Here is a 142538-nt window from a genome sequence, read left to right as displayed (position 1 = left end):
CCTGGGCCAGCTTCACCGGCTCCTAGTGAGTGTGTCCCCTAAACCATCTCACCACACAGAGGGCCCCCCATCCCCCGCCACGGCTCCCCTACCTACCCGCTTGTCCACACAAGGACAGCTGAAGTGCTAAGAAGGATGACTTGCCAGAGAACACCCAGGGTCCCAAGGCAAACCTGAGTTAGGGAGTGACAAGCCAGCCTCCCCATCTCCCTCTGGGGGATTCACCTCCCCAGCCTGTGGCCCAGGCATCACAGGGAAGGGTTGCACCCACTGCATGGGGAGCCTCACCTGGAAGGGGTGCCATGGGCCAGGGACTCTCCTCCCTGTCTGCCTGTACCAGTCAGGGTTTGGGGCAGGAAAGTGGAAGTGGCTGTGAGAATTCCAGGAGGGGAAGGACCTGATAAAGGGGTTTGGGTTACATAACTATCAGAAGGGTCAGGGAAGTGGCTGCTGGGAGAGGTGGCTCACAGAGGTCATCTTGAAAGTGTGCTGGATTTCAGCACGCTGGGCAAGTGCCTCCCAGGGCCTCCTGCAGGACCCGAGTGGCTGCTTCTCAAGAGGCCTTCTGTCCCCACCTCTGCCTGCATCACCACTGGGAAATGACAGCATCACGCATGGTTGCAGACTGAGCTGTCCCCTCAAAGTTCAAATGTTGAAGTCCTGGCACCCCAGACCTCAGAATAGAACTGTATTTAGAGATAGGGCTTTCAGGGTACTTGGGTGGCTCAGTGGTTGAGCATCTGCCTTTGGCTCAGGTTGTGATCTGTGATCCTGGGGTCCTGGGATCGAGTCCCACATGGGGCTCCATGCAGGGAGCCTGCTTCTCCCTCTGCCTATGTCTCTGCCTCTTTCTCTCTGTGTCTCTCATGAATACATAGATGGAATCTTTAAAAATAAAAAAGTAGAGATAGGGCCTTCAAGAGGTAAGTAAGGTAAAATGAGGTCACTCATATGGACCCAATCCGAAATGACTGATGTCCTTATAGAAACATGACATTGGGACACAGACACACACAGAGGGAAGACCATGTAAGAACACAGGGAGAAGGCGGCTGTCTGCAAGCCAAGAAGAGAGGCCTCCGGAGAACCCGACCCTGTGGACACTTTGCTGCCAGACTTGCTGCCTCCAGCAGCATGAGACAGTACATGGCTGTTACTGAGGCCACGAGTCTGAGGGACTTTGTACTGAACGGGGGGAGGAAGCTAAGACACCTGCTGTTCTTCTATATCTCTCTCTACCTCTATCCCTGCTTCTTATAGCTTGCACCTGGAAGCGATGCATAGCACCTTTGCTCACATTTCTTTGGCCAGAACAAGTCACATGGCCAAACCAATCCTCCAGGAGAGGAGGAAATGCAAGCTTAATGTGTGCCCCATGCAGAGGAGAACTGGAATGTTTGGGAACAAGATAGCAATGACCACACCCAGCATTCTTCCCACCTCACCCTGACTGACCTGCAAAAGTCCATCGGCCTGTAGCCCTAAGGACGCCTCGGCCCACAGAGTCCAAGGCATGGGATAGGCACTTGGGAGTGCACAAGATGGTGTGGTAGGGGGCAAGAAGAAAAGATGAGTTCTGTTAGTATTCTTAATCTCTTTCTTTCTATTTTTAACATGCTTTAAACATGCATAATGTGGGGTGCCCGGGTGGCTCAGTCGCTTAAGTGTCTGCCGGCAGCTCAGGTCATGATCTCAGGATCCTGGGATTGACTCCGCATCAGGCTCCCTGCTCAGCGAGGAGTCTACTTCTCCATCTGCCTCTGTTGCTCTCTCCCCTTCATGCTCTCTCTCTCAAATAAATAAGTAAAAATATGTTTAAAAAAATAAATAAATGTGCATAATGTGTTGCTACAGTAATACATTTTGTGAAGTGTGAATCTGTCGTGGGAGGAGGGGTATGCACAAAACACTTCTTACCACTGGAGCGCAACAGCAAACAAATGAGCCTTAGCCTGCAGAGACAGGTCCTGGACCTTAGCCTGCTGCTGGATGCTGGGCTAGGCCGGATGGGACTCAGGGATTGATGTTTTCCTCCTGAGAGATCACACAGGTATGTCCCGTGACAAGCGTCCCTCTGTGGACACCAGCAGCTGGTCATTGCACTTTAGTTCTTCGGCAAAAGGTACAGCACCCCTTCCAGTTAGGTCTGGGCTCTGCTCCCCTTGACCACAGAGCAGAAAACAGAGGGTGGGAGAGGAAAGATAGGGAGGATGGGAGAGAGGAAAGGGGGAGAAGGTACAAGAAAAAGCAAAAGAGGGGAGAATTTCCTGAAGTGTAGAGTTGGCACCAAGTCAGAGAACATGAAATAAACTTCCCTTCCTGAGCTGAATCCCCCACCTTTTTAATAAGGTCCCGGTCGATTCTCAGAGCAGAGCCCAGAAATCTCGGTTTCTGAGTTGGAGTCCCAGGGGGCAGGCGTGCATCCAAGGCCCAGCAGGCGCAGGAATGGCCAGGAACCCCACAAGCCGCTGGAGTTCACACACCAGCTTGAGCAAAGCAGATCTCCCTTCCTGTCTGCCCCCCCTTTGACAGGCCACAGGCCGCCTCCTGCACAGCTACCTGTCCCCCCACCTGCCACCCACACCAGGCCCTGCTGAAATGACCAGAGCTTAGCCCACAGAGGGAGGGGAGAGCCTGCGGGCTGGCCACAGGGAGGGGGGACGTCCCTACTGCCACTGCCTGCAGGAGACACAGTAACACAAAATGTCATCTGCTGAATACCCCCTCCTCTCTCCCACCCCAGCCTAAAGTTGGGGGTGAGCTCTGCTAACTCTAAGGAAAGACCAGACCGAATGAACCATCACAAAAATGCTGCAGGGCGCCCTTGGAGGTGGAACTAGATTTTCTAAGAGCAAGTTTCTAAGTTTCCAGTCACTTCTATTTCTAGCAAAGGAGACAGTGAGTCTCCTTTAGAAAAACCTCCTGAGTGGTCCCTTTCAGGAAGTAGATGAAAGGCAAGTCAGCAGCCACGGCTCTCAGGGAGGGCGAGCTGACTCTTGGCACCTACAAGAGTAGGTCAAGCTCCCACTATGACTGCTAGGAAGGAGTGGGTAAATTGGTGTCAGGGCCTAGAAGCCTTCCAAAGAAAGGGATCTGGACGCCTTGTGGGTTTTAAAGTGCTACAGCATCTCTGAAGCACCCCTCACACCGAATGTCTGACTGCTTCCAAGGGGGGAGGCTGGATGCCATCAATCATAGACATGAAGAACCCCAAGGCTGTAGCACTGGGAGCCCAGACCTTCCGGAGATGACAGTTTCCCCTTCAGGGGGCAAAACAGAGAGCAAAGAGCAGCATCACGGAGTGATGAGTCTCAGGAAAGAAGGGAGAAGAGAGACACAGACATGCCGTGATGAAATGGGGCTCGGAATTAAATCCTACAAGATACAAAAGGAGCCATGGCCTCCTACCAACCCCAGGCTGGGGACATAGGGTGTATCACATGTGGTCGCATCAGGGCTGGAGCAATCAGAGTATGATCTTTTCCTACTACCAACAAAGAAGCAGGTCCAGGAGCTGAAGTGGCTGGTCAAGGTCACTGCCCAGTTGGTACAGAGCTGGAAATGCATCCTCATTCTGGCTCTTCCCAACACCCTCCCTTCCCAACACCCACCCTTCCCAACTCCTTCCCTTCCCAACACCCTCTCTTCCCTGCAACCCTTCCACCACCCATACCCCTGCCAGAACCTCAGAGAGGTCTGAGAAAACAAATCTGTGAAATTCTTCCTTCTGTAAACAGATTTTTTCAGACTTTTGTCATGGAGACCCACTGTGTTGCAGAAACCTTAAAGTGCCCTCTGCTGGAGAAACTGAGAAACCTGTTCACATGTGGATTTTTTGCCTGGAGTTCCAGCACCACCATCATTTACACCTGAATGTTTGATGATTCCCTTGGCGTTTGCGACAGTCATCCTTTCTACATTTGCTAAAAAACCCAAAGTTCAGATGCTATTGCCACCACTCCAAACCCCAAATCTCTAGTTGGAGCACTCTGTCACCATGTCAGTAACCTGATAATTTTTTTTTAAGATTTTATTTATTTATTCACAAGAGACACAGAGGCAGAGACACAGGCAGAGGGAGAAGGAGGCTCCATGCAGGGAGCCTGACATGGGACTCGATCCCGGGTCTCCAGGATCACGCCCTGAGCTGAAGGCGGCGCTAAACCGCTGAGCCACCAGGGCTGCCCCTGCTAAAATTTTTTTAATATTGAGTTTGTGCCAAGCACTGCACCTGTTCCAGGAAACACACACTTTGGTTGCCTTCACACTGTCTAAAGCAAAACTCATGTCTTATCTTAGTTCCAGAATGCAATCCTTTATAAAGAAAATAAGCTAGCCGCTAACCTGAAAATGGTAGGTGAAGTTTTTAAATCTATTGTTTCATTTGGTACCTTCCTTCTCGCTTTTCCAAGCTACAGTTCCTAATTATCATGGCCATTTCCCCCAATTATACGTGAGGAGGGAGAAAGCTTTCCATCTTTCTATCACTTGCTTTCTCAAAACACCTGAATCACCCCAGGTTTTCCCATCATGGGCTTCACTCAGGTTCAAAACTCTAGCAGCCTCCCTCAGCCAGCAGCAGAGATCTGGCTTTCTCCTCAAGAGAGACAACTTTCTCAGTGACTCAAGTAATTCCATTTGCCCCTTCCATCTTTCTGCTGGTCCCCTCTCTGTCCATCTTTGTTCCCATGAGTTAGGAACAAAATTATTACATTTGCAAGCCCTCCCCCTTGCCTATTGTGTGCTTCCTCATGACTCACTGGGCTTCGTTGGATGTGTCTCAATTCATTTTGATCTTGTGATCTTGCTTGCTTTGTTCTGTTTTCTTAACCTCTTGGAGAAGCAGCCTCTCAGATTTGCACCCCTCTCTCCAGATGGCCACCTTCCTTTCCAACCAACAGCATACTTGCACTTTCACTGTCCCTGGCAGCAGACCAAGATCTAAATTGGCATGACAGCAAACTCCATGTGATACATTACTAATAAAGTTTGTTAAACAAACAAAGTAGGAGGGGAGAGGAGGGACTTTCTGGAGCTTACTCTTAACCCGAGTTCAAGAAATACTGCAATTCAGACCTATCATTTTTTTCTCAAAACCTGAATGCAAAACTGATTGAAAGGAAGGTTTAAACAACCCAAACTAATCCAAACAACCTCTATAATCTCAGGAGTTGGATGTGTGATTCTCTTTCTAGACCAGCCCAAATTCCAAATTGATGTTTGTCACCAAATGTTAAATTGTTAAGTGTGAACATCTTAACTTTAAGCAACAAAAAAAACTGTGCAATAACCTTTTTTTTTTTAGATTTTATTTATTTATTAGACAGAGAGAGAGAAAAAGCACAAGCAGAGGGAGAGGGAGCAGCAGGCTCCCTGCTAAGCAAGGAGCCTGATGCAGGGCTCGATCCCAGGACTCTGGGACCATGACCTGAGCTGAAGGCAGATGCTTAACAGACTGACTGAGCCACCCAGGCACTCCTATATGATAACTCTTAACATCAGAATATTTCTGACCTACGGTCCACATCAGTGATTAATGTATATTACTATGTGTGTGTATTTGATCTCTGCCCCTTTGTGCATTTGATCCTCTTTTCCTGTGAGTACCTGACTCCACACTAAGGCTATAAGTTTCCTCTTTAAACTCCTAGTGCCTAACGCAGTACCCGGAATGGTCAGGGCCCTGAATAAAAGTGAGGAAAATGAATAGGCTCAGAATTATTTTATGAATCTCAAGTGTTTGCAGAAAGTAGGTATCTGGATCCTGAGAAAGAACAGCATTACCTTATGGCTGTGACTGAGCTGAGCAAAAAGCAGACATTCTAAGGCAGGTGGGTCACTTCCCCTGGCCGGCCTGAGTCTCTAGCTCCCTCTGCCGGTGCTCCTTCCAATTGTTCATGAATAAGGTAAATCGAGACTTGGCCTTCTAGGCGTGGCCAAACCTCAAAGCATCCTTGGTATGAAGACATCACATCTGAATCTCAGAAAAAAAAAAAAAATCGAGCTTAGAAAACATTAGACAGAGGGCTGCCTACGTGGCTCAGTGGTTGGGCATCTGCCTTTAGCTCAGGGCATGATCGGAGTTCCACCTTGGGCTCCCAGCAGGGAGTCTCCTTGTCCTTCTGCCTATGTCTCTGCCTCTCTCTGTGTGTCTCTCATGAATAAATAAATAAAATCTCAAAAAAAAACCAAACAAACATTATTTTAGAACACATTAGAGATAACTGATGAAAAGAAAAATCTTAAACATTCCATGTTCTAAAGTCATGAGAGGTAAAACCAACTGAATCTGTACAAATTTCTCCTTCTCTAAACTTATCTATTTGAAAAATCTCCAAATAATTGGAAAATTAAGCAACATACTACTGAATAACCCATGAATCAAAGAATAAATCAAAGATGGAAATTAGAAAACATTTTAAGCCCCCCAAAAGGAAGAAAATATTTTAAGTCAAGCAAAGTGGATATATGATATAACAAAATTTATGATATTCCAATCAATGCAACCATTAGAGGGAAATTTGGTTTAAACATTTTTATTGGAAAGAAATAAAATTCCTAAACAAATATCCCAATTGTCTACATTAAGCACTAGGAAAAAAGAGAAATTAAACCTGATATAATCAGGAAGAAAACAAACATTAACACAAAAATCAATTAAATAGAAATAGAAAAACAATAGAGAAAGTCAATGATGCTGAACCTAAGTTAATTGAAGAGATCAATACAATTGATAAACCTCAGCTACTGATAACTAAAGTGAAGGAAGGAGAATACACACAAATTACCAATAGCAGGAGTGAACAAGAACACTACCATAGATTCCTATGGAAAGGGGATGTCATGAAAAACTTTCTACCTAAAATAGAGACTTAGACAAATGGAAATACTCCTTGAAACACAGACTACTGAAACTAACTAAAGTAAAAACGGATAATCCAAGTAATTCTATAGCTACTACAGAAGTTGAATTCTTAATTAAAAGCCATCCCGCAGGGGGATCCCTGGGTGGCGCAGCGGTTTGGCGCCTGCCTTTGGCCCAGGGCACGATCCTGGAGACCCGGGATCGAATCCCACCTCGGGCTCCCGGTGCATGGAGTCTGCTTCTCCCTCTGTCTGTGTCTCTGCCTCTCTCTCTCTCTCTCTGTGATTATCATAAATAAATAAAAAAATAAAAAAAAAAGCCATCCCACAAAGAAAACTCCAGGCCTAATTGGTCTCATCAGTGAATATTATTAAATATTTAGAAAGAAAAAGAAGACCATCTTTTGGAAACTCTTTCAGAAAATAAAGGAGAGCACACTTTCCCACTCATTTTATGAGATCTTCATTATTTTGACATCAAAACCAGAAAAAGACATTACCAAAAAAAGAAAGAAAAGTAGAGATTAATATCCCTCATGAAAAAAAAAACTAGAAAATTCAATGTAGCAATATACACAAAAAATGAGATTTATCCCAGCTATTTAAGGTTGGTTAAAATTTAAAAATCATAGTTCGCCATAACAGGATAATTTTTTTTGAGATTATCTTCAGAGATGTAGGTGAAAACATTGAAAAGATTCTATTTTCATTGATGTTAAAAACTCTTAGCAAATTAAGAATAGAAGACTTCTTAAATGCATATAGAAATATGAAACACCTCGAGCTAACCTCATACTTAATGGCAAAAGACTGAATGCTTCCATCCTCCATTTGGGAACAGGCAAAAAAATGCTTGTTCTCATGACTTCTCTTCATCAGTAAATTGGGGATTCTAGCCTATGTAATCAGGCAAGAAAAAGGGATAAAAAGAAAGAGTAGAAGGTGGAAAGTAAAATTATCTTTAGCACAGACTACAGGGTCATGTATACAGAGAATCCTAACAAACCTACAAAAGAACTATTAGAGCTAATAAATGAGACTAACAATGTCTCAATTACAAGATCAATATACAAAAATCAATTGTATTTCTATAAACAATTAGAACTTGCACCTTTTTAAATTAGCATGACAAAACATGAGTAATTAGGGATAAATTTAACAAAATATAGCTAAGACTTATAACTGAGACACATAAGACATTGTTGAGATAAACCAGAGGGTGAAAATAAATGGACAAATATACCGTTTTAATAGATTAGAAAACTCAGTCTCCCTAACTCATCTATAGATGTGATACAACTCCAAACAAAATTCCAGCAAGGAAAAAAAAATTCCAGCAAGGATCTCTCTTGGAAATTGACAAGTTGACTCTAAAATTTACATGAGGGACGCCTGGGTGGCTCAGAGCATCCATCTTTGGGTCTGGTCATTTATCCCGGTCCTGGGACCAAGTCCTGCATCAGGATCCCTGCAGGGAACCTGCTTCTCCCTCTGCCTATGTCTCTGCCTCTCTCTGGGTCCCTCATGAATAAATAAATAAATAAAATCTCTAAAAATAAGTACATGGAATTGTAAAGTGCCAAAATACACTTGGAAAGAAGTACAAAGTTAGAGGCCCTTGCTATGTAATTTCAAGGCATTGTGCAGGGACATTAAATAAGACGGTGTAGTATCAGTGTAAGGACAGACATATAGATTAACGGATGGAAGGCAGAGTACAAAAACAGACCAACCCACGTATATGTTTAATTGATTTTCAACTACTTGCCAACTCAGTGGGGGAAAGTATAACCTTCTCAATAAATTGTGCTAAAGAACTGGACACTCATTATTCATAGAGAAAAACAGTGAACCCTAGGCTTCACCACATATATAAAAATTAACTTGAAGTGAATCATAGACCTAATATAAACACTAAAATCATAACATTTCTGAAAGAAAACATAGAAGAAAATATTTATGACCTTCAGGGAAGCCAAAATATTTTAGAAAAACACCACCAAATGCACAAACCAAGAAAAAAAAAACTAGCTGGACTTCATCAAAATTTAAAACTTTTGCTCTTTGGGCAGCCCTGGTGGCTCAGCGGTTTAGCGCTCCCTTCAGCCCAGGGCTGATCCTGGAGACCCAGGATTGGGTCCTGCGTCGGGCTCCCTGCATGGAGCCTGCTTCTCCCTCTGCCTGTGTCTCTGCCTCTCTCTTTTTTTTTCTCTCTCTCTCTCTCTCTGTCTCTTATGAATAAATAAATAAAATCTTTTTTGAATTTTTATTTATTTATGATAGTCACACACAGAGAGAGAGAGAGGCAGAGACACAGGCAGAGGGAGAAGCAGGCTCCATGCACCGGGATTCTAGGAATCAGAATATGCCGCCTCCCATACCACCTCCCATTCCTCCCATTCCACCCATTCCCGGGTCCTTCTCTTATTTAGGAATTTCGGTGACTACAACTCCTGCTGTAGTTAACAGAGAGGCCACTCCAGCAGCATCCAATAAAGCAGTTCTTACAACCTTAGTTGGATCAATGATTCCTTTTTCCACTATATTCACAAAATCTCCAAGCATAGCATCGTAACCAACTTTGGAAGAACTCTGCATGATTTTCTCAACTATCAATGATCCTTCAATACCTGCATTCTTAGCAATGGTCATTGCAGGAATTTTGAGTGTTCTCTTAATAATCTCGATACCAATTCTTTGATTGTCATTAGCTGGAGTTATTGAAAGCAAGGCTGGAATGCACCAAAGCAGGGCATCCACCTTCCAGAACAAACAATGCCTTTTGCAAGAGCAGCTCCTGTGGCATTGAGGGCATCTCTAACTCTGTCTTTCTTTTCATTCACTTCAACATCATTTGTCCCATCAACCTTCAATACAGCTACTCCATCTGATAGTTTTGCCAGACGTTCATTCAGCTTTTCCTTTTCATAGTCACTAGTTGTGATATCTAACTGTTCAATGATTTCTTGAATACATTTTTCAATTTGAGCCTTGTCACCTTTTCCTTTTAAAAGCATGGCATCATCTTTGGTCACAATGACCTCTCCAACTTTTCTTAAGTCGTGAACATCTTCGAGATTTAGAGTCAATCCTTCTTCCCCAAACACTGCACCACCAGTAGCAATAGCCGTGTCTTTAACTTGGTTCTTTCTATTGTCACGAAAATCTGGAGCTTTGACTGCCACAACCTGAAGACCAAATTTTAGCCTTTTTAAAACGAGTGTACTCAGAGTTTCTCCATCAACATCTTCAGCAATTATGATCAAGGACTTATGGTGATGGCAATTATGGCAATTTCAAGAGCAGGTACAAAGAACTGGACACTAGGAATTTTCTTTCTTTTCTTTTCTTCTCTTTTTTTTTTGAAATTTTCTTTTCACTCAATAGAACATAGGCATTTTGGAATTCACATTTCTGACCTCTCGATGTATTAATAAAGTATGGAGAAATATAACCTCAATCAAACTTCATGTCTTCAATAATTTCTAATTCAGTGTTTTTCCATTCTTTACTGTGATGACAGCCTTTCTTCCAACCTTTTCCATTGCATCGGAAATGATGTTACCAATTTCTTTGTCTCCATTTGCAGAAATCAGAGCAACCTGAGCAATTTTCTTCAGGACTTATCACAGGTTTAGACTGCTTCTTAAGTTCAGCGATTACAGCATCAACAGCTAACATCACACCTCTCCTGATTTCCACAGGATTAGCACCTTTGCTAATCTTCTCGAAGCCTTCCTTGGCAATAGAGTGTGCTGAGACAGTAGCAGTAGTGGTGCCATCCCCAACCTCTACATTTGTGTTATTGGCCACAATTTGAACAAGTTTAGTGCTAATATTTTTATATTTGTCTTTTAAGTCAATTGACTTTGTTACAGTCACACCTTCTTTTGTTACTTTGGGACCTCCCCAGCTCTGTTCAATAATCACTGTTCTTCCTTTTGGCCCCATAGTTACGGCTACAGCATTGGCTAAAAGGTCTACACCTTGAAGCATTAAGGCTTGGGCATCTGCACCAAATTTTACATCTTTGGCATAGGCCTGAGTTAGATGAGGAGCTAGTACTCTGGCCACTGGCAGAGGACTGTGGGTAATTGAAGCATTTCTTCGGGACAGTGGCAGAATGTGCCGGCAGTGAGGCAGGCCATTGGAGGCGAGTGAGGCCAAACCAACCCTTCACAGAGAAAGATACACAAATGGCCCATAAGCACATGAAAAGATGTTCAACATCATTAGCCATCAGGGAAATTACAAGGAAAAACAATGGTATGCCATTGCACACCCATGGGAGTGACTGAAATTAAAAAGACCAATACTAAGACAATACCAAGTATTAGTGATGTGGAACAAGTTCTCATACACTGCAGGTGGAACTGTAAATGGTACAGCCAACATTTTGGGAATCTCTTACATGGTTGAAGATATACTTACCTCACTACCCAGCAATTCTACTCCTAAGGATATGCCCAAGAGATATGAAAACAGATGTCCACACAAAGACTCATTCATACATGAATGCTCATAGCATCTTTATTCATAATAGTAAAAAAAAAAGATAGAAACTATGTAAAATGTCCTTTAGTAAATGAATGGATAAAAAATGGTGGTGGGTATTCAGATGGCTTAGTCGGTTAAGCATCCAACTCTTGGTTTTGGATCAGGTTATGATTCTCTATCTCCCTCTCCCTCTCCTCCTCTACCCTCTGCTGGAGCGTGGGCTCTCTATCTCTTTTTAAAAAATAGTGTGGTATACAATAGAATACTACTTAGCAATAAAAGAAATATGCTAAACCGTAGCAAAAATGAATCTCAAAAACACTATGCTGATGGGACGCCTGGGTGGCTCAGTGGTTAAGCATCTGCCGTTGGCTTAGGGTGTGATCCTGAAGTTCTGGGATCGAGTCCCACATCGGGCTTCCTGCATGGAGCCTGCCTCTCTCTCTGTGTCTCTCGTGAATAAATAAATAAAATCTTAAAAAAAAAAACCAACAACACAAAACACTATGCTGAGCAAAAGAAGCAAAACACAAAAGAGTACATGCTGTATAATTTCATTTACAAGACAAATTCAATTTATGGTGACAGAAAGCAGATCAGTGGTTACCTGGGGCAGAGGCAGGGATTAACTGTGGATGAGACGTGGGGTACTTTGGGGGTAACAGGAATATCCTGTATCTTGGATGTAGTTGTATGAATGTATAAATTTGTTCAACTTCATTGAAATGGGGTGTGGTTGCATAATAAATTATACCTCAGTGAATTATAACTCAATAAAGTTAATTCAAAATAGAAAACAAATCCCTAAGCAGTCTGGGAGGGAAAGAGGTTTAATTTTTTTCTTTATTTTTTTATTCATGAGAGACACAGAGAGAGAAAGAGAGGCATAGACATAGGCAGAGGAGAAGTAGGCTCCCTGCGGGGAGCAGGATGCCAAACTCAATTCCAGGACCCGGATCACAACCTGAGCCAAAGGCAGATGCTCAACCACTGAGCCACCCAAGTGCCCCAAAAAGGAGGTTTTAAAAACACTACTAAGTAACATATGAAAAGGAAAACCACCACTTTATGGAGTCCTAGAGGCAGAGGCTAGAAGAAAGGAGATGAAAAGCAAGTGAGTTTCTCTGAAATCCTCTCCCCTGCCTTGGTCTCAGGTATAGCTGAGGGCACGAGGGACAGGACCCTGTCTGCGGTCATCTGTGGGCTCTGCTGACTTTTCCTCTGTACCAGCTGTTGGCTGTGTCTGCACACAGTTACAATCACCGTCACCATGGATCTTTCATAGCCACGTTGGATCTGATGGTCTGCAGCCAGACGTCTTCACATGCACTTCTTATTCGATCCTCTCATCTGCTCTTGCTCAGATACCGTCACCTCTATTACTACAGAAAAGGAGACGGAGGCTCCGAGAACTTAGTGACTTTCCCAGGGTCACACTAACAGCAACAGACCCCAGGTTCAAGTCCAAAGTGCCAAGGTACTTTGTTTTCCAAATTCTCTCACGTCCCCTATCATTTTGTCCTTGGGAAAAATAACTTCGGTTGTCACGTAATTAGAATCACCAGGAGGGATAACATGTCAATCACAGGCTGATAACAGATCTAAGAGGTAGAGCTGTGATGTGACATTCGCTTTCTCGCTCATGTATTTCCTGCCACGTGTATTTCTCAAAGAAGGGAGTGACGGTAACTGCTCGTTGTGTTTAACTAGACTTTATTTAGTATTTCAGTTCAACGAATCTTCTGCGGGTGAGGCACCATTGGAAGCTGGGCACTCAGCAAGGAGTAAAACACGGTCTTAGCCTTCCAGAAGCTCAAAAGTCAGCCCTGGACCCTCCTGACCAGCGTAGGCCTGTTTTCTCCTGTGTGTGGTCCTAACACCGACTATTACTTCCTCCCGAAATCCCATGAGCTCACTGCCAGTGACTAACAGAAGGGAGAAGAGAAGGGTCCACGTCCAGATTTCCTGTTTTCCAAGAAGTACCATGGTGTTTTCCAAATCCGAATGGAAGCATGATCTACAAGCACAGAGCACTGGTGGCCATAAAAGGAAAGAGTCATTTAAATCAGAATCCAGAACAGAGTGCTGTTCTGTACTGGGCTCTAAGCCTCAAGCCTGACATCCTCAAGCTACTTAAGAATTGCTAATGTTACATTTGGGGTCGTGTGTTAACAACACTGCCAAATCTGAGACACCAAGGAAACAGTCCCCGGGTCTTCTTACATCTTCCCCTACAAATTTTCAAGTCACCTCTTTTACATATCATCACATATACCTCGAATCGCAAACATCCCTCTCAGAAAGGAGGTGGCGTAGAGAGAGACACTTTTGTGATAAGCACATTCCCTTTATTTCTGCCCAGGCTTTTGAAGGCAAGGGAAGGAAAGTATAGGCTGTTATTCCTATTTTCCAGGATGAGAAGCTCAGACACCGAGAGGTAGTAACAGGACAGAATGGACACCCCTTGGTTTTGTGGGTCTCAGTCCTTTTTAGAGATTTTCTTTTTTAGGATTTTATTTATTCATGAGAGACAGACAGAGAGAGAGAGACATAGGCAGAGGGAGAAGCAGGCTCCCTGCAGGGAGCCTGATGTGGGACTCATCCTGGTTTTCCAGGATCCCGCCCTGGGCCAAAGGCAGATGCTCAACCGCTGAGCCACCCAGGCATCCCCCTTTTTAAAGTTTTGACATATTCATCTTTCATTCTCTAGTGCTACATCATGCACATTTATTTGAAAAATTAAAGTGAACTACACCTTTTATTACATAATTATATGCAAAATTAATTGCTTTTGATGCATTTTCTTTATGTGAAACACATATGGAGCAGAAAGTGTGACACACACCTGATTTTTGTCTTCCTCAGATACACATGGTCCCTACACAAGTGGCCCCTTGTTCATGACACACAAAATAACCTTTGCCTGTCTTCTTAAAACAAATTTAGCAAACACCAACCCATTAAACGCTTTCTCCAGTTGCGTCCCCTGGTGGCAGAGACTTGTATAACGTTCAAAGCCAAAATTTCTATTTTTAAAAAGTCACTCTGTATTTGATTATGTCTTCTGCCTTGATGTAAGGTCCATGAAAAACAGAATCTTTATCTTCTTAGCTCCCTGAAGTATCCCTCACAGTTAAAACAAACAGCATCTGGCACACAGTAGATCTCCTGTAAATATTTGTTGAATGAAACAATAAGGAAGTTCTCCTGCCCACACCAGGTCTTTCATATGCTTTTGCTCCAATTCATGTACAGTGTGTAGCTGAAGCCTCTCTCCCAACTTATCAATTAAAACTCAGCCCCAGGGATCCCTGGGTGGCGCAGCGGTTTGGCGCCTGCCTTTGGCCCAGGGCACGATCCTGGAGACCCGGGACCGAATCCCACGTCAGGCTCCTGGTGCATGGAGCCTGCTTCTCCCTCTGCCTGTGTCTCTGCCTCTCTCACTCTCTCTGTGACTATCATAAATAAATAAAAATTAAAAAAAAAAGAAAAAAAATAAAAAATAAAAAATAAAACTCAGCCCCAGTCTCTCAATGAAATGAGCTTCCCGTGCAGCTGCATCTGAAAATATTTAACAGTGAGAATGATCATGTAAATCATATGCAAATTGGATCAGCAGATATACTTTTCTATTTTATATCTAAATAAACTGAATTATGTGGATACTGTAAACCACAATGGCTTATCAAGAAATATAAATCACTATAAAAATAAATCATCAAATCGTTTCAGTTGTTCCCAAATCATGTGTTCCTTTTTAGAAATCTTTGCAGTAGTTTCTTTTTTTTTCTTTTTCTTATGGCTACCTGCCAGATGATACCTTTGCCTGAACCATAATTCAACTTAGGGAACCACAGGAAACTATTTATGTATTTATTTATTTATTCATTTATTTGAGAGAGAGAGCATGAGCAGGGAAAGAGTGAGTGTGAAAGGAAGAGAGCAGGAGCAGGGGGGGCGGAGAGGGAGGAGAGACTCCCCACTGAGTGGGCTGCTGATGCAGGACTCAATCCCTGGACCCCTGGATCATGATCTGAGCTGAAGGCAGACCTTGAACCGGCTGAACCATCCAGGGACCCCATATGAAACTCTTTCAACAACTTCCACATTAGGTTGATATTTGGTGGTGGTTTTCTGTCTTAGTCCATTTCTCTTAGCATCAACAATTTAGTCTTAGTTTTTGGTGCTGAGTCTTCTCTTGTCTTCTATTGAACTAATGGGAATTTCACCAAAGAATTTCTTAAAATTAGCTCTTAAAATACTATTTAATATTCTTAACTCTTAAAAAACTATTTAATATTCCTACTTATTCAATATTTCTTAAACAATCAATATTTCTTTTACCAATTAGGTCATAAAAATGTTTAATGAAACAGCATATTCAAGAATTGGTTTAATTTTATTAACTTACATTCATAGGCAATTCACAGAGCTTTGTGAACATTGGTCACAATTTTTATGAATTTTGTCATCAAAAATCCATTTACATATATTTTTTTTTACTTGGGCCCTTCTTTGTTTTTTTTTTTTTTTTTTTTTTTTTTTTTTTTTTTCCTTTTTTTATTTTTTTTATTTATTTTTTTTTTATAAATTATATTTGTATTGGTGTTCAATTATTACCAACTACAGAATAAACACCCAGTGCTCATCCCGTCAAGTGTCCCACCTCGTGCCCGTCACCCATTCCACCCCACACCCGCCCTCCTCCCCTTCCACCACCCCTAGTTATTTTCCCAGAGTTAGAAGTCTTTTGTTATGTGTCCCTTTCTGATATCTCCACAACATTTATTCTCCCTTCCCTTATATTCCTTCACTATTATTCATATTCCCAAATAAGTGAGAAATAAACTGTTTGTCCTTCTCGATGACTTACTTCACTCAGCATAATACACTCCAGTTCCATCCACGTTGGAAGCAAATGGTGTGTATTGTTGTTTCTAATGGCTGAGTAATATTCCATTGATATACCATTAAACCACATCGTCTTTATCCATTCATTCTTTCGGATGGGCACCGAGGCTCCTTCCACAGTTTGGCTATTGTGGAATGGCTGCTAGAACCATCGGGTGCAGGTGCCCCGGGTTTCATTGATCTGATCTTCGGGGTAAATCCCTAACAGTGCAATTGTGGTTCGTAGGGCAGGTCTATTTCTTATTTCTTTGAGGAACCTCCACACATGTTTTCCAGAGTGGCTGCACCAGGTCAATTCCCACAACGTGTAGAAGGTTCCCTTTTCTCGCATCCTCTCCAATTTGTTGTTTCTGCCTTGTTAATTTTCCCCATTTCTCACTGTGTGAGGTGGTATATCATTGTGGTTTTGATTTGTATTTCCCTGATGGCAAGTGATGCAGAGCTTTTTCTCATGTGCATGTTGGACTTGGCCCTTCTTGATGAGGGACAGGCTTCTGCAGAGGTCAGTTTTCGGCTTGCCCTACCTAGTCTTTAAAAAGAACTGGCCTGGTATGAAGACAACTGTACTGCCCCAGGGATCCATGGCTAGCTGCTATCTCTGGAGTAGGGTCGGAGCTACAGAGAGAATAGGCAAGAATTTGCCTATGGCTCAAAATTTTAGGAGGCTATCCAAACCCCCAGTAACCAAGATGACTGGTATTTTAATGCAATATTGTCAAAGGTCAAAATGCCCCAAACCCATGATAAACAAAATGTCAAAAATTTTAAGTAAACACAAGATTGGATAGGGCTGAGATTGGGCTAAAGTGAGTAAAGTGAGTAAAGTGAGTGATGCAAGTCCAGATAGGATCCTGTGTCAGTTGGATTTTGATAATTCGTTCATATGGGGGGGGGGGTTGCATTAATTTGGATTTTTTATTGCATTTGGCAATGATTTCTCAGCTATGAAATCAAAAACTCACAAACAACAAATGAAAAATAGATAAATTAGAACTCCTCAAAATTGAAAACGTTTGTGCTTCTAAGTATACTATTAAAGACATGCAGAATGGGAGAAAATACTTACACATTACATACCTGATAAGTAATTAATACCCATAATATATAAAGAGCTCCTAAAGCTCAACAATATATAACCCAATTTTAAAAAACAAGCAAAAGGGGATCCCTGGGTGGCTCTGCAGTTTGGTGCCTGGCTTCAGCCCAGGGCCTGATCCTGGAGACCTGGGGTCGAGTCCCACATCGGGCTCCCTGCATGGAGCCTGCTTCTCCTTCTGCCTCTCTCTCTCTCTCTCTGTGTGTGTGTGTCTCTCATGAATAAATGAATAAAATCTTAAAAAAAAAACAAGCAAAAGACTTGCATAGACTTTTCTCCAAAGAAGCTATATAAATGGCCCAATAAACACATGAAAAGATACTCAGCATCACTAATCATGGAAATGCAAATCAAAATGACAATAAAATACCACCTCACATCCATTGATTGAGATGACTATTATAAATAAAGATATTTTTTAAAAAATTCAAGTTTTGGAGAGGTAGAGAAATTAGAATTCATGCATTGCTGATGGGAATTTAACATGGTACAGCTGCTGTGGAAAACAGTATAGAGGTTCCTTAAAAAATTAAAAATAGTGGGCAGCCCAGGTGGCTCAGTGGTTTAGCACGGCCTTTAGCCGAGGACCTGATCCTGGAGACCTGGGGTTGAGTCCCACGTCAGGTTCCATGCATGGAGCCTGCTTCTCCCTCTGCCTGTGTCTCTGCCTCTCTCTGTCTCTCTCTCTCGGTGTCTCTCATGAACAAATAAATAAAATCTTTAAAAAAAATTAAAAATAAAAATATTTAATTCCGCTTCTGGGTCAATAGCCAAAAGAACTGAAAGTAGGAACTCAAACAGATGATTTGTATGCACATGTTCATAGCAGCATTATTCACCACAGCCAAAAGGTGGAAGCAACCCAAGTATCTGCTGACAAATGTAGAGATACACAAAATGTGGTGTATCTATACAATGGAATATTATTCAGCCTTAAATAGGAAGGACATTCTGACATAGGCTACAACATGAATGAACCTTAAGGACATTATACTAAGTCAAATAAGTGAGTCACAAAAGTGCAAATACTTTAATTCCACTTAGGTTCCTAGAATCATTAAATTCATAAAGACATAAATTAGAATGGTGGTTTCCAGGGGCTAGGGGGAAGAGGAAGTTGGGTATTCATGTTTCATGTGGCAGAGTTTCAGTTTGGGAAGATGATAATGTTCTGCAGATGGATGCTGGTGATGGTTGCAAAAGAATATGAAATGTACTTAAAGCCACTGAACTATACACTTAATATTGGTTAAAGTGATAAATTTTACATGATGTATGTTTTAGCATAATTCCCTAAATACTGCATTAAAATATTATTTGTCTTGATTACTGGGGTCTTTTTACTTCTCCTCAAATTCTGCGCCTGAGAAGAGTACTTCATTTGCCTCACCCTTAGTCTCAGGCCTGCTCTGGAACATTTGTCAGACAAATGTAAACAATTTTCTGGTTTTCTTATTAGTAGAATGATGCTTCTCCCCTACATGAGCATGGCCATGAGTGGTTGCGGGTAACCTTCTATTCCTGAATCTGGCTGCTGGGAGGTAAGGACCTGGTTTGGGGTGGGGGTGGGGAGGCAGAGTGTGGCTGACAGTGGATTTGGAATGCTGAGTCATGGACCAGCTATGGAAAAGTCTTTGAGAAAAGATATAAGGAACCAAGGAGAGAGTGGGCTTATGGGAAGTGGCCCATTTTACAAATGGCTGCAGGAAAGAAATCTTCAAAGAGAAAGCATGCTTGCCACATAGTGTGGTCAAGACTTGCTCTCAAATGTGGGACACATAAGTACCTCAGTGGTTGAGCATCTGCCTTCAGCTCAGGACATGATTCTGGGATCCTGGGATTGAGTCCTGCATTGGGTTCCCTGTGAGGAGCCTGCCTCTTCCTCTGCCTATGTCTGTGTCTCTCATGAATAAATAAAAACCTTAAAAAAAAAGAAAGACTTACTGTCAACTGCAATCTGCTCCAAGGGGACTGGGAAGGGTGCTGGAGGGTACCTAGGATTGAAGGAAGAACTCAGGAATAGGGCCTTGAGGATTGGAAAGGCCTTAGAGCTTCCAGGCCTGTCCCTGTCCATCTATCTCTTACCTCTGTCTACTTGGCTCAGTTCTGAAGACAGCTTCTCTTCCCACATCTAGGAAAGGGGCCTCCACCACCCCAACTCACAGTACTGCAGCTTAGCAAGTCTGGCAAACAAAGAACATCTTCCTTCCATGATCCACTTACCAATTCCAAGAAAGGAATTACCAGTTTGCTCAGGCTGCCTTAAAAAAGCACTCTAATCCAAGGGCCTTAATAACAGAAATGTATTTTCTCACAACTCTAGAAGCCACAAGTCCAAGATTAAGGTTGGTTCCTCCTAAGGGCTATGAGGAAGGTGTCTCTTTCAGGGCCCTCTCTTTGGTTTGTAGATGGTCGCCTTCTCCCTTTGCCTTCACATCGTCTTCCTTCTCTATATGTCTATCTCTGTCCAGTTCTCCCTTTCTTAGAAGGATATCACTCATATTGGATTAGGTAAGGTCTACCTTCATGACTGTGTTCTAATATGATTATCTAAAGACTCTATCTCCAAATCAGGTCAGATTCTGAGGTGCATTAGGACTTCAACATATACGTTTTTAGGGGAGACACAATTCAACTCATAACAGAAATCACTGGACACCACTCTTGCCAAGGAGACTGAACACTGTGGTTGATCACACAGCATCCCTATGGTGGGGGACGGGTAGGGGAATACTAGAAGTATGCTCCCTCCTTCCCTCAAAGCAGGAACATTGTGAAGACAATAAAAACACTGACCAGGACATTCAACAGTAAAGCTTACTGAGCAAATCTTCCCATTACATTGAGTGAAGAAAATTTTATGCTTTGATATCTATGGTACACTGTGAAATAAAATGCACATAAATTATAAAGAGTTTGTTTAGTCCATCACGTGTGAATTCACAGCTACGTTCCCCCAGCTCACCATTGTGAGCAAAAGGGAGTGCAGCCCTGAGGTGGAAACCACATTTCAAATTTCCTCATTTTCACTTATTCACAGAATGGTATTTTTAGGCCTTGAGCTTGTGTACTAGTATTAATTTTAATGTAACTAAAAGAATGCCTGGACAAAGTAGTATACTAGAAAAAACACTGGTCTGAGGGTAGGAGGCCTGTCTGGAGGCCTAGTTCCAGTGTCAACAACATTTCTTTCTCCAGAACCCAGATTTTTCATGTATAACATGAATCTTACACTGGTCAAGAAGTATCTCTAAGATACTGTTGGGTAAAAAAAGCAAGGTGCAGGGCATCTAGGTGGCTCGGCTGGTTAAGCGTCCCCCTCTTAATTTCAGTTCAGGTCATGCTCTCAGGGTCGTGAGATCTAGCCCCATGGTGGGTTTTGGGCTCAGCGGGGAATCTGCTTGAGATTTTCTCTCTTCTCTCTCTGCCCCTCCCCCCACCACACCCCCCCTAGGCATGGGCACTCTCTCTCTCAGTAAATAAATCTAAAAAAAAAAAAAAAAAAAGCAAGGTGCATATGTACCGAAAGAATTGAAAGTAGGGACTCAAACAGATATCTGTACTCCCATGTTCCTAAGCAGCATTATTCACAATAGCCAAAATGTGGAAGCACCCCAAGTGCCCATCACAGATGAATGAATAAACTCGGTATATACAAGATTATTCAGCCTTTTTAAAAAATATTTTATTTATTCATTAAATATATAGAGAGAGACAGAGACCCAGACAGAGGGAGAAGCAGGCTCCCCACAGGGAGCCTGATGTGGGATGCCCTGAGCCAAGGCAGAGGCTCAACCGCTGAGCCACCCAGTTGTCCTAAAATTATTCAGCCTTAAAGAAGAAAGAATCACTGACACATGCTATGTACCATGTGGATGAACCCTAAGGACATTATGCTAAGTGACATAAGTCAGTCAGAAATGGACAAAAGTTGTTTGATTCCACTTTTTTGAGGTACATAGAGCAGTCAAATGCAGAGACAGAAAGTAGAATGTGGTGGGGGGAGTGGAGGTGCCAAGGGCTGGGGGAGGTAAAGAATAGGGAGTTATAGTTTAGTGGATAGAGCCTCAGTTTTGCAAGATGGAAAGAGCTAGAAAATGAATGGTGGTCATGGCTACAAACCATACGAATGGACCTAGTACCTCTGAACTATAGCTATAAACAGATTGTGAAACTAAAGAAAGCTCATTTGAAGTGAGCCTGGAAGCCTCTCCTGCAGCACACCCCTCCTGCAGCCTGCACAACCAGCAGAAAGGACAAAGAGAACTATCTCGATTAGGGAAGACATTCTTACATAGGAATTTTATCTCCTGCTTTTAAGGAAAAAAAGGGAGATCCCGCCACCACCCAACCCGCTTCAGCAATGAAGCACTAACCACTGCTCACAGTCAACGAGAAACTGCCAGACCTGGAGCTCTTGTTTTTCTCCTATGAACTGGCAATTAAAACAACCTTCCCCAATTTCTTCCTAAACCTAACAAAAGCTGATCTTCCCTTTGTCTCTTCAGGCCTGCCTACAGTTCTCCAGAGTTTGCTTGTACCAAACTGTAGTTCCTCCGCTATTCCTAAATAAAATAATTTTGCTGGTTAAATAACTGACCGATTTCAAGCCTAACAGGTCTGGTTAAGGTGCTAAATTGTATGTTATGTGTATTTTACCAATTTTTTTAAGAAAATGAGGAATAAGAGAAAGATGCAAACCAGTATGTGTTAATAGGTTACTTTTATGTTCAGAAAAAAAAGGTGTGTGGAGTGGGAAGGAGGTGGGTAAGAATCTAGTATTTGATTTTCTTGGATTTGCATTTTTAAAGGTCTGGAAAGATAGAATAAAGTTTACCTGGGTGGGGGTGTGGGAAGTGGGCAGCTGGAGAGCCAGGCTGAATATGACAGTTGTCACAGTATCCTTTATAAGTAGGTCTAAATCTATATAAACAGGTCTCAGAAATTCCCAGCTGCAGAAATATCCCAATTTGAGAGTTATATAATGGTCATGTGACCTCAGAATGATAACCCTTTCTGGCAAGGGTTTACCTTGACCTGCCATGGACCAGTGCCTTGTTTTCTATCTTATCTTACTTGAAACCCAGAATGAGCCCTTAGGCCAACTCAGCAGAGCACGTTCCTCTGGAAGGAGTCCCACTCCCTTGAGAGCAGTGAATCCAGAGGTCAAAGAGCCAGCTCAGCTGGGAACCTTCCCTTCGGAGGGTAGTTCCATCTTTCTCCTTGAATTTCCATCATCTCCATGGACATTCTTTCATTCTGTGATCTTTCACCCGTCAGTTCCCAGCCCTGCTTGCCAAGTGGCCCTTTATCTACTACAGAAGGCTCGAAGGTCCTGTCTCAAGTTTTACTGAAAGTTGACCACACCTGCCACTGTCGGGGAGCAATGAGAAACCCAAGTGAGGATGGGCAAATCTATTCCTCATCACACTTCTGAGGGGCTGGACCATAGCTCATGGCAATCTCTCTTTCTCACTGTAGGGAGTCTCACTTCCAACACTGGTCAGCCTCATACAGATGCACAAGGGCACTCTCTGGGCACCATTCCAGGTATTTGCTTGTATAAATGATATGAAGCAGTATCACCTGCCCTTGCATCAGAATTACTCGACTGTTTCACCTGCCCTTGCATCAGAATTACTCGAGTGCTTTTAAAGACACCCATTCGGAACGCCTGGGTGGCTCAGCGGTTAAGCATCTGCCTTTGGCCCAGGTCGTGATCCTGCAGTTCCAGGACTGAGTCCCACATCGGGTTCCCTACATGGAGCCTGCTTCTCTCTCTGCCTGTGTCTCTGTGTGTCTCTCATGAATAAATAAATAAAAATCTTAAAAATAAATAAATAAAAATAAAGACACTCATTTCCTCAGCCCCACTAGTGAAGAAACTACTAAGAAAGAAACTCCAGAAAATTCTCATCCATCAGGCCCCTACTATGTACCAGGTGCTTCCATCCATCAGCTTATTTATTCTTCCCCAGTCCCACAAAAAGTTGGTACCTCAATTGTCTTCATTCTCCAGGTGAGAAACTGAGGCTCAGATGAGGTGAGTAATTTGCAGAGGTCACATGGGCAAGAACAGTGGAGTCAGGATTTGAAACTATGATAGTATGGCTCCCAGGACCATCCTTTCCCCCCACAGAGATCATTCTTTTCCATATCACTAATTTAGTATCTTGTAGAACAACGTTTCTCAAAAACATTCACGTGGAACTTAGCTAATTCTGACTTGGCAGGTGATCATGTTTGGTGTCCCTTGCTATGAGCAGCAACACAAGAAAAGAGGTAGAAGTCACAGTACTAGGACCCAGGCAATCACGGGAGTTTCTGTTTTAAGGGTGGGTGAGCTAAGGTGCTATAGACCAAATGTGTTCCCCCAAAATTCATCTGTTGCAAATTTGACCCCCAGTGTGAGGGGATGGGGCCTTGGAAAATAATTAGGTCACAAGGTAGAGCCCTCATGAATGAGATTAGTGCCCTTATAAAGAGATCCTAGAGAGTGCCCCCTCCCATCTGCCATCTAAGTACCCCACAAGACGACCATCCGTGGACCAGGAAGAGGGCTTTCACCAGACACAGAGGTTGTGCACACCTTGATCTTGGACATCGTGCCTCTAGAACTGTGACAGACAAATATCTGCTATTCAGGCCAGTCATTCTATGGTATTGGTATAGCAGCCCAATCCAACTAAGACATATGAGAAACTGGACGATCTACCTCAGCCTGGGGGTGCCCTCATCAGGCTGCTTCCATCTGCTGACATCAATCAGACACAAGGCCCAGCCCTCTGCCTGCTTTATACGATGACTGGAGACCTTAGAAACTTCACTACAGATGTGAGAGGGGACAGGGGGCAAGCTCTCAGGCCACATGCCAGCTTCTCCCTCAGCTCTGCTGCCTTCCTGGAAGGCCACACTTGGGACACATGGTCTCCCTGGGAGGCTAGGTCAAGTCCCTGCTCCAGAAGTTTCTCTCTCAGGGAGCATCTGCCCTGACAAGTCTCTGGTGTCCCAGGGAATAAATGCTCTTCATCACATTACCTCTTCCTCAGAGAAAAATATTGACTGCCCTTTGCAAATGCTATTTATTGTTAAATACCTATTGCTGGGTATCTTTTGTTTAAAGGTTTTATTTATTTATTTGAGAGAGAGAGACAGAGATAGTGAGAGAGAGCACAAGTGGGGAGGAGAGGGAGAAGCAGGCTCCTCGCTGAGCAGGAAGCCCAATGGGGGGCTCGATCCTAGGATCCTGGGATCGTGACCTGAGCTGAAGGCAGATGCTTAACTGGCTGCACACCCAGGAGACCCTCTTATTATTGTTTTTAATGTAAATTCTCTTCCCACTCGCTGGAGAAAGACACCAAACACAGTATTTACTGGCCACTCCCAGGCTTTCTCCAACTAATTGTCCTACTCCTAATGATTCGGGCTGGGGCTCTACTTTGAAGAACTTTCTGGGGTGTGGCTTCCCAGCTCAGTCTGGGATCAGTGATCACTCTTTCCAACTAGGCACACAAGGAAGATGAGAACACACATGCCACATGCTGGAGCACAGGAGGCAGTGCTGCAGTTGACACAGTGTGCTCACCCTGAGGTTCTCTGAGGGTCCTTGAGGGTCTCCGAGAGCCCCCAAGGGCCAAGGGTATCCATATCTCTGCACATTTATGTTGCACTCACAGCACCACAGTTGAGAAGCCCTGGATGGAGATTCTTACACTCCTTTTGAGGACACTGGTTTCCCACACATTCCACTGATGCTGTCTATCCTCGCGGTGAGTGGCTACGGCTCACACTGTGAGGGCTTTAAGGGCACCTGGAAGTGGATCTGAGTTCCAAGCTCCGTCATCAGAACACAAGCCCACCCCATGTCACTGAGAAGGTGCCCTGCTTGCTCTTGTACCCCCTACCCCCCAGGACTGTGCCTTCTGACAAGTGAGCAAGCACTCTCTCCACACCCTCCCTAACCAGGATTTTTCATCACACTGTCCTCTCCCTTGGCACCTGACCTGACACCCCAGGGAATGTTCTCTGCATTGGTGCAACCTGCCAGGAGATGCCACACAGCAACAGGCAGGAGTGTCTGCCTCTGAATCATAGCAGCCCCCTAAGCCTGCCCCACCAGAACCAGGGCCTGCCCACTGCCACGGGGCGAACCTGCTCCCAGGCACACTAGCAGGCACAGTCGCTAACAAGAGTAGCAGACTGGCTCAGGGACGGGTTGCCTTCTGATCAGAGGTGAGGACCTGCCCGTCCCTGCTCCTTCCATCTGACCCCAGCAAGCTGAGGCCCACCCATTGCACCTGCCCCCCATCCAGTCTGAGCTGCTGCCCCCCATTCCAAACTGGTGGTTTGGCCTCATTTCCCAACAACATCCAGCATAGCCTCCCTCTCTCTCCCTCTTATGAATTTTGTTTCACAAAGAATGAGAAGGCAGGGCGCTCTTGGGTCTCTAAGTTCTGGGGCTATGATTTTGCCATAAGTCATTGCCATGATGACCCCCCATCCAGCCGGATGTGCTTCCCAGGAGGCGTAGTCTACATTAATTTCAGATGTCTTTCTTGTCGGAACTTGCTTCTTTCTTCCGGTGGCTGCAGCCGGAACCCCGGCGTGGAAGCCTTGTGACCCTCGGGCCGCCCCAGGAACCTGCACACAGCCGAAGGCCTCTGCGACACCAGCCCCCTGGAGCATCCCTGAGCCTGCAAATGCTCAGCTCACTGCCATCTCTTCTGCACCTGCGGCCTGCCCTGTCATAATGCAGGGGCATTTGTCCACCGCGGGTTCAAGGCACCCGCTGGGTGCCCGGGTTGCATCCCTGCACAAGGCTCTGGTGTCAGAAAGACAGGGTCTGACAGCACAGGTGAGGAGAAACGTTCCCAGGGGCAAGATTTAAAGAACAATGAATCTTCCTTGACAACAGATCCAGGAGAGCCCTAGGTGGGAAAGAGATGCCTCCCTTGGATTCCCGGTAGGGCCTGGGCAGAGAAAAAAATGAGGAGAGAAGCCAGAGGACCTGTCACTTGATGAAGGCCAAGCACACCTGCAGTCTTAGCCACAGGGCGGCCTTCAACCCCCTCCCTAGGAGCTGCCACCGGCTTCCCAGGCCCCCCGCTGTGTTGACTCTGGCAGTATTGGAGGGTGCTATCAGCTCACAAGGTCCCAGGCTCATGGCAAGGGCAGGGTGGCCGATAAGCTAAGTGGGGCTTGGGAACTGCTCCAGGCAGGAGCACACGCCCCCTCACCTCGCTCTTCTCCGGCCAGCAGCTGGGGCTTGGAGGGCTGCCCAGCTCAGCGCCAAGCCCCCGGGCAGAGGCTGGGAGAAGGGGGCAAGGGGCCAGCCGTGCCCACAGACAGGTGCTGTCTGAATTTTCTTCTGAATGCACCAGCAAAGATCCCCTGACACCATGGTTCCTTACCTCCTGGGGTAGAAGAGGACCTTTGAGAGGCTGATAAAAGCCAACTCCTTCTACCTGGAAAATGTGGCGTCTAATGCACGGCTGAGTTTGGTTTTCTGACCGCTCTGAGACCTGGTTGATACACAACCAGGATCAGAGGATGGCAAGGCTCCCTAGAGGGTGGGGTGAGAAGCTGGCACAGGTCTCTGAGAGCCTGGAGAGGACAGAAAAGTGTTAACTAAGGTTAAACCCTGAGGTAAGGGGAAAGATGGCATTAAAAATCAGAGTGAATTTAAAGATCTGGTTGGCTTTATTCATCCATTCTTCAACCAGGCAGCATCTCACCCAACAAACAGCTCTGAGGTATAAGACAGGTTCAAAACCGAAGCCTTGTATAGGCAGAAAGGAGGTGTAAGATAAGCAAGGGAACCAGCAGAAGGAAAGAAAGGATGCTTCAGGCAGGTCATCTTCCTTTAGGAGGAAGGCAGGGGTTTGGGGTTTTCAAAATTATTTATTTATTTATTTATTTATTTATTTATTTATTTATTTATTTATGAAAGACAGAGAGATGGGGGGGTGCAGAGATACAGGTAGAGGGAGAAGCAGGCTCCCTGGGGGGAGCCCGATGTGGGACTCGATCTAGGACCCCAGGATCACAACCTGGGCCAAAGGCAGACACTCAACCACTGGGCCACCCGGGTGCCCCCAGGCAGGGGATCTTATCAAGCAGATGATCTCACTGACCAAGAAATTCTGGACAGTTGGGTTTAAAATTCCACTCCTGGGAGAGGCTAAAATTGCAGCTGGGTAAGATATGAAGTCTTTCTTTTTAACAATGGGAAGCACTCTCACTGGGATGGCTGCTGGAACAAAGAAAGGAAGCCACATCCTAACCTGATGGGGTTAGGTGTTAGCAAAGCATTTTCAGATGGTCCCAACCTGATCACCTGGCCATCGAAGTATCCAGCAGGAGACCAAAGAAGAATGTAGTTAATGAAAGGCTGAGAGTAGCACAGAAATATCTCCTTCCTTCCTTTTCTCTTTTTTTTTTTTTTTTTTTTACTTATGATAGTCACAGAGAGAGAGAGAGAGGCAGAGACACAGGCAGAGGGAGAAGCAGGCTCCATGCACCGGAAGCCCGACGTGGGATTCGATCCCGGGTCTCCAGGATCGTGCCCCGGGCTAAAGGCAGGCGCCAAACCGCTGCGCCACCCAGGGATCCCCCTTCCTTTTCTCTTTGGGTCTTAGTAAATAATTTAATGAATAATTTTTAAAAAATATTTTATTTATTTATTTATTTATTTATTTATTTATTTATTTATTTATTTTCTTATTCATGAAAGACAGAGAGAGGCAGAGACACAGGCAGAGGGAGAAGCAGGTTCCCTGCTGGGAGCCCAAGGCGGGACTCCATCCCAGGACCCCGGGATCATGACCTAAGCCAAAGGCAAGACGTCTTGCTCAACCACGGAGCCACCCAGGCGCCCCAATTTAGTAAATGATTTAACACAATCATGTAGAATTCTACATATGGTTTTCAGGTTGCCAGACTATTTTTAAACTTGGCCACTGTAATGGACAAACTATAACGTGCCACAATCCATGCCTCCTGGGGGGAGCCCTCTCCCTTTGGACATAAGCAAGACCTTGCCTCTAACTGACAGAAAGCAAGCACAGGTGATGGAATGTCATTTCCTTAATTAGGTTACATTATACACTACTCCAGCTTGCTAGGAGAATTACTCTGGAGACCATTCTTGCTGGTTGGATTATTTCATCCATGTTGGGAAAGCCTATATGACAAGAAACTTCCAAAAGCCTCTAGAAGCTGGGAGTGGCTTCTGGGAGCTGAGTGTGACTTCTGGTAATAGTGAGCAAAAAGCCAAGGATATAATTTCAAGGAAACCTGCCAGCAACCTGAGTGAGCTTAGAAGCAAATTCTTTCCTGACTGGGAAAGAATTTCCAGATGAGAACCTAGCCCTGGACAACACTTTGTTTGCAGCTTTGTGTGACCCAAAGCAGAGAACTCCTTAGCATCTCTTAGGATTTTGACCTGGACTCCAGATCCACAGAAACTACGGATAATAACTATGCATTGTCTTAAGCTGCTAGGTTTGTTACACACCAATAGATAACTAGCATGGCCATGGAGCGAGAAAGTAGCTAAATGGCTTTCTGCACCTGGGTGGTGGTGACTAGAAGTGTCCAAATTGGTTGATAAAAGCAGAGAGGATCCAGGACATGGATATATAGTCTCTCGTTGCATCTCATGCATTACTGTGTTTGCTTTGAGTTTAGCATTTATAAAGTCTTGGACATTATGTTGGAAGATAATTCCTTTTATTCTATGAATTTATTCTATATCTAAAACTTATTCCTGAGCAATGTTACTGTGAGCCACCACCTAGACTTCAAAGACCTGGATTTGCTTCATCCTCAAAAGAATCCAAAATAGAGATAAGAGATGTGCAGTTATTACTGATGGCTGCAAAAGCACAACTAGAAAAACCTGTCCAGACTTCAGTGAAGTCTGAGTTGTCCAGAATGAGTAACCCTACTCATTTGGAGAGCTTTTATATAATTTGGATTACTTGCGTCAACTTGAATTCTGGTTACCAAACCTTTCTCCAATTTGGCCAGTTTCCACTTAACTTTTGATTCATGTTATTAACTGTTACATAATGCTAACATTTGTGTAATACTCGATGATATATTTCTCTTCTATTCACCTAGCATTTATCAGGTGCCAACTGTGATGCCAAGGACCACGAGAGGTAACATATGATGAAAAGTGGCCCAGGTTGCTTACGTGACTTGCTCACTCACACAGGTCTCATGTGATGGGGCTGAGGCTGGAATCAAGTCTTCTGGTGCAGAATGTTTGGGTCATAATATGATAGTGCAGGGATATCCCCAACCCCTTTCTTTCAAAACTGCCCTTAATCTTTCAAAGAACGATCCTTGGGCAGCCCAGGTGGCTTAACGGTTTAGCACCGCCTTCAGTCCAGGGCGTGATCTATGAGACCCGGGATGGAGTCCCACCTCAGGCTCCCAGCATGGAGCCTGCTTCTCCCTCTGCCTGTGTCTCTGCCTCTCTCTCTCTCTCTGTCTCTCTCCCTCTCTCTGTGTCTCTCATGAATAAATAAATAAAATCTATATGTATACAATGGAATATTACTCAGCCGTTAGAAACGACAAATACCCACCATTTGCTTCAACGTGGATGGAACTGGAGGGTATTATGCTGAGTGAAGTAAGTCAATCGGAGAAGGACGAACATTATATGGTCTCATTAATTTGGAGAATATAAAAATTAGTGAAAGGGAATAAAGGGGAAAGGAGTGAAAATGAGTGAAAATATCAGTGAGGGTGACAAAACATGAAAGACACCTAACTCTGGGAAATGAACAAGGGGTAATGGAAAGGGAGGTGGGTAGGGGTTTGGGGGGACTGGGTGATGGGCACTGAGGGGGGCGCTTGGCGGGATGAGCACTGGGTGTTATGCTATATGTTGGCAAGTTGAACTCCAATAAAAAAAAATTAAAAATTAAATAAAATCTTAAAAAAAAAAAAACGATCCTTCTTGCTCCTACTCAATTCAATCCACTAGACCTACCATCAGTCTCAGAGACAAATAATGGGCTAAAGGGACCACCTAATGAACCTCTTAAGTCGGAATATCAAAGCTTTCAAGAGGCTTTGAAGATGGCAAACTTGTCTGGTGACAAGTTCCTAAAAACAGAGACTCTGTGATTGACTTGGCTTACAGGAGAACCAGCCAAGAAGAACTAGGACTCTGGGCATCAGGGTAGGGCAGCATGATACTGTGCTATGACAAATATATATTTCGACCTTCATCCCCAGCTGCTGGCCAGAACTCCTAAAACTCCTATAATTTCCTAAGTGATAAGAGTGATAGGAGCATCTTTTTGGTTATAATATTTGATTTTTGTCCCTAGCTCCTCAGATAGCTCTAGACTGATAAAGATGAAAGGCACAACTTTTGTTATTTGTACCATACCCCTTTCAATGTCCCCTGAGTTTATATGCAAGGGGTGACTTTTGGAAAACCCCTCAAGATGGGACTGGTGGCCAAGAGAACCAGAGGGTTGGAACCTTGGCCCTAGGCAAACTTCTGAGAAGGGGACAGTTGCTGGAGCTTGAATTAATCACTAATAGTCAATGATTTAATTGATCATACCTACATAATGAAGCTTCCATAAAAACTCTACCTGGAGGACTTGGGAGAGCTTCCCGGTTGGTGAGCACATGGAGTTCCGAGGAGGGTGGCATGGCTGGAGAGGGCATGGAAGCTCTGCACCCCATCCCCATACCTTGCCCATGCATCTCTTCCATTTGGCTGTCCCTGAGTTGTGTCCTTTATTATAAACTAGTAATAGCAAGTAAAGTGCTTTCATGAATTTTTGAGCTATTCTAGCAAATTATCAAATCCAGAGATGAGGTTGGAGGAAACCCTTGAGGCCTGGACTTGCACTTGACATCTGAAGTGAGGGCAGGACTATGGGGGCAGGTCCTTAACTGGTGGGTCTGCATTAACTCTAGGTAGTGTCAGAATTGAATTAAATCACAGGATGCCCAGTTGATGTCCACAGAGAACTGCAGAAGCCTTTGGTGTGGAAAACCCACACGTTGGGTGTCAGAAGTGTTGACCAATGTTTTCCCTTGTTGGAGGATTTTTCTTTTAGGCAGACATTCCTCCACCATCGCTACCTGAGCCAGGCCCAGCTCACTGTCCTAGAGTTCAATCCCTGGGACAATCTGTCCACGATGGTGGCAGGGACCCCAGAAGGTTGTTTGGGGTTGAACCCCCAGGGCTACTTCTTCTTTCCCTGCTCCCTGCGCTCCCACAAATCCTCCTGAGTCTCCTCTCCTCCATCTGCTCTGGCTACTCACCCTGCCTGGCCCCTAGCTCCTCTGTGTCCTTCTCCTCTACTGCCTAATACTGATCCCCAATCAGGAGCACTCTCTTCTCTTTCTTCCTGGAGCACACTTCTGGCAAGGACCACATCCTTTTGGGAACTGCTCTCCTTAAGCCCTTCATCAGGCTATTGCCCGAGCCCTGCTCCCTCCTGGATGGCTCCTAGAGCTCCTTTCCATAGGTCCCCAATTTTGGAGACAGACCTGTAGGACTTCACCTGGGGACTGTCTCCTTTTCCTGCCTGTGTAACCTGATCCCTGCCCTTCATCACCTGCCCCACCACCGCCCCAGGGCTGTCTCCTGTGAAAAGACAGTCTAGCTGGACCAAGGGATGGGTTCTCCTGAGACCCACATTCACAGTCATACGGGCTTCCTCAGCCATATCTGCAGCCCTCTGGGATGCACCATGCACCATGCTGGCTGCTATAAGAGGTGGGAGCAGGTTTCTCTGCCTTTGTTAAGGGATCCCAGTATCTTGACTCCCTCAGCATTAAGTACAGGCCAGCCATTCACCCCCCAGCAGTGGAGAGATAGAGTATCAGCACATGGCCAAGGATGAAAGCCTCTGGGGAGGTAGGAACCGGATGGTCTTGTCCCCAGGGGGGCAGACGGCTGTGCAGATGAGAGCCTGGCAGCCTGTCTCCAAGGCCTGGCAGGAAGAAAAGGAAGAAATACATCCAGACCCTGACATGTCTGGCTGGGAGGGACTGGCCCTCCTTGACTCCTAATGCATCCTTTTCATCTGGCTGTAGAAGCTTCCTTGAGAGGCTAAAGTTTTGAAATGCCACTTTTGGATCCTGGCCTCAGAATTTTACTGGCTTCACTGGGAGGCCGGTAAATATCAGGCTTCAAAAGAACTAACATGTACTTACATGCATCTGCTCTGCTGTGGGTGCTTTCGTGTGCTTTTGCAATGCTCTTTCATTTCTTTCTCACAGCAGTCCTCTTAAACAAAGACAATTTTTGCACAGCTTTTGCGTAGCATCCTTGATTCCCTGGCATGTAGTTCAGTATGATGTAGACATGTTTGGGGTAGAGAGGGAACACTCAGCTATCGGAGAGCTCAAAGTTCAAGAGAAGGCAGCAGTGTGAACAATAACAGTGTTCCTGGGAAGAAGTGCCCATGATAGTCTGGGTCCTCTGAGCATCTGACCTCAAGATGTGATTAGATGCGTAAGAGATGTACTGCGGGGAAGTGCCTGTGAGAAAACCAGCGGTCCCTGCTTTGTGGTCTGAAGGAATTCCCAAGAGCTTTGAAAATCACTCCTGGGGGGAGTGGAGGGATGCTCTTCCCTTTAAAAAACAAAAGCAAAGCACCATTGTATTTCTCCATCACTATTTCTTCTTGTATAGCCCCAACTGTCATATGAATTTTTATAACTATAACTGTGATGCTTTCTATTTCACAGAGAAAACTGGGTAGGGAGGGGGCAATAGGGAAGATGGTCAAGGGAGAGCTATTTGTCTTACACAAGCATCTGAACAAAATGGCAAAGCTCACAACCACACATAGTGCCACATTCTACAGCCACACGTGTCCCTTTTACATCTTCAAGTAGCAAAAAATGAACTCAGTCATTAAAATGAACCCAAGATACAGCCTCCCTATCGCATAAACATAAGAAGCAACAACAACACATAAAAGTAAATTTTGTCAGTAATCAATGTTTGAGTATTTTATAGTGTTTAGATGTTATCTAATGATTATCACTAAACTAACTGAACAATATTGGTCCAAGGTTTTAGATTGCCTTAAAGTCTTGGAAATGATCTATCAGCCACAAAACCTCAATTACAGTTGGAAGAAAAAGGCTTTCAGAATGATTGAATTGAGCTGAACATCAATTTACATGGTTAATAATCCTAAGTATTAGGTAACATGAAGTGTTAGCTTATTCAACAAGTAATCCTATCTACATTTGGAAAAGGTAAAGCGGGGATCCCTGGGTGGCGCAGCGGTTTGGCGCCTGCCTTTGGCCCAGGGCGCGATCCTGGAGACCCGGGATCGAATCCCACATCGGGCTCCCGGTGCATGGAGCTTGCTTCTCCCTCTGCCTGTGTCTCTGCCTCTCTCTCTCTCTCTGTGACTATCATAAAAAAAAAAAAAAAAAAAAAAGGAAAAGGTAAAGCAAGTAAAATATAGGGTATGATTGCATGACACGCTGATAAATAAGAGAAATGACAAGCTATTTTTTAAATAAAACGATTGAACTAGTCTCATCTGCCAGCCATTAATTTTAATTATACAAACATGGACTCTAAAATGTTTCTGAATTGGTATTAGATATTCAATTTCCTTATTTGCAACAAAACAGATATATAGAGAGCTTATCAGTTTTTTGTTTGTTTCCATAATTTCAGCTATAGAACAAAGAACAAATTGCAGAAGCACAAGAGTATGAGCTGACCTTACACAAAGTGGTAAAGAGCTGTTCTTCCCAGGGGTCACAGAATTCTTCATCGATTTGAGCTAAAAAGAGACAAACAGAAAAACTAAAAAAGCCAAATGGACCAGATTCTCTGTCGTCTTTTACTCACTAGAGAATGGATTAAAAAAACTCACAAAACCAAGCTCATCACTGCTATTTGGGAGATTGCTTACAGGCCATGTGGGAACCAGAAATCAAAACAACACAAAATCAATAGAGAGGGAAGAATAAACTAAAGAAACAAAGAATCAGCAAAGTTAAAGAGCTATTGCTGTTGGATTTGCTCTGGAAATCTGGAAAAGATGTGTCAAGGCTAATGTCAGAAGAGAGGTACCCCACCCTGGTGACACAGTTTACCTTGTTCTGTCATGGGGATCCATTGGAAATCTAGGTGGATGACCTCCAATACTCTTAAAAGATTTTTGGGGAGAAAGATTAAATTACGACTCTCATACAAATATAAAACAAAGGTTGTGTTTAACTTATTAATGAATGAGGGAATCAGTAAGGTATTACAGTCAACTCAAAGAGTCTCTCTCTCTCTCTCTCTCTCTCTCTCTCTCTCTCACACACACACACACACACACACACACACACACACACATCCCTGTGCATGAGCAATGAAGAATGCCAAAAAGAATTTAATAGGTACACAACTGACTTCTCGATGAAAGGAATCCATTGTAACTCCACCAAATAAAATCCACTTGCATTCTCTGAGCAAGAATCATCTGCATGACTTTCAGTGAACATACAGAGTACACAATAACTCGACAATCATGAAAGGCACAGATAACTCAGAAGAGTATGCTGATAATTTTTTGCCCATTTCAAACTGTTTCACAAACTGTCCTGACAGAAACAAGAGATATATCATGGACAAGCCAGGTTTGAGATGCCATCTGGATGTCCAGTTGGAGATGAGAAAAGTTCCGCTATATGGACAAGTCTGTCCACAATACAGAGGCTAAGTATTTCCTCTTGAGGGAAATGCTTCAGACCAACATTTCCCTGGCCCTCACCTCACCACAAGACTATAAGCTCCTTCCTATAAATCATATGTTACCTTAAAAAGAATTATTATTTAGCATCTACCACAATTGGCCATAATTGCCTTTCGACTGGTTCTTGCTTTTTCCCAGTAGACTCTCAGCCACTCAGAAGGCAGTCTCTTTCTTTTTGAGGATAGGACCCCCAGCACCCAGCAGAAAGCTTTGCCAAGGAAACAAGATAGGGCTGCAACTACACAGTTCTACCATTCTGAGATCTACCTAAGTGTTTGATAAAGAACTTGATAATCCTGTACTGACGTCATGGTGCTGCGTGTGATATGGTGGAAGTCAGAGAAGCAGGTTGGAGTGATCCAAGAATGTAACAAACTGGACCCACTCCAGCCATGAATAAATCAGTTAACTAACTAATTTATTAGTTACTTGGAAAATCAGTGAAGCACTGACCTAGAAGACTGAGCTCATGGAAGAAGTAGGAATGGATGATGCAAGAAAAGATGCCTCAGGAAAAAAGAGAAGGGGAACGTAGAGGTTCTGAAGAACAGGCAATGTTTGGGGAACAGTAAATTGGTCAGCATTACTTGAGCTGAATGCAAGGGATCTAGTGGGAAGAAATTCGGCTGGATAGTAGACAAGAGCGGGAAAGCTAGAGGGGCCCCTAAGCCCGACCTGAGAGGTTAGATTTTACACTGCAGGCAGTAAGCAGTTAACTGAAGAATTCTGATCAGGGGTGAGGCACACAGATTCCTTATGCTTATCAGTGCAGAGCTTTGATTAGAGGAAGGTGAAACTTGGAGCAGAGTGGTCAAGGCAGCTTGATGAGTCTCATACCCCACAACCTGGCCAGGGTCACCTATTCATTCTAGGAGCTGTTTTCTGCACTCTCTACAATATTTTACATAGCCCATCACATTTTCTGCTAATAAAGACAATTTTACACCTTTCTTTCTGACTTATTTCACGTGGGCTAGAACCTCCAGATCAGTGTAGAATTGTAGTGGTGAGAGCAGTCCTCCTTGTCTCATTCCTGGTTTTAGGGGGAAAGCATTCAGTTTTCCACTATTAGGTATATAGTATTAGCTGTAGGATTTTTGTTAGTATTCCTTGTAACATTGAAGAATTCCTCTCTGATGTGGAAAACAAAGGCGGAAGGAAATTTAAATTCAAAAGTCCTTAAAACGTGCAGCCCATATAGACAAATACTTGAGATCAGCAGAGTTTAATATTCCTCCCAGAAGCTCCCGTCTTAACATTAATGCCTTGCTAGAGGAAAAACCTTAGCTTGACAATAGCAAGGTCTCTAGGATCCTGTGAGTCTTCTTTAGCATATGAAAGCCCTTTGGAACTTCCTTTATCTTTACTTCCCTCAACCCAGCTTGCTCCCTACAATCCTGGGGCAGCAACTTTTTCTGCCCAAGATCTTGGCTTTAAAAAAATCACCTTTTTGCACCAAAGATGTCTCAGGAATTCATTTTTGCCATCGGCTCCAGAGCCCAACAACACTACCCCAAAAACGATATCATTCTTCATTCCTTTTTTTCTCTTTTGGAGACATTTTTATCATGAATGGGTGTTGAATTTTGTTAAAGGTTTTTGTGGGTTTTTTTTTTTTTGCATGGATTAATTATGATTGTGTGATTTTTATTTTTAGTCTATTAATCGGTTGTATTATATTAAATTGTTTTGGATATTGAAACAAGTGTACCCTTGGGGTAAGCACTTGTAATGTATGTAGGATTCTTTTTATATATTGCTTAATTCTATTTGCTAATATTTTGTTAGGGATCTTTGCATCTGTATTCATGAGAAATATTGGTCTGGAGTTTTCTTTCTCTGTACTGGCTTTGTCTAGTTTTAACATTCATATAATACTAACTTCGTCAAATTAATTGGGAAGTATTCCCTCCTCTTCTGTTCTCCGGAAGAGATTGTGTAGAATTAGTGTTCATTCTTTCGACATTTGATACAATTCTCCAGTGAATCTACCTGGGTGGGAAGATTTCCTTTATGGGAGCTTTTGTTCTGCTTCTAATTCTCTGAGCTCCCTATGGTTAAGTGTCTTATATTACTTTGGAGAAATTTTATGTCATTATTGTTAAAAATATTTCTTTTGTTCCTTTCTCTCTTCTGGGCTTCTCATAGCTAGCCCTTTCATAGCTGCTCCACGATTCTTAGATACTCTGCTCTGAGGGTTGTTGGTTTGTTTCTTTTTTTCAGTCTCTCTGATTTTCAGTTTTGAGGTTTCCATTCAGATAGCCTCAAACTTAGATTTTTGGTTTTCTTCAACCGACAATGTCCAGTCTACTCATAAGCCTTTTTAAAAAGCCCTCTTCGTTTGTTACACTGTTTTTGATTTGTAGCATTTCTTTTTTATGCTTTCTTAGAATTTCTCCTTCTCTGCTTATATTGCCCATCTGTTCTCGTGTGGTGTCTCTTTCGCCCACTAGAGCCCTTAGCCTATTAATCATAGTATTTTAAATTCCCAGTCAGATAATTCCAACATCTTCATCATAACTGAATCTGGTTATGCTCTCTCCATCTCTTTAAACTGTTTTATACCTTTTAGTACCTCTCCCAATGTTTTGATAACTGAACATGAGGTACTGGGTAAAAAGAACTGCTGTAAATAGGTTTTTGGAATGTGCTGGTAATAAGGGGGGAACGGTACTAGCTGAGGATGAAGCATATTGACAAGTCCTTGAAACAAGCAGAGCGACATTCCTCTAGGGACTCAACTGCCTACTTTGCTGAAGGCAAAAGGCAATCTTAGCCCGACCCCCAGGATCCTAGAAGTCTACTTTAACATGTAAAAATTCCTTTAGAAATGTCCTTTATCACTACACCCCCAAGATGCGTGTTGGCTATCATCCCCCAAGCACATGGCCCACCCATACACACTCCGAAGGGTCTCATGACTTGGGTTTTACTAGACAGTAATAAATGACCTTTCCCAACAATACCGAGCCCCCTCAAGATCCTGGAAACCTTGTTCCAAAATTCCTTGGAGAGTATGCTACCCCCAAACCCCTCCCAATTCCCAGGTATATAATCAGTCACTCCTCACAGGCCCAGGGCAGCAGCTCTTCCTGCCCATGGGTCCTCTCCCTGTGCTTTAATAAAACCATCATTTTGCACCAAAGTCATCTCAAGAATTCTTTCTTGGTCATTGGCTCCGAACCTCACCTATATTCCAAAACTTCATCAATAAGGTGTGCGGGACGGAGAGTGTTCTGTAATCCTGTGACTGGGTCTCAGGCTTATCATGAGTCCCTACCTCTGGACTGTGAACTTCACAAAAGCTTCCTAGTCCCACTGATGTTGTTTTGGAATTTAGGTGAGGTTCAGTGGAGTGAGGTCTGGAGCTGACGGCCAAGAAAGAATTCTTGAGATGTCTTTGATGCAAAAAGATGGTTTTATTAAAGTACAAGGACAGGACCTGTGGGCCAGAAGAGTGGCTGCCCTGGGGTAGTGAGGGGCGACTGATTGTATGCTTGGGAGTTGGGGGAGGTAAGGAAAAGGGAGCTTTCAAAAGAACTTTCAAATTCTAAGGAGGACCTATGAGATACTGGAGGCTTAGCCATGGTCACGTTAAGGTTGTTTTTCCCTCTAGTAAAGCCTTAACATTAAGATAGTTGGGACCTTCCTGGAGGACTGTTACACTCTGCCAGCCTCAAGTATCCGTCAATGGGCTGCAGATTATAAGGACTTTTAACTGTATCTACATTTACTTCTGCTTCCTCATCACCACACCCCAGCCCCTTGGGTAGGACAGAACAGCTCCAGGGGCTGGAGCTGGGTGTTTCCCTTCTCCCATGTAGAAGGCTACAACCAGGGCAGTTAATAGATAAAACCTCCAGAGGCTAGGCTCTGACTAACCAGCTTCTCCATGTTAAGAAGAATGGAATCCTCTGCCATATTTTAAATTGGTTCCTTTTTCTCAGTTCATGCCAGACTTGATGAGGGAGCGGAAGGCTAGCTGAGGACAAAGCAGAAGTTGACACCCGGCAACCCCTGCCCCCAGGTGGGATCTGTGTGATTTTTCCTTAGGCACTCCTAGCTGCCCTAAAGCTAAGAAAAGGGAAAAGTGGTTAACTTACAGGGATCACAGTCCCACAAGACAGGAGTCTCCTTCAGTTTATAAATATCTTAGTGATTTACAAGAACAAAGCATTTTTATCAATAATCTAGCTTCCAGAAGAAAATGTAGAATAATGAAATATCCTTATAAACTGCAGCCCATTGACAGATACTTGAGGCAGAGTGTAATGTTCCTCCAGGAAGCTCCCAGGGTCTTAATTTTAATGCCTTGCTACAGGGAAAAACAACGTTAACTTGACAATAGCAAAGCCTCCAGGATCCTGTGAGTTTTAATTAGCATATGAAAATCCTTTTGAAATTTCCCTTTTGCTTACCTCTCCCAACTCCCAAGTGTATAATCAGTCGCCCCTCAAAACCCCAGGGCAACAGCTCTTCCTGCCCACAGGTCCTGTCCTCATGCTTTAATAAAACTACCTTTTTGCACCAAAGATATCTCACGAATTCTTTCTTGGCCATTGGCTCTGGACCCCACCCCACCAAACCTCACCTATATTCCAAAATTACGTCAGATTCACGAGGGGATTTTTTTTTTTTTTAATGTTCATGTGAGAATCCACTCAAGCTCATAAGTAAAATTCACCAAAGTGCGGGGACCCCAGGTGAAGAAGTCTTCCTGGGATTTCGTTTCAGACTTGTCCATGCTGAGCCTCCAGCAGCTCATCAGTTGCAGCGTGGGCTTCCTATCTTGGACTAGTTCCACAGAGGTTTGTGCTCCGGGGTTTCTGCTCTGGGGAGCTGTGATTCTCTATATTCACCTGTAAGTTTCTTCAGTTTTGGATGGTGGCAGTATGCCTTGTGACCTCACTTATCTGACAGACCTAAGAGTTGTTGATTTTCCAGCTTGCTCAGCTTTTTTTTTTTTTTTTTTAATGCAGGCTCCACACCCAGCATGGCACCCAACCAGGGCTTGAACTCACCACCTGAGATCAAGACCTGAGATGAAATCAAGAGTCAGACACTTGAATAACTGAGCCACCCCCGTGCCCCAGTTTGCTTTTTAGTTTTTGTTAGGACAGAGTGATGATTTCCAGCTCTCTTTCTAAAAAGAAAAGAAAAAAAAATCAGTTTAATATATGTTAAAAGTTTCTTTAAATTTTTTTCTAGAAACACATCTTTTTTATTTAAATTTTTTTAAAGTTTTTATTTCAATTCCAGTTAGTTAACATAATATTAGTTTCAGGTGAGCCATATAGTGATTCAATACTTCCATATATCACCTGGTGTTCATCACAGCAAGTACACTCTTTAATCCCTGTCACCTATTTCTTTAAAACCTCCCTTTGATCCATGGATTACTTATAAGTATGTTGTTTAGTCTCAAATTGTTCAGATACTTTCCTATTATGCTTCTGTTGTAGATTTCTACTTTGTCTCCATTGTGGTTGGAGAACACATTCTATATGATTTCAGTCCACTCAGATATGTTAAGATTTGCTTTATGGCCAAGGATATGGTCTATCTAGCTAGAGTTTCCATGGGCACTTGAAAAGAATGTGTATTCTGCTGTTGGGCAAAGTGCTTAATGAATGCCAGTTATGTCCCATTGGTTGATGCTGGTTCTTTTTTTTTTTTAAAAGAGATTTATTCATTTATTTGAGAGAGAGATCTAAAACATCAATTGTGTAAGGTAAGAGGTACATTTTATTTATGACAATTCACATCTACTACTAGAAACACTACCTTTGAAGATGTCTCCATTAGATGGCCAATCCCATAAACACAGAGACTGTCTACTTATCTGCCAACACCTACTTTATCATTTTCTCTTCATTGGATGCACAAAATAAATATGTAATAATGTAGGAAAGACGTTAGGTTTCAAAGTCAACAGCCAAGAAAGAATTCTTGAGACATCTTTGGTGCAAAAAGGTGGTTCTATTAAAGCACAGGGACAAGACCTGTGGGCAGAAAGAGCTGCACTGGGATCATAAGTAGACTTACAGGGTCCTGGGGGTCAGGTTAAGATTCCCTTTTGCCCTCAGCATGGAGACAGTTGAGTCCCTAGAGGAATATCACTCTGCCCATTTCAAGGACTTGTCAGTGGGCTGTAGGTAGTAAGGAAATTTAATAATTTCTCTTTTGCTTTTGTTTCCCACATCATTTGATAAATTGAATTCACTCATTTCCTACAATCACAAAAATCTATGAAGTTAAGAATTCTTTAATTCCATTTTCTGAACTTCTCTAATAAGTTTAGCCTTTTAAGCTTTAATAGGAGAAAAATCAACTTTCTCACAGAAAACAATGTGACCCATTTTTAAAAGAGAAAGAAAATAGAACATTCTTTTGTTCAATGATTAAAAGAATATTGAACCTACTTTTTAAAGATCTCCTTTTTTTTTACATTGCATTAATTTTAATAATGTTCAAACCAAAGTTTATGACTTCACCTTTCTCAAATCTAGACCCATTTGTGATTCCCTTCTTTCATTATGATCTATAATATTGTATAATACTACCACAGTTCTAAGCAACAGAAATCAATTTTGCCATATTTCAGCTGAAAAGAACTTATCAGAAAAATTTCCCCACACACACAAACAAAAAGGCAGGCCCAGATGGCTTCATTGGTGAATTCTTCTAATATTTAAGGGAAAAAAATAACACTAACATTATGCAAACCATTTCAGAGAACAGAAGAATATCAAATAGTCCTCACTTCATTTTATGAGGCCAGCATAATTTTGATAACTAAACCTAATTAGGAGATGCAAAAAAGGAAAATTATAGACTAATGTCTCTCCTCAACATAGATCCAAATATCTTAAACAAAATATTAATCAAAACCAGTAATACTAGAAAAAACTGGTATCTCTAGGAATTGATTTAGCTTTCAAAAATTAATCTATGTAATCTGCCATAGCAACAGAATAAAGGAGAAAAATCATGTGATTGTTTTAATAGATGCAGAAAAAGCATTTGATAAAATTCATAGTAAGATCCCATACAGCAAATAAGCAAGGAAAGGAATTTTCTTTAATCTAATAAAGGATATCTATAAAAAGCCTAAAGCAAATATTATACTGAATGGTGATATCTTGAAAGCCTTCCCGCTGAGATGGGAACACACAAATGTGCTAACAAGTATCACTTCCACTCAACCTCATGTTCAAAGTCGTACCCAGTGCTAAAATGCAAGATAAAGAAATGCATAAAGATTGGAAAGGAAGAAACAAAATTTTCAAGATTCACAAGGGATATGATTTCTTTTTTTATAGAAAATCCAAAAGGAAAAAAAAAAAGAAAATCCAAAAGAATCTATAAACTATAAAAATTAGTAAGGAATTTAGATAGGCAAATGTACAAAAAAAGAAAAAAACTAAAATATTTTAGAGACTATTTAAAAAACATTGAAAAAAATGAAGTACCTAGGAATAGATCTAACAAGAGATGTAAGTCTTCTCTTGCATAAGAAAAGCACAATTGAGAAAAATTATAGAAGATGTAAAGAAGTTGGGAGATGTAGCGATCTGAAGGGCCACCTGCACTCCAATGTTTATAGCAGCAATGCACAATAGTCAAACTGTGGAAAGAGCCCCCATGTCCACTAACAGATGATTGGATAAAGAAGAGGTGGTGTATATATGCAATGGAATACTACTCAGCCATCAAAAAATGAAATCTTGCCATTTCCAACAATGTGGATAGGACTAGAGGATATTATGCTAAGTGAAATTATTTAAGCAGAGAGACAATTATCATATGATCTCACTCATATGTGCAATTTAAGAAACAAAACAGGATCATAGGGGAAGAGAGGAAAAAAATAAAACAAGATGAAATTAGAGAAGGGAACAAACTGTAAGAGACTCTTAATCATATGAAACAAACTGAGGGTTGCTGGAGGGGAGGGGTTAGGGGTTTGGAGTAACTGGGTGATAGACATTAAGGATGGCATGTGATGTAATGAGCACTGGGTATTATATAAGACTGATGAATCACTGACCATTACCTCTGAAACCAATAATATATTATATGTTAATTAATTGGATTTAAATAAATAAAAAAAGAATTATCTGGATAAAAAGATAATGGAGTTGGGAGATGGGCCTTGTTCATGGATTTAAAGACTTCATTGTAAAGATGTCAGCTCTCCTCAAATTAATCTATAGATTCAATGTAAATCCCAGCAGAGATTTTGAAGAAACTAATCACACATGGATGATTTAGCCACCTTCAGCCCAGGGACTGATCCTGGAGACCCTGGATCGAGTACATTATCAGGCTCCCTGCATGGAGCCTGCTTTTCCCTCTGCCTGTGTCTCTGCCTCTCTCTGTGCCTCTCATGAATAAATAAATAAAATCTTTAATAAATACATTTAAATAAATACATCATTAAAATAATTTTAATAAGTCAAAATTTTAATTAATTAATTAATTCTCTTAATTAATTAATTAAGAGAGCAAACATGAGACTGAGCAAGCAAGTAGAATGGGAAGGAGGGCAGGGGCAGAGGGAGAGGGAAAAGCAGATTCCCCACTGAGTGGGGAGCCCAACACAGGGCTTGACCCAGGACCCTGAGATCCTGACTGGAGCAAAGTGTTTCATGCATGTTTCAACTGGTAGGAAACTGGGTGCATATTTATCACTATTAAAAAACAGCAACACTGGAAGTAATGAAAAAAATGATCAGAAATAGCCAGCCTGACTTCAGATTTGAAACATATACTAATTCTATTTCTGGATTATATTATGAAGCTTTTATGTGAAACTTTTTTTTTTTTTTTTGTAATGAAAACCACATTGAAGATGTTTAATAATCGTACTTTGTTAGTGGTATCAAGACTATTAAAGAAGTCTTTTTAGGGAGGTACTTGAGGCATTGTATCTTGTAGACAGAGAACCCATGAGATACAGCACTTCTCCTGGGTATGGCCATTTTGAATTACTGCTCATCTGATGCTCACGTACTGTCACTGCCTGCCTGAGTAGACAGTGTAGGAAAGCATGTGCCCCCAGTCCTGATTGCCTACATTCATGCCCCCTCTACCACCCCACCCCAGCCCCTCACAGTTGGCACCTATTTGCTTTGAAAATCCCACTGATTTTGAATCATGTAAGACAAATAGAATCTAATAAATTTTTTTTAAGATTTTATTTATTTATTCATGAGAGACACACACAGAGAGAGAGAGACACAGGCAGAGACACAGGCAGAGAGAGAATCAGGCTCCATGCAAGGAGCCTGATGTGGGACTCAATCCCAGGACTCCAGGATCACACCCTGAGCTAAAGGCAGGCACTAAACCGCTGAGCCACCCAGGGATTCCCCCTAATAAATGTTTTTATTTAATTTGTGGTGCCTTGCATAATGGGCAGAAGGCTCAAGTATTTGTGAAAAAGGAAATAAACTATTTTTAAACCAAAAAAAAAAAAAAAAAAAGGTGGTTGCTTAACCAACTGAGCCACCCAGGTGCCCCAGTGTGTGCTCTCCCTCTAAAAATAAAAAGACAATATTTGCAAAAGATGGATCTGGAAGAAGATTGTTATCTAAAATACATAGAGGACACTTAAAACTCAACAATAAGAAAATGAAAAACCCAATTTAAAAATGGACAAAGACCTGAACAGACACCTTATTGAAGATCTACAGATGGCAAATAAGCATATGCAAAAGATGTTTAGCATCAATGTCACTAGGGAATTGAAAAACAAAATGACAATACCACTACACACCTAGTAGAATGGCCAAAATTCTAAACACCAGCAACACCAAATGCTGCTAAGGATGTGGAGTGACAAGTACCCTCATTCATTGCCTGTGGGAACTCAATACAGCTGTTTTAGAAGACAGTCTGGCAGTGTCTTAAAAAACTGAACATATTCTTACCATATGATCCAGCAATCTCACTCAAAGGAGTTGAAAACAAGTTCCACACAATAACTTCCCCAAGGATGTTTATAGCACTTGTATTCATAATTGCCAAAGCTTGGAAGCAACCAAGATGTTCTTTGATAGGTGACTGGATAAACCGTGGCACATCCAGACAATGGAATAGTGTTTACCACTAAACACAAATAAGCTATCAAGCTGTGAAAAGACGTGAAGGAAACATAAGCACGTATCACGGAGTGAAAGAAGCCAGTCTGCAAAGGCTACACACTATATGATTCTAATTCTATGACATTCTAGGAAAGGCCAAACTATGGAGACAGTAGAAAATCAATGATGGGGCAGCCTTGGTGGCTCAGCGGTTTAGCGCCGCCTTCAGCCCAGGGCATGATCCTGGAGACCTGGGATCCAGTCCCAAGTCAGGCTCCCTGCATGGAGCCTGCTTCTCCTTCCACCTCTGTCTCTGTCTCTCTCTCTGTGTCTCTCATGGATAAATAAATAAAATCTTAAAAAAAAAAAATCAATGATGTTCGAAGCTACCCAGGACACACACACAAAAAATAAATATATTAGTGGTTGCCAGGAGGGAGGGATGAATAAATAGAACACAGAGGGTTTTTAGGACAATGAAACTATTCTGCGTGACACCATAAGCTGTATGTTGGTCATTATACATTTGTACAAAGCCATAGAATACACAGCACCAGAAGTGAACCCTAATTTAAACTGTGGAATTTGGGTCATTATGATGTGTCAGTGTAGTAGGTTCCCTGATTGTACCAAATGTAACACTGGTGGAGGAAGTTGATAGTGGTGCAGGTTGTGCATGTTGGGGTCAGAGGTATATGGCAACTCTATACTTTCCACTCCACTTTGTTGTGAATCTAAAACTGTTCCAAATGATAAATCTATTAAAGTGATTAAAACAATGTTATTAAGCTCTATGAAAAAAAGTAACCAAGTTTCTCTGCCTTATGCATTTTTAAAAAGATTTTATTTATTTCACAGAGAGAGAGAGAGCACAAGCAGGGGGAGCGGGAAAGAGAGAAGTAGGCTTCCCACAGAGCAGGGAGCCTGTTGTGGGGCTAGATCCCAGGTCTCTGGGGTCATGACCTAAATTGAAGGCAGATGCTGAACTGACTGAGCCAGGCAGGCAGGCACAGTCTAATAGAAATTAGACAAAGAAATAAAAAACGGAATGAGATCTTACATTCACCAGAAAAACTGAAAATGAAGACCCTGTCGACACTAATGCTAGCAAGGATGTGCAGAACCCACGTACTGTTGGTTGGCACTGTTAGGTAGGGTACACCAAAGAGGAGCTTACAGTATGACCCAGCGTGTGCTACAGACCCTAGGTCTATGCTCAACAGAAATGCAAACTTGCACTCACCAACAGACACATCAAAGAAAGCTCAGGGCACCCCTGTTCATAATAGTCCCAAGCTGGAAATGACCCAAATGTCCATCAGAATTTAAATTGAATTTTTTCAGGGCAGGGGGATTAAACCACCAGCACTTTCAATGGTCTGGTTTTCTCTTCCCGTTTCCCCACTGTTGCTATACTATTACTACAAGAATAAAGGATTCCTGAGAGCCTGTCCTCTCCTCTCCCTTGGGCCCCCTTTACGAACTCATCCCCAGCAACCCCCTCCCTGCTGGATTTCTAGAGGGAAAAAAAAAAAACAAGTGCAAGGCACTGCAGGGGGTGGGGCTCAAGTGCCAGGGAGCCTGCTGGGTGGTACAGGGGCTGGGCAGGCCCACCAAGGTTGAGGAGAAAGGTCTTGAGATCTGGCAGGCTTCCGAAAGTCCTTCCTCCCATCCCCAGACCCACTTGGGGGTCTGTAGCAAGAAGATAATTAGTATTGGGCTCAGAAAGGAAGAATGGAGGGCCCACTCTACTAGGACTCAAGGGCCAAACCCAAAGAGAAGGAGTTATGCAAATCACCGTATTCCTCAAAAGCCTGTTATCTTTGTGGAAAATTAATTTTTTAATGTTGATTTTGTCATACGCTGGAATACTATACAGCAGTGGAACAAACTATGTCTACACACGGTGACATGGATGCATCTCATGAATATCACATTGAACAAAAGAAAGCAGGCACCACGCAAAGGACTCTATGATTTTATTTATGTAATTCCAAAACAACAAAACTGATCTATAGTGTCAGAATTAAGGGTGTTATTACCTTTGGGACAAGATTGGTAGTGACAAAGAAGGGATCTGAGAGGCCTTCTGGGAAATCACATATTTTATATCCTGATTCTGGGAAGTGGTTGCATAGATTTGCATATCTCTAAAAATGCATCCATCAGTACTTGTAGGATTTTATGCCATGTTATGTTATACTTTGGTAAGAAATGTTTAAGAATTTTGGAATCTAGTAAGATTACACCTGCCATTTACCCTCACTAGAGTTGATGGCAACACATGGCACACAAGTGAATAAAATAAAGGGAAACAAGATTGTAAATATGCATGCATCTTTTAAGTAAAAAGGGGGAAATACCAAACAATATTTTTAAATTTCTATGAGAATAGGAGAGGTGTAAGAGATAGATTTTTTTTTTTTTAAGATTTTATTTTTGTTCATGAGAGACACACAGAGAGAGGCAGAAACACAGGCAGAGGGAGAAGCAGGCTCCATGCAGGGAGCCCGATGTGGAATTGGATCCCAGGATCCTGGGATCACAACCTGAGCCAAAAGCAGATATTCAATCCTGAGCCACCCAAATGCCCCAGTAGGAGATAGATTTTTTAAGTAATGAAGTCATTCTGGGTTCCCTGATACTTGCTATGAAAAATGATAGTGAAACAGAAGCATTTACCAAAGCGAGTATTAAAACATAAAAAGCATTGTGAGGTTTTGTTTTGTTTTTGTTTTTGTTTTTTGCAAAAGAGTCCTTCCAAGGAATTGTAAATTGTCTTTACTGAAGGGAAGTGCTGAAAATAGTTTCTGTACAATTACATAAACTACTACCTCGTGATCAGAATTCAACATTAACGGGAATAGTTTTAAAATCTGTATTAAGATGGATTTTTTTTAATATTTTATTTATTCATGAGAGACACAGAGAGAGAGAGAGAGAGAGGCAGAGACACAGGCAGAGGGAGAAGCAGGCTCCATGCAGGGAGCCTGACGTGGGACTTGATTCCAGGATTCCAGGATCAGGCCCTGGGCTGAAGGCGGCGCTAAACCACTGGGCCACCAGGGCTGCCCTATTAAGACAGATTCTTAAAAATTTTTCATTTCTTCCCTTCAAACAGAATCCCATCTGTTTTAAGACTGACTAAATGTGTCAGCACAGCAGTTCATTGCCAGAATTTACTAAACATTGCAAAATTAATTTCAAGGCATATGGCAGATATTTAGCAAATCTTCCCCCAAACAACTTTAAGACTTAAGGAGAAAACTAGAAATTTTTGAAATGTTGCAGTATAGATGTTCTACCTATTTCACTGAGTGGAGACTGTTATTTAGCAATTATATATTGCCCAACCAAATAAATTTTCTTTAATGTATATGAATGTGAAAAATAATTTTAAGAAAAGTATTTCTAAAATTAAACTATTTTGACACTAGTTTTAGGGTTTTTTTTGTAAGATTTTATTTTTCTATTTGAGAAAGAGTGAGTGAGAGAGCACAAGCAGGGGGAGGGGTAGAAGGAGAGGGAGAAGCAGACTTCCCACTGAGCAGGGAGCCCAACGTGGGGCTCCATCCCAAGATTCTGGGATCATGACCTGAGCCAAAGGCAGACCCTTAACTGAATGAGCCACCCAGGTACCCCAGGAAAGACAGGAATGGAAATATTGACTCACCTTCACTAGAACCTTAACGTCTCCCCAGTGAAGTATCATCCTTAGCAAGAGGTCTGGTGCCCATCTTACCCATTAACTGTCCCCAGCAATGTAAAAGGCAGGTAGTTGGTCCAAGAATGGCCAGTTACTGCAGAGCTTCCCTCTTCATCTCTTCAGCCCTTGTGGCAGCCGGAACAGCTGGGGGCTGCCCTTGGACTCCACGAGTACAAATGCAACCATATCTATCCGTCATACATAGCTATCTGTACTGACTTACATTTTTAGAAATTTTTAATTTTATTTAAATTCAGTGAATTAACATAGTGTATATTTAGTTTCAGAGTTAGAGTTCAGTGATTCATCAGTTGTATATAACTCTCAGTGCTCATTATATCAAGTGCCCTCCTAATGTCCATCTCTCAGTTACCCCATCCCCCCATCCACCTCCCCTCCAGTTTGTTTCCCATGGTTAATTAAGAGTGGTTAATTAAGAGTCTTATTTATTTTTAAATAAATATTTTTGTCTTATTTTTGTCTCCCTCTCTGATTTCGTCTTTATTTTTCTCTCTGTTCCCCTAGGCCCCTCTGTTTTGTTTCTTAAATTCCACATATGAGTAAAATCATATAATTATCTTTCTCTGATTGACTTACTTCGCTTGGCATAATACCTTCCAGCTCCACCCACAGAGGAAATGCAAATGGCAAGATTTCATTCTTGTTGACGGCTGAGACTTAGATTTTCTTCTGCTCTTTAAAGTCTTTGAAATCAGGCTGTATCTTATAACTGCTGTTGACCAGTGGCAATTTTAAGAGTGTTGGCATTGCCTACATAGGCACTTTGAAAAGCATGGCAGAGAAACCTGCAGGGTGGGTGTCAGCTTTCAAACTCTTGGGAGCCAGTTGTAGGTGAATGAGATACATTTAGCTTCACCCCTGAAGCAGGTTCACCAGTACACTACTTAATACAGTTGTAAAGCTGATTTACAGCACCAATGATTTTTAGTTTTTATGAATTCTTTTAAGAAATGCCATATCATCAACACTTTTATTAGCACAGAGAATAACACGGGATACAAAAAAGGAGATATCTGAGTCAAAAGTGATTCAGAAAGTCAGATTCAGTTATACCGAATACGCATTTGACTATTTTTCCTTTTATGTATGCATGAGTGATAAAAATCTATGTCTAGTAAAGTCAAAAGGAGTCCTCCAGTAAGATATAAAATATTAATTCCAAGTAATGTAAAAGTATTGCCTGTTTAATTGGACAAGTTTTTTCTTTCTTAATGGAACAGAAAAATGGTATTACACAAAATGGCATATTTGAATGACATTTGTAAATTATATTTTGATGATGTATTTTCTCCATGCCTTGAACGTGAAAAAAATTGGGAAAGCACAATCCTTACTCTGGTTAATTCTTACACACTGTAAATTATCTTTAAACTTTTCTCAGTAATGTATATATTTTAGGTTTTTGAAGTCACATGAAAATTACACTTACATTTAAATCTTTTTTTATTATTATTATTTATTTATGATAGTCACAGAGAGAGAGAGAGGCAGAGACACAGGCAGAGGGAGAAGCAGGCTCCAAGCACCGGGAGCCTGATGTGGGATTCGATCCTGGGTCTCCAGGATCGCGCCCTGGGTCAAAGGCAGGCGCTAAACTGCTGCGCCACCCAGGGATCCCTACACTTACATTTAAATAAAGAACTGGTCAGGATGCCTCTGTGGCTAAGTGGCTGAGCATCTGCCTTTGGCTCAGGGTGTGATCCTGGAGTCCTAGGATCAAGTCCCACATCAGGCTCCCTGCATGGAGGCTGCTTCTCCCTCTGCCTATGTCTCTGCCTCTCTCTCTCTCTCTCTGTGTGTGTGTGTTTCTCATGAATAAATAGATTCTTTAAAAAAAAAAAAAGAACTGGTCAAAATAAACATTTTTAATTGTTTCTTTTTAATGAATTATTGTCTCTTGTTAATACATTTCTTAAATCTTTTTTTCTTAAGGATATCAAACAAAAATAATAGAGAAAATATTACACATCCTCCTATATAAGGCAAATTTTTCCTCCAAAAATATTCCTTAGAGAGGGTCACCTTATACATGAGACGTCACAAAGTCTTTTTGATACCCTAAGCATTGTCAATAACCTGAACAAAATGCTGTTGATGGAAATATATTATTAGCCTCAGAAATCTGCAGCAATGCTAATACCAGGTACTGGTAGAGCAGACCTTAAAGAAGGCAGTAAATTAACATATTTTCTAACACTCTCTGAGATCATAAAGCTACAAATTCAAGCGTTAAGTGTTGTTTAAGAATCACTGAAAGCAATACTGTAAGTGATGGCGTGGCAATCACAGGATGGATTTTGAATGCCCTGGTATTATGCAGAGAGAGAGAGTTTTGGTTTGCGATAAAATTTCCATCGACAGAATCACATATGGTTTAAACAATGCTGCTTCTAGGAGTATCCAGCTGGCTCAGTTAGATAGAGCAAGTGGCTGTTGATCTCAGGGTCTTGTTGGGGATAGATTTTAAAATGAAAATGCTACATGTCCAGCAAATTGGAACAAAAGATCACTCACTCTTGATTTGTTAGAATACAAAAGTTAATGTCAAAGGTGAATTTGAGGGGCACCTGGGTGACTCAGTTGATTAAGCATCTGCTTTCAACTAAGGTCATGATCCTGGGATTCTAAGATTGAATCCCGTGTCTGGTTCCTTGCTCAGTGGGATGGCCTGCTTCTGCCTCTCCCTTTACCCCTCCCCACTCCGTGTCATGCTCTAATTGAATAACGTTAATGAAATGTGAATGTAATGAGGGGAAAGCTCATTTCTTGGTTAATAGATGAACAAATTTGAAACACACAACTAATATTAAAGGTATATATTTTATCATCTTATCTGCAACCCTATAAGTTATTTAGTTGGGCAGAAAGGTCTTAGGAGACCTTCACACTGGAAGATGAGGCATTACTTATTCAATTTAGTACCCTTGTAGTCAAGCATACATGATATTAGAACCATAAAAATTGATATGGTTATATTTTTGAAAAAGCAAGTATCCTAAATTATCTTAATAAAACTAAAGATTAGTTTTAAAAATAAAGATTTTTTAAATATCTTATTAAAAAATATTTATTCATGAGAGACACAGAGAGAGAGAGGCAGAGACATAGGCAGAGGGAGAATCAGGCTCCATATAGGGAGCCCGATGTGAGACTCTATCCCTGGACTCCAGGATCATGCCCTGGGCCAAAGGCTCAACCACTAAGCCACCCAGGTGTCCCATAAAACATGATTTAAAAACAGGATTACTATTTCATGGGTGGTTTATGGAACCAAAGCCCTGATCTAGAGGCACCAAACCGCTGAACCACCTGGGCTGCCCTGTATTCCCAGGTATCTTAAGAAAAGCAACTAAAATGTAGAATCCGGGGGATCCCTAGGTGGCTCAGCGGTTTAGCGCCTCCTTCAGCCCTGGGTGTGATCCTGGAGACCCGGGATCGATCGAGTCCCACATCGGGCTCCCTGCATGGAGCCTGCTTCTCCCTCTGCCTGTGTCTCTGCCTCTCTCTGTGTGTCTGTCATGAATAAATAAAATCTTTAAAAAATAAAATAAAATGTAGAATCCTTTCATAATTATGATATTCTATGCAATGATTATGCAACTATTGTTAAATGGTAAATATTAAAACTACACTTAAGTTACTTGTAACGCATAAGAAAAGAGTAGATGATTAAAGAACAGCTAGTATATAAGGTGGCAAAAACTGCAAGTGATTCTTTTTCAAAACTTTGGCGATATTGTCTTAGCACTACTTTTACAGTTGAAAAAAGAAAAAAAATGTTTGACCATCTGACACTGCATAAGCAAGGGGGTAAAATATAGACATTATACTGTTAACATCACTTATTGGGTTTAAAGGAGAAGACAACTTTTTTTCATTACATATCTTCTAACTGTTCAAATTCTTAGTTTTATTTTTTAAAGATTTTATTCATTCAAGAGAAGAGAGAGAGCACAATCATCGGGGAAAGGCAGAGGGAGAGGAAGAAGCAGACTCCTAGGGAGTCTGACACAGGGCTCCATCCCAGGACCCAGAGATCATGACCTGAGCAGATGGCAGCCCTTCACCAACTGAGCCACCCAGGCACCCCTGAATTCTTAATATTTTTAAGTGAAAAAATGTATAAGGTTTTTAAAAGATTCATGCCCTAAACATAAAATACAGTAACAAATTGGCAAACCTGGCCTACGTGAGATAAAAAATACTATTAACATTCACCCCTTTTCTACAGGAAATGTCTGAAACTGTGCAATAATATTACCCACAGCCTATTTCTTGATTGTGAACAGTATAGTATTTCCAATGACAGCCACATCAGTAGTCTGTGGAAATCCTTAAGATGTAAGACATCTGAGGAGAGTCAATCTTTATATTCTTCCTTTTCTCATTTAAAATCAAAACCTTGGGGTAACTGGGTGGCTCAGTGGTTGAGCATCTGCCTTTGGCTCAGGTCATGGTCCTGGGGTCCTGGGATCAAGCCCCGCATCAGGCTCCTTGTGAGGAGCCTATTTTTCCCTCTGCCTATGTCTCTGCCTTTCTTTCTCTCTTATGAATAAATAAAATTAAATCTTCCAAAATAAAATCAAAACGTATTTTTATAGTTAAACCCCCACTTTCCCTTTCTAAGTAGTTTTTCAGATCATTTTCAAACTAACCATAAAAAAAACCCTCTTCTCCCAACAAAAGGAAAGCTTTTTATAGCACGACATTCAGTCATCTCCTGGGATCCTAAGATGTGCCCCAGACATTGAGTGTGTAACTAGAAAGGGCAACTCTAATGTTAGTCTTAATTGGGAGTGCAAAACTGCCAGTGAATAAAAATTCATACATTTTGAAGTATTCATTGTTCTTTTACACTTCTTTCAGGGTCTCCTGGAGATGCGTATAGAGATTTAGAAAGATTTAAGGAACCCATTCTAGAATAAATTCCTCCAAAAAGCCCTAATTATGAGATCATGCAAGGAATCTGATCACAACACTTAGAAGACTAAAGTTTAAGGGAGGGCCACTCAGGTCAGTTGCTTCTTCTCATGGAAGGAACTGATTTCTGTTCCTTTTAAGATAATTGAGAATAAATTGAGAGCTTAAGAACTGTTTTTCAAACTATTAACAATAAAGGAGCTTCAAAAATATAATTATCTACACAAATATTCATAACAGCACTCTTCATACCTAAAAAGGGCAAACAAGCTAAATGTCTCCCAACTGATAGACAAACAAAATGTGGTTTATTAGCAATAAGGGGAATGAAGTACTGATACATGCTAGGACATGAACTTTAAAAACTTTATGCTTGGGCGCCTGGGTGGCTCAGTCAGTTAAGTGTCTGCCTTCAGCTCAGGTTATGATCTCAGGGTCCTGGCATTGAGCCCCATGTCAGGCTCCCTGCTCAGCAGGGGGTCCGCTTCTCCCTCTCCAGGTGTGCACTCTCCCTCAAAAAAGAAATCAAATCTTTAAAAAAATTAAATAAAAATAAAAACTTTATGCAAAATTAAGGAAGCCACTCAATAAAAGACCACCTACTGTGACTCCATTTATGTGGACTGTCCAGAACAGGCAAATCCAGACATAGAGAGTAAATTAGTGTTTATTTGAGGTAGAAAGGGCTAATAGACCATTTCTTTGTAGGATGTTGAAATGACCTACAATTATACTGATGGTTGCACAACTCTGCAAATATACTGAAAAATCACTGAACTAGGAACTTAAATGGATAACGTCACCAAGATGCCAACACACAGGCTGTTCCTGACTTTGCTTCCTCTCAGAAGAACAATTAGCAAGGATTCAAGAACAAGATGCCATGGAGAGAATCCTAGAACACAGGGGTGAGGCTGAAGCACATCTCCCCTCTACCCCACACACCAGAGACCAAGACAGGCTGCATTAGAAGAGTAAGAGCGGCTACAAGTTGAACAGACTGCCGATCCCCCAGGACCAGTGCGGTACCACACCAAGAGGCCTCTCCTGAGCCTCTGGTTCTCCCAGAAGGAAGAGAACCCAATGGTAAGAACCAGCCACCCCAGTGTTGTGGGTCACTTTGCAGGAGCCTGCATTCTGATCTTGTACTACAGGGATTGCAGGGGAATCTGCAGGGCTCAGCCACTGGGAATCTGATTGTGACAGAAGGGCCAAGGGGCTTGCCACACACAGGCACACAGATCTTGGCAGACTGAGCACAAACCTGAAGCACCCTCATAGTCATCCCAAGCAGCAGCACGGCTCACCTGCAGAGCCACATTGCAGATGTGCTCTAAGGACTGAGCAGGGTGTACACTGGCCTGATTTAGGGCCTCACACAAGAAATTTCACCAGCCTGAGAGCCTGGCTTGCCCACATTCAGGTAAGGAGTTGAATCACAGTCACACCCACTGGGGAGCATGTCTTCCAGTTCCATCTGACCAGAAAGGGCTGGCCGCAACCAACCCCTGCAAGCTGTGGGGCCCAGCAGCACTTGAAGTGAGAGGCAGGTGGGCAGAGCTAATTGCCTTCAGAAACAAGTCAGTGCTGGGAATGGAGCATTACTATGCTATACCCAGGCAGGGCAGATTAGTTCAGAGCCAAGTCTGAGGATCACTCCCTGCCCTTCCCAAATGACGCCTTGACTTGTATCTTGATAATTTTTTTTTTTGATATGACACCTAAAGCTCAAGCAACAAAATAATAATTAAAAAAATCAAGCTAAAAAGCTTCTGCACAGCAAAAGAAACTGTCAACAAAGTGAAAAGACAACCTACTACTGGATGGGAAAAAATATTTGATGAAGGGTTAATGTCCAAAATATATAAGGAACTCCTACAACTCAACTGCAAAAAAACAACCCAACTCAAAAATGTGTAAAAGACCTAAATAGACACCTCTCCAAAAAAGACATACAGATGACCAACACGTACATGAAAAGATGCTCAATCACTAATCATCAGGAAAATGCAAATTAAAACCACAATGAAGTATCACCTCACATCTCTAAGAATGGCCATCATCAAAAAGACAAGAGGGAGGTGTCTGGGTGGCCCAGTTAAGGGTCTGATTCTTGGTTTTGGCTCAGGTCATGATCTTAGGGTCCTGAGATGGGAGCCCCACATCAGGATCTGTGCTCAGCAGGGAGTCTGCTTCCCCTCTGCGGCCACCTCCCCCACTCATGCACTCTCTCCCTCTAAAATAAATAGATGAATCTTTAAAAAAAAAAAAAAAAGTACTGGCGAGGATGTGGAGAAAAGGGAGCCCTTATGCACTTCTGGTGAGATTGTAAACTGGTACAGCCACTGTAGAAAACACTATGGAAGTTCCTCACAAAATTAAAAATACAACTACCCTATGATCCAGCAATTCCACTCTGGGAATATATCCAAGAAAGGCAAAGACACTAACTTGAAAAGACATTTGCACCCTCATATTCACAGCAGCATTATCGATAAGAGCCAGGACATGCAAATAATCTAAGTGTCCACTGATGGACAAATGAATAAAGAAATGATGGTGTATATATATCCACAATGGAATATTATTAAGCCATGAAAAGATGAGGAATCCTACCATTTGCAACAACATGGATGGACTCCAAAGGTGTTATGCTGAGTGAAATAAGTCAGACCAAGAGAGACAAATACTGTAGGATCCCACATGTGGTGGGGAAAAAGCCCCAGAAAATCCAACCTCAAAGAAAAAATAATCAGTCTGAGAATTGTGGTTATCAGAAGTGGAAGATGGGGGAGGGGGAATTGGAGTAAAGTGGTCAAAAGGTTCAAAGTTTCAGTGATAAGATGTGTAAGTACCAGAGACGTCATGTCCAGCATGATGACTCCAGTTACCACTGCTGGATGATCCATAGCACAGCTGTGAAGAGTCAAAATCTTAAGAGTTCTCATCACAAAGAAAACCTGTTTTTCCTTTTATTCTTTTTCTTTTATATTGTATCTCTAAGAGATGATGGATATCAGCTGAACCTACTGTGGCAATCATTTCACAACCAAACCATCATGAAATATACCTTGAACTTTTGCAGTGATGTGCATCAATGATTTCTCAGTAAAACTGGGGGAAAAAACCCCAAACAAAACTTTGAGTGAATTTAACAGAATATATCTAAGTTTAAAAAAAAAATCTCATTACTGTTTGGTTTTAGAAAATAATATACACTAATATAATATGCTTTCTCCCTTTAAGAGAAAAAACTATATAAACTATTAAATCATTCAATTATTAGAAGTTCTTCAGTTAAAAGTTATATTAATTTTTTACTTTTTTAAAAGATTTTATTTATTCATGAGACACACAGAGAGGCAGAGACATAGGCGGAGGGAGAAGCAGGCTCCATGCAGGGACCCCAATGTGCAACTTGATCCCGGGACCACAGGATCACACCCTGAGCCAAACGTAGATACTCAACCACTGAGCCACCCAGGTATCCACCCCACCCCACCCCACCCCCCATAGCTTTTTTAAGTAGGCCTGGCACAGAGCACAATATGGGGTATGAACTCACAACACTGAGATCAAGATTTAGACGCTTAACTGACTGTGCCACAAGGCACCCCAAAAATTAAATAGATTTTATTTTATTTTTTTTAAATAAATTTTTATTTATTTATGATAGTCACACACAGAGAGAGAGAGAGAGGCAGAGAGAGGCAGAGACACAGGCAGAGGGAGAAGCAGGCTCCATGCACCGGGAGCCCGACGTGGGATTCGATCCCGGGTCTTCAGGATCGCGCCCTGGGCCAAAGGCAGGCGCCAAACTGCTGCGCCACTCAGGGATCCCCTAAATAGATTTTAAATCCAGTTATGTCTCCAAAAAAACAGTTCATGTTTCTATGCCACAGTTGAAAATTCCAAATAACCATATCATTAAGCACATAAACAGAAATGCCTTAGTCCATGACAGCTTTGTCCAATAAGCCCATGATTAATCTGTGCAGTTTTACTCTCTAGTGATTTCACAGATGTCCTGAGGCTGTTGGAAGAAGTAATCTGTGTATATTTATATAGAAATTGCTTCAGAAGGGCTTGGAGGGGGGCTATCCTAAAAGCTCAATCTAAGAATATATATTAAAAAAAAAATGTTGTCACAAGAAAAGTTCTCTTTAGAAAACAGTGTTTGGACCTGGTCCAGTGGGTTGTAGCCGAAACAGAATAACAATATGGCGCTTTGAGATTCCCATCCGCATCTATTGAGTCAATCTGAAGGTGTGGAACCCAGAAATCTGTATATTTATATAAGCTCCTCTAGGAGACTGACACAGCCAGGTAAAAGAATGACAGTCCTGGTAATCAATACTTAGTTCACGAGCAGGAAGGTAATCAAAATAAGAGGTGCTTCCCCATTACTAGTTAGATCATCTTTGATATTCTTCATTTCCTATGGATATATCTTTTTACAAAAAAGTAAATTAGAAGTGATCATTTTTGAAGAAGTGTTAAAATGTCTTGAACATTACGAACACATGGGATTATACAGCAAACATTTTTTATGTCCTGATGGGACAGTACACTCTTAAAATTAGGAGATCATCTTTGACAGTCTTTAAAATGTAATCTTTGGGCTCTAGTCAAGAGAATAATGGAGTCTTAGGAGGGATATTTAAATTAAATTTAATTAAAGACAAACATCACATATGTCTACCTTCCCCAAAATGGTCAATTCATCTGAATTAAGGAAATGGAAACTATTCTGACCAAAATCTTCATTCTGTGACGTGTGTTTGGGCAAGTTTAGGCAAACATCAAAGGTTTAGAAGTCCCACCACCAAACCTACAGCATCCTGAAAACGCAAAAGCCAACTTGACTCTCCAATCTGGCAGTTCAATGTAAGCTGCCAAACTTTCATCCAATGAGTCTTTCCCACTCCACATAATCTAGGTTCCTTGGGGTAGTTATGGTTTTCCCTTGACAGTTGACCAGGAGTTCAGGTACATGAACTCTCCCTTCTGATTCCCTCAGTTAGCTTGCGCAATTCTGGTATCAGAACCATAGAAGTTCAACATCGTTGTCACCAGCTCTGGAAGATCAAAATCGTGTTTCCACCCCCAGTCCTTCCGAGCATTGCTGTCGTCAAAGTTCATCGGCCAACTATCCGCTAGGAAAAGACATGGAAGAGAAGCTTAAGTTATTCAGGCTCTAGATTTGCAAAAAAGGTCTAGAACATTTTATATAAAGGTCTATCATACAAGGTACCAGAAAAGAGATTCACTCTTTGAAATTCCTCCTTTGAGCAGACCAGAGTGGCCATTATGCTCATACATAGCCATCCTCTTAGATTAGAAGATTCCATTTCATGTCCAGTGTCAGGCACTGTGAATTAGGACACACTATTAAAATCTCACACAAAGCTGTAGGGTAGGAATCCTCTACTCCAACTGTGCTCAGGGTTTTCAGGGAGTTTGCAATGATGTACCAACCTATGGCCTGGCGAACAGAATCCACGTTGTATGTAATCTGGAATTCTGGTATGTGCTTAAGAACCTCCTGGGTCAGGTCCTCTGGGGTGAAGCTCATGGCATTGACATTGTAGGTCCTCATGGAGAGGGACTCTGCTGGGGCCTCCATGACCTCCAGGGTGGCTCTGAGACAGTCATCAATATACATCATTGGGAGCCTCGTGCTGGGTTTCAGGTTGCACTCAAATTTGCCACTCTTTATGGCATCATGGAAGATCTGGACTGCATAGTCTGAAAGAGAATCCTGTCTGTAGGTCTTCTCACAACAAAATGATGAATGAGCCTCTTGCGTTAGGGCAGTGTTTCTTAAATGCCTTAGTCTTAGAACCTCTTTATGCTCCTCAACAACACAGAGGACCCCCAAGGTCTTACAGTGTGGGTCCTATCAATATCTACTACATCAGAATTATTTATAAAATTTTTTTTGAAGATTTTATTTATTTATTCATGAGAAACAGAGAGACAGAGAGGTAGAGACACAGGCAGAGAGGGAGAAGCAGACTCCACGCAGGGAGCCTAATGTGGGACTCAATCCCGGGTCTCCAGGATCATGCCCTGGGCCGAAGGCGGCACTAAACCGCTGAGCTACCCAGGCTGCCCTACTACGTCAGAAATTAACTGAGCATTAAAAAAATATTCCTACATCTTGGGATCCCTGGGTGGCGCAGCTGTTTGGCACCTACCTTTGGCCCAGGGAGCGATCCTGGAGACCCGGGATCGAATCCCACATCAGGCTCCCGGTGCATGGAGCCTGCTTCTCCCTCTGCCTGTGTCTCTGCCTCTCTCTCTCTCTCTCTGTGACTATCATAAAAAATAAAAAAATAAAAAAATAAAAAAAATAAAATAAAAAAATATTCCTACATCTTAAAATGATAATAAACCCAACAACATATTCATATGTATGATATTATACAAGAACATATATTCCAAACAAAAGAACATTTAGTGAAAAGAATCAAGCGTGTTTTACATTTTGACAATCTCTCCACTGCCTGGCTTAGTAGCAGACAGCTGGGGTCTCCTGTGCATTTAGGCTACTGTGCTGCCACACCTCACACAGCCTCTGAAAAACTCCACAGGGCACTCATAAGGGAGAGTGGAAAAAAGGCAAATACCATCTTAATATTGACATGAAAATAGTTTTGACTTCTTGGAGCCCTTGAAAAAGACCAAGGATCCTGAGGGATTCCCAGTGCAAACTTGGAGAAGCACTGTATTAAGGCAAAAGCTTTTTAAAAAAGTAACCCAAATGAAAATCCCCTTTAAAATCCTTTGGATTTTATCAAGGCTTAGCTTTTATAATGTTTTATTTTATTTTTAAGATTTTATTTATTTATTCATGACGGGGGGGGGGCAGAGTGAGAGGGAGAGAAGCAGGCTCCATACAGGGAGCATGACGTGGGACTCGATCCCGGGTCTCCAGGATCACACCCCGGGCCGAAGGCGGCACCAAAGCGCTGGGCCACTGGGGCTGCCCAAGGCTTAGCTTTTATATTGTATCTCAGGACCCCTCATATGGGGAGGATTTTTAATATGGGAGTTACCGAACATAACGCATGCTTGAGTCTAAACTCATAATAGTAATAATACCTACGCTCCTTTTAAGATATGCAATGCATACATACAGTCCATTTTCGTGGAGCCTTCTGCATTAAGCAATAAAGGCTGGATTCAAAGAAAGAGGCTATTTCCTATTTGGTGTCTTCCTACATCGCAGATGACAAATTTATTCTTGAATATGATCTGATTTCAGCACTGTGGATGGCCAATCCTGAGCTGCATTTGGAACACCAGCATGAGCTGCCCTTAACAAGTTAAAGTCAACAGGATTCCATGAGCTTCTCAGATGCACTAGCCAGAGGGGATGTAGAAAGTCAGCACGCAGCTAAAAAGACGGCCAGTCCCACGCAGCTGAAAAGACGGCCAGTCCCTTGCCACTCTTCGGGGCACCTAGAAAGCCCATCTAATGAGCAGAAGCAGAAAACAGCACTTACCAGTTGTTCCTCCTCCAGGCTGGGAATCAGCTGAAATGATTCCAGGATATCTCAGGCATCGGAAATCTAACCCATACCGGTAATGATAATACTACGAAAAAGACAAAAACTATTTTAAAACAAATCCTTTAATCAGATAGAGCAATGCAATGACAAAACAGCTCTTTGGGGCCTTAGGGATGGGATGGGAGAACGTGTGGAGTATCTTTCCATGCAGTTCTATTAAAATGCTGCTAAAGGAAATGAGACTGTAGAATTTCTAAGAGCCACTCACTTTCTTTAATAAATAACCCTTAAATTTTTATCTTCAAAAAAAATTGTCACTCTGGTGACATTTCAACACAGTCAATAATCAGCCTCCACTGATTTCCAACCTTCCTCTCGAAGAGTCACTGCTGCGGTTCGGAACAGCCCTCTGGGAGCATGTTCCCACAGTGCGGCATTGGACAGTGCGCAGAGGACTTTGAGAGAGGAGGGCAAGGCCAGCTATGTCGGCTAAGGGAGCAGACACCAGCTCACATTTGCTGTGGAGTTATAAAGACGAAGAGTATTTAAAAAAATAAAACCAGGGCAGCCCGGGTGGCTCAGCGGTTTAGCGCCTGCCTTTGGCCCAGGGCGTGATCCTGAAGACCCGGGATCGAGTCTCACTTCAGGCTCCCTGCATGGAGCCTGCTTCTCCCTCTGTCTGTGTCTCTGCCTCTCTCTCTCTCTCTGTGTCTCTCATGAATAAATATAAATAAATAAATAAATAAATAAATAAATAAACCAACCAACCAACCAAAAGTCATTTGACGTTCTCCGTAACACAAAGTTTTAAAATCACCTCCCCTAACTGCCAATCCTGGGAGCCAGAAAGAATGGAGCAGTACACATTTACAGGCAGCAAATGAGGAAGGGGGTGCCATCGTGGGGCCTCTGGGAAGCACGGAATGTTATCACATGACCAAAGGCTAAGGAGTCCTTCTGGAGCTATCAGTACCCTGCCACTTGGCAAAAACAGGACTCGGTAGGAGCAGTTCTGGGGGCTGGGCCAGATCCCCCCAAGGACGAATCAGCAAGCATATGAGGCAAAAAGAATAGAAAAGGCAATGCTGAGTCATCTTGCCAAGCAACGCTTACTTCTCCCATGAGCTCCGCGTGGACTTTGGACACCCCATAGATAGTCCTGGGCCTCTGAACACAGAGATCAGGAGTTGGATTCCGGGGAGAAGTAGGTCCGAAAGCTCCGATCGTGCTAGGCACAAACAACCGCAGATTGTGCTCTGCTGCGACGTCCAGGACGTTATGCAATCCTGAAACGAATAGAGACACTGTCTGAAAAAAATCTCTTACCAAAGAACTGAAAAAAAGCCTGGCAAACCAACCATTTGGGGCAAGACCCAGAAACTTACCGGTGATATTTACGGCTCTGGCCAAGGATACGTTTGCTTCCCCAACGGCACTGAGCAAAGCGCTATAATGAAACAACCAGGTGATGCGGTTGTTTACCACGATCTCCCGAAGATTCTTGTAATCCAGAATGTCGGAATAAATAAATGGGCCTACCAGGAACACAGCAAAACCATAGAAGTGCGAGTTTGGGATTTAAAAAGCTAAGTGGCCCTTCACCCCCTCCCCTGTTGACTCGTGAATTCCACTAGGATCCGCTTGGTGACTAAAGCACTTGGACACTCTGCAGCATTTTGCTTATGGAAGAAAAAACCCCAACCACCCCCAGGTAATAATAGCTAGGGCTTACACAGGACTTACACTTGCCAGGCACTGTCCTAAGGGCTTTCTGTATATTTAGCTCTCATACAATCTTTGAGGGAGATATATTTTTACTGGGAAGGAAACGAAGGCACAGAGAAATAAGCAGTAGCCAGGGTCAAATAGAGAATAAGTGGAAGAACTGGGCTCCCAACCAGCCAGCTGGCTCCAGAGTTGATGCGGTTAATAACCACCCCTACATTTCACTCTGATGAAAAGTTACATATTTTAAAAAGGATATAGAAGTGGATTTATTTATTTATTTATTTATTTATTTTTTTATTAATTTTTATTTATTTATGATAGTCACAGAGAGAGAGAGAGAGAGAGAGGCAGAGACACAGGCAGAGGGAGAAGCAGGCTCCATGCACCGGGAGCCCGACGTGGGATTCGATCCCGGGTCCCCAGGATCACGCCCTGGGCCAAAGGCAGGCGCCAAACCGCTGCGCCACCCAGGGATCCCAGAAGTGGATTTTTTTTAAAGATTTTATTTGTTCATGAGAGATACAGAGAGAAAGGCAGAGACATAGGCAGGCTCCTCGAGGGGAGCCAATATGTGGGACTCAATCCCGGTACTCTGGGACCATGCCCTCAGCTGAAGGCAGAGGCCCAACCACTGAGCCACCCAGGCACCCCTAGAGGTGGATTTTTAAAAGAACTTGGTATAGGTATAGAAGGACTGCAAGCCTGAGCTAGGCAGAGCAGGTTTTGTTCAGTGGCACCCACTTAACAGCAAAGTACCAGTAAGCTGAAGGCTGACATGGAACCAGGAAGGACCAGGAGACTTTCCAAAAATGTTTGTAAGGTAGGAGGAAACTTGAGGAGTCTGAAGTGTTTGTGTGTGTGCACAGCAGTTTAAGAGGAAGTCTATGCTGGGGCGCCCAGTGGCTTAGTCGGTTCAGCACTGGACTCTTGATTTCACCTCAGGTCATGATCTTGGGGTCGTGCGATTGAGTCCTGTGTCAGGCTCTGTGCTCAACATGCAAAGCCTACTTGGGATTCTCACTCTCTCCCTCTAAAATAGTAAATTAAAAAAAAAGATTTTATTTATTTATTCCTGAGAGACACAGGGAGAGAGGGAGAGACCTAGGCAGAGGGAGAAGCAGGCTCCCTGCGGGGAGCCCAATGTGGGTCTCGATCCCAGGACCCTGGGATCATGCCCTGAGATGAAGGCAGACACTCAACCACTGAGTCACCCAGGTGCCCCTTTTTAAAGAGTAAGTCTGTGTTGAAATAGGAGGATTAATTGCTCCAAATTTTTAAAGTTTCTTTTCTTCATTACAGAACTTGATTTTGGTGTTCCCTCTGAGCAGAGAAGTTAACTAAAAACTCAAAAAGTTGGGAATCAAAGTTTTTATTCAGAAAATACTATTCCAAATAAGATCCAAAGATGTCATTCCCAACTTTACTTCGAGTTCAGAAGAGCTCTCCTGTTCTTATAACACCTGAACAAGCAGCAGCATTACTGTAGACATTTCACAGAACTATAAGGGACCAAAATAGATTTTTTTTTTTTTTTGAAGAGAGAGAGTGGGAGAGCAGGGGGGGAGGGAGGGGGAAGAGATAGGGGGAGGAGGGGAAGGGGAGAGAGAGAGAGAGAGAGAGAGAGAGAGAGAGAGAGAGAGAGAGAAGAGAGAGAGAATCCCAAGCAGGCTCCACACTCAGCATGGAGCCAGACCCAGGGCTCGATCTCATAACCCTGAGATCATGACCTGAGGCAAAATCAGAAATCAGACACTTAAAACGACTGAGCTACCCAGGTGCCCCAAAACAGGCAATTTTTAAAAGTCACACAACTGAGCCTTAATAACACCTTTCTTTTCATCACAAGCCTGGTTATGAGCTGATCCCATGAGCCACCTCTCTAACTGCATTTTGAAAATCAAAGATAAAGGCAAGGCGTCTTGATCTCTTACCACTGTGGAAGATGTGGTCGGGGGGTTTCCTTATGTCAGACAAAATCACACTGTCCTTCCCAAATCGTTTCCTGAAGGGAAAAATCAAGACCTGTGAGTTGTACATCTAGGATATACCTGGTCCAGTGAAAACACTGTCTCAAATAGGGCAAAGGCCCAGCGTGGGAGCTGATGAGCCACGGATCTGCTACAAGTCTATGATACTAAAAGCAAAATAAAATGATTAAATATTGCCAAAGAAAAATATATATACCGAAGAACTCAGATTTTCAATTTCAGCTTTTTGGGCTCTTACCTCAGAAAGTTAGCAAGCCCCACTCCAAGCTGGCCAAGACCCCCTAGATGAAGAAGAAAAAAAGTGGAACTTTAATCCAAATCTAACCAATTCAGTTATTTCCAGAATGTAGTAGCAGAATAAGACTATATGACAATCTCAGCTAATTAGGGAAAGCCCCAGTCTGACTTGGTGGGGCTAAATTATATCTTCCAAGCTAGGACTGAGATCAATGTAGGTGATATTAGTTGTAGATAAAACTCTTTCCATGGAGTGACTGATGGCAAGCAAGGGTGCAGGAAGAGGACAATCACAAGAAAGTCGAACCTCCTAGCTCCTTAGGCCAGCAATCCCCTCTCAGACCTGCCCTTATTATTTGAAGCTTGAGTGCAACAGGTGCCAAAACACTCAAAGCCAAATATAACAGTCTGAGATCAGCCTTCGGTGGGGTTACCCAGAAGCCCATCCCCCATTAGAACTGGGCTGGGGTAGGGGAGGGGAAAGAGGAGACAAAGCAGGAAGCCATCTGTTAAAAGGGTAGACAACTGAGTCGACAAGGAGCCCTAAAGAAAGCTAAAAATGACTATTAGAGGGACAACCTGGCTCAGCGGTTGACCATCTGCCTTTGGCTCAGGGCATAATTCCAGTTCTGGAATCAAGTCCCACGTTGGGCTCCCTGCAGGGAGCTTGCTTCTCCCTCTGCCTAGGCCTCTGCCTCTTTCCCTGTGTCTCTCATGAATAAATAAAATCTTTTAAAAAAATGACTATTAAGCTTCCTAATTTAGAGGCTCAAAAATGCCACCAATAGGAATGGGCATGCTGTGGGCTGGGAGTATAGCTGGAGGCGGCAACCACAAATTTCATCTGGGAGAAATAAATGAGGTAGGGTGATACAGAATGTGGGATTTCCTGTAAGCACTTGTTGCCATGGGACTGGAACCAGGAAGGATGGTGTATAGGGGAAATGACTATACCTTAAGTCCATTTCCAGAGAAGACCAGAAAGAGGTAGTGAAGATACACACACACACACACACACACACACACACACACACACACACAGTGAGGAATGTCAGAAGCCAGTGAAAGACAATCTGGTGGGAAGAAGGAAATAAAGTGTGTCCATCAAGTCAGAGGTAGGGTTGGTTTGGCTGGAAGGTGTGGAGTGCCAGGGAAGGCCCGGGGCAAGGAGGGCAGGGCAGCAGGGGCTGGGTGGACACAACGTAAGGGCCACAAGGAGCAACTCTGGCGGCGACGTGATCAACGACATTGTAAGATAATGGGGACAGGTTCCTTGGATGTGCAACAACTGCTGGGAATCGAGGACATCGAATTTAGGTTGAGGAGTTTGGCCAAGACAAGACGCACCTGATGCGCTGCCCACTCCCTATACAGGAGCGCCCTCACCCCCGGGCCACCCCAGCTCCACAGCAGCTTCTGCTCCCGGTTTCCTGCAGCCGACCTTCAGAGAATACACAGAATTACGACATGGACACAAAGCACTAGCAACGGTGGCACAGCGAGAATTTCAGGCTTGCGGGATCCTGGAGGAAGCCAACAGTGGAAAAGGCTGTTTCTGATGAATACATGTTGACTGGTGGCATGGGAGCTGTTCCAAACACAAAGCCGTGCAGAAACAGCACAAGAAAAAAAAAGAAGAAAGAGGATCAATTTGCAAATCCTGAAAAAAAGGAAAAAAAAACCAACCTGTAATTAAGACGCGTGGCTGGTCTGTTCCAGAGAATGAGGCAGAGTGGAAGCTGGCATCTGCTGGAATCTGCCGAGGGGAGGTGCCCAGAAACCGCAGCGGCGGGGCAGGCATCCAACAGCCACAGGCTGGGCTCCCCAGCATCTGGCCGGCGACCTGCCGCAGCATCCTAGCGAGCGGCATTTCTCTACAAACACCCTGCAGGAAAAGGGGAGCAGGGTTCATTATGCCACCTTTTATTCTCCCAACCTCTCCAAACGCAAGCTAAGATTGTCAGCTCATGGGCAAAAAGCAAGCTGGACTCATGAACCGAACTAAAGAGGCTGCTGAGTGGGCCGACAGGAAGCCGGTCAAGAGCCTACGGTGAGCTGGGCTCTGAAAAGGGGATCAAACACTGCAGGCAGACAAAAGCCGGGCAGAGATTTAGAATTGAAACCGCATAATGCTGACATCAACTGCATCTAATGGTCACGGTGGAGGGGACCCCACATAGAGCCAGAAATGCCAGATACACCAAGTCAGTGGATCCTAGCGAGGTCTTTACCACCGTAAGCAATTTGTTCACACACCATGGGAAGGCACATATGGGTCCCAGATTAAATAACCTCATGCCCTACAAATCTTGTGCTAACGCCTAGATGTTCTCTTTAGAATGAATGCAACTAGAAAAGCAGGTGGTTAAGACAGAAAGACCCTCAGTGATACTCAATAAGCTGTGACTACTTTTTTTTTTTTTTTTTTTTTTTTTTTTTTTTTTTTTACTGCCCTCTTAGGACTATTTGGAAGAGCCATCTTCTTTCCTTCCAGATCATGTACATTTTAGTCTTTCTCCTCTTTCTCACCAGTTTTATTGCTTCTGGACCATGAATCCATTTTGGCCTTCAGAGGTCAAGATGGTCTGATCATATAAGGCTTGAGACTAGAGGCACATGCAGGGCTTTCATTTTGCTGATTCCATCCCTCACACCCAGGCAAGCATGTCACAAGAGTAAATCAGAGCCACATAGCCTGCTCTGCTGGTTCCCACCCTCTAAAGTCAGGCCTGTTGCACTCTGCACATGGCCCCATGGCTTCCATGGTAAGATTTCCAAGAGCTGGGAGATGAGGCTTCAGAGCCGACTCTGGTGACCTACCCCCTTCCAAGGAGCTCACCAGATCTAACCATCTTATATTTGTCAACTACATTTGAAGACTGTTTAAAATCTGAACTTAGCCTGCTCCCACACTCAACTCAGGGTCTTAAGAAAACAGTAATACACAGCCCTTGAGAGTCCCTGGGGCTCTTTGTCCCAGCTAATTTTGCCAAACAAGTAGAAGAGAGGCTTCTGCTACAACATTTCTGGCTGCTGGGGTGGGGGGGTGGGTAGTCGGGACTATGCAAGAGGTCCCCACTGTGGGCCACGTTATAGGAAAGGCCCAAATATCCCTTGGAAGACCTTTGGGTTAATCATCCTTACAGCCATTGTGGTCATCTGAAACCAGGTAAGAACTCTTGATTCTTTTTTGGGAGGTGGGGGGAGCAGGAGGTGGTAAACTGTAATTTTCTTATTGGAAAACAAATGTATAACTCAGAATGGACTTGAGGCAAACTGTGCCATAAACAGATTTTCTTTAAGGGGCTAAACAGAGTTTAAAAAGCAAGTAACAATAAAAGAAAATGTTTCTAGTAAAGGACCAGCAGTACAAAAAGATACTGTACGAGTACATGGATAACACACCCGTTTTGCAATAGTGCAGCTCTGAAGTACATGTTGCTGACTGTCCATACTCTATGTATAGAGTTATGGCTCCTCGCTTTTACAACATGCTGACACTTCCTAATGAAAACCACTCCAAAAAAAAAAAAAAAAAAAAAAAGAGCATAACCCAGATCTTCCCTCATTTGACCAATTCCATTTAGGATGAAGTGTGCAGAAGGGCTTAGATTTATCCAGAGGAAGCCATGTGCAACATGTGACTGGATCAGTTGGCTCAAATAAGGTTTCAGGACAATGACAGTAGGATAAGGGAAGAAAACAGAGGAATGAAATCCTAATCACTATACATGCATATTTTTGGACAGCAGAGGGAAACCTTTTATAGAGAAGTTACAAAGAAGAGGCAAATAAAGAATTTGGTACAAGAAATTGAACCCATTCTATACAATGTCCACATAGTGCTGTCATCATGTATACAGTCTTCACAGTCCATGTGCCCATCACCATGATTATCTGCTTCCCTGTCCATTTTGTCAACCTCAGCATCTGCTCGCTTCTCTCTCAGGTTTGTCTTCACACGGTGAAGCCCAACACTCATATAGTCACTGCCATCCTTATCAAACACATGGAATGCTCTCCAATTTCTTCCTCACTGTTTCATTCATTTTTCTTGCCAGCATTGTCAGAAATTCTGGGGCTCTGTTGAACCATGACCATCAGCATTCACTTCATTGATCGGGTCTTATAACTGTGCTTCTGGGAGGTTCTGCCCAGAGAGACCTCGTTATAGTTCCCAACACTGGTTGGGTTTTTTGTTTGTTTGTTGTTAAGAGTTGGGGGGGGGGAGCAGAGGGAGAGGGAGAAAGAGAATCCCAAGCAGGCTCCACAATCAGAGCCCAATGTGGGGCTCAATTCCACGACCCTGAGATCATGACCTGAGCTGAAATCAAGAGTCTGACACTCAACCGACTGAGCCACCCAGGCACCCTGAGGCTCACATTTTTTTTTTTTTTGAGGCTCACATTCTTAACTGAAAATAAAGCATTTTAGGTTAGCCATGTGAACAATTTGTAATTGAGTTGGTCCTTCTTATTTCACTTTGATTAATAGCTAACATTTTGATGCTCGCTATCTCACTATATGCCCAGGTCAGTGAGAGATGCAGCTCTTAACCACCAAGCAGCACTACTGTCCCCATCATACAACTGCTTTAACAATGCATGAACCTTTAAAACAAAAACTGCCAACCATCTACAGCAAATAGCTTTTCCAAGTCAAGATTATCACCCTGCTCTCACCAAGTTCAACTGAATAGTGTTAAGGCAACAGTTTTTTTTTTTTTTTTTTTTTTAAGGCAGCAGTTCTCAAGTTTTTTGGTCTGTGGGCTTTATATTCTTAAATATTGAGGACTCTGAAGAGCTTCTGTTCATGTGGTTTACATCAAACAATTCTTGTTGTGTTAGAAAGCAAAACAGATGAATGTTTAATATAATAACTCATTTAAAGCCAATAAAAATTTTTATGAAATAATTATATTTAAAAAAATAGCAAAAAGAGTGCCATTTGTTTGTACATCTTTGTTGTCTGCCTTAATGGAAAACAGCTGGATTCTCATCTGCTTGCACCCAATCTGTTACTTAAATTGAAGTATATAGAAAAAAAAAATCCAGACTCACAAAGTGAAATACTGGGAAAAGGGAGCAGTATTGTAAAAGCCTTTTCAGAAAATTCTGGATACTCATCTTTGCAAACCAAAACTTGACACATGGACACGTGGTAGTTTTGTAAAGGTCAGTTGCAATGTAGAATCTGAAGCCATTATCAGTGAACTTTTTGGATTATGTATCTTAAAAGCCACTGGTCTACCTAGTGCTTGGAGCAGATCTTTACCCCTGAAGAATTTTGTAATTTTGTGCACTGGTCTTTTGGAAAATATTGGTTCAGCAAATTACGCAGAACTTCCCAGTGTTAACACACTTCACTATAGAATATCAAAAGGTCATAGTGATTTCATCAGAAAGTTTCTAAATACTGAGAAGCTATCAAGCTCACAGTGGTAGATACAAGTTAACAGGCAACAAATGCCATTAGTTGTTTCCTCAAAGGGACAAGCTCACTTGGTTCATTTTTTAAAAACTACATCCGGGACACCTGGGTGGCTCAGCGGTTGAGCGTCTGCCTTTGGCTCAGGGCATGATCACAGGGTCCTGGGATCAAGTCCCATATCGGGCTCCCCACAGGAGCTTGGTTCTCCCTCTGCCTAGGTCTCTGCCCCTCCCTCTCTCTCATGAATACATAAATAAAATCTTAAAAAAATAATAAAACAAAAAACTGTATCCAAGCATGAATAACTCTAGTTTTTCGGTCATTCCTTGAGGCAAAAATGATTTTCTATAAGGAAAAAAAAGTGGCCATTTCTGCCTACAATTCAATCATACTAAAGTGCTTTACTTCAAGATAGCCATCACACCTTAACACAAACAAGTGCATCCCCTCAGCACAAGCCATACTGAAAAGATAAGTTTTGAGCCTGGGTGGATCAGTCGGTTGAGCATCTGCCTTGGGCTCAAGTCATGATTCCAGGGTCCTGGGATCGAGCCAGTATGGGGCTCCCTATTCAGCGAGGAACCTGCTTCTCTCTTCCCTCCGCCCCTCCCCCTGGCTTGTGTGCTCTCTCAAATAAAATGTTTAATAAATAAATAGATACATTTTATTAAATATTGACCCTTGAAGACCTAACAATTTTACTGTCATAGAAAAGGCATTCCTAAGTAAAACTGGCAGATTTTCTTTTCTTTTTTAGAAAGCACATGAAGACCATCTACTAGTACTTTGATGCCACTGCCTTGATTCCTGCAAAGACACCTGTGGTTTTAGCCAGCATTGCTTTGGCCCCATCAGTGCAAATTCAGTCTAGTTGTCCCAAAATAAACCATGAAATTCAAATAAGTTATTCTACACCGAATACCTTGGCACTACTTGTGTTTGCTGCTAAGTGTTCGCCAGAAAGATACTCCCTGATGACTGGTTTGGTGCTGGTACCAGATGAATACAAACAAAATGACAAATCCAGCCATGACTGCAAATTCTTCCTTTTTTTTTTTTAAAAAAAAAAAAAGACTTTATTTATTCATGAGAGACAGAGAGAGAGAGAGAGAGAGAGGCAGAGACACAGGCAGAGGGAGAAGCAGGCTCCATGCAGGGAGCCCGATGTGGGACTCGATTCTGGGACCCCAGGATCACAAGCTGGGCCAAAGGCAGGCGCTACACTGCTGAGTCACCCAGAGATCCCAAATTCTTCCATTTGTAAGACAAAATACATTTCTGTTAAGATCCTAACTCAGTCTTCATGTTTGCAGCTAAATTTTTAATTTGACAAGTTTCTATATTATTACAAAGTGACAGTGCTGATTTCTTTCAATGCTTTTTTTTATCCAAACAAGGCTTTATTGTGTTTCTCCCCACTGCAATCTTATAACCTATCCTGCTAGATGCTTTAATAGCTTTTTCATTTTTAGTTTGGAAAGCTATAACAAATCATTTTTGGCTTTTCAAGAGCTCATCATAACTACATTTAGGTCACTCAATTCATTTTTCTTCAGAGGATTCGGAATAGTTGATCTCAGAGTTAACAGCACTGACACCATAATATGATTCAAAAGGGTTCTGCAGCATATAAGACACATAATGTAAATTTCTAACAACTGTAAAATGGTCAAAATTGATCACATTTTTAGGTCTTATTTAGTTCTGTATACTGCTCTGGAGTAAATTCCTCCTTTCCTTTATTCAAGGAACTCTGATAGATCATTTCATTTTTTTTTCCCAGCATTTATAGACATGGATGATACAGCTCTGAGTAGAAAAATGTTTTCTTAGCATCCCCCTGTTTAGCCAACAATCCTTAAAAAATACATAAGTATCCTTTCATTTTAGAATACTTTCATATCATTTAAAAATTTAGAAAAGTTTTCAAATCAAGACTATGAAGCATACTTACTTTTTGTTATTTTTCTTTCCATATAGGCACACGGAAAACCTAGGGATTTCAAAGTGATGACTTATTAAAGGAAATGAGGTCGCAGAAGTGATAATGGGTATAACTGAAGGTAGCTAGTAAGCATGCAGTAGAAGTACTAAGAACTGAATTCACCTCTGAAAACACTTATTTATACTCCAAGCCTACTTACTCTTAGAAGGTTCTAGAAACACAAGAGTCTGGAATACACGCAAACACACTTCATTAATCAGAGGAAAAGCTCATCCCAAGTCAGTGTACACTGGAAAATGCTACTCTATGCTTTTAAGAGAAAGGATGTAAAAGGCAAATGACGTCTTAGTCTTCTTTTTAGAATAGCTGGACCTCACAGACCCTACAAAATATCTCAGGGAAGCCCAGGATTCCCCAGATCATACTTTGAGAAGAGCTGTTCTACAGTAAAATTTGCTCTACCAATCTAGTTATTAAATTTATATAGAGAGAATCCATCACAATCTCAGTCCCTCTTTAAAGATTAGATTATAGTCCACAGACTTTCTCTTTCAAGCACCTTGTTTATTTAACCTGCAAAGGGACAAAAAAGAAACAGGTCAACAGACTCTTCTCCAGAAAGAATGGAGTGCCTCCCCAGCCCAGGCCTTTAGGGGTGGTTGTTATACCATTTCCCCCAACTCTTGGCGTGCGCCCTCTGGGCAGGAACCACAGAACTCTAAGACAGCAGTGACCTCATGAAGAGGGTCGGACTGATGGAGATAGAGACTCAGAGCTCAGGCTGCTTTGGTCATGTATGGATATGGGGGGGGGGCGCTGGTTAAGGAATCAAGGAGAAGAATACTAAAGTCTCTAATTTGTGCTGCTGTAAGAATGGGCTCCCTAGAGAAGCAGGTGAGGTGAGAAGGCATTGAGTTTGGTTTTGTATACATTGGTCTTAGATGCCAAGAGACAACATGGCAGTCTCGCTCACAAAGTTGTGAGCTCTTAGGAGCAATTCTAGCAATACCTGATGCAGGTCAGTACTCACCAAATCCTAGCTCTAATCATTCATAGCTATAGAGACAGTAAATAAGAACATATTAAGTAATATCTCTGGCACTAAAGCATGAAGGTAAAAGTATCCAGCCACTGACAAATGGATGGATGCACAAAATGTGGTATATACACACAACAGTATATTGTTCAGCCTTGAAAAAGGAGATCTTGCCACATGCTAAAACATGCATAAACCGCCAGAACACTATGCAAAGTGAAATAAGCCAGTTACAAAAGGCCAATTACCAAACCACCCCACTCTTACGACTTATACCAGGTATCTAAAGCAATGAAAATCACAGAAAAAGGAAGTAGAAAGGTAGTTACTAAGGGTATGGGATTAGGGGGAAAGAATATCGGTGTTTAATTTCTTGGCATATAGTTATCAGTAAGATGAGAACGTTCTACAGATCTGTTGCACAGTAACGTAAACTTAACACTGCTAAAGTATACACGTAAAAATAGTTAACATGGTAAATTTAAATTATGTGACTGCAACCCCAATTTAAAATATTTAAATTCACTTAAGAAACAAACAAATGGTCTACACACACCTATATTGCTGAAGAGCTACAAAATTTACCCAATAGAGATAAGTGCTGCCTCCAGAAACCTAACAGTTCAGTTGGTGCCTACCAAACCCCAGTCTCATTCAAACTCCCAAGCCCTGGAGCACCCGAGTGGCTCAGTGGTTGACCAGCTGCCTTTGCCTCAGCTCCTGATCCTAGGTCCTGGGACCCAGTCCCACATCAGGCTCTGCTGGGGGGTGGGGACTACTTCTCCCTCTTCCTCTCCCTGTATCTCTCATAAATAAAATCTTAAAAAAAAAAAAAATCTCTCAAGATCTTGTCCCACTTAACTCCCCAATGTGTTTTTCTCCCTCTGCTTATAAACCTGCTAAAACCTATCTTGTCCTCCTGCTGTCTTTGTTTCCTCTCCCAGTCCCAGGGGTGTTGGGTTGCTCCCAACCTCCATTCCCTACCCCTCCTAGTGGGGCTTCCTACCCTGCCCTCTGGGACACTGCTTTCACTAAAGAGGTGCCATGTGCCTGGTTGACGACTTCCAGGCTCTAAATTTTCCAGCACCAGGAAGCTACTAACCACGCCCCCCCACTCCGCCCCCCCCCCCCCAAGACCTCAGGTTCTCCTACCTCTTTGCTGTAAAGACCCATAATGCTTAAATAACACATTTGCAAGGCGGTCTCTCCTTTTATTTTAAGATTTTTAAAAAATTTATTTATTCATGAGACACACAGAATGGGAGAGAAAGAGAGGCAGAGACACAGGCAGAGGGAGAAGCAGGCTCCATGCAGGGAGCCCGACTTGGTACTCGATCCCGGGACTCCAGGATCACGCCCTGAGCTGAAGGCAGCACTAAACCGCTGAGCCAGGCGGGTTGCCCCAGTCTCCCCTTTAAATCGTCCTGTTCCTTAAATAAGAAATGTGTACTCTTCATAGAACTGACCCAAGGAAAAAAATCAGGCCCCTGACTACAGCAGCACAGATGAAAGGGCTGCTTTCCTGAACTCTTACTTAACCCCCACCTACCCCTGAAGCTGGGATCTTTTCTCCATTTCGCAGGATGAACTGACCTGCCCGAGGTCAGGCAAACACACCACCAAGAGGGGGTGCGAAACCGGATTCGTGGAGTCTCAAACAAACCCTCCTTCCAGGGTGTTATGCTGAGTGAAGTAAGCCAACCGGAGGACAATCATCATATGGTTTCACTCATACGGGGAATATAAAAAATAGTGAAAGGGAATAGAGGGGAAAGGAGAGAAAACGAGTAGGAAATTGATATCAGAGACGGAGACAAACCATGAGAGACTCCTAACTCTGGGAAACGAACAAGGGATAGTGGAAGGGGAGGGGGGCGGGGGGGGGTTGGGGTGACTGGGTGACGGGCACTGAGGGGGCGCTCGACGGGATGAGCACTGGGTGTTATGCTATGTTGGCAAATCGAACTCCAATCAAAAATATACCAAAAAAAAAAAAAAACAAACAAAACCCTCCTTCCACCACCCTCACACTTCTCCCTCAAGAGGAGGGATGCGGGATCCCTGGGTGGCTCGGTGGTTTAGCGCCTGCCATCGGCCCTGGGCGTGATCCTGAGGTCCCGGGATCGGGTCGGGTCCCGTCCCGTGTCCCGTCCCGTGTCGGACTCCCTGCAGGGAGCCTGCTTCTCCCTCTGCCTGTGTTTCTTTTTCTTTTTTTTTTTTAAGATTTATTTATTTATTTATGAGAGAGAGAGAGAGAGAGAGAGAGAGAGAGAGAGAGGCAGAGACACAGGCAGAGGAAGGAGCAGGCTCCATGCCGGGAGCCCGACGTGGGACTCGATCCCGGGTCTCCAGGATCACACCCTGGGCCAAAGGCAGGCGCCAGACCGCTGCGCCACCCCGGGATCCCCTCTGCCTGTGTTTCTGCCTCTCTCTGTCTCTCATGAATAAATAAATAAATCCTTAAAAAAAAAAAAAAAAGAGGAGGGATGCGACCAGGCACCCAGGAAGAAGACAAAGAGGACTCATCTGCGTGGGCGCGCGGAGGGGGGCACCCACCAGCCCAGGGCTCGGGGCACCGCCACGGAGCCTCCGTACCCGCCTTTGCCAAACCTCAGGTTCCCTCAAGCTTAGAAACAGGACGAGGATACCCCCCCCCCGCCGCCTGCTGAGAGCGTTTAACAGAGCGAACCACGAAGAGCACTTAGCAAACTGCCCAACGTAAAGACTCCACGAGCAGGTCAAGTCCGGACTTACCTTGGCGATGATCCGAAAGCCAGGGAAAAAGAAAAAGCCCAGAAAAACAAAACACAAACCCAGAGCTCTAAGCTTGAGGTACAGAGGGTCTTGGAGGAGGCCTGGCTCTGCGGGACGCGAGGAGGGAACCCAAGGGACGCGGGGCTGAGCCGCACACGGGTCCCCGGGCCTGGCCCTCGGGGGAGGGGGTGTGGGGTCGCATCCTTCCCGGGAAGCGGCCGGAGAACCGTGGCGCCCACCCTTATTCCTGGGCAGAGGGGGGTCCTCGCAAGGTGGAAGGGGACATGTGTCGACCCCAGCAGCGCCCCGACCTCTCCGCCCCCCCGCGACCCCGGTGTCGGCTGGAATCGCGGGGTCACACTGGGGGCCCCGCGACCTCGGCCTACGCGCCTAGCGGGGATCCGTCCCGGGCACAGCCCCGGGGGGCACGTCCGGCCACCCCCGCACTGACCTTCCCGCAGGGCCGCCCCAGATGCTGCGCCGCGGGAACCCGAGCTGCGGCCGCGGGCGGAGAGCGCAGCAGCCCGGTGCGCCGCGCCTTTATTCCCTCCTCCCCTGAACCCGCCCCTCCGCGCACCAATCCCCTTCCTCGGCGGGGGCCCCGGGTCACGAGGGGGCCGGGGTGCGGGACCGGTCGGGCGAGGGAGCCCCCCCCCCCCGTGCGCAGCGTCGCCCGCGGCGGCAGGTCCGGGCTGCGCGTCCTGGCCTGGGCCCCTCCGCAGGGTCAGGGTGCGCGCAGCTCTGCCAGGGCCTCCCCGTCCGCGGGCATCGGCCCCTCCGTACCACCCCACCCCCACCCCCACCCCCGCACCGCGGGAACCGGCTCGGGCAGGCGTGCAGCACCTCTGCCGGGGACCTGGGGAGCAGGGCGGGACCCGCCGAGGGCGCAGCGCAGGACCCCGAGCCAGGAGATCGAATCCTTGAGCGAATCCTGTCCTCTTGGTTTCCCACGTGGGAAGCATCAGTGTCAAATTAGATCACCCCCCAAGGGCACGGAGCGGCCCAGTGAGCATCATCTGGGTCATCTGGGAACTTGTTAGACCTGAAGGTCTCCGGCGGCGTCCCGGGCCTGCAGAGTCAGGCTCCTCCCGGGCGGGGCCCCGCGAGCTGCGCTCGACCCGCCCCTCCAGGTGATGCTGCGCGCGCTCTAGCGGGGGCCGCGCTGGTCGCGGTTCTCGGGCTTCGCCGCCTTTTGCGATCACCGGGGACTTTTTGAACCTCCCAATGCCCAGGCTGCGTTCAGGACTGAGCGAATCAGAATCTCCTTTGGGGGTTTTGGAGGGGGGAGGAGCCCAGGCTTAAGTTGTTTTGTTAAAGCCCCTCAAGTGTCCAAGGTGAGAGCCACCGATCAACCCGTGCTTAAGGGCTTGGTTCAAAGCAGCCCCCACTCCATCTACTGAATCACAGCACTTTTAAAGATCCCCAAGCAATTGTCAAGCACGTCAGGAGTTTGGAAGACTCTAAGGAAAGCCACCTCCAACATTAAAATCTATGATGTGGGACGCCTGAGTGGCTCAGCGGTTGAGCGTCTGCCTTTGGCTCAAGCCCTGATCCCAGGGTCCTAGGATCGAGCCCCTCCCAACCCCCCAACCCCCCCCCCCCCCCGCGGCTCTCTGCGGGGAGCCTGCTTTTCCTTCAGCCTTTGTCTCCACCTCTCTTTCTGTGTCTCATGAATAAGCAAATAAAATCTTTCAAAAAAAATCTATGATGTTATGCAATATGTCTAATGTTCTGTTTTACAGGCTCTTAGAAGGCTCCGTTTCTTCAACATTTTCTTGTACGACAAGATTTTTTTTTTAAGATTTTAATTTTTTATTTGAGAGAGAGAGCACGTAAGAGAGCGGAGTGTCAGAGGGAGAAGCAAATTCCCCAACTGGGAAGGGAGCCTGATACAGGACTTTATCCTGGGACTCAATTCCAGGACTCCCGGGGATCAAGACCTGAGCTGAAGGCAGAGGCTCAACCAACTGAGCCACCCAGGGGCCCATCATACAACATGATTCTCATTATTGGTCTTTCTCTGGTGTACTTGAACTCTAAAATCTTAATTATAGGCTTTTTAGCCTCTCAGGAGGCCTTAGAGATTATAAAGGGCACCATACCCACTTTACAGTAGAAGGAGCAAAGCTCCTTCCAGAGAAGAAAAGACATTTGTTCAAGGACTAGGGACCAGAATGGTGACCCAGGCACTGGGTCACCCCTTTCTAATACACCACATCGTATCATGAGCAGTGATCTTTGTTGTTTTCCTCAAACCTTGTGATGGTGTCAGAGATCCTGAGCTTACTTTGAGTGCGGTTGCTGGTAGGGATGTTGCTGAGTGGGGCAACCCAACTGCCATTGCTGCTGGTCTGGATGGGGGGGGGGTTTGGAGAGGGAGAGACATGGCTTAAATCTTTGTTTCTGAGGCACATGAAGAAGGGCTAATCTACAAGGAATTGAAAGGTGAGTGGTTTCTGGCTACCTGCCATCTATTTCCTGTCTTTCTCAGGGAAACAATCTGGTATTAATATCATCAGCCCCTTTCCTCTTCCAGCCAAGGGACAGGCACTTCCACTGGATTTGAACCCTGTTGGGAGTGAGGGAGAGGCTGAAAACAGAAGGACTGGTCCCCACCAGCACAAGACCCCTCTGAGAAGATCAGTCCTGGCTGGCAGCCACTGCCATAGGCTTCCTGTCTCTTTCCAGGCTAGATCTCCAGGTTTGCCAAGTCTGTGTCTTCCTCCAATCCTTTGGATGAAGTCATCAAAATAGGTTTCGGTTACCCTAACTTAGATTCTGATAATATTCAGACTTTCCCTCCATTTTCAGGGTTGAGGTTTTGGCTTTCACATCACAAACCCAAATAATAAAAAATAATAAAAATATCCTCCAGTCTATACAGTCTGTATTGATATAAATAATGAATAGATAAATGAGATAGAAGGGGCAACTCTTTTTTTTTTAAAGATTTTATTTATTTATTCATGAGAGACACAGATTGAGAGAGAGGCATAGACACAGGCAGAGGGAGAAGCAGGCTCCATGCAGGGAGTCAGACGTGGGATTCAATCCCAGGTCTCCAGATCACACCCTGGGCTGATGGAGGCGCTAAACTGCTGAGCCACCCAGGCTGCCCAGAAGGGGCAACTCTTACAGAAGAATTCCAACTAGTAAATGTGGAAGAAATGAGGGACACGGACATTCCCCATAAGAAGACCACAGCAACAATTGCTGCAGGCAACATATTCTCCCTTCGTCTGCATTTTTTAATTTTTTTTTTTTAAAGATTTGAGAGGGGTGGGGCAGAAGGAGAGGGAGAAGCGGACTTCCCTATGAGCAGGATGCCTGATGTGCCACTTGTTTCCAAGGCAGATAATTGAGCCACGCAGGTACCTCCTCTGCATTTTGTTCTATTCAGTCCTTCTATGTATTAGATGATACCAGCTCCCACTGGGTAAGGCAATCTAGTAAATCCACTGATTCAAATGCTAATCTCATCTGGAAACATCCTCAAAGACACCCAGAGATATTATTTAAGAATAGCACTCCATAGCCCGGCCAAGTTGACAAAGAACATTAACCATCATTGTTTCCATAGTTTTGCCTTTTCCAGAATATCATATAGTTGAAATCATACAGTATGTAGCCTTTTCACATTGCTCTTTTATATAGTAATATGCATTTAAAGTTTCCCCTTTGTCTTTTCATAATTCTAAATAACATTCCTTTGCTTTTTAGCACTGAAAAATATTTCATTATCTGGATATACCATAATTTATTTAACTATTCATCTACTGAAGGACATCTTGGTTGCTTCCAAACTTTCTCAGTTATGAGTAAAACAATAGTAAACATTCATTTGCAGGTTTTATGTGAACATAAGTTTTTAACTCCTTTGGGTAAATGCCAAGGAGAATTGCTGATTTGTTTGGTAAGAGTATGTTTAGTTTTGTAAGAAATTCCCAAACTGTCTTCCAAAGTGGCTGGACCATTTTGCATTCCTATCATTTATCAATAAAGTCCAGTGAAAGTTACTACACACCTTCACCAGCATTTGGTGACGTGTTTTAGATATTCACTGTATAGTAGATGTGTAGTGGTATCTCCTTGTAGTTTTAATTTGCAAATTCCTATTGATATATGATTCTGAGCATCTTTTCATGTTTGCTTGGCATCTACTTTGGTGTGATATATGTACAGATCATTTGTTCATTATTAACCAGGTTGTCCATTTTCTTTTCTTTTTTTTTTTAAGGTTTTATTTATTCATAAGAGACAGAGAGAGAGGCAGAGACACAGGCAGAGAGAGAAGCAGGCTCCATGCAGGGATCCCGACGTGGGACTCCATCCCAGGTCTCCAGGATCACACCCCGGGCTGAAGGTGGTGCTCAACCCCTGAACCGCTCAGGCGTCCCCAGGTTGTTCATTTTCTTATTTTTGAGTTTTAAAAGTTTTTTAAAGTACTTTTTGAATAACAGTTCATTATCAGATATTGTCTTTTGCAAATAATTCCTCCCTCTCTATGGTTTGTCTTCTCATTCTCTTGAATGAGAATCCAATACATTCTATTCTTTTGCAGAATAGAAATTTTGTTTTAACAAAGTCCAGTTTACTGATTTGTTTCTTTCATGGATCATGTGTTTGGTATTGTAACTAAAAAGTAATCACCATATTTAGGGTCATCTAGGTTTTCTCCTATATTATATTCTAGGATTTTTATCATTTTGCAGCTTACATTTAGGTCTATAAATCGTTTTCAGTTAATTTTTATGAAAGGTGTATGTGTGTGTATATATGTATATTATATAAATATAAATATCCAGTTGTTTCAGCACTATTTATTGGAAAGACTCTTTATTGTGTTGCCTTTGTTCCTTTATCGAAGATCAGTTGCCTATATTTGCATAAGTCTATTTCTGGAGTCTCTATTCTGTTCCACTGACTTGCCTTTTTTTTCTCCAGTACTATACTGTCTTGATTACTGCAGCTTTATAGTAAGTCTTGAAGTTGGGTACATCAGTCTTCTGATTTGGGTGTTCTCCTTCAATACTATGTTGGCTATTCTGCTTCTTTGGCCTCTCCATATAAACTTTAGAATCATTTTGTCGATAACCACAAAATAACTTGATGGGATTTTCCTTGGGATTACATTGAATCTATAGATCATTTGGGGAAGAACTGATATCCTGACAATATTAATCTTTTTATTATTAACATTGGATCAGCTAGTTCTTTGATTTTTTGAAAAAAGATTTTATTTACTTATTCATGAGAGACACACCCAGAGAGAGAGAGAGAGAGAGAGAGAGAGGCAGAAAGACAGGTTCTACAGAAAGAACTCGATCCCAGGTTCCCAAGATTACACCCTGGGCCAAAGGCAGTGCTAAACCGCTGAGCCACCCAGGCTGCCCAGTTCTTTGATTTCTTCAGTCAGATCTTAGTTTTTCTCATAGACATCTTGTACATATTTTGTTAGATTTCTACTATTTTGTTTTTGGAAGTGCTAATGTAAATGGTATTATATTTTACATTTCATATTCCAAGGACACCTGGGTGGCTCAGTGGTTGAGCGTCTGCCTTTGGCTCAGGTCGTGATCCCAGAGTTCTGGGATTAAGCCCCACATCGGATTTCCTGCATGGAGCCTGCTTTTCCCTCTGCCTGTGTCTCTGCCTGTCTCTCTGTGTCTCTCATGAATAAATAAATAAAATCTTTAAAAAAAATAAATTTCATATTCTACTTGTTCATTGCTGGTATATAGGAAAATGATTGACTTTTTTTTTTTAAGATTTTTATTTATTCATGAGAGACACAGAGAGAGGCAGAGACATAGGCAGAGGGAGAAGCAGGCTCCCTATAGGGAGGCTGATGCAGGACTCAATCCTGGGACCGCAGGGTCACACCCCGAGCCAAAGGCAGATGCTCAACTACTGAGCCACCCAGGTGTCCCTGATTTTTATATATTAACCTTGTATCCTGCAACCTGGCTATAATCACTTGTAAGTACCTTTTTTTTTTTTTTGGTTAAGTCTTCCTGATTTTCTAATAGATTATTATTATCTCAGCTGCAAAGACAGTTTTATTTTTTTATTTTTTAAAAATATTTTATTCATTTATTCATGAAAGACATAGAGAGAAAGAAGGAAGCAGAGACATAGGCAGAGGGAGAAGCAGGCTCCATTCAGGGAGCCCGATATGGGACTCAATCCCAGGACTCCAGGATCATGCCATGGGCTAAAAGCAGATGCTTAACCACTGAGCCACCCAGGTGTCCCTGCAAAGATAGTTTTATATCTTCCTTTTCAATATGTATATCTTTAAATTCATTTTCTGTCTTATTGCATCAGGTAGGATTTCCAGGTCAATGTTGAAAAGTAGTTCTAAGAGGGGATATTCATGTTTGTTCCTGATCTTAGTGGGAAAGTTTCCAGTTTTTTGTTTTGTTTTGTTTTTACCAATAAGCATGATATTAACTACAGGCTTTTTGTAGATGTTCTTTATTTAGTCAATGAAATTCTCTATTCTTAGTTTGCTTTGAGTTTTTATAATGAATTGGAGTTACTTTTGGTCAAGTGCTTTTTCTTTTCTTTTTTTTTTTATAAATTAATTTTTATTGGTGTTCAATTTACCAACATACAGAATAACACCCAGTGCTCATCCCGTCAAGTGTCCCCCTCTGTGCCCGTCACCCATTCACCCCCACCCCCCGCCCTCCTCCCCTTCCACCACCCCTAGTTCATTTCTCAGAGTTAGAAGTCTTTATGTTCTGTGTCCCTTTCTGATATCTCCCACACTCAAGTGCTTTTTCTAAATCCATTAGTAGAATCACGTGATTTTTCTTGTTTTTCCCTGTGATGTGATGGGTTCCATCAATTAATTTTAATTTTAATTTTATTATTATTTTTAAGATTTTATTTATTTATTCGTGAGAGACACACAGAGAGAAAGAGAGGGAGAGAGAGAAGCAGAGACACAGGCAGAGGGAGAAGCAGGCTCCATGCAGGGAGCCCGATGTGGGACTTGATCCCGGGACACCAGGCTCACGCCCTGGGCCGAAGGCAGGACTAAACTGCTGAGCCACCAAGGGATCTCCCCATCAATTAATTTTTAAATGTTGAACCTATCTTGCACAGCCAGGAGATCATGGTGTTTTTCAAATTTATTCTTCCCTTTACTTTTATTGTAATTTGTAATTTATTTACATTTAAAATAATTACTGATAAGGAATAATTTACTTCTACCATTTTGCTATTTCTTTTCTGTATGTCTTACACTTTTTTGGTCCCTTATTTCCTCCATTACTGTTATCTTTTGTGTTGTTTTATTTGTAGTGGCTTTAGATTTCCTTCTCATTTCCTCCAAAAGATATTTTTTTATGGTAACTATAAGCATCATATATAGCAACCTAAACAATCTAACAAATAACAATCTAATTTGAATTGATATCAACTTTATTTTTTTAAAGGGAGAGAAGCCTTTTAATTTTTTTTTTTTTTTAAGAGAGAGAGTGCATGAGTGGGGCCAAGGGGTGGAAGGGGGTAGGAGAGAATCTTAAGCAGACTCCATGCTCAGCATAGAGCCTGATGCAGAGCTCAGTCTCATGACCCTGAGATCATGACCTGAGCTGAAATCAAGAGTTGGATGCTTAACCATCTGAACCACCCAGGTGCCCCTATCAACTTAACTACACAAAAACTGCTCTTATATAACTCTGTCTCCCACTCTGCTATTGATATCACAAATTACATCATTATTCACTGTGTGCTGAACAGCATAGATTTATAATTATTTTTTATGTCTTTGTTTTTTAAATCCTGTAGAAAATTAAAGTGAAGATAAACCAAAATGACAATAATATTGGTATTTATATTTGTCCGTATTTTACACTTGCTGGAGATATTTATTTCTTTATATGGGTTTCTGTTATTGACTGGGGTTCTTTCATTTCACCTTGACTGACTTCTGTTAGTAGTTCTCATAGACCGGGTCTAGTGGTAACAAGCTCCCTGAACTTTTGTTAATCTGGAAATATCTTAATTTCTCCATTATTTTTGGAGGACATTTTTCTGGATATAGAATTTTCACCTGAGATTTTTTTTTCTTTTAATATTTTAAATGTATCATCTTTCTCCTGGCCTCCATGGATTCTGATGAAAGATCAACTGATAGTATTATTGAAGATCCCTTATATGTTTTGATTCTTTCACTGCTTTCAAGATTTCCTCTGTTACTTAGTCTGATTATGTTTCACTGTAGGTCTCTTTGAATTTACACTACTTGGAAGTCATTGAGTTTCTTGGATTTGTAAATTCAGGTCTTTTTTCAAATTCGAATATTTTCATCTCTTAATTCTTCAAATAAGCCTTCTGCTCTTGTATCTCTCTTCTCTTTCTCTGACTCCCATATGTTGCTCCATTTGATGGTGTCCCATTGGTTTCTTAGGTTATCCCAGGTCTTCATCCTGTTTCTTCCTATTCCTCAGTCTTGATCATTTCAATTTACTGATCTTCAAGGTTGCTGATTCTTTCTTCTGCCTGATTAAATACTTCACTGAACACTTCTAGTGAATTTTTCATTTTACTTATACTTTTCAGCTCAATAACTTGGTTCCTTTTAACAATTTCTGTCTTTTCATTGATATTTGTATTATGTTTGTATATTTTCCCGATTTCCTTTAGTTCTTTGTCCATGCTTTCCTTTAGCTCTTTCAGACTACTTAAGGCAGTTACTTTAAAGTCTTTTTCTAGTTACTCCAATGTCTAGAATTTCTCAGGGAGACTTTCTATTTATTTTGTTAAATGTTGTAAAATTTGTTATTTTGAAAAGGTCATACTTTCCTAGTTTGGGGGGTTTTGTTTTTGTTTTGCATGCTTGTGATTTTTTTGTTGTTGTTGAAAATTAGATATTTGAATATTATGTGTTAACACTGGAAATTAGATTCTTACCCTTCTCCAGGGTTTGCTGGGGACTCTTTGTTCTATTTGTTTTTTAAAGATTTTATTTATTTATTCATGAGAGATACATAGAGACAGGCAGAGACACAGGCAGAGAGAAGCAGACTCCCTGTGGGGAGCCCAATGCAGGACTCGATCCCAGGACCCCGGGATCATGACCTGAGCCAAAGGCAGACGCTCAACCACTGAGCCACCCAGGTGCCCCTCTTTGTTCTATTTTAAGGTTGAAGTAGTCTATTTGTTTACTTTTTCAAACTTGTTTTGCAAAGACTATTCCTTGTCATGTGTAGCCACTGAGATCTCTTGTTCCTTTATCTCCTATTAACTTAATGTTTTGGCAGAGATTTCTTGGAATGCCAGGAGCTTAGAAAAAATAACTGAAAAGGAGGCACCTGGTGGCTCAGTCGGTTAAGCATCTGCCTTTGGCTCAGGTCATGATCCTAGGGTCCTGGGATGGAGTCCTGCATCAGGCTCCCTGCTCAGCAGGGAGTTTGCTTCTCCCTCTCCCTCTGCTGCTCCCCCTGCTTGCACCTTCTCTCTCTCTCAAATAAATAAATAAAATCTTAAAAAAATAAACCTAAAACAAGCAAGCAAAAGATACCTCTTCCCATCTTTGCAGATCAGTTCTGTGTTGTGGCCATTCTTCAACACTAGTCTTGCACTGAGCCTAGGGGTCACTTGTGAGTGAAAACTTAGGGTCTTCTTAACACTCTTCTGAACATGTGTCTCAGGCATGTATGCGGGCTTCTGATTGCCCCATACATATGAGTTCCTTTGAATGTCTTGATTTCCCAGAGAATCTTCCCAAGCTTTTCCTCCCAGGCCTTAAATGTCTTGACTGTGATATATCTTGACTATATTTTGCCCCAGGTGTTTGCAGGTTATTAGTTCTTCTTACAGTATTTTGAGTCAAAGCCCCACTGCCCTCGAGTCTGAGTTCTGAGTTAGGTCAACGAGAGATGAACACGTCCTGTGAGTCATTGAGGTATCCTCTAGACAGGTTACAACAGATGTAAGCAATATATTTGACCAAAGTCTGCTCTGTTCTCTTCAGTACGAGACACCAGAGGCCCACAGTGGTAACACAGGCTGGCATCGTTTCAAGACTGCCTCTGTGCTGGAGAGGGATGGGACAATGGCAGATTAAAAAAAAAAAAATCTGTGAATTTTTCCTACAGTTTTCAAGTCACCTTTTAATTCATTCAGCATTTGCTTTGTTACTGCAAACCTTTGATTCTTCTCCAGAGTTCTGACAAACTTGGATCTGAAATTTGTTTTTCGACATTTCTGTGTCAAGGTTCGATGTGCCTACTCCATCAATTTCTTAATATCACTGAAGATGCATTTTAAAGGTCTTATGTTATTCTGAACATTGCACTAGTAAAAAAATATTTGTGAATTGTAAAGTAGGTATATTAAGCTGTTATTTCATTATGAATTTAAAAAATACTGATAAAAAATTTAATGTAGTTCCATTTGTCTATTTCTGCTTTTGTTGCCTGTGCTTTTGGTGTCATATCCAAGAAATCATTGCCAAATGCAATGTCACGACAGTTTTCCTCTGTTTTCTTCTAGTTTTAAGTATTATGTTTACATCTTTAATACATTAATTTTTGTATATGGTATAAAGTAAAAAAAATATTTTGCACATGGTTCTTTTCCTGGCAACATTTTTTGAAGAGACTGTCCTTTCCCTATCATGTAGGCTTGGCACCCTCTTGAAGATCACCTGACTACATACATGAGGGTTTATACTCTCTATTCTGTTCCATTGATCTTTATGTCCGTGTTTATGCTAGTACAATGCTGTTTTGATTATTGTAGCTCTGTAATATATTGTCATGACTAGTACACAATTTTTAAAACCTTTTTGAGTTACTTCAATTCTGTTATATAGAGCAGAGTTGTATTTTACTTTGTAAGCCAATTTGGAGATATTTTCTTTAAAGATGAACCACATTCTTTGGTCAAGTCTGATGTTTGGTTCCAGTTTTCATTTGTTTTCTTATATTTACTGTGTATTTCATATGTTTACTGTATTTCTTTGTTGTTCCATTGTAGTTTTTATTTCCTTGGATATATTTTTTTTAAAGGTTTTATTTATTTATTTATTCATGAGGGACACAGAGAGAGAGAGAGAGGCAGAGACACAGGCAGGGGGAGAAGCAGGCTCCATGCAGGGAGCCTGATGTTGGACTTGATCGCAGGACTCTGTAATCACACCCTGAGCCGAAGGCAGACACTCAACTGCTGAGCCACCCAGGTGTCCCTGGAATTATTAGTTTAAATAGGAGTTCTGTTCCATGTTCCATTATTATTATTTTTTCTTCAGGGACTCCCAATTATTCATACACTGGCTCTTCTTTGCATGGCCCCTATGTTGAACTCTTTCTCTGTGACTTTTGCTTATTTTAACAATTTTTACTCTGGCCTTTTTTATTTTCTTTCATGCACTTTCAGTTGAACCTATTCCTTCTGAAGGACCTTGTAATCTCCAAGATGACCTTGTCTTTATTCCTCAGATTCTTTCCTGAGTTCATTCAACTCTTATTTTTTCCCTTCTTGCTTTGATTTTTGGTCTATTTCTGTTCTGAGTTTTTAAATTTCTCACTTGAGGTGTTTTCTCATATCTATAAGTTTTCCTTAAAGGTATTCATTCCTTTTGGAATGTGTGTCAGTTTTCTTCTGTTCAATGTTTCATCTTGGGGGGTGATTTTCATCAACTGAAATATTTTCTCATTTTAATTTTACGGTTTTGTATGAATGTTAACTGCTGCCTTTTGTTCATTTTGAGCTCCTAAAAATTTTAAATATGTTCAAACTTACAAAAAGCTATCTTTAATTTTCTTCTATAAACTTCATACAGACCAGTTATGTTGTAGAATGTCTGTCAATTTAAGTTGGCCTGATGCTTCCCTATAAATAGATCCAGGTTGTTTTTGTTTTTACAAAAATTCCACAAAAGGGGTAGCCTATCTCTCTTCTCCTGCCCCCCGCCTCCTTGCTCGTGTGCTCTAATAAATAAATAACATCTTTAGAAAAACAAAATCCAAAAATGCCACAAAAATGATGCATTGCTCTTAGTACTTATGATCCATGATGTTGGTATGCCCTATTACTAGTAATGTTAATCATGCGAGGATAAGGTGATATCTCCTTGGTTCCTTCATTGTCAAGTTACTATCCTCCCCTTTACTAACTAGTATTTTATGGAAAGATACTTTGGGACTATATATTTTCTCTTATAGACTCATTTGCCAGTTTTAGCATCCACAGATGATGACTGCCTAGATCAATTATGACTGCAGTGACTGCCAAACAGTGACTTTCTAATTTTGTCATTCTTCCTATGTTTCATAGTTGGCTATCTATTCTAACAGAGAGCTTTTCCCTTTTCCCTCATTGATTTACTCATATCAATACAAATTAGTAAACAGAATGTATAATACATACTCCTAAATCTTGAGAGATACCTTTGAAATATTTATGTAGAAAGATCATGGTATCTGTGGCTTACCCTCAAATGTTTCAGCAAAATACTAGCAATAATACACATACACAATCAGGAGTGTCCAGTCAAATGTAACATATGTTAATTATTCAATCTAGGTGAACAGTATATGGGAGGTCATTGTACTGTTTTGCAACTTTTTGGTGGATCTGAATTTTTTTTAAAATATAAGGCCTGTATATAGCAGTTTTGAGATAAACTGCCAAAACCATCACAGATATTTTAAAAAAATTAAAGTCAGCCTATAAATTTATCAGCATTTGAATATATTCAAATTTTATTACCATTGTCTATACACATTTAGCACTAGCATTTGTGCAACAGTCCTCTGAGGCAGAGAGCACACCACACAAAACTTACATACTAACTGTACCATGTTCGACAAGACTGTTTCATGATTAAGTAAACCAAGCCTGAGAAAGCAGCCAACTCACAATGAATGATTCCAGTTTTAGGACAAAAGTGAACTTACCACATAGGGAACATTACAAATAATATTAAAATGTTACAGAGACTTTAAAAAGTTTAGAATTTTTCCCTAAGACTATATATAGACAAGTTCACATAATAGAAACCTGTCCATTACAGCACTCTGAGGTTTTAGCAAAGCATACTTTATAGACTTATTTGCCATACAGTGCAATTTTATTGTGTAAGACATGAATAATAGTGCACTTGAATTCAAGAGTCACATTCAAACATATCAAGAATACAATCCAAATACCTGGCTATTGAAGAAATACATACTCTTTTATATATATATATATATATATAACTAAATTGTGCAAGTACATTTTTAGTGTAGATGGTAATAGATCTATAAGGATTCTAGGCAACAGAACTCGGTGTATTTGTGTAGAGTAATCCATGTCTCCAAACATGTGCATTTTAAAAGTAAAGCAAATGAAAAATGTCTTGGGCAGAAAGACAGAGGCAGTGTTGTACAACTTGTTTTTATTACAAATTACCAATACATTTAATGTGTACACTCACAGATGGTTAAACAGAATGGTTCTAAAAGTCAGTAAGCTCTCATCAGGAATTATTTTTCAGGACAATGTAGTGTCTACAGTGAGCCCCACTATCTTTCGCTAAATTAAGTACAAACTGCAGTCCCACAATGGAGTTCAAAAACAGGACTTTCTTATGGAGAATTTAGATAAGAAGTTCAAACTTTCTAAAACCTCATCCTACAGTTTCCCAAGGTCTTGTCTGAGCTCTTGGTTAAAAGGAAGAAGATGAAAAAAATAAAAAAATAAAGGAAGAAGATGCTGTAAACATGAGATTATAAAGTATGAGTGATGGTAGAAATAGTTTACTCCAGAAAAAAAAAAAAAACAACAGAAAACTGATACTGTAAGAAAATTAGCATTTCATATCATCTGAGAATAAATATTAATAGAGGAATCAGTCTTTAAATATTTTTTGTTAAGATGGTGAATTACATAAAAATACTATTTGGTAATAAACTTACGGTATCAGCTCTAGAGGGAGAAAAGATCTAACCCACATTAAGGAGTAATAAATAACAAATCTATATTGTCTTGAGGTATAATAAACCTGTATCAAATGTACTGAATGACTTCATTCTCTGGTAAATTTCAAAGCTGCCAGAACAGGGGATCAACTATTCTAAAATTTGCCCTTTTTTTTTGGTTCAGGAAATAACTTTCTAATAAAGAGTGCTCATGATACCCTCTTGTAGTTTTTACTCATTAAAACTGAATATGGGTGAATACCAAAATTTTGCCTCAGGTTGGGGTCTAATAAAAAGTGAACCCGATGACCTGGTTAAGACTGACAATTAAAACAGCTAATACTGAAACCAGATTAACTATAGGAGTTACATCTCTGAGCAGACTTTTTTTTTTTTTTTTAAATACAGTAAAATGTTCCTTCTATTTTTCACTTCAAGAAACAAAGTACTGGTCAGATATTTTTTAAAATTTAATGTAAGTACTGAGTGAATCAAAGACTAAAATATCACTAAATTTCATCCTTTAAAATGAAAAGCAATGACATATCAGCTCTGTAAATCAGGCCTTGGAGTTCAAAGACATCTTTTAAATTACTCCTACAGGGTTTGAAATGACTGTTGTCTTGCAAAGTTTTCCCAAAAATCACTTTAAAATCTTGCTTCAAAGGCCTGGTTTTTCTTAGAAATACGTTTTCTTCCCTTTTAGTAAAACCAGAATGAAAAATTCTGACCAAACAATTACTGAAAAGTCTTACCACCCAAAGTTTCAAAATCTTAATATAATCAACCAACTATGTTCTTGTGGTTTCTAAAAAAAAAAACCTGTTAATTTAAAATCTAAGGATCCTCGTATTGACGACAGAGGACTGTAGCAATCTTTTGTATTTTTAAAATATTCTTTGTGGGACCTACTTTTGCATTCCCAAAATGTAAACAGCCTTCACTATAAATGAATTCATAAGATGCTTAAAATATATAAACGTGATTATATCTCACTTGAGTATTATTGACTCCTATGGGGCAATTTGGTCACTAATTCTGCTGCCACTCTCTTCGTTAAAGCTTTTAAAGCCACATTTATCAAAGATAATTCCCCAAACTTAATGTTTAACAAGGGTCTTCTCACGAGTATATCCATTGTATGTGGTTTTCTCATCTAAGTGACAGGTAACTTCATATTATTACTAAAATCCCTCTTTAAATTATATTGATACTGTTGACACAGTTCTTGAGTTTGAGAAAACCCTAATATTTGCATTATTAGATGTCCCCTTTGAAGATGCACTGATACCAAAGTTTGTTTTTATGACCTATAAACAAAACTGAGGTTTGCACAATCCCTAATTATAAATTAATACTAAAATACAAACTTGTCCAAATAGCTTAAGATTGCTGTCTCAATAAAAGAAAAAAAAAGAAACACTATGCTATTACTGGAGTCTGGCTCATACATAAAACGTTCATCAGGAAGACATGTATAAATTGATGGCATACAATTTCTCCATGAGCCTAATAAAAACTCCCACCTACAAAAGCCCTATGGCCAATCAATGTCATGAGTAGGAGTCACTTCTAAAGAATCACTAAAAACAACAAAACAAAACTCTAAGTGGTTTTCCTTAGTGGGCCTGCTGAGAAGAAAAGGGCTCCTTCATATCTACTCTGGAGACAAAAATGGGAGCAAACAAAAAGATCAGCTGCATGAACAAATGCAGCAAGCAATTTCGAGGTGATAAAAAGCGCTATGGTATTTCATCTTTTAAAATATTAATATAAACATTTCACACAACACAGAGGTACTGAGAGCCAAGATCTCCTTTGCTCCTTTCTGTAGCCTTTTTGTGAGGGCTTTAATGCCTAGAGATGCATAACTATTGCTAGGAAAATAAGTTGAGAATAAATCTGAGCTCAGGGAAGGCAGGCAAATACACCAAAGCAGAGTTCTGATATGCGTCGTTGTCCAAGCCTTTTGCTACCAGTCAGAGAAAACAGAAAAAAGATGAACCTTGGGCAACTAGACATAGAAAGTATTTGTATTTTCCAAGGCATCTGAATGTGGCCATAGATTATGCTAGACTAGATTTTTTTAAATTATATTTTTAGCTCAATACATATCTCTAAAGTAGGGTTCAGTTTTGTTGTGTTTTACACTGAAATGGTTATATACAGATGGAGTGGATATGGTATTAGATGTTTACTCTTCAATTATCCTTTTAATGGAAAACTAGAATTGGTAGTATTTATTAAAATGAACAGTGCCACAAAACAGAAATGTATATAGAAAGCACTGAACCACAAACTTTTAGAGTAGCAGGCATAAACTAGCATAGCATAAATACAGTCTTAATATTGAAACATTTCAATCTGTTTCTGCAGCTTAAAACATAGCTGTGTCATTTCATAAACTTTCACCTCCACTTCAAAAAGATTTGTGTAACATATAATGAACAAATCAGCAGAGTCAAGATAAATTTTCAAAAGGCTCAAGCCAACATGAAAGGTTTAAGCTTAGTTATTATTATTAGCAAACTCTTAGAATACTTAAAACACAATAAAACAACACATGTACATACATAAAACAGTGCGGTAAGAACTTATGACAAGGGCAGTGCATTTCTGGTTTAAGGAAACCGTATTTGTAGCTTAATTGTAACAAATAAACATCTATCCTAAATGATGGTTTAATGGGATATCCAGCATTTGATACACATTTAATATGTACGGTCAAAAACCTGAAAAACTAATGCAACAGTAACGATATATCAGTAACAAATTCCTACTTTATTTCTATATTGCACATACTTTTACTGTCTACTGCTAAAATTTACTTTTTAATGCAAATGTCAGAGGATTATACCTATAACCCTTGTAAAAATATTTACCTTGAATAAATATTCAGATTTTCCTTTCTTGACAATCAAAATGAGAATGAATTCAGCTTTGTAAAATAGCTCTACAGCTATTTTAAAGAGAAGGGCAAAAGTTTTGGAAATGGCATATTAATCACAAAATTCTTGATTTATCAACCATTTTGGTTTTGAAAAATATTTCTATATTTGGAGTGTTTAAAAGTCTGATCTTTTTTAAAACTAACAAATATTCCCTAAGGAGATTAATCATATCCTTGACTGGTCTGGAGCACTGTTTGGAAAGTAGACACAAAAAAATTTTATGATTAAATGGCATATAACACAAATGGCATTAAATAGGTCACCTGTTTCACATAAAATAAAATGACTAGCACCTCCTTTCTGCTCCCAAGGTAAAGAGGCCTAACAGGCCACATGAAACACGAGTAATTACAGTAAGTTTCATTCATAAAGTATTGAGAAATCCACTACATTAGAGGGTTCTCACATCTAAAAGCCTTAGGTTCAAGGCTACTGTGTAAAAGTGAACTGAAGGGCCAAAGGAGAGAGAGGTGGGATTCAGGTCCAGGAAGGTCCTTATTTATACAGATTGTGGGAAGATCTTTCAGGGACTCTCCTGCATCCCATCCTCAGTTTCCAGTTCTGCCAACTGCCTCCTAAGTACATTTACTTTTGCTTGCAATTCCTTGTTATACTCAATGATGTTAACCATTTCTTCATATGCTTCATCCAAATACTTGGAGGATCTATTCCAACGTAGGAAAATACCTATTGAATCCAGGAAAGGAAGATAGAAAGCAAAAAGATACATATAATAGATTAACATTATTTGATGCATTATGCATTATTATTATTTTTTAAATTCACATGTATGTTTTATTATACTCTGAAATAAGCAGGAATTTTGAGGTACTGAAAGTATAATTAAATATACTATATTTTTAAAATATTTTATTTATTTATTCATGAGAGACACAGAGAGACAGAGGCAGAGGGAGAAGCAGGCTCCATGCAGGGAGCCCAACATGGGACTCGATCCTGGGTCTCCAGGATCAGGCCCTGGGCTGATGTTGGTGCTAAACCGCTGAGCCACCCAGGCTGCCCTTCATAGGTGAATTCTGCCAAACATTTAGAGAAGAGTTAACACCTATTCTTCTCAAACTAGTGCAAAAAATTAAAAAGGAAAGACTGCTTCCACACTCACTCCATGAAACCAGCATTACCCGGACACCAAAACCAACAAACATAGCAGAAAGAAAGAAAATTATAGGCCAATAACCCTCATGAACATAGATACAAAAATCCTGAACAAAATATCAGCAAACTGAAATCAACGATACATTAAAAGCATTATATACTATGATCAAGCAGGTTTATTCTAGGGATGCCAGGATGGTTCAATACCCACAAATGAATCAACACAAAATGCCACATTAACAAAAAAAAAGGATAAAATCATATGATCATCTCAACAGATACATTTTGATAAAATTTAATAAAATTTGATAAAATTCTTCATTTATGATTAAAAAGTCACAACTGGGTATAGAGCCCATGTATGACAAAACAACTAACATCATACACAACAGTGAAAAGCTGAAAGCTTTTCCTCTCTATCACAAACAAGACAAGGGAAGCCTACTCTTACTAACACTTATTCAACACAGTATTGGAGATCCTAGCTAAATTAGACAAGAAAAAGAAATAAAAGGCTCCCAAGTAGGAAAAGAAGTAAAACTGCCACTATTTGCAGATGACATGATACTACATATAAAAAATCCTGAAGATGCTCAACATCACTATCAGGGTGAAATGCTAATACCACAATGTGATATTAGCTCACACCTGTCAGAATGGCTATTATCAAAAAGACAAGAAATAACAACTGTTGGCAAAGATGCAGAGAAAAGGGAACTCTCATGCACTGTAGGTGGGAATGCAAAATTGTGTAGCCACAATGGAAGACAGTATGGAGGTTCCTAAGAGTATTAAAAATATACTACCATATGATCTAGCATTTCCACTTCTGGGTATTTATCCAAAGAAAATGAATACACAAATTCAAAAAGTCATATGCACTCCTATGTTAACTGTAGCATTATTTATGATAGCCAAGGTATATGGAAGCCACTTAGGTGTCCATCAACAGATAAATGGATAAAGAAGATGTGGTATATACACAAATATATGGACTTTCCAGACATAAAAAAGAACAACAGCTTCCTATTTGTAACAACATAGATGGGCCCAGAGGGTATTATGCCAAGTGAAATTAAGTCAGATGGAGACTGATAAGTACCATATAATTTCACTTATATGTGCAATCTAAAAAATAAAAACAAAATCAACAAAAAGAAAGCAGAAATAGGGACGCCTGGGTGGCTCAGCAGTTGAGCGTCTGCCTTTGGCTCAGGGCGTGATCCCACTGTCCGGGGATTGGGTCCCCCATCAGGCTCCCTGCATGGAACCTGTTTTTCCCTCTGTCTCTGTCTCTGCCTCTTTCTCTGTGTCTCTCATGAATAAATAAAATCTTAAAAAAAAAAACACACAAAACAAATAGACTCATAGATACAGAGAACAATCTGATGGTTGCCAGAGGGGAGGGAGATGGGATGATAGACAAAATAAGGGAAGGGGATTAAAAAGCACAAACTTCCAGTTATAAATAAGACATGGGGATGCAATGTATAGCTTAGAGAACATAGTTAATAACAGTGTAACAGCTTTGTATGGTGATAGGCTACAGCTAGACTTATTTATCATGGTGATCACTTTGTAATGTATGGAAATATTGAATCACTATGTTGTACACCTGAAACTAATACATGTCAACTACACTTCAATTAAAGAAAATAATAAGAGCCTAAACTTCAGTGCACTCTCTCCCTGTCTCTTTACTTAAGAGGTGGTCTTCCTTTTTTATTTTTATTTTTTAAAATATTTTATTTATTTATTCATGACAAACACACACAAAAAAGGCAGAGACATAGGCAGAGGGAGAAGCAGGCTCCATGTAGGGAGGCCGGTGTGGGAGTCGATCCTGGGACTCCAGGATCATGCCCTGGGCCAAAGGCAGGCACTTAGTCGCTGAGCCACCCAGGCGTCCCAAGAGGTGGTCTTCCAATTCTATAGGCAAGTCCTTCTTTCCCCAATAATAATTATCCTTTTATTATAGATTAAAAGGAAACATTTTCTTGTCTGCATAAATCTACATTAACTGTATCATCCAACATAATGGCTTAGAGATATTCAAATAAGGAGGTACAAAAACTTTCCAGACAGCAATACGTCAGTAGCAGTAAGTTCATAAAGGTTTTATGATTCTTTAAAACGCTTTCTATAAACCAAACCAAAGAGTCCTACATGTCCACTGTTACTCTATCAGAAAGGGAAAACAGAGACATAGTTTAAAGACAACTTTAGGTTTTCTACGATATGAGCCTGTATTTAAAATCCTGTTCTTCGATGCAAGAATTACTTAATACTAATGGCTAACTATGATATAAATATAAATAGAGGAGAGTCATTTTAAGGGTCCAAGAGTAGTCAGTCTCCTTATATAATCCACATACCTACTAAGAGAAGATTTTACCTCACACAAAATTTCTTCCAGTTCTACGTGGGGAACTAAATACATATGGAAACTCTGTTCTTAATGGAATGGTAGGAATTCATTCACGTAACAACAAAGATTTCCTCCAATCACTTCATCTCTAAACTCTCAATGAGGTTTGGTAAAAACTGGTTAAATCATCATTCAGGCCATCCAACTCCAAATCTGGCTTTTCTCCCAAGTAGCCAGTCACTCACTTCAGTTATTAAATGTGACAGTCGCTTTTAGGTAAATTGTCCCAGAAATCTTTAACAAAAAGTATGGATATATACTTGACAAGAATGAACTGTATACCTAAATATGGTTAAAGTTGGTAATTTGTAATCTCTCACTTAAGAGATCACTTATCCCTCACCTGTGACTGTCTATTAACAATCAATAAATTTAGCAAAGAAAATTTTTGAGCAGCCCGAAATTCCCAAAGTATTAAAGCTCAAACTCCGAGAATCTTGAGACTACCTGAGGTTGCTTCCCTACAATTCTAGCTTGGGGATACCTCAACAGGTAAGATTAGAATCATAAACTGAGAAGGAAGGAAGCAGCAAATGGCAGATATGCCAAGAGGAACGAGACATGTGAGGTGACATCCAGAGAAATGACAGAAACAGACTCAGTCTCAGAGAGCAAAGCAATCTGAGGCCCTTTTACATATAAAGGGCAAACAGCTTCCTACACGTGAATTACCCTTGTGGGCAAAACATATTAAAAAGTGATATACTAATTGACATTTATGGTATTTGAGTTTAATTACCAAACAGCATTCCTGTGTGTCAGCTTTGTGCTGTTTAATGCAAAGATGAGTAAAGATGTACTTGCTACGTTCAAAATGATTAAAAAGAAATGGCATTTTGTAGTCTTTGTTTAATGGATGGCTAATATATGTTAGATAGATTTTGGTTATATTTTTAAAAACAAGCTTTGGTATTCATGGAGTAAATTTCAGGAGTGTGAAAAATTAATGTAGGTTAAATACCTTCTTTAGAATGGATTTGAAAATTAAGCATGGATTATCATTTCACATAATAATGAGAAATGTGCATTACTGCACTGATGGCATTATGTATGTTTATAGAACTTTACTAGAATGACTAGTTCATTAATTCTCCAATAGCATTTAACAGAAGAATCTATCCTAACAGTTGCTTAATAAAGGAAACAGAAGCCACCTCCTAGGAGCTTACAATTTATTCCTGTCCCAACTACCTACTGACTTTCTCACACAAAAAGTATTTTCCCTCATACTCATTAAAATGGCCACTACCAAGGGGGAAAGAGCTGAAAATAGCAAGTGTGGCAAGGATGTAGAGAAATTGGAACCCTTGTGCACTGTTCATAGAAGTGTAAAATGGTGCAACTGTTATAAAAAAATGGTATGGAGGTTCCTCAAAAAATTAAACAGAATTATCATATGATCCAGCAATTCCGCTTCTGGGTACCTACCTAAAAGAATCAAGAGCAGGGTCTTAAAAGAGATATTTGTGCATCTATGTGCCAGAAGGTGGAAGCAACCTGTGTCTATCAGTGGAAAACTATTCAGCCTTAGAAAGGAAGGACATTCTGACACAGGCTACAGTATGGATGAATCTTGAGGACATCATGTTAAGTGAAAGAAGTCAGTCACAAAAAGACAAACACTGTATGATTCCACTCATTCATATGAGGTACCTAGAGTAGTCAAACTCAGACACAGGAAGCAGGATGCCATTATCAGGAGCAATAGGAAGTTGTTTAGTGAGGACGGAGTTTCAGATTTGCACGATGGAAAGTGTTGGAGACCCATTTGATGATGATATGGATATATATTGACAAGAATGGACTATATACCTAAATATGGTTAAACTGGTAATTTGTAATCATGATTAAAAACAGTAATGTTATCTTCCTATCTAGGGAAAATATCCAATATAAACAGCAGTAGCAAAAAAAAAATATAAACAGCAGTAGCCACTGAATAATCACTATAATTTCTGAATGGGGACTGAACAAAAGAAGTATGACTAGATAATGGACATGAAAGAGAGAGCCATGCCTACACCGTGAAAAAAAAACAAAACAGCAGTAATACACAGGTCTGAGGGTCAGGTCCATTTACCAAGTTCAAATGTCAATAGCAGCAGGTCCTTAGAGATAGTTCAGAGAGGATCCTTGACTACGGATAAAGAGTTTGCAAAGGATGCACAGCTTACCTTCCCATAGCTGAAGACTCTGTGGAGCGACTGAAGGCCAGATGACAAGATTGTTAGCTTCAAAGAGAGGATTGGTGAACTTACTCAGTTCACTGGGCCGATTAACCCAGGACCACAGAGACATCGTTTTCTGCTGCAGCTTCAACTTACATCTAATTGAGGAAGAAAACTGCAATTAAAGCAATTAAATGATAACAACCACTATTACATGCTCCTCCCAAGAGGACAGTTTCTTCTCTCTGTATGCTGGAAGGCAGAACACAAAACATGGGAATAAAATGTTGTGAAACAGAAATATTTGTCAGAAAATTCAACCAGCATTATAACTCAATAACAACAAAACACTTTCATAGGCTTTCAAAGCCTCCCAGGAGGATAAAATCAGAATCTGGTCATATTTAGGTATGGTATTAAATATTAACCTAGGGACATCTGGGTGGCTCAGTGGCTGAGCATCTGCCTTCAGTTCATGGCGTGATCCTGGGGTCCCAGGATTGAGTCCCAATTCGGCCTCCCTACATGGAGCCTGTTTTTCCCTCTGCCTATGTCTCTGTGTCTCTCATGAATAAATAAATAAAAATCTTAAAAAAAAAAAAAAGAACATTAATCTAGAGAACAGAATGTTACTATATGCAAAAGTTCTTTATTGTATCTGGCACAGTATTTTAATTTAAGATCACTAAATATATAAATTACATGAATATAAAATATAGATGGACTGTCAAATATTAAAAATGAGTATGTATCTTGATATAAATACAGATTTAATCTATATTTATACACAACAAAGAGCCTTCATAATAATCCTGAAATTCTATAACACTCTTTTATCATAAAATAAATTCACAGGGATAGAAAGTGAACTGGTACATTTTCAAAAAAGTAAATTAAAAAAAAGAGTAAATTTTAACAAGTGAAAGATAATTGGTGGTTAACCTTACATTAACCAAAAAGATAACATACTCAATTTTTACAGGATTCTATTTAAGTTGAAGTTTTGCTGTAAAACTGGTTATGTCTCTGAAACTACTTGGTTATTAGTTAATTATGTGCTAATTAATTTATTTATGCTAGCAATAAAAAGAATCCATGTAATCAAAGAACTCATGTAATACTGGAATTTAATTGCTAGAAGAGCAAATCCTATATATACTATGTCTCCAGGAACCAGGCATGGTGAGGATAGGAAACCACTGTACCCACTGCCCCTGCAGTAAGTGGTTTGGCACCACTCTCCATACAGCTTTGGAATCCTTCTTAATCAGCCCTATTGGTATGATCTACCAAATGGCAATCAGAATGTGAGATAAAATACATTTGTAATCCCTTTATTAAAGGCTAGTTCTGAGGGATACTGATAAGTATAACACCAAAAATAAGTCCTCAAATGTATTATTAAATACAGAATAAGGGCATTTGGGTGGCTCAGTGTGTAAAGCATCTCCTTTCAGCTCAGGTCATAATCCCAGGGTCCCAGAATCAAGTCCTACATCCTGCTCCTTGCTCAGCAGTGAGGTCTGTTTCTCCCTCTGCCCCTCCTTCTGCTTGATCTCTTTTTCTCTCAAATAAATACACAAAATCTTAAAAAAAAAAAAAAAGCTGAACTAAAGTTATATACATTACTTTATTGAAAAGTGTCTTAAAGTCTTTAACGATTATTTTGTGACTTTTTGAGGTAGGTAGGTACATTATACCACATTACCCAGATTTAATCAAGGTAAATCACCAATTCTCTCCCTCCCCCAATAAAATTATAGTTTAGGGGTTAAGTCAAACATGCTTTAAGAAATGGCAGGATAAAGGGTTGCTTGGGTGGCTCAGTCAGTTAAGCATCTGACTTGATTTCCGCTCAGGTCATGATCTCAGGGCCATGAGATAAAAACCCACATCAGGTTCCATGCTGACTGCAAAGCCTGCTTAAGATTCTCTCTCTTCCTTTCCCTCTGACCCTTCCCTGCCACTCCTGTGTGCACACACGCACACACATGATCTAAAAAAAAAAAAAAAAAAAAAACAGAAAATAAATGGCAGGATGAGATATTACATTTCTAATATATTTAAGTGCCCTGAAGTTTCCTTTGTAATGATTATTTGTATGTAATCTTTAATTTTTTTTAAGATTTTATTTATTTAGATTTTATTTATTTATTCATGAGAGACACAGAGAAAGGCAGAGGAAGAAGCAGGCTCCCTGTGGGGAACCTGATGTGGGACTCGATCCTAGAACCCTGGGATCACGACCTGAGCCAAAGGCAGACGCTGAACCACTGAGCTACCCAGGTCCCCCTGTAATCTTTCATCGCCTAAATAACGAAAACCAAAATAAAACAGGAAAGCCTGGTTGTACAACTTTCTTTTGTTTAGCATTTTATTTTTTTTAAAGATTTTATTTATTTATTCATGAGACACACACACACACACACACACACAGAGAGAGAGAGAGAGAGAGAGAGAGAGAGACATAAGCAGAGGGAGAAGCAGGCTCCATGCAGGGAGCCCAACGCGGAACTTGATCCCAGGTCTCCAGGATCATGCCCTGGGCTGAACTGCTGAGCCACCTGGGCTGCCCCTTGTTTAGCATTTTAAAAGCATATCTCACCATGAATCCTTTTTGATGTAATACTTTTTAACACTGCTTGGTACTAGTGTCTATCAAAGAAACTATAAATATACTTCATTTCACATGCTGACTCCCAACTGCTAAAGGTTATCAATTATCTTTCCTTTTCTTAAGCATCAGATGACACAGAGCATGAAGTATTTGCTGTCACATTCAGTAGAATCAATGTGCCAGCCAGAGTAATACTGTGGCTCTGTGTCAAAATGCCATCAGTGGTAAGTTCTAGGCTCATGACTAAGTAGGTGTTAGAAGATTCAAGAAAGAATGAATGAAAGAACTGACATTTTAAAAAATACTTATTATGTGACAGGTATTATACTAGTTTTCACATGTGTGTTGTTTGATCCTCACTAGAACCCAGTGTGGCAGAGGTTAATTTTTGCCTTTAATATAGGCGGAAATAGAAGAGAAGAAGAAGAGAAGCCAGAGAAGTCACCTGGCTAGTAAGTGGCATAGTAGAGATTCAAACTCAAATCTACTTTCAAGTCTTGAACTTTTTCCATTAACGTACATTGGAAAGAATGAGGAAGAGGCTGATGACAGTAAAAAGGAAGGTACCTAAAGTTTCTCAGGGCTTAGTTTAAAATGTTGCATGTAGGTGTGGGACTTCTGGAATGGTAGGGTGAGGACCTCTGTATATCTTCTCTAAACAGTAATGAAAACAGTGGCAAAAACAGTCAAAATAAATATGTTCACAACTCTGGAAATTAACAAAAGGCTATGACAACCTGAGGAACACTCTTCAAGAAAAACTAATGAACCTCTGAAAGAATAGGATTCATAGTATTTTAACTTGGCCAATGCCAAAACCCTTTTCCTAGCTCTGCAGTATCACTGCAAACCAGTAAGCAAACTTGTAGCCACAGAAGGGGCAGACCAGCTCTGGAGCTCCTCCAAAAATACTATTTGATATGTCTTGAAGCTCCCTAGTAAAGCTTCCTTTGTACAGTCCTGTAATTTGACTGACTCACACCTTTCTTAGAGAGAAAAGCCCTATTCCCCAGGGTATTTGTCAAAAATCAATGAGCAGAAACTATTTAACATCATAGTTGCCTGAGGCGCCTAGCCAGTTTGGGGCAAATAAGAGCCTAGGAAAAATCATAAAAGATTTGGGGACTGAGATGTCCATGTGTAGCAGTTGGTAGGGTGGGGGCTTTGTAAAGCTCTGACATATTCCCAGGAATTCAAAAGGATGTCCACATGCCTAGGAAATGCTTGAGATAGTCCCAATTCTTTCTCCTCTGGCTGAACCTAAGGCCCTGTACAAGCTGAAGGTTAAAGCAGAGTTGTAAACTACCTGAGCATTGAAGTCATGCCTCTCAATACACATAGGGCCTCTCAGTAAAGGATGAAAGAGTTATTCATTCAGAAGATAGAGGATCTAATTTCCAGATTTGCCATATTATATCATCTAAAGCATCAGTTTTCAAAAAAAGCAAATTATAACACACACAAAGAAATGAAAATGTGTGGCCCATACTCAGGGGGAAAAACAGTCAAAAGAAACTGTCCCTCAGAGAGGGGAAACATATTGAACTTACTTGACTAAGACTTTATTTTATGTACAATTTTATATACTTGAGAAACAGCAAGCGAGAGAAAAAGCACGAGTCAAGAAAAAGAGCATGAGTTGAGGAAAAGGGCTGAAGGAGAGGGAGAAGCAGACTCCTCATCGAGCAGGGAACCCGACATGGGGCTGATTCCAGGATCCTGGGGTCATGACCTAAGCTGAAGGCAGATGCTTAATCGACTGAGCCACCAGGTACCCCACTAGACAAAAAGCCAGCTATCATAACTGGGTTCACAGAGCTGAAGAAAAATGCCTGAAAAATTAAAGGAAAGTATAACAGTGCTTTACCAAAAGGACAGTATCAGTAGAGAGGCAAAAATTATTAAAAAAAGAACCAAAAAGAAATCCTGATTTGAAAGTATAACTGAAATGAAAAATGACCATAGGAACTCAACAGTAGGTATAAACTGACAGAAGAATCAATGAATTTGAATATACGTCGATTGAGATTATTAATTTCTGAGGAAAAGAAAGAAAAACTGAAGAAATTTAAAAAGAATCTCCAAACCTATGGAATACCATCAAATATACCAACACGAACAACAGGCGTTCCAGATGTAGAAAAGAAAAAAGCAAGCAGAACAAATGTTTGGAAAATAATATCTGAAAACTTCTCAAATGTGATTCTCCATACCTTAGAAGATTAAGGAATTTATCCAAGTAGGATAAATTCAAAGTGGTCCACACTAAGACATATCAATGTCAAACTGTCAAAAGCCAAAGGAAATGAGAATTGTAAAAGCAGCAAGAGAAAAAAGACCCATTATGTACAGGGGGGCCCCTCAATGAAAGTAATAGCTGACTTATCAGAAACCATGAAGTCAGAACACAGTGTTATGACATATTTGGGGTATTTGTGTGGCACAGTTGGTTAAGTGTACAACTCTTGGCTTCAGCTCAGGTTGTAATCTCTAGGTTATGAGATTGAGCTCCACGTCGGGCGCCATGCTCAGTGCAGGTCGGCTTAAAATTCTCTTTCCCTCTGCCTCTGCCCCTCACCTCTGCGCTCGCTCTCTCTAAAATAATCTTAAAAAAAGAAAAAAAAAAGACTGTTGACCAAGATGTCTAATACCAGCTAAACTATGCCTCAAAAATGAAGAAGAGTGATGCCAGCAAAAATGGCAGAGTAGGTAACTCCAAATGCCCATCCCTTCACAGAAACACTGAAAATGCAAAGTAGGTTAGAACCTACTTTGTCAGACTTCTGGGAAATAGAAGTTTACACCACATAAGTAAATGAAGAACCAGGAAAAGGGAACCAGAAAGACAATAAAAAAGCTTTATGACATTTTTATTTGCTCTTGCCCCACCCATTCCCTAGCCCATGTTCTCAGTATGGGACTCTGGTCTCTGGCTCCAGAGGGAACAGAGCAGTCCCTATTCACAAAGAATTATGTCTCTCTGTTCTAACTTGTCCAAGGGCTACCAGAAACCCATGTCTTTGTTATGCCTAACTTGGAAATCACCATAGACAGAAAAGTGGTGGGCATTCCTAGAAGACATAAGGTGAATGGACAACCTATAGCCAACTGTGGGCAAAGATTATGGTTAAGGGGTACAACAGAACACCAAAAGCCTATGGAAAAAGATTCTTTGGAAAATCAGAGTTGCCCATGTATATGGAAGAATTCAGAAAGCCATATGCATGCTCAAGGCAGGAAATATGCTCAGAAAAGGCCCAAGAAGATCCCAAGATAATGGTTTTGGCTGATCTCTAGCCTCAGTGAGGGCCAGAAGTAAAGGCAGAGGCCTGACTAAACACTGAAGGAATATTCCAGCAGAAAGCCCATCTGCAAAGACTGCAAAAGGATTTTTTTCCTTTGTTGTGAGTGGTTTTCCCTTTCACTTTTCCCTCCCTGTTCTTCCCTCTCTTTTGGCTCCAGGCATTCAAAGAAATCACTGTCAAACACTAGCTGAACACAAACTAAAAGAACAGATACTTTAGAAACTACACATGAGAAAAAAAATACACTTTACAAAATAGTTTAGAAAAGGACTAAATAAACAGTTATTCGGAAGAGTGGGAAGAATCTGTTTTCCACAGAACCACATTAAAATATTTTAAACGTTGGGACGCCTGGGTGGCTAAACGGTAGAGCACTTGCCTTTGTCTCAGGGTGTGATCCCAGAGTCTTGGGATCGAGTTCCACATTGGGCTTCCTGCATGGAACCTGCTTCTCCCTCTGCCTGCGTCTCTGCCTCTCTCTGTATCTTTCATGAATAAATAAATAAAATCTTTAAAAAAATGTATTTTAAATGTCCAGATTTAAAATTACAAATGATGTTAAAAAAAAAAAAGCCCTAGAAAGTACAGCCCGTTTAAAGGAAAAAATTAATGGAAATTGTCCCTGAGAAAACACTGACTTTGCTTTCACTAGATAAAACCCAAAACTAAGGACAAAGAACTAAAGGAAACCAGGAGAACAATGTCTCAAAACCTAGACTATATCAATAAAAAGACAAAATTATAAAACAGTATCAAACAGAAATTCTGGAACTTAAAAGTATAATATCTGAAATTTAAAAAAAACCTCACTAGATGATTTTATTTATTTATTTATTTATTTATTTAAAAAATTTTTTTTTGACGATTTTGTTTATTATTCATGAAAGACAGAGAGAGAGAGAGAGAGGCAGAGATGCAGGCAGAGGGGGAAGCAGGCTCCGTGCAGGGAGCCCAACATGGGACTCGATCCTGGCTCTCCAGGATCAGGCCCCGGGTTGAAGGCGGCGCTAAACCGCTGAGCCACCCAGACTGCCCGACTAGATGATTTTAATAGCAGATCTAAGCAGGCACAGAATAAGCAAATCTGAAGACAGGACAACTGAAATGCCCCACTCTGAGAAGAACAAAAAAAAAAAAGGAATAAAGAAAAATTAACAGAGCCTAAGCAGCCTGTGGATACCAATATATGTATAGTAGGAGTCCCAGAAAGAGAAGAGAGAAAGGGAACAGGAATATATAAAGAACTAATGGCCAATTTGTCAGTTATACCTCAATACAAATGGAAAAAACTAGACACAAAAAGAAGCACATACATAAAAATATTAAAGGCTGAAAATACCCCAAACTCAATAAAAGACACAAATTTACACATTTAAAAGTTCAATGGGCTCCAAGAAGGTTAAGGGCAAAGAGACCCATACTGAGACACATTATAGTGAAATTGACAAAAGCCAGACAGAGAATCTTGAAAGCAGCAAGAGAGAAGTCCTCATGTAGAAGGATCCTTCATCATCCTTCTACCACAGATTTCTCATCAGAAACTACGGAGGCCAGGAGGGAGAGCAATGACATTTCTAAAGTTCTTATAGGAGGGATCCCTGGGTGGCGCAGCGGTTTGGCGCCTGCCTTTGGCCCAGGGCGCGATCTGGAGACTCCGGATCGAATCCCACGTCGGGCTCCCGGTGCATGGAGCCTGCTTCTCCCTCTGCCTGTGTCTCTGCCTCTCTCTCTCTCTCTCTCTCTCTCTCTCTCTCTCTGTGTGTGTGACTATCATAAAATAAATAAAAATTAAAAAAAAAAATTTTAAAAAAATAAAAAAAAAAAAAAATAAAGTTCTTATAGGAAAAAAAAAAAAAACAAAGCAAAAACAAAACTACCTACCAAGAACTCTACACCCAGGAACACTATTCTTCAAAAATGTAGGAGAAATTAAGACATTCCCAGATAAATAGAGGGAGTCCATTGCTAGAAGACTTGCTTTACAAGAGAAATGCAAAAAGGAATCCTTTAAGCTAAAATGAAAGGACCCTAGATGGTAACTCAAAGCCATATGAAGAAAAATAACTTCAGTAAAGATAACTACATATGAGAGTATAAAAGTAAATTATTGTATTTTTGTCTTCTTTATTTCCTACCTAATTTAAAAGACAAATGGATAAAAATAATAATAAATCCACATTAATGGGAACATAAATATAATTATATATAAGAATGTAATTTGTGATAACATATAGGAGAGTGGAGCTTTGAAAGAGCAAAGTTTTGTATGCTACTGAAGCTAAGCTTGTATTCAAGTAGATTGTTATAAATTTGGGATGTTAGTTGAAATCTACCTGGTAACCAGTAAAAAAAAATGTTTATGTACATAAAAATAAATAAGAAGGGAATCAATAGTATGCTATTAAGTATCAATTAAACACAAAGGAAGGCAAGTAATGGAGGAGACAGAGAACAAAAGAGGTATAAGACAAACAATATAAATCTCAAACTGGCAGAAATAAGCCATTCCTTTTCAATAATCACTTTAAATATAAATGAAGTAAACTCTCCAATCAAAATGCAGAGATTGGCAGAATGCATTAAAAAATGTGATCCAACTATATATTGCCTACAAAAGATTCACTTTTGACTCAAAGATCAAAAAGATTGAAAATAAAAGGATGAAAAAAGATTTTCCACATAAATAGTAACCAACGGAGAGCTGGAGTGAATATTAACTACATCAGATGAAATAAACTTTAGGACAAAAACTCTAACAAGAGACAAAGAACAATGTTATAAGCTGGAAAAAAAGTCAATCCATCAAGAAGATAAACAATAATTATACATAAACATACATGCACCTTACACCAGAGCCACAAAATACACGAAGCAAAAACTGATAGAACATGATAGAAATAGACAATTCTACAATATAGTTGAGGACTTTAATATCCCACTTTTGATAACGTTTTGAACTAGAAAGAAGACCAATAAGGAAATACAGGATTTGAACAAAAGGTAAGACAAATATAGAACATTCTGCTCAACAACATCAGAGTACATATTCTCAAGTGCACATGAAACATTCTTTAGGATAGATCACACGTTAGGCCACAAAACAAATCTCAATAAATCTTAAAAGACTGAAGTCATACAAGTATCTTCTCCCAACTACAACAGCATGGAGTTAGAAATCAGTAACAGAAGAAAAAAATGGAAAATTCATAAATATGTGGAATTATATAACACAATTTTAAACATGCAATGGGTTACAGAAGAAATCATAAGAGAAATTAGAAAATACAGATGAATGAAAATGAAAACATGACATGCTAACACAAAGTATGGGGATCCAGTGAAAGCAGTGCTCCGATGGAAACTTATAGCAGTAAAGACCTACATTAAAAAAGAACGAAGATCTCACATCGGTGACTTTTAAATCAGTAATTTCATACCTTAAAGAACTGGAAAAAGAAGGGCAAACTAAACCAGTGCTAGCAGAAAGAAGGAAAGAATAAGAGTAGAGAGTAGACAGACGAAACAGAGAATAGACAGAGTGTCAATGAAACCAAAAGGTGGTTCCAGGAAAAAACCAACAAAACTGTCCCTTTAGCTGAAATGACAAAGGAAAAAAGAGAAGAGGAAGCCTTTTGACTGTACCCAACTGAGATTACCAGTTAAGCACCTTTGAGGATCATTCTGATAGGAATCTTCTTAATTAAACCTATAAACTCGATGGTGTCTGGACTATAAAGTGAGACTGTCCCTCTGGACCTGAGGACAGTGTGACAGAGAAACTTTGGAGCAAAAGAAGGAAGACCTGTATTATAACCCCACTATTGGTGACCAACTGGCTGTGTGTCCCTGGTCAAGTCATTTAACTTTTCTAGATACTCTCCTCCCAATCTATAAAACTGGATAGAGGATGGAGTTGGATTATATGTTAAGGCTTCTTCCAGATGTAAGATTGGCATGATCTTATACAAGAAAATTAACATTGAATGGTTGCCTAATTTACTCAAAGCTTTTAAATCAGTGTATGGACTAATTTTAATCTAATAGAAAAAGTCTAGGACATGCTCTCACCTAGGATGGGATAGGCTCATAATAAGAACACATTTCATATTATTTAACTTATACTAACTGTAACCTCTACCATCTTATCAATAACATTAATGTAGAAACCAAATTCTGGTCTCTTTTAGGAAGTAACCAAAACAAAATATAAACGGAATGGCCCCCATCCCATGTAAGCAGTGTACCCACCTTTCACTTTCATTGTTGCCCAGAAATGTTCCAAACTGTGAGGCATATGCATGCTCAAAGAGCATGATGAGGAAATTCTCATTAAATTCAAAAGAACAAGGAAATTGACGAAGTATCTGCCACACACAGTCCAAGAAGAGAAGAAATACAGGTGACTCCCACTTCTGCTTACTATTACAATAGGCTGACTGTGCACAGCGCTGCTGGAACGGGTGACCAGCCTAAGACAGAAGATGGAAATGTGACAGTCATGGCCTAGTGAGAGCACATTACAGCACATTCTATTACCATTATTTCACACAGTTGCAACAAAACTCTTATTGAACGGAACACCATATAATTTGGATGGCTGCTATTTAATCATTTCAATTGATTTTAATTAATAAATTTAAACAATTTTCAGTAACTAAGGAAAAAAAACATGACTTCCAAATATTTAACAAGGCTGTGCAGTTAAGGTGTAACCATAAGAACTGCAATTATGCGAGGTGAATTCTATAAAGTAAAATTTTCTAGGTCTGTAATTTCTAGCAAAGTCAAAGAATATAAGGTCTTCAGGGACCACACAAAAGACAGCTACCACCTTTTCTCTATCCAAAGTGTGGCAGATTGTTGTAAGCTATGTAAGCCTCACCCATAAATGGAAATAAATATGGGTTTCTCACATACAAACTTTATAAAGTCACTCCTGATACTGAATACTTAATTACATGTGAAAAAAATTCTTTAGGAATACTTTCGTATTAGAGATAAAATTGTCCCTACTTCCTTCTTCTCTCAAAAAAAGAACTGGAAGAGTCTGACCTCTACTGACTAAAGTAAATTTAAGAATCATTTGGCTCTTTGGCTCACCCAGAACCTGAGTATTGACCTTAACCCAAATCATACCCTTCTAGGTATTTCACACACTTGCTTTTATCTTTAGGTCTTTACACCTTACCTGACAAAGAAAATGTCACGAACATTTTGGTGTTTTGATACCCATTGGAATGGTAATATATAAGTAAGTAAATCACATTCCCTTATTTGTTTGCTATGCATCATGAATGTCGCTGAAGAGATTTTTACCAAATATTTGGGATGGTCTCACTTGAACAGAGATATAGGTCAGTTGTGAGGCAGGTGAATATGGTATACGTAAGAGCATTAACACATAATAAATCTAAATTTTAACTACAAGGGCCAGAAATTATTTTTCTCCAGAGATGCTTCTACTTTTAAGATCTATCTAAACATTTGTTCTTAATCACATTTACTAAATTACATAGTGTATATACATTTATAAATTAATCTCTGACTTAAAGGATTTCAATCTATTTCATGAAGCCTTTATTTCAGTTGTCATTCAGCATTACGTGATTGCACTGTGCTCTGTGTCCTAGGGATAAAAAAGAAACGACATGGTTCCCTGACCTCAAAGGAATCACTTAATTTGGATGTAGTTTCAGGACTAAGGCATGAAGACAATGGATCGATTTTATCTGTGATGAAGGTTAAGGTCCCAAGACTGCATGAGAGCAGCGACATTTAGTTGTATCTTAAAGCATGAGAAGGATTTCACCTGGTGAGGCAAGAGGATAAGGTGAAGCCAGACAAGCAACAGGCAGAAAGTGCTAGAGCACATGCCTTATAATTACAAGTCCTCACACCCCCTTCCTGGTTTTGATGTTTTTTTTTTTTTCTCTCTAGCAGAGACTGTTTCACATTTTTTGTTATTTCCCCTGTAGGTAACAAAGTATAACTAATAAGAGTTTGTTAAGGGAATGAAATACCAAGTGAGCAATACAAGCAGAGAGGCACAAAAATTGAGATGCAGTGAGGATATATAAACATTTACTGAGAGGATTAACTGCTCCCAGAAAATTAAACATACAAGTTAAACATTTTAATCAATCAAAATTTCACAAATTCTATCCATTCCTACAAACTGGGATCACATCAATTATTAGCAGTTTCTATGCATACCAAGTAGATTTTCTCACCTGCAGCCACTCTCTTTCTATCAGGGCCTCAAAACCACGGATGGTCCTGCTTCTCGGTTCCAAGATGATCTGGGCCAAGGAGGTAACCTGAAGTGTGGAATCAGTTCCTTCTGTTCCATGAATCAATATGGATGCCCCTTCCCTGATAGGAAAATCCAGAGTACAAAATGGGATACTCCTAACATGATCAGTCAACTCTATTAATAACATTTATTAAGTACAGTATTTCAAACTCATGCATTCTGCTCTGTTCAGTAGGGTTTAGAGGAAAAATAAGGCACATGTAGAGTTTCTCTTAGGGAAAAAACCCTAACATACACTTAAAAGTTAATTTTCTGTATCTCTCTGATGCTGATTCTACCTTTCTATCATCAGCTGACTATATAAGGACGCCTTCATTACTTGTAATGTAATGGATCTAGGAAACAATCTAAACCACACTTTCTGAAACATGAAAACAAGAAGAAACATCAAACTGTCAATCTAGGAAGTCAGTGGCAATGGTACTACTATATCATGATACTTAGGAGGAGTCTGGGACTCCATTATTCTAAAAACAGTTGAAGAAAACCCCAAAAACTAAATTAAGCACATCTTCTCCCCTTCCCTTCTTCCAACTCTTATATTGAAAGGACAGTGAAGAAGATTTTAAGACAACAGAAAATAACCTCACCACTTTCCCATAAGAATTTCAAGTTTGGTGACTACTATTAATTCTTTCCCCATGTGTCTATATCCTTTAGGTAGCTATAACAAAAGGTAATTTCTTAGTATTTCCACTTTTATTACAAACATTTTCTCATGTTTCCATATTACCTTTAGAAGCATTGTATTAATGGTTATATAATATTCTATTAGGTGATCAACTACAATTTACTTAAGTGAGAATTAGACATTTAGGTCATTGCCAATTTTTATTAGACTGGAGATGATGTACTTAGCTTTTTGTCTCTTGTTGAATTATTTGAGTTTTTAATTTTGAAAATAAGACTCCCTGTCATTCACCTATGGTTAGGTTAACAGCCTCATCCTTAGGATAAAATCTCATGACTATGTAGCAGGGTATGAGCAAATATTTTAAGGCTTCTGATGTACATATTGAATCTATATATCTTAGTTATCTGTGGTATATTTTAAATTTAATCCAATTAATCTAAGGTCTATTTTTACATTTTGAGCAATTAATTATAAAGGCAGATTTTTATGGAGGTATATGTTTTTTTACGGCAGCCAGCTAAGTCTAAACAAAGGAGGGGGGGCAGCCTGGGTGGCTCAGCAGTTTAGTGCCTGCCTTCCACCCAGGGTGTGATCCTGGAGATCCGAGACTGAGTCCCACGTCAGGCTCCCTGCATGGAGACTGCTTCTCCCTCTGCCTGTGTCTCGGCCTCTCTCTCTGTGTCTCTCATGAATAAATAAAAATAAATTAAAAATCTTAAAAAAAATAAAATAAATAAACAAAGGTGGGGATAAATACTGTTCTGCATCTCAGATTGCCTTGACCTGCAGCATCCCATTATTATGGATGCAAACCCAGATAACATGGTGATAAGTGTTCAATATCATTTGCAGTTCATAAGAAAACAGAAGCCTCTGTATTCATCATGCAAGGAGAAATCTTTTTTTTTAAATATTTTATTTAAATTAAATTTGCCAACTTACAGTATAACACCTAGTGCTCATCCCATCAAGTGCCCTCCTTAGTGCTTGTCACCCACTTATCCAACCCCCCACCTCTTCCCCTTCTGCAATCCTTTGTTTGTTTCTCAGAGTTAGGAGTCTCTCATGGTTTGTCTTCCCCTCTAATTTAAGGGGAAATCTTTTAAACTTAGGTTAAAAAGAAACAAAACCCTTTGCATTAACATATCATTCTGTAATATTGATTTCTCTGCCAAAGCACCTCTTCTTAACTCCTATATTTCATTAGATAAATGAGCTTCACCTAAAACAAAGAACAGTGGCAGCTTAGAAATCCCAACACCAAGAATCTCTGCCCATTCCTGATTTTGTCATTAACTCACCACATGATATTAAGCAATGCATTCTATTACCAATTTCTCACTAACCATAAAAAAAATTACACGTAGTTTCCTAATTTGGAAGCATTAATAAAACAAATTATAGTTTCGGGTAGCCCTGGTGGCTCAGCAGTTTGGCACTACCTTCAGCCCAGGGCATGATCCTGGAGACTGGGATCGAGTCCCACGTCTGGCTCCCTGCATGGAGCCAGCTTCTCCCTCTGCCTGTGTCCATCTCTCTCTCTATCTTTCTGTCTCTAATAAATAAATAAAATCTTAAAAAAAAATTTTTAAAAAATAAATTATAGTCTCAATGAAAAGTGCCATCCAACTATATGGTGGCAATACTTACATCTACCAATTGTTTCAGAGGAATCTCCTTCTTAATAAGGACATTCTAAGCTTCTGCAACAACTTACATCAATCCTTATGCCTCTGTTTAAGTCTTCTGCCTCAAATCTCAAGGATTAGCAACCTTCAATTGAGTGAATAAATGAAAATCACTTCATATACTTTATATCACTGCCATTAGGTTTTCTCAACTTGAGATTCTGATATAACTGCACGTATCAAGTAGTTTGTAACAAGATATCTGAGAAAGAAAGAATCATTTTACTGTGTAACAGAATTACGTATTTCCTTTCACTGGTATTTCAAAAATAAGAGGGCAAGTTTGGCCCTCTGAGAGCAAATAAGAAAACTTCTTTTCAGTTTAAGGAAAGGAAAATAGGTAGATTCACAATTCGAGGATTTTTATAGAAATAAACACTTCCTTTAGTACTTAAAAAAGTTGTGTCATTGAAGACGTATGTCTGTGGTTTATATTCATTCAACAAACATTAGTCATCAATTAAATGCCAGATTCTATACAGTACTTCATCAATAACTGAATGGCATTGATTGTCTTAATTTATACAATGATCTGAACATAAGGTATAGACGAGGCACGAACTTTAAGCCATTCTTCTTCTTTTTTTTAATATTTTATTTATTTATGAGAGACAGAGAGAGAGAGAGAGAGGCAGAGACACAGGCAGAGGGAGAAGCAGGCTCTCCCTGCTTCTCTCGACGTGGGACTCGATCCCCGGGTCTCCAGGATCACACCCTGGGCCGCAGGTGGCGCTAAACCGCTGAGCCACTGGGACTGCCCAAGGCACGAACTTCAACACAATATAAACACAGTTTGGAAAAAAGCAAAGTCTGGTTAGCAGTGCATGTCCCATTCCAGAACACTAAAATACACTTTACCTGTCGATACACTGAGCAGCTAGACAAGCAGTTGTAAGAATCTCTTTGATATGAGTCAGCCAGTTGGAAGCTTCCAATTTACCGAGCCATCTGTCCATGTTATGTGTTTGGTCATTACAAGCTTCCACAAGTTTGATCAAGCTCTCCTGAAGAATGTGATACCTTTAAAAAACAAGAAAAAGTAAAAAAGAATATAGAAAATACAATGATGAAGAGGGAACCAAACCAAAACCCGAACCTCTAATATATCCAAGAGAAAAAGTAGCTCACGTTACTTCACGTTAGTAGAAAACTATTTACCTTGCTATACAATAACTTTATGATTAAACACTGAAAAACTAATACTTAACCATGGTTGTAAAGTTGCTTAAAATGCCTGTCATGGTAAACCATTCCTCAGATGAACAGATTATACCCAATTCACACAGCTGAGTTATCTAACTAGGGAGCAGGTCAGAACATTGCCTTTTGTGACAAGTCACGAGGCATACCACTAACATCTGCAATCCTGTTCCGATGGATCTGCAATCCTGTTCCCATGGATCTACCTTTAGGAGGGATGGCCAGGGCCAGCTCAGACCCCACTGTTTTATTAGCTCCAACCCCCACTCATCCATCCAGAAGCCCCTCTAAACCTCTAACTACAAGCATAAATAAAAGATGCAAGTGGAGGAAACAGGATGTGAGAACAGGTGGGTGTGGGGGAAAGTAAGTCTCTAGCCTTCTGACTTAGAAAAATGTACTTATTAGTGTATCTGATCAGTTAAGTTTGGTGACCAGTGATCCACAAGCAGGGGAATGGACCTTGTGATGATGAAATTGCAGAGTTAACTTAGAGAAAGCATGTTATTTGACTAAAAGTCACCTTTGAGCACCCAAGATTAAGTTTTCTGCTTATCTTATAAAACACGACAGGATATCCAGACAAGTTCTGACTTTAAGTTAATGTGTAGGTTCAATTGAGAACTTGTGATTTTTGAACAGCGAAGGACCTACTCACTCTAATTTGCTTCAAATAATAGTCCATTAATGTCTCCAGAATCTTTTACCTCTCAATGGACTTATGAATGCGCCTCCACTGGGGATAATGAGCTTCTTGTTCAAAGCCACCGCCTTTGGCTCTAGCTTGTTGAGCTACATTTAAAGATCGAGTATCAATGATGTAGCCTCGTTTTCCTGCCCTCAGGGTAGCATTTATCAGCTTCTCGTCTTCTTTGCACCTTCTCCCATTTGTGCCAGTGAGTGGCTGACCGCTTCGCATGATTACCTAGAGGCACAATGCAGTTTAAAATTTAAGAATAGCTGCTTTGAAAATTTCTTTTCTTTTCTTTTTTTTAAGATTTTATTTATTTATCCACGAGAGACATAAAGAAAGAGAGGGACAGAGACATAGGCAGAGGGAGAAGCAGTTTCCATGCAGGGAGATTGACATGGGACTCGATCTGGGTCTCCATGATGGCACCCCAGGGTTGAAGGCGATGCTAAACCACTGAGCCACCCGAGCCGCCTGAAAGTTACTGAAAAGAGAAATGAAGTAGCTATAAAGTATGTAAAAAACGGTGTGACACTTTGAAGATGAACTTAACCCAAAACAAAGATATATTTCTATATATTTGCTATAGTCAATAACTGTAAAACAAATACAAGCCTTGCACTACTTCTAACACAGTTTTTCTTCATACTATCTCAAAATACTTCCACATGATATATTATAACTGCTAAAGAGATCAATATTACAATTCATTTAGTCCGTAAATTGTTTACTGGACACAGCCTTGTAGTAGAAGAATAATGGCCTACATGCCAGTAAACTTTTGCTTCAACTATATAAACAGCATTGGCAGATTTTATCAAGAATTTTTTTTTAATCAAGAATTTTAAAGGGGTTATATGTTGGCAAATCGAACTCCAATTAAAAAATATACAAAAAAATTTACAGAAAAAAATTATAAAGAGAAAAGGCACTAATTTAAAATAAAAAAGTTTATATATTCTTTGAGAATCATTTTAAATCTTGAAAGCTGTTTGTCTATTATTTATTCTCCTATGGCTCTCTTTTATCCTTTTCAGTATTTCAAGACTTAAAAACTTATTTCCAAAGACCATCAACTATATATTTTGAAAGGTCTGATTTTGAAACTTTTCTCAAGAAATTAGTATTATATTGATCTCTTCCCTGGTGAATGGTTTAGAGTTATTTCCATTTCACCTTATAACATACGCTGTTACCTTAACTACCTTGAAATTTAACATGATCAAGAAAGGTCATCCAGATGATGACAACAGCTAACTCCCAGACTGTGCTAATCATGTGATTGATAAACAGTATATTTAATATCAGTTTCTAACATGCTTTGTGATGAACCCTAATTAACAGAAACACAGCTGAGCAAATAGGATAGAAGACCTGATGCCAAAGGAGCAAATTTTTAGAAATATTTTTATCCTAAATATCTATGCTTGACTTATTATCTTGGGGAAAAAAAGGAAATGAAATAGGACTATAACTTATCCACTAATTTACTACTAGTTTCAAAATGAGAAGCAGAGTTATTGACTGAGAGAAAATAAGAGGACAGAAACGGATTTAGAAAATATTTAGGGGGGCTCTGGGTGATTCAGTCAGATAGGCGTCCAACTCTTGATATTGGCTCATGTCATGATCTCAGAGTCATCAGATCAAGCCCCATGTCAGGCTCCATGCTCCTACTTAGGATTCTCTCCCTCTGCTCTAACCCCTATCCCTCCCACTCATGTTCTCTCTCTCTCTCAGAAAAAAGGAAAAATATTTAGAAACATAGATATAGCAAGTGTTTGCCTGATCAATTACTGACTCCTGTGTTTACTAAAGTTGTAACCAATAATGTGTCACTCTTCTTCCTTTTGAAAATAAAAATGTCTGCTCAATTTACCTTTACAGGGAAATCTGGTAAAGATAATTAAAATAAAGTATTTAATTTATTATTCAACCATTATTCTGGTTGAAGAAATTTTTCTACCTAACAGCATTATTTCAAGTATCAAATGAACATTAGTTCCTTTTGTATTGAGTCCTGAAGATAAGCCTATCTAGCCTTTCTAATTTTGAGCAGCATCACGAAAAGAATTCAAATCATATCCTAATCACATAAAAACACACTAGTCCTGATTCTCGGGAAGCCCGGGTAGCTCAGCGGTTTAGTGCCGCCTTTAGCCCAGGGCGTGACCCTAAAGGCCCCAGGATGGCTCTCTGCATGGAGCCTGCTTCTCCCTCTGCCTGTGTTTCTGCCTCTCTCTGTGTTCTCATGAATAAATAAAATCTTTAAAAAAATAAGAAGAAAAGCAATTAATGCAAGAGATTCGGTATTTAAAAAAAACAAAAACAAAAACACACTAGTCCTGATTCCCTAAAGTTTATTTATTTTTTTTTAACAAATGAGACACAGGCAGAGGGAGAAGCAGGCTCCATGCACCGGGAGCCTGACGTGGGATTTGATCCCGGGTCTCCAGGATCGCACCCTGGGCCAAAGGCAGGCACCAAACCGCTGCGCCACCCAGGGATCCCCTGATTCCCTAAAGTTTAGAAGAAGGAAGTCCTAGCAGGAGAGGCTAATCACACTGATGAACAAGTATGCAGAAAAGGGAACATTTCTAAGAACTGCAAACCAAGGCTTTCAGTGGATCAAGCAGTACTACACACTTACCATTCCATTTTTTTTATGATAATAGCTGAGTACTGGGAAGCGTCCTCCATGTCGAAATGTAGCTACCTTACGAAGAGCTTCATCATCAATGGATTTGGGAACTATGACAATTGGTGGGTAAGAAGGGCAGACAGCAAATTCCTTATTGACATAGCTTAACCTCCATTCACTGGTCTGAAAAACACAAAATACTTCAACGCTAAGCAAGTATCTCTGTCACAAAATAATCTGAAAAGTTTAAAGGACCTTAGAGATTAACTTTCATAAAATGAAGAAGCCATCACTCAGGAATTTATTATAAGGATACCTAACCCACACTTAAAGAAGTTCTATTCTTCAGTCAGCTTCCTGCTATGCTAGGGATCCTCCATTCCTAGAAAGTGCTTCCTTAAATTGGACAAATTGTGGTTCTATAACTTCCTCTATTGTTTTTACTGTAATTTCAGCATAAGTTCCTATTGCACATGGTATCCTACTAAACATGTGAAAGACAGTTGTTTTCCCCTTTGTGTCCTATTCTCCAGGTTAAATATATTACATATATCCATGATTGTCAAGGCTGACATCATCCCATTCATCCTTCTTTTTTGGGTACCATTTACTTTATTTTTGGTACTCTTCAGGATAGCCACAGGAAGACTGTAATAATCTAGATAATGCTTTGCAAGAATAGATGAAACAAGAACTACTACCTACATCAAATCCCTTGTTCCTTTATGTTATTCAAAAAAAGGAAAATGTAGGGGTGGCTCAGTGGTTGAATGTCTGCCTTTGGCTCAGGTTGTGATCCTGAGTCCTGGGATCAAGTCCTGCATCAGGCTCCCAATGGGAGCCTGTTTATCCCTCTCTGTATGTCTCTCATGAATAAATGAATAAAATCTTAAAAAAAAAAAAAAAAAAAGGAAAATGTAGAAAGACTGGTAATACCTTTCTTAAAACAATAATGACTTAATACTAAAAAAAATAGTTATACTTAAGCAATCAATGAAATAATTTCTAACTATACTAAGGATTAAAAGAATACCATAAAAAGGGCAGCCCCAGTGGCCCAGCGGTTGGCACTGCCTGCAGTCTGGGGTGTGATCCTTGGGGACCTGGGATCGAGTCCCATGTCGGGCTCCCTGCATGGAGCCTGCTTCTCCCTCTGCCTGTGTCTCTGCCTCTCAGTCTCTCTCTCTCTGAATAAAATAAATAAATCTTTAAATAAAAAAAAAAGAATACCATAAAAAATTATCCAATGACAACTTATTTCAAACCTCAAAAATAAAAACCCCTTGAAAACTGTAAAAAGCTATTTACGGGGAATCCCTGGGTGGCGCAGCGGTTTAGCGCCTGCCTTTGGCCCAGGGTGCGATCCTGGAGATCCCGGGATCGAATCCCACGTCGGGCTCCCGGTGCATGGAGCCTGCTTCTCCCTCTGCCTGTGTCTCTGCCTCTCTCTCTCTCTCTCTGTGACTATCATAAATAAATAAAATTAAAAAAAGAAAAATTAAAAAAAAAAAAGCTATTTACGGTTAAAAAATAAATAAAACTTTGCATGTGCAAATTTTGATATGTTCTGATAAACGAGAGTTAGCCTAACATACTGGTCATGGGTTCCAGTACCAGGAATTCTATAAATATCAGTGTTGCTCAGAACTCCCACGTCTTGTTGTCTAGTCATTGTTTTATTTTAGTCTAGTTGTTCTATTAATTGCAGTGATAATAATCTCATATTATGATCAAGAATTACTAATTTCTTCCTAACTTCCATCAATTTTTTATTAGGCACATATATATATCTTCCTAAAAATTTTATTATTATGGAATGACTCTTGTTATTTGATAATACTTTGTCTTGAAATCTTTTTTTTTTTTTAAATCTGGAACTAATGCAGCTACTTCTGCTTTTTTATTCATGGTATATTTTTCCATTTATTTATTTTCAACCTGTGTCTTCATATTCAAAATCCATCTCTTGTACACAGCTTATATTTGGATCTTGCTTTTTTTTCCTTTATGTCATTCTGATAATCTTTGTCTTTCAACTGGAGTGTTTAGCTCATTGATACTAAAATAGTTGTTAATATGGCTGGAACAGCATCTAACATTTATTTTCTGTTTGTCCAGTTTTTATTGCTATTTTTTCTTTCCCACCTGCTGTTAAATACTTTTTAGAATAGAATTTTAATGTATGCATTAACTTTTTAAATTATACCTCTTCCCATTTCTAAAAAAAAGGATTGCTCTAGGACGCTAGCTCTCAACCTGGGGTGATTTTGCATAAAAGTAACATTGTGTGTGAAGACAACCACATGTGAGGGGAGAAGAATTCTACTAGCATCTAGTGGTGCCAAAGATGCTGTGAAACATCCTACAATGCACAGGACAGATTCTCACAACAAAGAATATAACTGTCCAAGTATCTTTATCCCATTAGATATCCTACATCCAGTCACCTTTAATGTTCAAATTTCAACATATGTCTATATACACTATTATCGCCACAAAGGCAATGCTGTAATCTTCAAATAATCATGTATATTTTAAAGACATTAAAAAGGAATAAAAACAAATTGTTATATTTACCTAGATATTTAGCATTTCCAATGTTCTTCAATAATTATAAATATTCAAGTTTCCCTCTGGTATTATTTCTCTTCAATCAAACTTCCTTTAACACTTCTTATAGTAAAGGCCTCTTGGTAACAAATTCTTAGTTTCCTTTTATCTGAAAATGTTGTCTCACCTTCATTCTTGAAAGACATTATTACCACATACAAAACTCAAGAATGGCAGGTTTTGTGTCTCTCAGCACTTTTTTTTTTTAAGATTTTATTTATTTATTCATAAGAGACACACAGAGAGAGAGAGAGACAGGCAGAGGGAGAAGCAGGCTCCATGCAGGGAGAGCCCGACGCGGGACTCGATCCCAGGTCTCCAGGATCACACCCTGGGCTGAAGGTGGCGCTAAACCACCTGGGCTGCCCGTGTCTCTCAGCACTTTATAGTTCTCTCTTCTGGTTGCCATGATTTCTGATGAACAGTCCACACTCACTTAATGTTGTTTCTGTGTTTTGTTTTTACCTGGCAGCTTTCAAGATCTTTTTACCATTGCTCTTTGACAGTTTGACTATGATGTGCCTATGTATGGTTTTCTTCATATTTATCCTTTCTGGGGCTTGCTGAACTTTTAAAATTTATATCATTCATCAAATCTGGAAGGTTTCTGAACATTATTTTTTAAAATATATTTTCTGCCTTATTCTCTCTTCTCTTTCCTTCTAGTTCTCCAATTACACATATGCTAGACATTCTGATATTGCTCCACAGGTTCTGAGGCCCTGCTTATTTTACTATAACTTATCACTTCCCCCTTCTTCCTACTAAATGATTTCTATTGCTTTAATTTCAAGTTCATTGGTTCTGTTTTCTGTTATCTCCCCTCTGCTTTTTAGCTCATCCAGTGAATTTTTAATTTCAGATATAATTATAAAAAAAATTCTAAAAGTTTCATTTGATACTTTTTAAGATTCTTTGATTCTTTTTAATATTTTCTATTTCTCTGTTGGTACTTCCTGTCTTCTCTGGTTCTAAGCATATTTTCCTTTATGAGAAATTAGACCATTTAAGAACTGTATTTATTTATTTATATATTTTATTTATTTAAGATTTTATTTATTTATTCATGAGAGACACAGAAAGAGAGGCAGAGACAGAGGCAGAGGGAGAAGCAGGCTCCATGCAGGGAACCCGACGTGGGACTCGATCCGGGTCTCCAGGATCAGGCCCTGGGCTGAAGGTGGCGCTAAACCACTGAGCCACCTGGGCTGCCCTAAGAACTGTTTTAGTGTTTGTGTGACAATTTGAACATTTAAGTCATCTTGGGGTTGGTACTTGTCAACTTTTTTCCTCAGAATGGATCACAATTTCTTAGTTCAATTTTAGATTGTATCCTGGACATTGTGACTGTTGTGCTGTGGAAACTGCATTTCATTATACTTTTTTGAAGAGTTAATGTGGCTTGTGGTTTGTTTTAGTAGGCAATTAACTTTGTTAGATTTATCTTACATTTTAATGATTTTTTAAAATTTAAATTCAATTAATTAACACATAATGTTATTATTGGTTTCAGAGGTAGAGGTGATTGATCATCTTATGTAATACTCAGTGCTCATTACTTCATGTGTCCTCCCTTAATGTCCATCACCCAGTTAACTTTGTTAGATTTAAACTGCAAACTCTGTTAACACCTGAGGTGCAAGGCAGCTCAGCTCTTGGTTCTGACTGATCTCAGCCTGCTTCATGCAAGCACTGGTCACAATCACACAGAAGCTCAAGGTTGTATACAACAGAATCAAGGTTCCCCTTCTCTGGCTCTCTGGTTGCCCCAAGCCTTCACGTGGGTCTTCCCACTAGACAGAAAGTGAGCTTTCTATCGGAATGTTACCTGTTCCACATTATCAATGCCACAATCATGTTGACTTCAGGACAAAGTACCTCAAATAGTAATTTCACTCCGCCTGCCATTCACTTTCTCTACATTTTGACCCCCTCCAAAACAGGCTGCTTTCTATTCAATTACCAGAGCTTTCAGGTGGTAGTTTCTTTGTATTTTATTCATAGTTTGTCATTGATCTCTGCAGGAGGTTTTGTCAGATAGGAGCTACTCAATCATAAGCAGGACCTTATCACCTTTTTAATATATAATTTCAAAAGTGGTAGATTGGGGTATACAGATATACTGTGTATGTGTATTTCAACAAAGTGCCTCAAATAATCTTTCATGATATACAAGAATAAAAACATGCTTAAAGTAGGAGGAACCCTATAGATCATTTTATACAACATTTTCATTTTGTAGACATGGAAACTGAGTCCCAAAAAGTCAAACAGCCAATAACACAGCTGGGATGCAACACAAGATATCTTGATAGCTAGTTTTAGTACTGTGCTCTCAGAACCACACATCTCTTTTGGACACAATTATGAAGTGGGGACTGGCTAATAATTAAAAAGTTTTTCAGATGGTAAAAAAAAAAAGCATTACTCATTACTGATTAAGTCACACGGTCGAACCTGGCAGGGGATTTCTAATGATATATAGAAGGCTTTACTAGCCTTTTGCCCTATCCTGAATAAATACACACCTACATTCATTCACTCAACAAATATTTACTGTTTGCCTTTCATGTGCTAGCAGTACATAAGAAACAAGAATGATATGGTTCCTGGCCTTATAAAATTTATATTCTAGCAGCTTATGTACTAGCCCAGGAAAGATATAATAAACAAACAATGAATAAGAAGCCTTCCACACTGTTGACTCCCTCCTAATTGAAACTCACTCTTCCCTTGGATTCTTCCTACATTCACCTCTTAAATGGTTCAATCCTTGACATCATTTTTTACCTTAGATGCTTTCCTTAAGCAATCTCAGTTTCTCCTTGTGGTTTTCACAGTGTATTTGCTGATTACTCTTTTTTTTTTTTCATTTTTAACAAAAACCTCTCAAATAAGCTCTAGCCTATCTTTTTTTCCTTTTTTTTAGACTATCTCTTGTATATATTCAATGACAGGTATATCATACAGGCCCTTTGAATTGCCATCCCCCAAACTGAACTCAACTTATTCCCTTTAAACCCATTTTTCTTTTTTTCCCCATCTCAGTGGTGTCATCCTATCAAAATGTCACTGCCTGTTTTATCTTTCACAACCAGGGTTATGGGTCGTCAACGCCATTTAATTCATTCTGAATCTTTCTGCACTATGTCCAACCATCATCTTTATATTACTACAGTATCTACTTCAAGCAGTTTCTTAGCATTCTGCATCAGAATTGATTTTCTACAACACAAATCTAATAATGTCATTTCCCCTGTGCCTTATGGATACTTTTGTCAGTACTTAATTCATTGTACTTGATTATTTAGATAACTTTTAGATTTTGAGCAAGTAGAAGGAAGGAACCATGCTTTGCTCATCTTAAATTTCCATCATCTAGTAATAGTGCCTAAATATTTCTAACAAGGCATTAAAGTCATTTTCATTAAATCTATGGATTACAAAATTTGCAGGAAAATATGAGAACATCAAATATACAAATTGCTTAAATAATTACCTACACCAAAAAGAAAATGTCTACAAGGAAAAGTATTGAATCTAAATAAAAATTAGTAAGTAAATAAAATACAAAACATAGAGTGAATCCCTTAATAACACATGAGAAGATGTACGAATTTTAGCTTATTTCATTAGCACCTTAATTCTCAAAAAAGCTAATACAACTTTAAGCTGCCTTAAATTATCAGTATTAGTTCTAATCTACACCAAGTGTGATGGTACCAAATTTTAAGAGAATAAATGACAATCTGAAGAGCTGGGAAGAGCATCCAGGACGGTGTAGGGTACTGAGGTCACTGTTACTAGAAGTTCAAGTAATATTGATATTTAATCTACAGAAAACTTAATGAGGACTTAAGAGTTCTTAAACTGAGGAAGAGTTCGTGGTAGAGAAATAAGATAAACCGAATAATACAAGGTAACATCAGAAACATTGGCTCTATGTACAGGGAGACAGAGTTCAGTTCAGAATTCAAGCTGTCCCCAAATGGGTCACCACTAGGTTTTTGCAAATTCTCCCACACTAAGATTTCAAGCAGAGGCTAAACAACCACATCATGGATGTTTGTAGCACAGAGGATTTCTGCACAGAATAAGACTGATTTGAATGCTGACCTGCAGAGTGTAGATTTAGACTGGTTCACTTACGGCATCTAACTCTAAAATAAATCATGGGCAGGTCATTTGTACACAGTTTTGATTAAACAAACAAATCATCCAGACATCTCCCTTCCTGATCACCACATGACTGCCGTTTTCCACGTAGGAAATAATTAAGGATTCCTCTAAGGTAACAGTTGGTGGTAGCTGATAACAACAGAAAAGCATCATGCATTTAAGAATGTTTATTACAGGGATCCCTGGGTGGCGCAGCGGTTTGGCGCCTGCCTTTGGCCCAGGGCGCGATCCTGGAGACCCGGGATCGAGTCCCACATCGGGCTCCCGGTGCATGGAGCCTGCTTCTCCCTCTGCCTGTGTCTCTGTCTCTTTCTCTCTCTCTCTGTGACTATCATAAATAAATAAATAAAAAAAAAAAAAAAAAAAGAATGTTTATTACATAGTTTTTAACGCAATAAAAATACTAAATATAAATACAGGTGGTTATCCATGAACTACATAAAAATGCCCCATACTTAAGAATGTGAATTTCCTGTTCCTTTATCACTTTGCTGACATGGACATCTTTATTCTTTAAATTACATAGTACCCTGGTCCTCACTTCTTGATCCTCTCCACCAGGGCCCATTTACATAGGTGTGATGGAAGAAGAAAGGAGTAAAATGGTGAAGAATGAGAAAGACAACCTGCTTCTAGTAACTCAATCTTAATAACCCAAAATATAAAAACACAAGAATTATCCCATGGAAACAAATATGATCTGTGTTTCTCTAATACTATCTTAGGCAGAGTGAGTTCAACAGAGTTTTTGGGGAACCTAATTAGTACATAAAAAGTTGTTTCTAAGAATACTGATTATTAAAAATAATCAACAACTCAAAACACGTCAAGACTAACTTTATGAAGATATTAATGTTTTACCAATGTCATTTTCAAAATTAAAAGAAGTAACATTTGGAATACAGTAAAACCACTAGAAGACAAATCAGTTGAGATGCAGCATTGAAATCAAATTGTGCAAATCTCCGAATGGCAGAAGCTGCACTTGGTAATAGCTAAAAGAAATTTCTTTCAGGCATAGATAAACCAACAACACATTATGAGTAGTCCAAAGGAAGTTATTTCACAAGTAAGGTACTGGATTATTTCTCATTACACAAAGTTCTCTCAAAAGTTACTTACAGCTGAAGAGTAGAGTTCAAATTCTTGCTCAGGAAGGAAAGAATGCCAGCCATCTTCTATCACTTCAAACATGGGCCGGTAAAAGAAAGGGTACATAAGAGTGATAGAGTCCAGGGTAGACAATGCCTAGGATATAAAAAGGAAATGAAGGAAAGAAAAAGGAACATATTGCAATTCAAAACACTTCCTAACTGCCAAATTGGTATTAAATAAATATTGTCTAATAATGATGGACACCCATATAATTCTCTAACATTGTATTTACCACTAGATACGATTATAGCTTACTGAAGCTAATTTTGATGCTTTGATAGCATCTAACAAGGTACCTGGCACATAGCATATACTCAGTTAACATTTGCTGAACAAACAAAAGAAAAAAGTGTACACACCTATTCTAGAAGAAAAGTTAAATAACTCCCTTTGATACCACTTAACAAAGCCTAATAAAAAGGTCCAAATATTTCTGGGGATCAGAAAACAAACGGGTTTTAGTTAGAAAGTAAGGCCTTGGCTCAAAATCCAGTTATCAACTAAATCAACACATGTACATTATTTAAAATCAGTGTTAGTAACCATGCATAGGGGTGTTACAGTTTTGTGGCCATGTATCCTACTATCTTTATGCTACAATGGACCCATTCTCAAGCTGGGGCAAGAACTCTATGGTCCCCTAATAAGCATATAATCATCTGGAACACTTGAATTCTGGATAAGACCACCAGGAAAACCTGACTAAATGGGAGGAACAGACAGATGGAACATCTTCCATCACTTGGCAGTTTCAACCTTCTGACAGAGGAATTATAAAAAGCACTTCTATGACTGGAAAAAAAGTTACCAAAATCAATGAGCATAATTTAAATTCCAGTAATTATGGAGACACTCACCTGGAGGAGGGCGAGAGTCCAATGTCCTGCTAGTTCCCCAAAACTCTCAGAAAAAAAGCTACCTCCCTCTAGGTCACAGAAGTACCAGGCTCACAAAAGAATGGGCCCAAGACTTTTTAAAAAATAGATTAGACATGTAGTTCATCAGTTTAACAAAAATATCTCCATCCAAAGTTATTCTCTATCTGTTAATGAATAATAAGATCTTTCCCTAAGAGCGCATTAAACAGAAAATATGGAGAAGCATGGCTGTATAATCCATTATCCACTTCTACATAGTCTTTGGCTGCTAATCACACTAAACATAAGCAGAATGGCCAATGTCCACATCTGACTTAGACCAGAGCTGTCCTCACTCAGTACGAACATTATTTTATTAAATTGATTTACTTTTTAAAAATTAGTTTATTTTAAAGATACTCTTTGCAATATTTAAAAAATTTTTTCACCTTTACTGAGGTAAAATTGACAAATAAAACTAAGAATTCAACGTTATTTGATACATTGTGAAAGGACTCCCCAATGGAGTTAATTAATACATTTATCACCCCATATATTTACCCTCTGTAGTTGAAAACATTTAAGTTCTACTCTTTTAGAAAATTTCTAGGGCAGCCTGGGTGGCTCAGCGATTTAGCCCAGGGCGTGATCCTGGAGACTCGGGATCAAGTCCCACGTCAGGCTCCCTGCATGGAGCCTGCTTCTCCCTCTGCCTGTGTCTCTGTCCCCCTCTCTCTGTGTCTCTCATGAATAAATAAATAAATAAAAATCGGGATCCCTGGGTGGCGCAGCGGTTTGGCACCTGCCTTTGGCCCAGGGCGCGATCCTGGAGACCCAGGATCGAATCCCACGTCGGGCTCCCAGTGCATGGAGCCTGCTTCTCCCTTTGCCTATGTCTTTGCCTCTCTCTCTCTCTCTGTGACTATCATAAATAAATTAAAATAAATAAATAAATAAATAAATAAATAAATAAATAAATAAATAAATATCTTTAAAAAAAAGAAAGAAAATTTCTATTATACAATAACACAGTGTTATCAGCTACAGTTACCATGTTTTACTCTAGATCCTAAGACTTTACTCATCTTATAAATTGAAAGTCTGTAACTTTTACTAACTTCGCTCTATCCCCCCTAGTCCCTAGCAACTACTTTTCCACTGTCTATTTCTCTAAGTTTTGTTTTTGGTTTTTAGGATTCCACATAGAAGTAATAACATGCAATATTTGTCTTTGTCTGGTTTATTTCACTTAGCATAATGCCCTCCAGTTTCATCCTTGTTGTCACAAATATCAGGATTACTGTTTTTTAAGGCTGAATGATATTCCATTGTATGTATAGGTAAATATCACATTTTCTTTATCCATTCATCTGTTGGCAGATACTGAGGCTATTTCCATATTTTGGCTATTATGAATAATGCTACAATGATCAATATATATATCCAAAAGTAGGACTGCTGGGTCATATGGTGGTTCCATTTTAATTTCCTGAGGAACCTCCATACTGTTTTCCATAGTGGCTGGTACAACCACGATTTTTAATGCAAGTCAGCAGCCACTTTAGCAGGTAATAAACACATATTCTGACTTGTCATGATCACATGTCACTAGAGACAGGACTTTCTTTCTTCATTTATTTTTAACGATTTTATTTATTTATTCATGAGAGAGAGAGAGGAGAGAGAGAGAGAGAGAGAGAGGCAGAGACACAGGCAGACAGAGTCAGGCTCAATGCAGGGAGCCCGACGTGGGACTCGATCTCAAGTCTCCAGGATCACACCCTGGGCTGAAGGCGGCGCTAAACTGCTGAGCCACCCGGGCTGCCCAGGACTTTTCCTTTAAACACATTAATGCTGAAAGAACTGAAAACATTTCAATTCCAAAAGACAGTGGAAACTACATAAAAAAGTTTCATCAGACTTCCTGCTACATTTTAGAAAACTGAGTACTTGTCAGTTACTATTCCAATGGGATTCTATTTGTGGCAGCAGAATATATTAGGGTATATGGATTCTTGATAACAAAGAATAGCTTAACTGTTCTATATAAGAAATTCACTTGTTACTTCCAAGTTATGTCAAGATGTATAGGGGAGGTGGAAGAGGAATTGGATACCAGGAAAAGACAAGAGGCCAAGTTCACTATGTATACTTACTACGTTGCAAAAACAATCAATAGAACATTCACTTCCTGAGATCAAATTATGAGAATGACTCATAATTCACAGCTTCTTTTCAGCTGTAAGAGTATCTATGTAATCAGTTTTTAAAGTAATTAAGTACTATATACAGCTAATTAAACAACTGATTAGTGTCAGATAACAAAGGTAAGTAAATGCAATCAGAAAGTGGGGTAATGGGCTTTGCCCTATATTATCTTCACCACTATTCTTCATGGTATACAACTTCACTAACACCCACCAACCAGCTATCTTATAAGTTATAAAAGGGATAGAAAGAAAAATGTAGACTGGTCAGTGAAAATTCAAATGCACACTTGGTAAAAAAAACAAAAAAACAAAAAAGCCCCTGCTCAAATGAAATGGGTTAGTAGCATTCCCCTGCTCAAATAGCAGGAGAGTGTTTCAATTTAACAGTGTGTTTCTTACCCATGTTAGCAAATTTGGACAAATCAACATTACTGCATCACTTCCAAATGACAAGATATGTAAGACAAACAAAACAGTTCAGCTCATCTTCTCCTTTCCTTTAAGTAAAATTTAGCAAAGGCAGAAAGTAAACCCATTCCATGCCATTTTTCTCAGCACCACAACAATTGTTTTATTTCTCTATTCTTGTTTAAAAAACAAACAAGATCCTAGTTAGAGATTTTTAAACTTTTCTGCTTCCTTTTAATTGTTAAGCCAATAGTATTTGTTTTGGATACAAAGGCCAGATTAATCACTCAAAGACCAAAGGGGGAAAAAAATCAATGTGTCTATAATTATCTAGAAAATACTACAAAGTTAATTGCTATAATGTAGTGGCAATGATTTAAAACAAGGCAATTTAAAATTTGAGTGTAAAGCAAAGTAGTTGGTTTGAAGGGGGAAGAAAATGGTGTGAGCTCCTCAATTTAAATATTAAATTATCCAAGTAAAACATCTAGTATTTGTAATCTGAACCGATACTCAATATTGTTCATACAAATATAAAACAAACACACTGCCTAATGTATGGAAAATTCAGACTTAACTAAAGACAAAAGACTATAATCATTGGTGATAATTACTTGCTTTATAAAAGAAATAACTTTAAAAAAAAAAACCCTTACCATATATACATACAATGTACTATTATGGAGTCTTAAAAAGAGAAGGAAATCCTGTCAAATGCTACAAATAGTGAACCCGGAGGAATAAGTAACACTAAAAATTGCTATAAGTCAATAAAATCCTATTACATTCCCATAACAATGAATCAGGGTGAGGCTTTTCCTGTCAATTTTCAATACATGAGTCACAGTACATGGCCAAGAATCTACTAAAAAAAATAGGAGCTACACTGAGTCAGAATATAAAGTTCTTTTTTATTACTATTTATTTTTATCAGATTTTGCTTCTGAAATATTTACCTCAATGGAACTGGCTATATTCAAACATTCCTCCATTCCAGGAATATCCAACTGAATTATTCGAAAATCTTTACATTTTATGATGATGGTACCCAGTGGTCCCACAAATCTGTAAAAAATTACAAATTACGCTTAAGAACATATATATTTCTATCTTCAAACATACGATTATTTCCTTGAAAAGAGAATGTAGTTGTAATTACCATCTGTATTCAACTTTCTTCTCCCCAATTGTTTAATTAAGGGTCAAGCCTGTATTATTAAAATGTGAGCCATAAATTATTTTAAATATATGTACTTAAAGTTTTTCAAATTCAGAAAGTAATTTTTACTAGGCCATTTCATTTAATGAAGATTATTTGGGGCCTTACTTCAAAGAATAAAGAAAAAAGATCTGTAATTTATGTGCTAAGTGTTCATACAGAGATATTTCCAGAGCATAGGAAAACACTTCATTTCAGATTTTACTTACTTCCAACCTTGTAGTAATTGATTTTAAATATAAGCATCTCTTTTTCAGTCTTTAAAAACTATTAATTTGCAGTATCTATTCTAAATCAATGCCAAATCTACTCATAAAAGTTTGTACAAATGTAATTCTACCTTAATTGGGATCTTAGTCTTACTTATATTGTTGTTGTTTTGTTTTGTCTATACTTGCTGACAGCTCTGACTTTTCTTTTGCTTTGCCAGTGGTTGGTCCCTTTCTTTTCCATCAATACTTCTGAGTATTCCCTAAACTAGGAATTCTTAGATTGACCAAATGCTGATCATTTTACTTATATTTTTTTCCAGTTTAGAGACACAACTCCTACAGCTACTCTTCCTGAACTCCATCTCAATTGTAAGCATCCCTATGCCTCATATTACTGCATTGTTAATTTGGACAGGCAAACACCATTAGTATGGGTCAAATCCTACTAAAGTTATCTCTCAACACGCTGGAATACCTCTTATAAAATTTATTATTTTATAAATAATAAATTTGAGAAGTCAAATTTATTTCAAATAAACTTGAAAAGTCACATGCTTGGCACTTCTACTTCTGACAAAGGTAGAATAACACAGACCATATTTACCCTCCCACCTGAAACAACCAAAATAACCAGACAATAAAAGAAAGAACCGTTTTCAAGACATTGGACATCAAACAACAAAGAACAGAGATCTTTGGGAGATAGGAAACAAGGTGAATCCTAAAATTATCCCAGTTTATGGTTTTGAGAGTTTCCAGGCTAACAGGAGGGAACCTGGGTGGGGCTAATAGCCTGGGCAGAGCATCTATATTCAAAAAGAAAGTTCCATATCAGTGACTTCAAATTTCACTATAATAAAAAAAGAAGAGCAAGTCAAATCCAAAGAAAAAAAAAAAAAAAATTAGATACAGATCAGAGCCAAAATCAATGAAATAGAAAAAGGAAAATTATGGGGAACAATAAAAGCAAAAATGATTTCTTGAAAATAATAAAAGCAATAAGACACTAGCCAAAGTGATCAGGAAAAAAGAAACTGAGTCTCAATTTACCAATATAAGAAATGAGAGAAATGAGAATCATTACAGATTGTATAGGCATTAAAAAGATGAGGAAATACCAGGAACAACTTTATGCCTATAAATTCAACAAGGTAAATGATATAAACCAATTCCTCAGAGGACACAAACTCAAGAATATAATTAATACTATAGCTATAAAATAAAGTGAAATTTTCATTAAAATCTTGCCCACCAAAAAACCCTCCAGGCCTAGGTGGCCTCACTGAGTAATTCTACAAAACATTTAAAGACAAAACATTTAAAGAAAATACCCTATCAATTCATGACAAACTCTTCCAGAAAGTTGAAAAAACGGCAATTATTTATCAACTCATTCCATGGGACTAGCATTACCCTAATACAAAAACCAAAGAAATGATGAGAAAATTGTAGACTAGTATCTTTCATGAACCCAGATGCAAAATTTCTAAACAAAATATCAGAAAATTAAATCCAACAATATATAAAAAGGATAATACATCATGAATGATGGGGGTTTATCATTTGAAAGTCAAAGAATCTATCATATTGCCAAACTGAAAAAGAAAAACTGTATGATCACCTCAATAGATATAGAAAAACATTGAACAATTCAACATCTATTCCTGATCCTAAAAAACAAAAACAAAAAAGTCAACTCTCAGCAAACTAGGAATAGAAAGAAACATCTTGAACCTAATAGTATTTACCAAAAGAAAACAAGACCAAAAGCAACACAACAAACCTAGCACTAATTGTAGATTTAATGGTGAAAGACTAAATACTTTTTCACTAATACTAGAAATAAGAGATGTTCACTTTCACCACTTCCTTTTTTTTTTTAAAGAATTTTATTTATTTTTTTGATAGAATATGCGCAAGCACAAGCAGGAGTAGCAGCAGAGAGAGAGGGGGAGAAGCAGACTATCCGCTGAGCAGGGAGCCTGACATGGGGCTTGGTGATCCTGGGATCATGACCTGAGTCAAAGGCAGATGCCACTGAACCACCCAGGTGCCCTACTTTCACCCTTCTATTCAACATTGTACTGAGAGGTAATAGCCAGTGCAATGAGGCAAGAAATAAATGGCATCCAGACTGAAAAGGAAGAAATAAAACTGTCTTTAGTTGTAGATGACATGATTGCCTATTTAGGAAAGCTAATGAAAAAAACAAAAACAAAAAACTATTAGAATTAAAAAGTGAGGTTAGTAAGGCTGTCAGATACAAACACGATACACAAAAATCAATAGTATTTCTATATACTATTACATCAATTGTTTAAAATACTCAGGACTTGGTTTTTATTCAAGATGGTAAGGCTGATAGATAAGGAGATAACTGTCATTGAAAAGATAGTTTGTTATTCACTGTTCTCAAAAGTAGGAGCATACTATGTCATGCAGGGCCACACATGGGGAAGCATCTGGTTAGTCAGGAGGCAGACAGAGCAAGAGGAAAGCATAGACCAGAACTTTTACTGTGAGGTTTCACAGAAAGGAATGGAAAAGGGTGAGTAGGTGAGCTGAGCAAGTTTAAGATTAGGTAGTTTGAATAATTTTGTCAGGCTCTACATTATACAGGTGATCCCTATTGTCTGATACCTGCCCCTGGAATAATTTAGGACAGGAGAATAGTAGTCCTGACTGCAAAAGACTGGTAAGAGAAAGCAGATAGAGGGTATGGACTTAATATTGGTTGGTTTGCATATCAAAAGTGTGCTTGCAGGCAAGTTTTTTACTACCTCTAGCAAATAGCTAACATGAGAGGAAGTCCCTCTCTAGGTCTGCAAGGTCTGAAGATGTCAATGTGTCATAAAATATACAAAGTCAGGCAGCCCCAGTGGCTCAACAGTTTAACGCTGAAGGCCTGGGGTGTGATCCTGGAGACCCTGGATCGAGTTCCGTGTCAGGCTCCCTGCATGGAGCCTGCTTCTCCCTCTGCCTGTGTCTCTGCATCTGTCTCTCTCTCTCTGTACCTCTCATGATAAATAGATAAAATCTTTAAAAAATATATATACAAAGTCAAAATCATGACTAATACAAAAGGAATTAGAAATTGAAATTTTAAAAATACTATTTGAAAGTGTATCCAAAAATGTGGAATAAATGAGGGAAATCTGTCAAAAGATGTCTAAGATTTCTAAATGAAAACTATAACACACTGTTGAAAGAAACTGAAAAAGATCTAAATAAAATGATTGGAGAGATATACTTTGCTCACTGGACAGAAAACTCAATATTAAGATATCAGATGTCAACTCTAACCAAATTCATTTATCAACAGACTCAACACAATTCCAACCAAAATCACATAGGCTTTTCTTAAAAAAAAAAAAAAAAGAAATTAACAAGTTGATTGTAAAATTCATATGAAAATGCAAATGACCTTAAATAGACAAAACAACTTTTTTTTAAAGATTTATTTATTTATTCATAAGAGAGACACACACACAGAGAGAGAGAGAGAGAGAGAGGCAGAGACACAGGCAGAGGGAGAAGCAGGCTCCATGCAGGGAGCCTGACATGGGACTTGATCCCAGGTCTCCAGGATCATACCCTGGGCTGAAGGTGGCACTAAACCTCTGAGCTACCAGGGCTGCCCAAAAACAACTTTTAATAAGAACAAACTTGGATAGCTAACACTACATAATTTCAATTTAATATGAAGCTACTGTAAGGGCACCTGGGTGGCTCAGTCAGTTAACTGCTTGACTTTTGGCTGAGGTCATCATCTCAGGTTCCTAAAATTGAGCCCATATGGGGCTCTATGGTCAGCAGGGACTCTCTTCTCTCCCTCTTCCCCTCTCCCCCCACTGCCACCCTCCCACCCCATTCGTGTGGTGTGTGGTGTGTGTGTGTGTAAGCTCTCTTGTAAATAAATAAATAAATAAATAAATAAATAAATAAATAAATAAATAAATAAATAAATCTTGAAAAAAGAAAGCTACTGTACTTTAGACTGTGGTAATCTGTTAACAGCATCAAGATTTACACTTCAGGCATCCAGAAAACTTACAATAATTATCATTATAAGCAAATAACAATTATTAAACAAACAAAAAATACCCCCGCAAACCTTGGAGAAGGGGAAGAATCTGATTTCCAGAGTCAGTCACCACATTATTCGATCAAATGTCCAGTGTTCAACAACAACAAAAAAATCACAAGGCATACAAATAAACAGAAAGTATAGGCCATTCAAAGGAAAAAAATACATCAACAAAAACTTTCCCTGGGGATACCTGGGTGGCTCAGAGGTTGAGCGTCTGCCTTTAGCTCGGGGTGTGATCCTAGAATCTGGGATCGAGTACCACATTGGACTCCTTGCATGGAGCCTGCTTCTCCCTCTGCCTGTGTCTCTGCCTCTCTCTGTGTCTCTCATGAATAAATAAATAAAATCTTAAAAAAAAAAAAAAACTTTCCCTGAAAAAGACCTGATGGTAGATATACTAGACAGCGATTTTAAAACAATGGTCTTAAAGATGCTCAAAGAACTAAAGGAAGATGTGGAGAAAGTCAAGAATGTGATGTGTGAACAAAATGGAAATACCAATATAGAGAACATTTCAGAGAAACCCCCTCACCGCCCCCACCCAAGAAATACTGGAGCTGAAAAGTGCAATAACTGTAATGAAAAATTCACTAGAGGGATTCAAAGGCAGATGTGTCCAAGAGGAAGAAAAATCAGTGAACCTGAAGATAAAATGGTAATTATCAAGTCTGAGGAACAGAAAGAGAAAAGGTGGGAAAAAAGTGAATACAGCCTAAGGGCCTGTGGGATACCAACAAAAGAACCAACATACACATTGTGGGAGTCCCAGAAAAAGGGACCAAGAATATTTTAAGAAATAATGGCTAAAAAATTCCCCAATTTGATGAAAGACATGAATATAAACATTCAAGAAGTTCAACAAACTCCAAGTAAGCTAAACTCAGAGAACCACACCAAAACATTTTTATCAAACTTTCAAAAGACAGAGAAAATCTTGAAAGCAGCAAGAGGGAAGCAAATTGTCACATACAAGGAAGCCACAATAAAACAATGAACAGATTTCACATCAGAAACTTTGGAGGCAGGACACCTAGGTAGCTCAGAGGTTAAGCGTCTGCCTTTGCCTCAGGATGTGATCCTGGAATCCCAGGATCGAGTCCTACATCAGGCTCCCTGCATGGAGCCTGCTTCTCCCTCTGCCATGTCTCCTCTCTTTTTGTGTGTCTCTCATGGATAAATAAAATCAGAAAGGGGAAGGGGAAGGGGAAGGGGCTTTGGAAGCCAGAAAACAATAAGGTAATATATTCAAAGTGCTAAGAAAAAAACTGTCAACCAGGAATCCTATATCCAGCAAAAGTGTCCTTCAAAAGTAAGGGAGAAATTAAAAGACATTCCCAGATAAACAAAAGAAACAAACACATAACGTTACAAACTTACAGAGAAAGCTATACATATATGAAACCACTTGACATATGATGGATCAGTCAAGAATGGGTTGCTAGGTAATGGTATTAGGAAAACCAGCTTGATACCTGGAGAAAAAACACTTGAAATGAAGGTAGAAGCCAAATAAATTAAAGACCTAAAAGTGAAGGGTAAAACTATAAAGCTAATATGGAAGAAAATGTAGGGAATATTTTAGTGATTTTGGGATAAGGAAGGACAAACAATAAAGTATAAAAAAGTACAAACAATAAAAAATTGATAAATTCTGAACTAAAATTAAGGCCTTTTGCTCAACAAAACACCAGAGAAAAGTCAACAGATGGGTGAGATTAAGAGAAGACACCTGCAGTGTCTAAGTATAGAATTGATACCTAGAGAGTATAAAAGGAACTGATGCAAATTAATGCTAGAAAGACAACAATCCCAATTTTTAAAATTAGGACAAGGAAATTCACAGAAAAGAAAAAAAATTTAATTGCTCATAAGTCTATACAGAGATACTTAGACTCATCAGTAATTAGAGAAATACAAATTAAAATAAAGAGATAGAGGCATCTGGGTGGTTCAGTTGGTTAAACCTCTGCCTTCTGCTCAGGTCATGGTCCCAGAGTCCTGGGATCAAGCCCTGCATCAGGCCTCTTGCTCAACGGGGAGCCTGCTTCTTCCCCTCCCTCTGCCACTCCCCTTGCTTGTGCACTCTCTCTCTCTCTATGTGTCAAATAAATAAACAAAATATTTAAAAATAAATAAATAAACAGATACTACCCAGTCATCAGACTAGCAAAACTTAAAAAGACAATAATAGCAAACTTTGGCAACAATGTGGTAGAAATTGGAATCATAGAGGGAGGGGCAAAGGGACTAGGCATTTTGGAGGCAGAGTCTTTAGGATTACTTGGTGAAGTGAACTAATTTTATTTATCTGCCTTCTGGCTTGATCCCATCCTAGACACGATCTCAGAGAAATTCTTGTACAAGACTGCAAGTGAACCCAAATGAGTACATTTTTTTCAGTACATTTTGATAGCAAGAAATTGGAGGTTATCTAAAGGATCAGATAAGTAAAATGGAAACAATTTGGAATTCTATACTGTAGTCAGAAACAGTAAAATGGATGTATACATAGCAATATGAAGAGATCTGGAAAAAGAGTACTGAGTTAATGTTGAGAAATAGGATAAGACCTGCAACATAATCTTACCGAGGGAAATGAAACTCACACACAATAGTGTTATATATTTTATAGACATAGACATATATCCAAGGACAAATAGCAACACTTAACATATTTGCCTGTAGGGACTGAGAATGAGGTAGAATATAGAGGTGAAAATTAGGGCTTGAAGAATAAAATGTAAAAAAACAAGAAAACCTTATAATGAATCAATCATGAAAATGATGAGTTATCAACTGAATAAGATTAACTCAATCAACTTTCTACATCTGAGGTCCATGAAAAGAAAAAAGTATAGTTGTGTAACTTGTGTAAAACCTCGTGTGCTGAAAGGATCTAAGAATATCGAGTATGCAATGTACATGAGAACATTCTATGAGTTTATAAAGCATCACTGAAATACAAGTTACTCCCAGATATGAGTAGGGTTGTATTCCTCCGTGATAGAACTGAGAGGTTCAAAGAGGTTAAGTAGCTTGCCCAAGGACACCTACCTAACAAGAGGTAGAACTAAAGGAGGCATCCTTAATACTGCACATCCCATTTATAATTCACTAACAAGGCATGGCAGCTCAGCCTTCAAAATACCTTCCAAACCTGACTGCTTCTGATCACACTACTATCACTTCCACTCTTTAAGTCACTATCACCTTCTCCCTGAACTATGCAACGGTATCCTAACTGGGCCTGCTGCTTCCACCGTTGTTGCGCCTCTGCAATCTGTTTTCTGCCAGTGGCCAGACCCATCCTCTAAAAAGTCTATCAGTTCTTCCTTCCTTGCTTTCAACTCTCCAAGGGCTTCCTCTGAAAACCACCACAATGGCAAATCAAGCCCTACACCATCTGGCCCCTGCTTATCCCTCTGACCAGCTTCTGCTACACCCCTCGGCTCTACCCTTCCTCACTGCCCTCCAGTCACACTGGCCTCTTTGTTCTTCTCAGTACATCCCAGTCGTGTCCCTGTCTTTGCATTCGCTGTTCCCTCTGGCTGGAATGCTCTTTCTTCCGATATTCACATTGCTAGCTTCCTCTCTTCCTTCCGACATCATCATTTAAATGTCACTTGTCTTTTCTGAAATTCTTTCTAAGCACACTGCCTCCTGGCATTCTCTATCCTCCCATCTTCCTTTATTTTTCCCTCCTGGTACTTACTACCTGACACTTATTTACTTATTTGTTGATTTATTTGAATGTCTATCTCCTCTGCTAGTATACAAACTCTCTGCCCCGTTAGTCACCACTGCACCCGCAGAGCGTAGGCAGTGCGCAGCACACAAAAGACACATGAAGTATTTCTTGAGACCAATAATTAAACTAACTCTGATCCAACTACCTAGATTATGTTCTTTCCATCACATCATCATGTTTCCTGGGAAAAAGATAAATGTATACACAGTTTGTCATTTCTCCCCTAACAGATGAAAAGGTCATGTCTTACATACTTTTTTAAGCCCTACCAGGCCTAAATGCTGGGTAAATATGAAAGGAGAGTGTGAAAAGCAACCATAAAATAAGAAAAAAAGAAAAGGGAGTTGGTGGTAAAGAGAAACTCTAATGTGTATTCTTTGGCATCATTGATCATTTGGAGGTCAATTCTTCTTTTAATTCCTATGTGCCTATCTGCACAAGTTAGGAGTTTTGAAAGAAATAAAAATTAAACAAAGGGAAGTCCTGGCTTCAAGGATCTAACATATATGTAATTATCAAAATACAAATTTTAATATGTATTTATTAAAGTAGTATAAAGAGCTATAGGATTTCAAGGTGAGGAAGACTACTTCTACTTGTGGAAACTAAAAGAATCTACAAAAGAGGGGGCAGGTAAAATGGTTTATACTAAATACTGATAGATGAGTAACGATTGGATGATAACCTATGAAACTCCTGAAAAAGTAAGAACTATACTTTATTCATCTTGGTGTTCCTCATGCCTCACAAAATATCTAGAACATAACGACATTAAATAAATCTTTAACAAACTTGGGAGGAACAAGGCATTCCAGGCAGAAGAAGAGCATTGGTAAGATACAGACATGAGAATGCAGGACATAGTGAGCAAAAATAAGACTGAGGACTGGCTAATAGAAAAGGTTCATTAAAAAAAAAAAAAAAAAGAAAGAAAGAAAAGAAAAGAGAAAAGGTTCATGAGGGGCAGTGAGTGGCTCAGTCAGTTAAGTGCCTGCGCTCAGCTTAGGTCATGAACCCAGGATCCTAGGATGGAGCCCCTGCTCAGGCTTCCAGCTCACTAAGAAGTCTGCTTCTTAGCAGACTAATTCTAGTGGTAATTTCCATTAGAAATTGCCATATATTTTTTTAAAGATTTTATTTATTTATTCATGAGAGAGACACGCAAAGAGAGAGGCAGAGACAAAGGGAGAGGGAGAAGCAGGCTCCATGCAGGGAGCCTGATGTGGGACTGGATCCTGGGACTCCAGGGTCACGCCCTGGGCCGAAGTCAGGCGCCAAACCACTGAGCCACCCAGGGATCCCCTAGAAATTACCATCTTTTAAGGCGTAACCTTTCTAGGAATCCTCTTAATATCCAAATTCTCCTGAGAGGTAATAAAAAAGCTGTTGTTATTCACTTATACTTTAGTGTTAACTGGATAATCAATTCACCTTCTCCTGGCTAGAGTTAAGTGCACGGGGCCATTGGGGAAATAAGAATTTTGACTGCAGGCATGAGCATAACTTTTTTTACTCTGAGCCACCGCCTTGGAAAGACAGTGCCTGGGATGGGGGGGGGGGAGGTTAATATCCTTGCTTAAGAGCCAATTCTGTGTTGTTTTTTTTCCCCAAAAGCAGAACTTTAGTAAGGATAAATGAAAAATATCATAATCTCCCATAGTAGGAAGCATGCAATTGATGACCCAGAAGGTTAGGTATAAGGAGGGGGTGTCTGGGTGGCTCAGTCCACTAAGCATCTGCCTTCAGCTCAGGTCATGATCCCAGGGTCCTGGAATCAAGTCTCCAGAGGAACCCACTTTGGCTTCTGCGTCTCATAAATAAATAAATGAAATCTTAAAAAAAAAAAAAAAAAAAAAAGATTTTTTTTTTCTTTAAAAAGGAGAAATACGGTACAGTTAACATTTTTGAAGGAAAAGAAGAAAAAAAGAGTTTTGTGGAATTTAGACACTACATACTAAGTTCTTTGAGTTTTCCTCAAAAGAACTCACCAGTGGCAAGTAAAGATTTTACCTAAATCACATTCCAACACTTGGTGAACTGTGGCGGGCAATTAATAATCCAAGGGAAATGATTGGTGCAAGAAGAAAAACACAAAATAAAACAAAAAAAATTTTTTTAAAGCTTAAAAGTCCACCCAAGAATGTCACGTATCAAAAAGGATCGTCAGGGATCCCTGGGTGGCGCAGCGGTTTGGCGCCTGCCTTTGGCCCAGGGCGCGATCCTGGAGACCCGGGATCGAGTCCCACGTCGGGCTCCCGGTGCATGGAGCCTGCTTCTCCCTCTGCCTGTGTCTCTGCCTCTCTCTCTCTCTCTCTCTCTGTGACTATCATTAAATAAAAATAAAAAAAAAAAAAAAAAAACAAAAAGGATCGTCAGGATGACAGTGACAACCCCGCGGCGACCCTGCGGACTGCACGCAGACCTCTCGGACACCAGGCGTGTCCTACCAGGCGTGTCCTGCGGGTGGTCTCCGGCTTCCTCAAATCCCTGGGGTCCAGCGAGGCCAGCGAGGCCGGGGCGGGCTCCTTCTGCCCGCGGCTTGGGCGAGGGGCGCAAGCGGCACCCCGGACGCGCGGCCTGGCGCGTGCACCCAGGGCCCTGGGGCTCCCCGCGGGCCGCGGGCGGAAGGCGCACTGCACTCACCGCTTGTCGATGGCGTCGATGTTGGCGTGCAGGAGCCACAGCTCCTCCGTGTTGTCCTGCCGGGAGGACAGGATCAGGTGGTGGCCGGTCAGACACAACGTGCCCTCGACGGCGGGGTAGAAAGGCCGGTGCAGGACCACGTTGTCCACCCGCGGGGTCTTGATCAGCTCGGCGAACTCCATGGTGCCCGCGGCCGGAGCCACGGGCCGTCCGAGGCGGTCGCACGGCCGCAGGGCCCCGGAGCAGCACTACCCGCCCGGGGCCGGGCCGGAGGGGCGGGGGGCGGGGGGCGGGGGCGGGGCGGGGAGGCCGGGCCCCGCCCCAGGCGACGTGGGCGCCGCGAGGCCTGCGCTCCCCGGCCCCCGGCCGCCGCGTCGCTCTCGCACTCCCGGGCCCGGGGCCCCCCCCGGCCGCGGGTCTCGGGCGGAGAGGCCGCTCCGCCACAGGCCCTGCAGCCGCTGCCGCCACCGGGGGCCTGGCGTCGCCTGGGCCGGCTGACGGGACGAGCAGAAGGCCGCCTTAGGGGCCACTTTCCCAGACCGACCTGCTCGGGACTCCTGGCGGAAGTAGCTTCTGGGAGCGGGAGCCTAGCGCAACTCCGGGCGGAAGCGGTGGAGCTCGAGACTCGGAAGACCGCGGAGTCAGAGACGGAAGTCAGTCCGCCCCCGGAAGAGGTGCTCCCGGAAACACAGACTCCCGGGTTTGTGTTCCCCCCCTGAGAACGCTCTTCGCCTTTTGCGCCCACCGCGGTCCCTCCCCACCCCTTTCCCAAATACTCCGGGGAAGATGTGACGACGGGAAGAGGTCCTTGGCTGCCTCCCTGCGCCTCCAAGGGCTCTTCATAGCGTGGGGCTGCTGTAAATTGTGGTGATGTTCGTCGATTCGCCGTGCGGAGGGGATGAGGGATTGTGACCCGGGAGCATCCACCGGTGGAAGGGAGAAGCCCGGGGCCGGGCGCCGCAGACTCCCAGAGAGCGCCGCACCGAGGTTCTGTGACCTTGAGCAAGGAAAGGGAAGGGAAAAGCATGCAAAC

General features: G+C 40.6%; 2 protein-coding genes and 1 pseudogene across 5 annotated transcripts; all 3 read right to left on the bottom strand.

The window, feature by feature from the left end:
* Positions 1 to 9222: 9222 nt before the first annotated feature.
* Positions 9223 to 10967, bottom strand: LOC129493898 (60 kDa heat shock protein, mitochondrial-like; annotated as a pseudogene).
* A 47427-nt stretch (positions 10968 to 58394) lies between these two features.
* On the bottom strand, positions 58395 to 77362 carry LOC129493612 (L-threonine 3-dehydrogenase, mitochondrial). 3 transcript variants are annotated; one of them, XM_055299938.1, is made up of 9 exons: positions 77344 to 77362; positions 67022 to 67220; positions 65337 to 65379; positions 65042 to 65112; positions 62768 to 62917; positions 62496 to 62668; positions 61377 to 61467; positions 59344 to 59613; positions 58395 to 59021 (listed from the first exon to the last, which is right to left on the bottom strand). In XM_055299938.1, exons 2-9 carry the CDS (start codon positions 67203 to 67205, stop codon positions 58882 to 58884), a joined length of 1122 nt encoding a protein of 373 aa, XP_055155913.1. In that variant the 5' UTR covers positions 67206 to 67220; positions 77344 to 77362; the 3' UTR covers positions 58395 to 58881. The 3 variants fall into 3 exon arrangements, with proteins under 3 accessions (XP_055155913.1, XP_055155911.1, XP_055155912.1); XM_055299936.1 differs by lacking the exon at positions 77344 to 77362 and adding an exon at positions 76952 to 77024; XM_055299937.1 differs by lacking the exon at positions 77344 to 77362 and adding an exon at positions 72720 to 72758.
* Positions 77363 to 89705: 12343 nt separating this feature from the next.
* On the bottom strand, positions 89706 to 141778 carry MTMR9 (myotubularin related protein 9). 2 transcript variants are annotated; one of them, XM_055300302.1, is made up of 10 exons: positions 141506 to 141778; positions 130550 to 130658; positions 126086 to 126211; positions 118184 to 118357; positions 115550 to 115767; positions 114501 to 114662; positions 111238 to 111379; positions 109256 to 109476; positions 99092 to 99243; positions 89706 to 94060 (listed from the first exon to the last, which is right to left on the bottom strand). In XM_055300302.1, the coding sequence occupies exons 1-10, from the start codon at positions 141685 to 141687 to the stop codon at positions 93897 to 93899; spliced, it is 1650 nt and encodes a 549-aa protein (XP_055156277.1). In that variant the 5' UTR covers positions 141688 to 141778; the 3' UTR covers positions 89706 to 93896. The 2 variants fall into 2 exon arrangements, with proteins under 2 accessions (XP_055156277.1, XP_055156278.1); XM_055300303.1 differs by lacking the exons at positions 89706 to 94060; positions 99092 to 99243 and adding an exon at positions 100699 to 101081.
* Positions 141779 to 142538: the final 760 nt, after the last annotated feature.

This window comes from Nyctereutes procyonoides, unplaced genomic scaffold (assembly GCF_905146905.1).
Source record: "Nyctereutes procyonoides isolate TBG_1078 unplaced genomic scaffold, NYPRO_anot_genome, whole genome shotgun sequence".
NCBI classification, from domain to species: Eukaryota; Metazoa; Chordata; class Mammalia; order Carnivora; family Canidae; genus Nyctereutes; species Nyctereutes procyonoides.
This window is presented reverse-complemented; position numbering and strand designations above follow the sequence as displayed.

What these genes read in the sequence shown, in the direction of transcription:
- LOC129493612 (XM_055299938.1), bottom strand. Translation starts at nt 67,205, where the DNA reads ATGCCGCTCGCTAGGATGCTGCGGCAGGTCGCCGGCCAGATGCTGGGG. An exon ending in GCCACGCGTCTTAATTACAG is followed by an intron (nt 65,380 to 67,021) that starts GTTGGTTTTTTT and finishes TTCTTCATCTAG; the next exon opens with GGGGTCTTGGCCAGCTTGGA. An exon ending in GCCTGGAGGAGGAACAACTG is followed by an intron (nt 59,614 to 61,376) that starts GTAAGTGCTGTT and finishes ATTCTCTTTCAG; the next exon opens with ACTATGCAGTCCAGATCTTC.
- MTMR9 (XM_055300302.1), bottom strand. Translation starts at nt 141,687, where the DNA reads ATGGAGTTCGCCGAGCTGATCAAGACCCCGCGGGTGGACAACGTGGTC. An exon ending in ATATAGCCAGTTCCATTGAG is followed by an intron (nt 126,212 to 130,549) that starts GTAAATATTTCA and finishes TTTATATCCTAG; the next exon opens with GCATTGTCTACCCTGGACTC. An exon ending in GGCAACAATGAAAGTGAAAG is followed by an intron (nt 99,244 to 109,255) that starts GTGGGTACACTG and finishes TTCCTCAATTAG; the next exon opens with ATGTAAGTTGAAGCTGCAGC.